Raw genomic sequence first — 102,761 nt, forward strand, 5'->3', positions numbered from 1 at the left:
GAGGAGGGTAAAAGAAAACAAACAAAAACACATAAGATCAGGGGTGGAGTATTATACACCTTTTCTCTGAATTGAAATACTTTTTTCCTGGAAACAGGAGGGAGGCCCATAAGACACAGGAAGCTGATGAGAGGATAGTTTATGAGGCCTACAAGGCACAAGAAGCCCACAGAGTCGTAGGACTCATGAGGTCCTTTCCAAGTATATATAAGCAGTCACCAGTTACCGGGGGAGGGGTGATATCTGGGATAGAGCTTCTCAGTGGAACTATCTGTGCACTGTGCTGAGAATGTCAGAGATGTCTCTTCCATGTGTTATCATCTATGGTAGGGGAGGATGATGCAGCCCCCTTCAAGTTAAACCCATTGGTTTACAACAATCTAGACTCAGGCGGAATAATTTCTTTGGTTTGTCATTGGTGCTCTATCTGTGTTGGATGGGCATTTGTTCACATTTTCCAGGGAACCGTCCTGTAACACCAGGCCGGAGACCAAAGGTGTGACAGTCTTAGATGGATTCTTATCAAGCAGTCCAGGAAGCCTATGCCAACAATTTCTCGTACCTGTTTAATGATAGCACAGTGATAACAATAATAAAAACACCTAGACACTAGACTATACATCTTACATTAGAACTGACTGATTTCTTACCCCAGTGGTTTTAGGACCGGGCAAAGAAGACAAAGGCTTTCCAGACCCTTCTCTCATCCACTCATCCCTTAGTGATCTCCCAGGAGAGAGCCAGATGACTTCCATTCCTTCTGTGGAAGGGAGAGCCTCCTTGGCTGAGTAACACTTCTGAGAATTGAGTCACTGGCCTGCCTTCACTTAGTGGACTTCCTGTCTTCCCAGAGCTCGGGAGAAGCAGGGGTGGCTGATCTAAGTCATCTGACTTCCTTCTGGGCACCGCTGCAATGCGTATGTCTGCGTCCTTGGCTGCTTCAGGAAATACCAGGGTTGTGTTCAAGGAGGCTCTTTCCCTGTGTCTGACTTTGAGGGAATCACAGTGTGTAGGTCTGAGGGGGAAGCAGCTTTTGGATGGGTCGGACAGCAGCGTTACATCTCAGACTAGAATGTTAGAAAAAAAAAGAAAGAAAGACAACAGCAAAGAGAAAGTTAGATGACTGGAAGTTGACATTATCTTCCTTAAGATCTTTTTTTCTTTCTTTTCTTTTTTCCCCTCCTGCACTCCCTTCCAGGGGCCAGGAAACTTCACAACCCTTTCTGCACTTTTAGTATCTTCTCCCCCAAAGGGCCCGGCAGGCTCATTCTGGTCACGGAGAATGATAAAGCTTGGAATCTCGGCCTTAATAGAGAGATCTCAGGCTGTCAGCTTGCTGGGAGGGAAATATATTTGGGATGTAAAAGGTCATCAGAGCTATTTAAGTCAAATCTAAGGATGGTGCGTGCCCTCAGGATAGACGTATTGAGGGAGCTCCTCCCACCACCACTGTCGTGGGACTGAAACACTCACCTTGCGCACATTGTAGATCCAGTCAAGATAGGCAGTGACCTTGGTGTACACTCCAGGAGTACTGGGGCTCCCACAGCCATGGCCCCAGCTCACGATGCCTACTACCTGCCACTGGTCAGAGTGGTACATCAGAGGCCCACCACTGTCACCCTGTGAAGAGCCAGGACAGGAGCCGCTGGGGAGGCAGGCTGGAATGAGGGTGGCCTTCTCCCTCCTGTTGGCCCATCTGTTCCCTGCCCTCTCCATGGCTCTGTGTGTGCTGGCTTCTCCACCTCCTTCTTGCTCATATTGGTCAGTGTTCTCTACTCTTGGAGGAGAAAATGGCCCATCTGTGGGCAAATAAATTGAGGGCAAACTGCCAGCCTAGCAAATTATACTAGCAAACTGTACTTAGTTTAGTCCAGTAGTTCCCACCTCTACTGACTCATCAACAGAATGCCTGCTTCTGTTAGGTCCTGTTCTGGATAATGGGGATTCAATCAACTGGGGAAAACATCTCTGCCCTCTGGAAGTTTACAATCAAGTAGGTTGACAGAGCCAATAAATGAGCTGATGACAAACATAAAGTAGTAAAAAAAAAACGCTCTTACTGCCTCTCTCTGAGACCGCTAACACTGTGGTCTGGTTGCCTGCTTGTATATCCTCTCTAAACTATGGCCACCATGAGTTTCTGGAGGGCAGATACTGTATCCAAATCTGTTATGTTTGTGGCCCAGAAGAGATGATTTAGAGATAGCTCTTAAATGAGGATCTTTAATGTCTGGAGATGGGAGTAGGCTGAAAAATTTGAATGAAAATGGTTCCAAAGATTCTCTGGAGGTTTGGGATGGTAAGAAGGAACATAGGAGTTACTCAAAAGTCCTGTTGGCCATGGAGATGGGAAAAGGGACTCGTACCAAAGCTCACCTAACATGAGATGATCTTTTTAGTTAAGTATAGCAGTATAGGGACCATGACAGAGAACATAGACCTGGGGTCACTGTCGTCAAAGAGATCATAGATGATGGGAAGTGAGGATGGGCGGAGAAGGTGGCAACGCCATCTCTAAATGTGAAATATGTTTTTAAATTCTTTCCGCTCATCTGTAGCCACTACCCACCCACCCCTCCTTTTTTTTCAGGCCCTGTCTCTGCCTTCCTTCATCACAAACAAATCGAGCGTGACAGGCTTCACGTGGGCATCCAGTGTGTAGGTTTTCACACCTCTCCAGGACCTACACCCCTACTGATGAACTCCCCACAGTCATTGGAGGACCCACCTGGCAGGTGTCCACACCACCAAGTGGGGTACCTGCGCACAGCATCTCAGCGGTCACTTCTCCCTGGTAGGCATCCTCTGCATTGCACCGCAAGCTGTCGATGACCTGGACTGACGCTTGCAGCAGCGTGTCAGACATCTTTCCTGGGAGGTTGAAAACGTATTTCCTCATTCTCACCTTTCCCCTCAGCCTGGATTACTTTTCTGGGCCATCAATAGTTTCTGATGCCTGAAATTTTGGTGCCTGGTCAGGAAGGGTGGGCTTTTCTGAATCATGTTCCTCTTTCTTATTACGGCTGGGGAGAGTAATAAGACTGTCACACAAGGTGTCCAAGGTTCTGAGCCCAAGACTCACCTCCATCTTGCTCTGTAAAGCCCCATCCGATGACCCAGAGTGGTGTGTCTGGGACGAGCACTTCATCAGAGAAGGGTAGGCAGATGGGCTTGACTGTGTCTACCGGGAACAGAGAGGAAGAAGGAGATCCTATATTTTGTGCTTTTACATGTTGGGGTTCTCAGTGGTCTAAGTGAGAGTAGGTTAGTTAATCCCTAGAGAGAACCAACCGCTTGTCAGTGAGGCCCTCGGTATCTAAACAAATAAATCTAGAGCCCACACCCTTGGCCTTTCCTTTACCTCACTCACGTGCCATCAACATTTTTTCTGCCTAAATCACCCAGGTCTAGGTGCTGAACAGCTAGGGATCAGTCCCTGCAGGGTAGACAATTATTCTAATTTTCCAGTTCAACCTCCCCACTGCTGTCTCTTGGAACCATACCACTTGGGCTGTCTTCCTCTCCCCCTTTCTGTCTTCTAACATATAATACATCTCTCTCTCTCTTTCTCTCTCTCTCTCTCTCTCTCTCTCTCTCTCTCACACACACACACACACACACACACACAGAGAGAGAGAGAGAGAAGAGAGAGAAGAGAGAGAATACCAGTACATGCTAGGTTTTCGGGCACTGGTCAGGGATGAGAAATTTAAAAAAAATTTAAAAGTTCCCTGACAATTCCAAGATCGGATGACTTGGACTTTCCAAATGGAGTAAACAACAGATTTGGAAGAGTCTCTGCCGGGGAAGGTATGAATGTAAGCTGACAGCTAGAGCAGGTCTTGGGGCACTAGCAATATTGAGATGACATATTAGTTGGATACCCATAGGCAAACTGAGGTCTTGAGTGGGAACATGATGTGTCCAAAGTTGCTTAGTAGAGCCAGAGTGAGGTTAACCTGGAGGCTCTGTTCCCAGGGTCCATTTCTTACCTGTGAATGTGAGTGGCGCCTGCAGCTTAACGAGGGCAATGTCTTTCTTTTTAGGGTCCAGGGCATTGTGCTCAGTGACGAAGATCTTGGCCACAGGCAAGGATGGAAAGTTGCTCAGTTTGTCTGAGCCGGCCCTCACCTTCCAGTTGGACACATCAAGATACTTCCTAAGGATAGAAATGGCTAGATGAGGTGGGAGCCAGGCACACAGAGGCTTTGCCTAAGGCTAGGTCTCCAGGTCTGCTGATGCCTTAGGAGGTCATGGGATGTGGTGACAGGAGGGGTAGAAAAGGCAGTCTGAAAGCCATCTTCCTGAAGCCAGGTTTTAAAAGGAGGTCTGATTCTTTTTCTTCATGAAAAGTGCCCAGGAAACTTCTTCCCAGAGGGCTTGGGAAGGGGGTGCCCCATTCCTGGACCTTCAAATCCTGGCAGTCTCTCCTACATCTTGGTTTTTTTCTTTGCATTGTGATCCATTGAGTCATGAGCTTGTGTTCATGTCTCCACACCATGGGCCTTTCCCTGGGAGGGGCTTTCGCACTCTAGTCAGCCTCAAAATGATGGAAAACTCTTGGTCTGGACTGGGGAACCTTGAGGACAACGATGGAGTCCATGTGATGCACACTATCTGAAGAGGGTTGGTTCTTGGTTCTCACTAGATGCTGAATGGAATTGATGGAGAGTGAAGAAGCCTTGGGTGGATCCCTTTCCCAAGGCCTGGACAGCTCCCTCTCTGCTGGACTGAACCGTACTCTATTCATAGGCAGTGATGTAGGCAGTGACTGTAGACCCTGAGACCATCTGCCGAAGGACTTGCAAGGAGGAGACAAGTTTTCGGGAGACCATATGTGTGGGGAGAGCTTTTGTAGCATGAGTGGAATGGGAACACTGTGGGGTGATGACCCTGGGTATCTGAAGTTTTTCACCCAACAGAGTTCAACCTTGGAGACCGGCAGAGAGCCCCAAGATTTAACAAGAACATTGTGGTCAGTGTCTCATTGTGGAGGCTGTACCCCAGTGATGGTTTCTGGGAGAGACAGGGATGACAGGGATGGGAGGGAGCACAATCAGGAAACAAGTCAGGGGGCTGGCTCCCTCCACGGCCTCTCTCCCCACCCCTGGCTTCCTTGTAGCGCTTACCTGAAGCAGTGGGCTGCCGTGAGGATCCAGTGGGCGTCCAGGATGCTCCCACCACAGACATGTTGCTTGTCGTACTGGATGCTGACCTGCCATGGCCACGAGTCCACGGAGGCTTCCACCCCTCCCACCACACGAGGAGACTTCAGGCTCTTTCCACAGCCTGGACTCAGGGGGAAGAGGAAGGAGGGGGAAGTCAGGTTTGGGGGGGGTTTCCATCCCAGAAAGCCCGGGAGCGGGGTCCTCAGTAGTGGTTCTGGAAGGAGAGGGAGAGGCCACCCACATCAGATCAGAATCATTCCTGGGTAGACAGCAGGTGTCCACTCCCTGTACTTTGTGTGTGTTTGGGAACTTAGATTTTTGAATACCAATGTGTCTATTGTGCTGGGAATTTATCATCTTCAAACCAAAACAAGTGTGCAGAGTCGTTAGTTCTGAAAGCACCGCCCAAAATGAACAGCTCCACTGTTACTCCCCGCTGAGTAAACAGTCAGTCACAAGCTACTTTGGTATCAGGAAATAGGAAGAAAATTCCAGGAACTGAGTTTCCTCCTGTTAAGAGAGGTTGCCCATTGGCCCACCCTGTCTTCTGATCTGTGTTCACATCTGACCTTTGAATTTGAGTTAAAATCTTCAATGTCAGGGCTGGAGAGATGGCTCAGTGGATAAGGGACCTGAGTTTGGCTCCCAGCACCCACAACAGGCAGCTCACAACTGCTTGTAAGTCCAGCTCCAGGGGATCTGACACCCTCTACTGGTCTCTACAAGTGCTGTATGCACACACACACACCCATAAAAATAATACGTCTAAAAACCCAACCAGCCAACCCAAACCCCAAACCTCCAGTGCAATGTCTCTGCCCTGTTCTGTGCCTCTCTAGTCTTGTGGAGAGTCCCTGCCATGATGATCTTTACAACGGGGACACCTTCCCACCATCTCTCTCTCCCACCTGCCAAACACTATCTGATCTGACCCTGCTCTTCACTTGCACCTTTGCTCACACACTCAAAACCTCTTGGTTGGCAAGATGGGGGGGGGGTTGGTTTGCTGTCTAGACTCTTCTGGACTGCTTCACACAGCCTTTACATAAAACATCTGTCTAGCCAGTGACCTGCTTAGAAGTCCCTGGAACAGTTAGGCTATGGTTTGAGTGTGCCTCCATGATTGTGGAAGCTTAGTCTTGGGTGTGGTGGTGACGAGGTGGTGGATCCTTTAAGAGGCAGGGTCTAGAGGTCATCAGAGTAGCTTTCCTTTGAGGGGGAAAAGGTAGTTTTCTATGATCCCCGAGTGCCTTCAAGAACTTAGGACAAAGAGCCCATTCTGGATTGCTGTCTGGTTTCTTCTTCTACATCTCATCATGTGATCCACCACCCAGTGTTGAACCAGCACTTAAGGCCAGACCAAGGTGGCTTTCTGGTCTTAGACATCCAGGTTCTAAAACTGTAAGCTGAGCAAAACTCTTCTATATGACTTCATCCTGCCCCAGGAATTTCATTACAGTAATAAAAACCCAATACACTCAGGTCATGGGCTGCAGGCAGATGGCGAAAGGGAGTTCTTAGCATTAACCCCTGGAAGGAACACTGATCTGTGAGCCCAAGGTTAGCCCCAGACACTGGGAGTTAGAGACTAGGAGATAGAGCAAAGTGAATTTTTTCCTGTTCCTTGCTGGTGTAGGTCCCAAGCCCTCAGAGATGGGGTGCACTCACCGAGACAGCACAGGGACACTAGGGAACTTGAGGGGCAGGATCTGAAAGAGAGACACGGGGTCCTGTGGCTTCTGTGCCCCCCTTGACCGGAAGGCTGGAACTCAGCCTTTGTGAACTGCCGATTGAACCCTGTCCCCCCATACTGGGGAAGCCCAGAATCTTCCTCATGGGCCTTAGAACTACATTAATACTTAGTGTGAATCAATCTGATTCAACACCCTCATCGCTGTGCATGTACCTACCACGGATGGTGACCTACCCAGTGCAAAGCCAGTCTGGGTTCCTGGCAGCCCGGGGGTGGGGGGAGGGGAGCAGAACCTGCCATGCAGAGGCCCTTCCAAACCCAAGATCAGGATTTTGATGGAATCATGCAGATAGTCATTCTACTACCAACCCTGTCCCTTATGAGCTTTACTGTGATAAGCATCTGTCCAGCGTCCTGAATGCTAAGAAGCCAGCCTGCCCCTGGAGCCTCGGCTGCCTTGTGGCAGATTTTGCTTGGAATCAGTTGTGCTCAACGTGAAGTGGTGAGGCCAGGGCTGGGGAGCCTTCTTTGGAGTATTAGAAGGTCCTGCTTTGGCCTGGGGAAGTGATGGAAAAGAACAAAGCTCCGTTTGGGCGCTTGCCTAGCCGGCTCGTTAGAGAACACGAAGCAGCTATGGAAGGTGAAGGCTTGACTATTCAGGGAGATGGGTCATTGTTCATTCCTCTGCCTTTGAGAAAGGACAGTGCATGTTGTACTTTTTAAAGTCATCAGGGAATACCCTCTGAGCCTAAAAATGGGATTCCATAACCCTGGGCATTTAGTGAGCTGCTTGGTTATTTCTTCCTGTTGTCTGGCTCATGTTCCCCTGGCTGCAACCTGGAGCCACTTCCCAGTGTTGGTTAGCTTCTGTGGATCAGAATGTGTCCCTCACTTACCCACTTGAATTCTGCACCTGAAGTTCCTGGCCATTTCCTGTGACTTGAGCGACAGCAAGTTCCTGGGCTGAGCCAATCTCCACTGCTCTGTACATGGGTTGGCTGCGGTAGGGAGAGTGAGCCATGAGCTGGGGTAGAGGCTGAACTGGGCGGCAGGAAGAGCCCCTGTTCCCGGGGGACAGGGAGCATGGGTGTGCTAGGTTAGCGGGGCGGGGCTGGCTTTGCTGGCTCTCAGGAACAGTGCCACATTAAGACAGAACTCAGCCTAAGACAGCCGCTGCGGCCTTGCTTTCTTCGACAGGGACCTCTGGTCCAGAAGCCAGAGCTCTGCAGAGGGTTAGGGGTTCACTTTCCTGTCACTCAGCTCTGTCCCTCTCTCAGGCACCCCAGCAGCTCCTCAGGTTCACATCAGTGGGAGCAAAGAAGCAAACTCTTTGAACTCTTGTCTCAACACAGAGGAACTGGGATATGGATGTGTATCTGGTTTTCCAAATGAGGGACCCGGAGACAAAAGAAGCCTGGATCCATTCTCATAGGGGTCCAGATGGAACTTTCTGAAATTTGGACGCCCCCCCTTCCCTTCTGCTGATCCATGTTTGCCTTCCTTCAAAACCCTGGATTTAAATCTTCCTCCTCTAGGAAGCCTTCCCTAGCTACTCTGTTCTCTGGCTTTTTCTTCACCAAATTGGCATCTTCTAAATCTCTCCCTTCCTCTCCAATCTGTTCTCTCAGGTCAAGTTTTGCACTCATATGCTGGCTCTGACACCAGTTTGGTGTGTGACCATGGGCAAGTCATATTTGTCCCGTGGGTCTCTTTGAGTCCCGATTTCCTCCCTGCTGTTCTTCCTACACTGGACCACCCAAGGCTTTGTGTTCCGGGATAAGAAAGGCTTCCTTCTGATCCAGGCAGGAAACAAAGCAGAGAGATTTGAGCAGAGAGCTCCGACCCAGAGGAGAGAGGACGCTGGCAGTAAATATCCCCAGGAAAGCTAACCTCTGCTCATCAAATGCAGCCTGATTAATGAACTTTGATACCATAAAGCCCAAGAGGCCAGTGCCTCAGTGCTTTCTGGAAGGGCAGAAATTCTGGGAGGCTACCACTTTAAGAACCTCAGGAAACCCCCAAGTTTCATAACTGAGACAGCCTGCTGTATCTGGTCCAGCTGACTCTGCAGTTGTCTGGACTGAAGTGGAGGAGGGGATGCCTGCAGGGAAGTGGGGCCAGCAGTACTGGGCATGCCTCCTGCTCTCCTTGGAAATGAGGGTGACGGGGTGTCTGTTTCTAGCGGGTGGGAGTTGGGAAGAGAGCAGACCTTTATAACCAGAGGGCAGAGGGCACAGGGGCTGTATGGATTCATTCTGGCTGCCCAGAATATCTACAGGGCAAAACCTTGAGACTGCCCTAGAGATCTATGGAAAGAACTCTGGGATGGATAGGCAATGTCTGTATAGTAGTCATCATTTCTGTCTTGTCTCTGGACTCAGTTTCTTAGAATCCTGAGGAAGTTCAGCCTCCCAGGGAGAGGTTGGTCCCTCTCTGCAGCAAAGCACTGGGTTCCTTTCAAGCCTCAGTAGGTAGGCTCCTGGAAGGATCAGTTCTCACTTTTCCCTACCATCATTGCTGAAGCCTCGTGAGTAGAGAGAATTCCCAATGAACAAACAGATGCCAGGAGAACTCGCGGTGCCCAGGGATCGGGTCATGGAGGTACAGATTCCAGCCCTCTGCCTCCCAGCTTCTGCCTAGGCAAGCTGCTTGCTCTCTCAGAGCCTACTTGTAACATGGATTTAATAATAACCATGCTTTGAGCTTTCTGCCAAGATCAAATGAATATAAATCTATGTAATGCTAATCACCCTCCATGTACCTTCCGTCCACTCCAAATTTGGACCTGCATCTGCAATTCACTGAGAGAGCTGGGACTCTGGTGACGGGCCCCAGTGGAATCAGGCTAGTCCTTGCTATTTTTGTTTTCAAGTGCTGCGAATGGAACCCAGGTCTTTGCATGTGCCAGGCAAGCGCTCTACCACTGAGCTACACCCCCAGTCTCCCCTTCTGCTAAATTTTAACCAAGATGAGTTTGCATATGTAAATTAAGCTTCGTGTTATGGCTAGAGAAGACTTCTTACAAAAGGAAAAAGAGAGATAGTTGGGGAGAAAAGGCTCCATCCTCCTCTTATGAGATTGGCATTGGTAACTCTGGGGGAAACTGAAGCTGGGGGATTAACCTTCATGCAACTTGTAAACGAAAGTGCTGGGATTCAAACACAGCTCAGTATGAATCCCATGCCTGTATTTTTGGGGAAAAGGGAGGAAGGGAGGTAAAGGAGAAAAGACAAAGAAAGGAAGGGATGGAGTGGTTGAGGGAGGGAGGGAAGGAAGCAGGACAGAAGGAAGGAAGGAAGGAAGGAAGGAAGGCAGGCAAACAGACAGGAATTAAAGAAGGAAGGAAGTCAGGTAGACAAGGAAGGAAGGAAAGAAGGAAGGACAGAAGGCGGATGGGTTGAGAGGTTGCTGGTTTGAGATAACAGCCTCCTATGGCCTTGGCTGAGTACCTGTCATAGCCCATCTGTCTGCAGGCTGTCTTGGCCAGTGCTTCTGTGAAATTGTCAAAACAGGCAGAGGACCAGGTCCCTGTGGCTGCATCCAGCACCTGCAGGGTGGATCGGTCCTTGGAGAGGCGGACTGGGAGGGAAGGAGCCTGGGTCAGCTGGAGGGTGGCTTTCTCTAGCCCCCACCTTCCATGCTGCCTCACCCAGAGCTGAGGACGTGTTCAACATCAAGGGACATCCTTCCAGTGGACTAGAGCCTAATATGGATGGCAGCTAGGGGGGAGCCCAACCAGCTGGTTAAAGACAACGATTCCTTTTGCTCATCTGGGCATCAGTTGTGATGATCAGTGACGTAATTGCTCTACCATGGCCTGCTCAGCTTGCACAGTTTGGGGAGATGTTCCAGCCAGGGACCTGGCAGCTTCTCCATGGAAGGTCAGAGAGGGAGTTGGAGTGAAAACTTCTATTGGCATCAGGATGTCAAGTGCCCATAGGCACTGGACTCTACTAATTAAGAGCCAAAATACAGGAAATCACTCAGCCTTACCCCTCAAAGGGTCTTATTACCCATCTTCTGGGATAAGTGTTGTGGGTCAATTCAAGCTGGAAGATCCCTGTTTTTGTGCTTGAAACATTTATTCCTTCAGTGACCTCCCTGTGTCCTGTTCCCTAGTATGTTACAGGAAACACTGTGAATAGAAGGGTGGCCAGCTGGTTAAGTGACACGATAATCACATTTCTAGTCTTCTTGAGATATCAAAGAGGAACCCTCCAAGGTCATGTACTCTATTCCTTTTTGTTAAAAAAAAAAAAAAATTAGGCACAACCAGTATAGCATTGGCAAGACTCTCCTGCCGCTTCAGGGCCATTAAAATGCTTTCTGAGTGTGTGGCCTGTCCAGTGCTGGGTTCTAAGGGTAGATGAGCCACGGCCCTGCTCTTGGGGACCTTTCCCAGCAGGGCTAGAAACTGACAAAGAACTGGGGTGGAGAGCCCACCTGAGCAGACTCCTCCCACCGCTCCTGCCCTTCAGTCTCTGGACTCACCTGCCACTCCCGGCTTCTCTGGGAAGCTCTTGACACACTGTTCCTCGTCCTCCCCCGAGGCACAGTCAAGGTGGCCATCACACACCTGTCCCTTGGAGATGAAGGTCAGAGGACTTCCGCAGATGAAGTAGTATTTATCCAGAATCACCTTGACTGGAAGGCACATTAGGGAGGGACCGAGAGGGCTGGGGTCAAACCAGAAGCTGGGGGGCAGAGAGAGGGTGCTGCTTCTGAAAGTCAGGATGGCTGGGGGCTGGCAGCCAGTTTTAAAAAGAAATAATTGTGTGTGTGTGTGTGTGTGTGTGTGTGTGTTCCCAGCTGGAGGTCGGGGGACAACTTTTGGGAGTTGGTTCCAGGGGTTTTGTTACAGTAGTGAAAAGCCTACTAACACAGACATATCAGGCTGGGCCAGCCATGATCGAGAAGTGGTTTGGGTTTTTTTTTTTTTTTTTTTATACCTCACAACCACCCTCGGCTGTCAAGGATCGAGGTGGTGTCTGAAAGGATTGAGGTGGTGTCTGAATGGTGCGTATCTACCGTTACCAAGGTGAGAACCTGCTCAGCCAGAGAACTGGGGTCCTGTCCTACCCTCTGTATCTGTTTGCCTCTCCTGGGCTCCCAGCCTCAGTGTCCGAGTGTGGAATGAAGTGCTTAAGCATAGGATCTCTGTGTGTCAGCCAACGGGGGGCGTCTGCTACTGGTGCAAATGTCATCACAGCTCTAAATACAGGCTCCCCAAAGGTGAGCCAGGCCCAGGTTGTACAGGCACTAGATGCCCTGGGTCCCAGCTCTGGCTGCTACATACTCTTGGTTTTCAATCCAGGTTCTTCAACACAAGGCATCTTACAACTGCTCATGATGCTTAAAAGGCATTTCATACTTGAGGGGCTCAGCAGGCTCCTTCAGGGACACACAGGTTCCATGGGCATCCAAGAGCCTCATCCCTGACTCCTAAGCTTGTCTCCGGTGCTCAGTTCCCTGCCGGGTCAATCCCTGCTGTAACTGTAGGAATCATTGTCACAGAGTGGGCTGCACATTAGGGCTAATGAAGACTGAGCTGGGGTGGGCAGAGGGTGCCACCTGCCCGGCCACCTTCCCTGGTCCCTCCTCTCCCTTCGATGTCTACAGTCGGAACTGCTCTCGAGCCTGCCAGACAGTAGGCCTGCACCCATCACCCCATGCAGCCTGCTCACCCTGCCCCTCCACCAGCTGTCAGTTTGCAGAAGATAGGAAGGAGGCGGCTGGGGGCGGGCACCTCTGCCACTGCCTGTGTGGGTTTGGAATGGGTGCCACGTGTATAGCAACCATCTGGAAGAGAAGCCATCTGGGAGAACGGGGAGGGGGTAGGGTGGGGGTGATGCGCTCACCTTCGCCTTTCACTTAGAAGGAGGCTCCCTCCAAAGCAGGGGTGGATACGTGGGGCATGAAGATTCATTCCCAGCCCCCCACCCCCCGGCTTTGTGCAGATCACCTGCTTATGGCTGTGGGGGCTGGAGGACGGGAAAGGGCTGTGGCTTGCTGAGGGGATGAGGGGTGAGAATGAGGACTTCCGGGGGCGGGCGGGGCAGGTGGGTACTGCCACCTATGGGTGTGGAGCAGGGTGAAAGTTAAGTAGGGACTGTAACTCACTGAGGAAGGCCACAATCACGATGGCTACCAGGCTCAGCAGCACTGTGATGATGGGGATCCCCACCTTTCTGAAGGTCTCCAGGGGCCTGCGGGGCTTGCGGAAGGGAGTGACATCTGCAAGGAGAATGAGACAGAGGGAGGAGTGCGCAGACAGCGCTTGGGACCCGTCCCTGCCAAGGCCACAGTCTTGTGCCCCTGACTTGTGTCAGCATGCCCTGGTGACACTTTTGGTTGATCGATAAAGCTGAGCTTTATGATCACGTGTTCGCCCACCTGCCCTCCCTTGCCCAGATTTACCTCTTCTCAAATGAGCTGCCAGCCGGGGCCACCTCCCCTTGCCTTGCCCTAACCTGTACAAGAGCTGTGCCTCTACCTGTGCCTGAGAGCTTTCCAAACTTGTCAGGCATGTACTTGGGAGCCTACTATAGTACATACGATGTATTACCATCTGTCCTGCCCCATTCTTGAATATATTTTTTATTTTTAATTAACACGTAATTGTATTTATGGGGTATTGTGCAACATTTCAACATATTTATGTATTACATAATGATAAGGTTAGGGTAGTTACTATGTTTATCATGTAAGACATTGGGTTTTGTGCCTGTGTTGGGAACATCCAGAATTCCGTCACTGGTTCTTCCAGAACATCAGATGTCATCAAGCACAGTCACCCTCCAGAGCTATAGAACATTTGGCTTTCCTCCTCTTATCCAGTTGTTTCTCTGATAAAGTCTTTTCAAGGGCAGGAGATCAAGATCGTGTAGGCCAGGCTAGCCTTGTGTTCTATCTGTAGACCAGGATGACCTTGAACTTCTGACTCTCCTGGTTCTGGGATTAGAAGCATGTACCGCCACTGCCGGTTTCTGCAGTGTTGGGGGATGAAGCACAGGACTTTCTGTGTGTTAGGCAAGCACTCTGCTGACTGAGCCACACCCCTAGTCCTCTGCCTTCATTTTTGCCCCCCTTCACAGTGAGGGTGTAGCAGAGGTTTGATAAATACTTGTGAGTAGATGTATCATAATGGCTTTGTCTCCAAGGTGGTCCATCACACATTGAGTGCCCAGCATGGTCCTTGTCTTTAAGAAGAGAGTCTGGGGAAGAGGCAAACAGGCCGAAAACGGCAGTCCACCAGGTGGAAGAAGGTGTACTGGAGTAGAGACAGCCCCCGGGGGGTGATGCTGGGAAGGCTTCCTGATAGGTTGGTATTTTGGGACAGGAAGAAACCTGGAACAGAGGCTCTGGGTCAGTTCAGACCCAGGCATTGAAGGGGTGCTGTGAATGCCTAGTGTCCTGGAGGATGAGGAGGCTTGGAGCCTGTCGGGAGGCAGGGCCACAGAGACCTTTTGTGGAGACTTGAAAACCATACCAGGGTTCAGCATCTGTCCTGACCACACTGGGGAGGCATTGAACGTTTTGAACAAGAGAGAGAGTATGTGAGGGACCAGGGAGTTTATATAGAGGCTATCATTGCCTGAAATTTGTAAAACACACACACACACACACACACACACACACACACACACACATACACACACGTCTGCTTCATACAGTGTCATAGTCTGAATCTGAAAAGACACAACTGGCTCATAGTTTTGAATGTTTTTGTCCCCAAATAGTGGAACTAATTTGGAAACTTCTAGAAACTTGGGAAGTTAAGACTTAGCTGGAGAAAGCAGAGCCCTTAGGGTGTATCTTTGGGTGTCTACTTTCTCTGCCTACTTTTTAATTTCCTTTTCTGTATCCCATTTTCTGCAGCATCACGTGAATTGCTCTGCCACCCTCTTTCCTGCTGTGATGGACTGGAACATTCTGAAACTGTTTCAGAATGGGCCCTGTCTCTATGAAGTTGTTTGTATCAGGTGTATTGGTCACAGTGACACGAAAGGACACATGAGGCGGTAAAGCATGACAAGGTTGGGAAAAGTTCTCAGTGGGCATCAGAGACAGGATCTGGATCTTCTCAGGACCCTTTTCTTTAGGCAATGAACTTAGGAGGTGTTCAGGGGGCCTTTCTCCCAAGGAGAGCTGGGCAAGAAACATGGCAGCTTCAGGAAGCAATAGGGAGGCTTGCTTCCTTTCACCTCCACATGGCTTACAACAGCAACCTCTTTCAGCCTTTCTTTCAGTCTGCTTCGTGGGAGCACATCCTAGATCTTCCTGTTCAAGATGCGACCACCCCACGTTTCCCATCCTCCCTCCCCCCCTTGCGTGCTTTTCCCCCAAAGCACTGATCATTTCTGACCTACTTTCCCGACACTTTTCACGTTTTCTGACACCAGTGGATCCTGTCACATTCACTTCTGGACTTCAGGACTCCAAATCTTCTAAACAGTGTAATTGGCCTTATTTTCTGAGCCAAACGGATTTCACTGCTAGTTCAGCAGTACCACCCTCCCTCCAGTCCTTATGTGCAGGCTGGCTTTCTGATGTTGAATGACCTGAGTGCTTTCCTGACCTCTGAGACTCAGGAGCTCAGATCCCTGTGTCCCTCCCCCCCCCACTCCCCACTTCCCCTCTGCTGTGGCTGGTTGGCTTATCTAGCCAGCCTGGTTTATACAGCCATTCCCCACCCCTTGCAGCACAGTCTTCCTTCCCACCAGGTGTTCTGTTTTGGCAGTTTTTGGGTTTGTTCACTGGGTGAGGCACACAGGAAGAGCCATGGGAAGCTTGGCCCTCTTTGGGGACTCTGTGGTCTACTGTTATTTTTAACTCCAAAGTTACAAAGGAGGTACTGTTTCTACTCACTGAGTTATTGTGTCTTATCGTTATTAACTTGTGATCTTGTGATTCAAATAAATCATTACCGTGAGTGGAATTGGCCATTGTCTTAAGAATTTGTTCCCATTACTTTGTTCCCTGTTTTTTTTTTTTTTTTTTGTCTTGCTGATGTATAGGCTATCAGATATAGGTGTCAAGGATTTAAAAAAAAATATATAATAGGAGGGGGTAAAACCCTTACAATTGGGAATTTTTTTATTTATTCATTTAATTGTCTCCTTTAGTCAGGAATCCACAGCTATTTTCTTTCCTACAAGTAAAACACCAGTGCCCTGAATTCTTGGTGGCATGAACTCCATGTGGCCAGGGCCTAGGCTGTGCCACTGCTGCTACCCAGCTGATATTAAACTAGGGAGTTGCTGACCATTCAGGCCTGCTGGTCGTATTTCCTCAGAGACCAGGCTTTGCCTAGATCAAATCCTGGGACTTATGAACCCTTAGTACTTTCTGTTGAATGATGGATGGATGGATGGATGGATGGATGGATGGATGGATGGATGGTGGGTTGATGTCACACATAGCATTAGCACGAGAGTGGCTTAGTAGCTGAAATTCAAAGGCCCCGGGGACCTGAGCTTACCATGGTTGTTCAAGGGTTGGTCACTCTCTGGCTCCTGCAATTAAAGAACAAAACAGCAAGTTGAGCGAGGGGATTTTTGAGATCTGGACTAGAGATCCTCGCTTCCCAACTATATTCTTCCTGCTACGTCTAAGCTACAGGTTGAAATGAAAAATTCATCCCTACCCCTATTTGACCTGGCTCAACTGGTTTGCTTGGAGGGGTTAGTTAGCAACCTCAGAAACGATTGGTTGCTGACTGTATCAATGACTCCTTTTGTCAATTATTTGCTTATTTTTACATATATTGTATTTATGTGGAAACTTGAATAAAGGGGATACCTAAATGTCCAATAATATCAAAAGTTGCTCACTGTCAGTACTCAATAGATGAATGTAAATTCAAGCTTCGATGAACTCTCTCTCTGTACAGACATCAGAATGGCTAAATTTAAAAACACTGACCATATTAGGTGTTGATGAGGATGCAGGACACAGAGCAACTGGGGTGTCTGTACTTGCTGGTGGGTATAAACTGTAGCAGTGCTTTGGCTAAGCCTGCTGATGCCAAGCTGGGCTTGATGGTAAATGCCTATAATCCCAGCACCCAGGGAGGCAGAGGCAGGCAGATCTCTTGTGAGTTTGAGCCTAGCCTGGCCTACAAATTGAGTCCAGGAGAGCCCAGGCTACGAAGAAAAACCCCATCTCAAAAAACAACAAAACAAACAAAAAATCTACTGATTCTAAACATAGGGCTGATTTATAATATGACCGGCTCAGCATTTCTGCTGTGGGATACAGTCACAAAAAAGAAGTGCTTATACCTCGCAAAAACTTAGAGGTTTCACAGTAACGTTGTTTGTAATAGCTAAACTTGGGAAAACCCCAATGGTGGACTAGCTAAATAGATTGTGGATTATCTACATAGGAGAGTTCCAGCAACAGATAGAAATAAACATCTCATAATCACTTTATCTAAAATATTTTTATTTATCTAAAATATTTTATGGGCGTTTTGCCCACATGTGTGTCTGTGTGCCATCTGTGTACACAGGCCTGGCACCCATGGAGCCAGAAGAGGGCGCCAGATCACCAGTGCCCTTAACCAGGGAGCCACCTTTCCTGCCTCTTGCTGCTCTAGGCTGTCAGCTTGATTGGACTCAGGAATGCCTATGAGGAGCCGGGGAGATGGTTCAGTGCTTAGACTGCTTGAATAGGCACGAAGACCTGAGTTTACCTCCCCAGCACCCACATCTGAGGCTGTGTGTAGCGGTACACACCTCTAACCCCAGCTCTGAGGAGGCGGGGACAGAGGAATCCTCTGAGACTTGCTTCCACCTAGTCTAGGAAATCCGTGAGCTCTAGTTTCAGTGAAAGACTGCTCCTGTCTCAAAAATAAGGTGGAGATTTGTTGTGGATATAAACATGTTTTTGGTTTTAACTCCAGGTGTGGGATGTGGGGCTGATTCAGACGGTCCACAGCAGAAAACTATTTGCCTCACGCGGGCTCTGAGAGGAGCTCTTTGCCAGCTGCAGATAGTTTAAATCTGAGGACTCTGGAGAGAGAATAAATAAATGCCGGAGCCCAGAGAGTGCGGAAGAGCTCCGAGAAAGAACAAGGCTGCTGCTGCTGCTGCTGCTGCTGCTGCTGCTGCTGCTGCTGCTGCTGCTGCTGCTGCTGCTGCTGCTTCCCCCCTTCAGCTCTTGTTGCTGTTGATGCAGTGAGACGAGAAGTTAGAGATCTCCTGAAATGAGGATTGGACTGGCTCCAAGGCACCCGACGACCCTAACCAGCAGGAAGCAGCTAAGAGAACTATGCCTCCTCTCCCACTAATCCTCTCTCTCCTACCTGGTGTTGGTGGATGGAAGAGATTGGGGTGGATTAGAAAGAGATATAAAAAATGTAAATAAAAGTTTTTAAAAAGTATACTAACAGAGAGTAATCAAAGAAGACATCTACCCTCGACCTCTGGCTTCCATGTACACATGATGCACGCATGTACACACATGTGCACATACACAGAAATGCCTAGGATATGCTGAATCACACCTCTGGATATGTCTGTGTTGATATCTCCAGAATTGATTAGATGACTGGTACTTCACATAATGGACTAATCAGTTGATGGGTTCATAGCATAACGACATTATCGGGAAATAGTCGGAAAAAATCGGGAAAAAGTTAGGGAGTTCCGGCCTCATTGAAGGAGTCAGATCATGGAGGCAAGTCCCTGGAAAGGGCATCTTACCCTGAACTTCCCCTGTGTTCTTTTTCCTATTCTAGTATAATAAGTGAGACAGTCTCCGATACCCACCCCCTCTTGCCTAAGCACACATGGCCAAGAAACTACCAGCTAAGCCCTCGGAATCCCTGAGTCAAATCAGTCCCTTAAATTGCTTTGTCAAATACTTCCTCACAAGAACATCATGATAGTAACCAACGCAAAGCTAGCACTCAGTGCAATGACGTGGATGAACTTCATGACGTAATGATGAAAGAACTAAACAAAAAAGCATGTATTGTGCGATGACCTTGACGTGGAATTGGAAGGTAAAGTTGAGGGTGCGAGCGGTCAGAACAGTGTTACTGCTGGGGAAGTGGGGTGGTTACAGGAAGAAGCGCAACGGGTTGTTCTGGAATGCCGGGTATTGTAGATAGAAGCTGTTTGCTGCCCGTGGATTATACCCAGTAAAGCAGGCAAGCGCAAACAGCTTGCCTGAGATCTAGCTTGCCGCAGACCCAGTCTGAGATCCTGGGCATGTCCGAGAGTGTGGTCCTGGTTCTGCGGTGGCACACATGCGCAAACACGTGCACAGGCATTTCCTGCATCTGCTCACCCCCTTCCCACATGCACTCAGTGTGCACACGCCGCAGAGAATCAAACATGGGGGCTGCTTATATAAAAGCTCATGTGCCAAGTATGTTTACTCCTTTTTCTGTAGGCAAGGGGCAAAGGGAGTATGAGGTTCCCATTCTCTGAACTCCCTTTAATCTCTTGAGCAGCTCAGAACCTTCTTGCTCCTCTTTCAGGCCTGGTAGAGGATGGGGAGACCATGAGCTCTGTCTGAGCTTTAAGCCTCTACCCAGGGACTGGCTTGCCAATATTACACTGAGGTCACAGATACCAGTGGCGATGGGAGAGAGCTGCAGAATTCTATGCATTTCCTATTGGGGAATGAAAAGGATTCTTCTAAGTGCGAGGTGTGTGAAAATCCTAAGTTGGTTACAATGACATAGCTGGGCACTGCCTGCTCTCATGGTTAAATGTGGGTGTCCCAGTGATGAGACGGGGAGCTCCTTCCTGCCGTTCCTTTCCTCAGACTGCATTCAAGTCTGCAGTCTGCTGGAGGGGTGCCTGGCTTTGCCCTTGGATGTCGTTAGGTCTTGGCTGGCTGGCGCAATAGTCTACAGGGGCAGTATTGAAGACAGCATCTGCTTCCTACTGATCATGTACCTTTGGGCAAGAAATGAGCCTTCCGGTGGGCAGTGCCAGGCTCATACTTGGCCACCTTTTCCTGCCTGCCCATCCTCTCTGCTTCTCTATTTGGGTAGCCCTTCTCTATTTGGTAGTCTCAATTTCTCTGTCTCTTTCTTTTCATTTAAGATTTAATTTAAAATTAGTAAACAATACTTGTATTGGTCTATTTTCTTGCTTTTGTACCCTTAATGTTAAGCATCTGGCTTGTGCCTACAAAAGACTGAACTGATCTCTGGCCTCTGCTTGCTCCCAGGCTCTTCTTGGTCATCTCCAGGCTGGTTGGAGGGGATAACTTTCATGATGAGGGTGAGAACAGGTCAGGGCACCTGTCCCTGTGCACACCCAGTCGGGAGTTAACAATGCCAGCAGCAATTCACACACAATGGGCAAAGTCCTTCCATGGAACTTAGTCAGGTCCAGATTGAAAAGGACTGAAACCAAGTGTGTGGTCAGCACGGTGGTCAGTGTTAAATAACAGCTAAAGCCAACAGACGCACGAGGAATGTCCATACTGTTCCAAGCCCCGATCCAGTAAGAGAGTGATGTCAGAGACCAATAAGTACGCATCCCGGCAGACTGGGACAAATGCCCAAACCAGACAACTGAGGGCTACATTCATCCACTGGAGGGCCTGGGGAGGATGGGCTTCAAATAGATAATAAACCAGAAGAAAAAAAAAAGCCCACAGCGTTGGGGAAAGTCTGTAGAGGAAAGTGGGTTAAGAAGAGAGGGTGTCTGGATGAAGACAGAGTAAGGGGTCAAGGGAAAGGAGCAGAACAGTTAGGGAGGGCCTCTTTGGGGAGGTCACGTTTGAACTGGGACTTGAGGGACAGAAAGGAGCCAGAAATCAGGAGCAAGGGTTGGGTGATGGAGTTGCTGCATAGGAGGAGGCAAGTTGGGGGGGGGGCAGACATCAGAGGAGACAATTCTGTGTGTGTTTTGAACATTAAGACGGTGGGTTTTGCCAGGGGACTGATGCCCTTGAACTTTGGGTAAGCAGGTTAGGGTGTCGGCTGAGATGTGGGAGGATAGAGGAGGTTGGAGGATATAAGAGCATCCATTCAATGATCTCATCAGATCATTCGATCTTATTGACTCTACCTGTGTGTATATGCCTGCGGCAGTTGAGGCAGGTAGGACAGATTTCTGTTTTTTACTAATTCAACAGGCATTGACTGTACTGATGACAGATGAGGGATTATGCTAGAAACCCGGACACAGAGGGAACAACGAAAACCACAAAATAATAATGTGCAGTCTGCCCCTTTCTGGGCTTTGGCTGCTCATTTTGAACCAAGCTGGCCTGATGGCTCCTGGAGGGCAACGTTTCCAGCTGCTGGCTGCTTTGTCATGGATGTACAAAACATTGCGCTCATGTGCAAACAAAAGGCAGGAAAAGCGAGTCAAGTCAAAGCTGCAAGTTATAATTTCACAGAACTGTGACTGTCCTGTTAATCACCACATCTAAACTCTCTCCTACAATGCATGAGAGAGTATTGAGTAAACAGTGTTGAATGAGTAAATTAATGAGCCCATCTCAGTTTTAAGACTTGGCCTTGGGTCAGCCTTTAAGGATCTGCCTGTAAACCCAGTCACCCAATAGAAAAATTACACTGAAGTAAAAATAAATGAACTACAGGTTCTATCGAATAAAATGGAACATTGGCAATTAAATAACAAGCGTAAAGTCCTAACAGGTTCCATGTAGCTCAGCATCTTTTTCATGAAGAAGCAAAGGAAGGACAGACATGGGACCCAGGGGGGGATGGTGCTTATCTCAGCAGAGCGCGTTTAACATGGTTCCTCAGATATTAAGTAGGTAAAGTCAAGTTTTGTTAAATTAATAAGCAAAAGAGACTTACCCACCTATTTCATCCAGGGCATGGGTGTTCGTGGGAGAGGTGAGGAGGAATCTCATGATTATAGAGGTTACTCTAAGCCCTACTTTCTTATGGATGCTTACTGTGTTCTTTAACCAGCTAATGAGTTTCTAATGACTCCTGTGTGGACCAGTATCGAAATGTTATCATGAATCAAAGGCATGGTCTAGTCAACATTATGCACTCAAAGAGAAACCAACAGGCTGTCACCTGCCTGTGCTGGGGAGTTTGGGGAGTTTGGCTTTTGTCCTCATGGTGCTCTGCTGTGGCCTTGAAATCTCTCATCTAGTGGTTCATTCTCTGCTCTTTCTTGAAGCTTCTGGACAAACATCTGTGACAGAGAGACACTGGAAATGGGAGGCTGTCAAACCTCCAGGAAGTAGAGATGTTGCAGATGATGGGGACCAGGACCAGTGGTCAGTGCTTTAGGGCTGTGAGCAGTCACTGGGGACCATCAGTGTCTGAGAGGTTCTGAGAAGAACAAAAGGAGGACCTGAAGGACAGGGCCACCTCTTCTCAGCCCAGAATAAGTCCTGAATGCGGGAAAGAAAAATATGGGGCTGAGATATGTGGGTACCATGTGGAACTCAGAGATCCCACTATACTCCACCGTTGGCAGGTCTAGTAGTGGTCAAGGATGCAGAGCTGAAAGGTCTCTAGAGACCATTCTGGGCCACTCTCCTTGAAGCCAGACAGAGGAGAGATACCACCCTAGAGTCAGCAGAAGCAGGAACATTGAATAGCAATGAGAGACGGCTGGGGATAGTTTTGATTACCCTCAGCTTGAATTTAACCTCTTGAGCTCATCACAGTTGCCCTGGCCCAGTCCCTGTATAACACGAATGATGGCTCCGGTCTTCCTGCTTCTTTCAGAGCTGCTGGCTGAGCCAGGCCACCTGCTCTGTTGACTCAGACTGTACAGAGCTCTGACTCCTGGGTCTGATTCAGCCAACTTAGGGCTCACTGGGAGCACAGCGTTTGCTGTCTGGAATACAACTGAAGGTTGAGAATCCCCAGACACTTGGTGCCCAGGTGAGACAGGATGGTGGTAGAGTGGGTGGATGATTGAGGGTTGAAAAACACTTGTCATTACTTCGTTAGCTCAGAGCATCTTTCTGCCTTGTTTTCCAGTTGGTCACTAGCAAGAGAAGAGATTAACCCAGAATCCACCTGTGGAGGCTAAATATTGTTTTATCACTTGCAACATCTCCCTTTCAAAGGTGCTATTATATTTAATCTCTGGGAAACCTCCAGGCATTCCACTTTACAGAACTGAAAGCCAAAGTTCACATCCACAAAGTGGCTTCTGTGGTTTCGAAGCATGTCAAGGGCAGACTCAGCTCTCCAGGCTGGGCTTCTGGACTCCCGGGACTGCCATTTTCATTTCCCGGCAGTTTCAAGGACCTGTGTGGTTAAGTGTCCTTATGGGGTAGTGCACTCTTTTGAGTCTCTACCCTTCTGCAATGTGGTTGTCGCTTGCGCTTAGCTTGCAGTCGACATGCAGAGATCACCCTCAAGAGCTCCACAGCCCTTCCTGCCATGGTTGGCAGGTACAGGGACCTGGAACTGCCGAAGCATCCGTGAATGGTAATGGGAGCTGCTACAGGCACCAGGGCCTTGGTGTCCGGGAGCACGTTAATGTTACCATCACTTCTTCCATTTTCTACCACATTTGCCCTTTCTTAGCTGCGGCTCCTCCCTTCCTTCCATGTTTTAAATCCTGGAGCAGTTCCTGGGCTTAGCTGAGTTCCAAAATGTCAAATGGTTTCTTTTTGCTTCTAGTTCAGAGACGATGACCCCAGACTCCAGGCAGCTTTTGTTTTTAAAATTCTACAGAGAAGCCACGAGGAAACAGCTAAGGGGCTGTGGCTTGTGACTTGCTGTACATCTGGGATATTCCTCTCAGGTTCTGTGAATACTGGGTCCCCATCAAGTCCCTGGGGACTGTCTTTCAGAGGTAGTGAGGCACTTGATTATTACACACTGGAAAAACCAGGGGTCCAGTAATGAAGGGACCCAAGGAACAGAGCTGGCCAGCTCCTTTGCCATGTTCCCTCTGCAGCACAGACATTGCCTGGCTCTGGGAAGAGGCTAGTAGGGACAGAGCTGAAAGAGTGGAGTGAGGATGAGAGAGACAAGCCAGAGCACCAAAAGCCTGTTTCTATGGCTTTGTTCTTCTCTGTGGCAGCTTCAGGATCCCATGGGGAGGACTCTGGCTTTCCTTGATCTCAGAGGGAAAACCTTGGAGCTAAAGATGTTGCTGTTGCCAGGTGATAGATAAACAGACCCTCTGAGGCTCTTAGCTTATATAGTTGGGTTGCTGAGACCAGTGACAGGGTGACAGGGGCACCCCAGGGAAGGGTGGGGACTGCTCTCTGATCGAGCCAAGAGATGCAAGGCCACTCGAAGTTAGCAGGAAAAGTGAGGCTTGCCACAGCTATCTTGGAAGGGGGGCTCCGGGGAGCTTGCTAGGTGGCCTTACATCACTCTAATTCCTGACCCAACGCTCAGTCCTACTGCCAGCGGGCACCTACTCCCTCCTACAGCAAGGCACTCAGTTTGATGCCTTTATAGGGCTGGAAACAAGACTCTGTCTCTTGGGGGCCTCCACAATGCCAGGTAAGGTGACAAGAGGGGGTTATTGAAGGATGCTTCATCATCGGGCCAGGGAGGGGCTGCTGGGATACAGCAGTTTAAGGTGCACACAAGGTTTCAGTGGCAACAGCCATATTGGCTTTTGAGTAGGCCCTGCCCGGCGACTCTGTTTTCAGGATGTCTGCCTGGCAAAACAGGCTAGGCACCAGCTTTCACACGTAGAGGCAGTCTCTTTTAAAAGACGCAGGCTTTCTTTTAACCTGACCTCAGCCCAGCTGCTACACGAGAAACCACTGCGCCCTGTAATAAACTGCATAGGTGCTGACCTGTTGGCAATTTGAGTCGAGAACCTTACCCCTTCCATGGTATAACAGCCCCAGAGCAAAGGCCTGGGGCGGGCAGGAGGTGTCAGGTGACCCACCTTTATCATGCAGGCAGCCTGCCTTTCAGTTCTGTCATCTAAGAATCAACCCTCCTGTTTCGGCAGGACAATAAAAAGGCCAAGAGTGAGGCCTTAGAACAGGCCTCTTGAGAGGAGCTGACTGTGGATGCCCTGGCTTCCTTCGGAGGCCTTTTGCTCCAGGTGCCTCTGCTGTGAGCTTACCCTTGCACATTCACCACACCCAGGGAAAGCAGCCCCTTCATTTCTGAATTCTTGGCTGTTCTATTTTGCTCAACTTCTCGTCTGGTCCAGGTCCACCTGTGCCCAGTTTCTCTCCCAGAAGGGTCAGGTGAAGAGAAAGTGGCTCCCTGTAGATACCCCCCCCCCCCGTGTGTGTGTGTCCACATAGGTCCAGACTACCAGCCGGACATGGACTCTTAGCTCTTGGGCATTTGCTGTTGGAAGGGCTGATGGGTAGTAGAGCTTAGACGAGTCTTCTGAACAGTATTTACCTGAGTCAGGTAGCTGCCACCCACAGTCAGATGTTTATAAAAGAATTCCACAGAGTTGATTCTATCTTCAAAACAAAACAAAACAAAACAAAACACTTCCCTTGCTTATCCTGAATTGTCCCTTAAACATTAAGGGGTGGGTGGGAAGTGGTGGGAAGGGAAGAGAGAATTTGGTATATCAGGTTTGGCTCCTCCACCGAGCTGCCAAGCAATCCTGGGCAATTCCTAGTGTCTCCTGGACCCAGCTCCCTCCTTGGCAATGTGAGGACAGATCTGACTTTCTGACATGGTTAAGAAACACTCCATCTGCTGGGTGACGCGCACCTTTCTAAGCCCACCAGGACCTCAGCTGGTCCTCTCACGATCTCACTGTTGCTCATTGTCTCCTTGGTTGATCCTTGAGGTCTGAACAGTCTCAGCTGCTCTGGTAGGGGTGGGCTCTGCTGTGACTGTTCTTCCTGAGAGGATGTGCTGGCCTAACCTCAGTCGTGTCACACGGTGTTCAAGTTCACCACGGGGCCCCTGCAAGGGCAGAGGGGAGCAGCCTGCTTTGTTCTGACTGTCTCAGGGATAACCAGCCTCTGGTGAATTCTTTGGCTACTGCTGCTGATTTGCCTGCAGAAGACTCAGTGACTCCTTGATGGCTTGGGAACTCTGAACTCAAGGGCCTATAAATAGTGTTCTGGTGGCGCTTTCCGGGACTTCACTGCATTATTACTTCGTGGTTGCATAACCTGGCACTCTTCTCTGACTTTCCTGCCCACTCACATAACTCTGAAAGTGCTCTGGAAGTTTCTCCTTGCTGTGAAGTGACTGTTAGAAGAGGCATCTTGACAGCGGATGGGGCACTGGCCCTGGCATCCTGCCACCTGGGTCTGAACCCCACCTGCATTGAGAGATTCAATTTTATGTGTATATGAGAGAGAGAGAGAGAGAGAGAGAGAGAGAGATTGGTTTCTAATAAGTCTTCCTCCTAATGGACCCCAAATATGCATGGCCTATAGCACATGACCTGGAGCAGAGTGCAATAACTCTTAACTGTAATGATATCATTTTATTCAATAAAAGAAAGGCACTGTTCAGGGGCTGGAGGCCCAGCTACACACAAGAGGCAGAGTTCTTGTGCCCGTGAGCAGACAGCCCATTACTGTTCTTAGTAATTACTAACAATATTTAAATAGAACCTGGCAAGTACCTGACGTAGGAGATACTTGGAGACTATTCATTATTAGCTGGTAAGCTTTGTAGAGCATCTGGCATGGATGTGACAGAAACTGGACAGCTATTCTGATGGCTACATAAGCCATAAGCCAAGGAGTCTGACATCAGGAGGGCAGACTGTGGACCAAGAGCATCTGCAGAGAGTAACCAGGGCAGTGAGGGGATCTGCACTGACTGACGTCAGTGCTCGCTGAAGACGAGGTAGCAGATGCAGGTCAGAGAAGCAAAGACAGAAGGACAAGCAAACATGGCCATCCAAATTATCTGAAGGAAGAGGCCAAAGAGGATTCTGAGGAGAATGGGGGTAGCGCAGGAGCTCTAGATTGTTGCAGCTAGAAGCACACTTCCTAGAAGTGTGTGTGTGTGTGTGTGTGTGTATAGGAGCTGGGCCATGCAGGAGTTTCTCAAGAAGACAGAGGCAGGTCACGATGTGGCTTCTAGGACTTCTAGCATCATTGGTTACTAGGCAGAGCCCCAGCAGTGCTGAGGTGGGCAGGTGAGACAGGAGTGGGTGGAGCCACAGTTCTAAATGCTGCTGTTCTAGTTTTTCCATCTTGCTTATCAAATTCTACATTGGGTTTCAGTAGGGGCTCTGAGGCCAGAACATACAGGCCCTCATAGGTCCTTCCCCAGGAGTCTGTGACCCAGAACTGCTGGCTGTTAGTTGCTGGCTTGCAACTTCTATTGTTAGGTAAGACTGGTCTGAGGCCTGAGTCACTCAGTTCTCTCTCTCTCTCGAAATTGCTGGTAGCCGAGGCTTCTCTTAAATTCATGGCAGTCCATTTTCCTCAACTTCCAGGGTGCTCAGATTATAGGTGTGAACCATTATACCTAGCCTGGCTTTACATCAGTTTTCCCTCCTTAATGGTCACATGGCAATGTGGGTAATTATTCTTGAGCAGACTGGGTGTGAAACTTTGTCTCAGCCTTCCTGAAGGTTTTAGTTGATCATGCTAAAGGGCTGGTGCATGTGTGTGTGTGAGTGTGTGTGTGTGTGAGTGTGTGTGTGTGTGTGTGTGTGTGTGTGTGTGTGTGTGTGAGTGTGTGTGTGTGTGTGTGTGTGTGTGTGTGTGTGTGTGTTGCTCTCCCACTATTCACCTCTGTGCTCTTTGGCATCTTGGGAAGGGTTGGAGTCTGCAAAAACCCATGCCCTCTCCCTCATCCTCTTGTGTTGGCGTCTTCATGCACACTTTGCTATAAAGTCCGGCAGCACAGAGGTAGTGAAATGGGGTACCTGAGTCATGCAGTGGCTGGGGAATGCCATGTGCTGGTTCCATGGGTCTGCAACCTCAGGGAGACAAAGTTGCCTCTGGAGTCCCAGCTCTGCCTCATAGAGGCTGAGGGGCCCTTTTCAGGTCATTTGACTTCTCTCTGTCTCTATCTCCTAACTTCCTGGTCTCAGGGAGTTGGTGTCTTACCCAGAGGCAGACACTGCATGCACACCAGGATGACACTTGAGCCACATATTGTCATGTGACCATTAAACTCAAGTGCTGAGCTTCTGACATCAGGCTAGGTATGAGAAGCCTGCTGCTGTGACTCTCTCCTCGGGACAGGTCAGTGGGAATGCCTCTGGTGTCAGGGTGGCAGCGGGATAAAGGTGCCCCGGTCACTCCCTTGATGAAAGTGCTGTGCTTGTCCTCTTCTTGGTGACATCTGTGCATAAAGGAGGGCCTGGGTGAGGGGAGCAGTTCAGCCTGCCCCTGCTCCTCCTGGGCAACCCTGGAAGGGAGGGTCTAGATCTTGAAACCTCTTCCAACCTCCAGGGTGTCTTTTTAGAACCTCATCTATGCTAGATGCTAACCCCTAGGGAGTAGTGGAGAAAATAGTGCAGGCAGACAACAGTGGGAGAGAGTGAGACCCCAGCCAGTGCACCAGGCATGGGTATCTCTGCCCCACCAGAGGGCAAAGCCCAGGCAGATGTGCAGCATACCCCACTACCAAAAAAACCCTCTGCACCCTAAACAGGCCACCTTATGCTTCACCTGCTTCCTCCAGAAAACGTTCGTTCACCTGCCATCTAAGAATTTCCATTTGCACGTGGTGGATTAGCCTAGGAAGTGGAAGGCACTCTGGACGCTGACAGGAGGAGAGGGTGTTGAAGATTTGAGCTCTGTTTCCCTGCTGCAATCGTGGTGTTTCATCAGAGAGGCAGGCTGGGCGGTGCAGTTAAGTACACCACAGGGAGATTGCCATATTGTCTCTGCTCAACTCTCCAGATTCCTGTTGCTGGGGTTTCCTAGCAGGCTCAGCCTGTCCTTCCTTTACCCTCAGCTTCTGTTTTCAGGGTCAATATACTTTTTATTCTGGAAGGATTAGGCACTTTTAAAAGTTGGATTTGGTGAGCTTTGCTTTCTACATCACGTGGCTCATTTATCTGTCATTCATTCACTCCTCATTCACTGTTACACAGACTGACTGACTAACTGACCCGCTCGCTCGCTCACTCACTCACTCACTCACTCACGGACATTTACCTGGGGTCTATTCCATCTTGGGCCTGTGCTGTCTAAAGTTAAGAAGATCGGAGACAGAAAGCACACTGGTGATGGTCAGTTTAAATACTTCTCAGGACTGGGGAATTCACTGTCTTAGGGAGTCACTGAGAAGTTGAAGTGTCTTATTGAGGTTGGTATTTGCAGCTGGGCAAGATGGAAGGCTGAACAGAAGAGGTGCTTGGGAAACACGAGGATGCATGCCTCCAGCTGTCCTCGGGCTTTGGGAAGCTTGTCTGGAGTGCCTGAGACTTTTGTGGGGTCTGTTCTTTATCATCTCTCCTTTTACCAGCTCCCCCCAATCCTAAAGCTCCTGTCCCTATCCAGCCCTCTCTGACCCCTTAAGGCTGAGACCTGCCTGGTATTCTTGGCTCTCTACCCTGCCTCACAACAGGGTCAGAGTGAATTATGCCCCACGTGTGGTTGCCCAGTGTCTCCCTAGAAGTGCTTGTTCCCACATCCTAGAGCATTTCCAGGGATAGTGATGATGAGGCAGGCTGTGATATTGCACAAGGAATGGACAGAGCTGGATACCTGTGGTCTTGCCTGGTGGGAAACATGGTCCTTTGGAAGGGGGCCACTCAGTTGGTGGCCACTGGGGCCCTTCTTTAGCCTTGCTTCTCTGAGCTATGAGCCAGGGGGCCTCCCAGAGGCTGAGTTGCACCCTGAGACCTTTCCGCTCCCCACACATTTTGCTCCAGCCATAGAACGCTGTCCTTTGTCCCTGAACCACCATTCTGTCTTGCTGGTCCCATGCAATTCCCTCAATGTAGATGCCTTTCCTGGCTTCTCTGCCTGAAGAAAGCTGGTTCATCCTTTAACAAGTCTAAAGCAAGCACTTTTTCTTCTGGGATAGCTTCCTTGCCTTGTTGGCTCAGGGGTACCTGGTAATCTCTTTGTGTGTGTGTGTGTGTGTGTGTGTGTGTGTGTGTGTGTGTGTGTTGTGTGTGTGTGTGTGTGAGTGCCTCTGAGGCAGCACCTAGACATTGTCTCAACACCCCACCCCTCGGCAAACAGCTGTTTGTAGGCCAGGGTGGATCATTTCAAAGCAGCTGGCTACCTGGAGCCACAGTGACACCGGGTTCTCTTCCCCTGGTAGAGAGGCAACTAGGGAAGCAGGCATGAAGAAAGAGCTTTCTTGGTTCTCTCACCAGGCTGTCTATTGCCCAACTTCCAGTTTGCCACCCCAAAGCCAAGGATGACATCACCAGAGTGGAGGGCTCCTGGACTCTGTACTTCAGTCTGAGGGGGACCTCCACATGCTACCAGGCCCCTGTTGCCAGCGGGCCGCCACAGTTCTCCAGCCAAGCCCACAAAATACTTTGGGGCTGTATAGGCGAGAAGAGGAGGCAGCAGGGACCATCTCGAAGGGCTGAGACTGACCTCCGGTATTAACGCTCTTGTCATGGTTGGATAGTAATGCCCTCTTCTTTGGATCATGGTATGCTTAGGGATTTCTTGAGTAGCACTGAATCCTGGCCAGGTTGGCTAGTCAAGGGTACCTATGGCACATTCCTATCCAGGCCAAGCACTAGGCTCTGAGTCTGCCCAGGGCTGGTGGCCTGATGTAGCTCTCCCTGGACACAAACCAACAAAATAAATTCAAGGGAAACCATTGTTAAGAGGCAGCCCTATGTGGGACTTTGACAATCTCCGACAGGGAGAGGCTGGAGGATGGAGGGGAGGAGCAGGGAGGACCGAGCCCGGCTTTGGGTTACCCCAGCCTCTCCTGCAGGCTGAGAGCTGGGCTCATCCCGGCCTCATAAGTGGGAAAGAACAGACTGTTACGCACAGGTAGCTTAGTGGTTTGCTCAGGGCAAGAGTCTGGCAATTCTCTTCTACAGTCTAGCCGTCATGTTGCCTGCCTTTGCTTCGTGACCCTGGGCCTGACCTTTCGCTCATGCTGCTCACCTGCCTTGCCCTTCCTCAACAATACCCAACTTTCATTCCTTGGTAGCAATGGGGTAGGGTGAGATGTGGTCCTGGCTATTACTTCCTGGAGTGGGTTCCTTGTTACTCACAGTCTCTCATTCACTCAGGCTTCCTGGTTTGCAGACAGAGTCTATTCTCACACGCTGGTTCGCTCAGCCTCTCCACACACCCTGTGTGCCAGAGGTTTCATGAACCACACTGTTTCCCTTCAACAGGGGGAGGGAATGAGTTGAGACTCAGTGAAATAAAAGTCTCAAGACCTCACTGAGAGCTAGGCCCTTGGTCTTGGGTTGTCCATCAGGCTTTGTTCCTGTTGGCTGCCTTAGAAAGAGCTCCTTTTTCAGCAGCTCTTCCAAGAAGCCACCCAGGGCTTCTCAGTACCACTCAGCAGTTGTTCACAGTCAGAAGGCTGGCACTGCTCCTTGCCTGGCCTCAGTGGCCACCACTGGCCCCAGTTGGGGGGCACCTCTGCACAGGACCTCCTCTGATGGGGTAGCAGGTACTTCATTTCCAGCCCTGGTCAAGTATAGGCAAGGCAGCCCCTGGCACTTAGCATTTTGTCTTAAGCTGGGCCTTAGCATTTTGCCAGTCTTTTTTCTGGAGGGTCATTGGAAGTGTTGGGGGTAGCACATACCCTTTTTGCGGGGGGGGGGGCAGCTCCTTTCTCCAACCTTTTTGTTTTAGTGATTGAGCAATTGCTTAGTATTAGCAAATCAGGACCCACAGTCTCCCACCTTAGGCCTGGTGATTATCTTTTCCCCTTCCTGGTCCTCAGTTATCCCCCTTGAAAGGACAAGACAGCAGCAAAAAATGTTGTAGATACTCATGGAGGAAAGTATTAAAAAGACCAAAAGGAAGAGCCCCACAAACACTCCTGATGGTTTGGGGGCATCTCTTTACTGTTTTCTCTTAAAAGGACAGGAATCATTTCTCTCAGGGACTGTCCAAGGGCCGCTGTGGCACCCAAAGTAGCCCTTGCCTTACCATGACATCCTCCAGCAAACACACCCAAGACAGTATGCAAAGAAATAAACATGATTGAGAAGCAACTGGTGGACAAAGACTGCCCTGACTTCTGTGCCCACCTTCAAAGATGGCTAATGGCGAGCAAGAGGAGAGCTGACAGGAGCAAGAAGCTGGGAGTGGAGGCAATTTGATTGTGACCTCGTTTTTAACCTAGAAGGTGTCATAACATCCTCAGGTAATGGCCCCACAGGTCACTTGACCGGCCCTTCATGGGCAGTTGCCCTCCCCAGCCTGAGGGCCCCTATACTTACTTACCATGCTGCTTCGGTAATCCTCCCAATTTTCTTACAGCCTGGAGCTTGATCTGTGACCCAAGGTGGTAGGAAGGAGTCCTCAAATAAGCCTCATGAGCCAGCAGCTCAGAAGCCCTGGTCATCACTGGCCAGAGGGGGCCCAAGGGCAAGGCTGGCCTCGCTGTTTGACGGCCAGCATTCTTTTCCTCTTTCTTCCCAAGACAGCTCCCTCCTGCCACTGTATCTAGGAGTGACTTGGGGACTGTGGGGCTGTTCAGTTACTACAACCCAACCCGTGAAGTTGCCAAACTGGAATGATTATGAATCTTGTAACCTGACACCCAGTTATAGGGGCTGGGACTACACCTGGAGTCATTCATAGGCCTCAGAACCGGTGACACACCTAAAGTGTTGCAAACGCCTACCTGATTGAAGGCCTTTCATCCAACCAGGAGAACAGGAGGGCTGGAGGGCAGGCATTGGGTTGGGCTAGGTAATGACAGAACACTCTTTCTCTTCCTCTCCCTTCTGGTTGTTTGACTTCTCACCGTTGGGATGCTTTTGATTGGGGTTACAGAGAGTTCTGTGTGGGGCTGAAGAGCGGCCTACCTGAGCTATCCCTTTCAAATAGTTCGCTGTTTGAAATTCACCATGTGCTACAGCTAGGGCCAGGTCCTCTCCTCCAAGGCTCATTTCTGATTCATGCCCTGTCACATAGGATGGCTGGAACCATCCCAGGCCAGGGCTGTATTAACCTTGGGATCAGCCCATACAGCTGAAAGGGACCTGGACACTTATGGAATTCCTGGGGCAAAACCTACCATCACATACAACTTAAAAATGTAGATAGCATTCTGCTTCACATCTGATTCTCCCAGGAGAACAGTAGGATGTACTTCTTGGCTCCCCCATTTAGCAGTGTGTTTCTATGCTCCGTCTCTTTAATTCTCATAGTCCGTTGAGGGTGATTAAAAAGATTCTGATAGAAAAACAGTGATGGTTAGAGCCTGGGTCCTCTGCTACTGCCAGTCAGGCAAATGGGCTTCAATATCATAGAGATACTGGGCCACTTTGCATACATGGTTGGGCTGGATGGCTCTCACTGCTGAGTACCAGTGGTCCCATCTAAGACCAACCCACAGGGTCTTCAGGGCTTCCCGAATCCACAAGGCTCTCACTCTTCCCCAACCCAGAGCAGAGACCTTTAGAGCAGGAAGTTTGAGGTAAGGGGATGACTTGAGTAGACATGCTCCTCCTTTTCAAAGGAGAATTTCGGCAGTGGGGCAATGTGGGGGCAGGGCGGCCACTTGCAAGCGAGGCCTTCCTTGTTTGGTTCCTGCCTGTGCCAGGATAAACATCTGACTTATATGTTTCTGTTTCCTCACCAGCGCTCAGGTAAACCAGGAAGGAGGCAGCTGCCTGGGCAGGACTGCTTTAGGGCAGGGCTGATGCCGGGATGATCGCTCAGCACGCCCTGCTCTGGCCTTGGCCCCAGCTCCCAGATGATTCTGGAAACCCATGCAGAGGCCTGGGAAGGAGACTCTGGGGCAGGGCGGGGCAGGCTGCTGCAGTACGCAAGGGAGGAAAATGCACAGTTTAGAGACGGAGGCACAGCTAATCTACAACTCCATCTTCAGTGGGAGGTCTCAGCCTTTATTGGGAGGTGTAGGAATGAGTATGGGTAGGGTACAGGGTCTCCTGTAGCTCAGGCTGGCCTCTAACTCACTGTTTTAGCCCAGGATATAAGACTTCAGCTCTCTGTGCCTCTACCTCCTGAAAGAAAACAAAATAACAGGAAAAGTAAATTATGTGTGTGTATGTGTGTATGCATGTATGTATATATGTATGCATGCATGTATGCATGCATGACCCATATGCTTCAGGCTTCACATAACCTGCATCATTTTTGGTCAAGAGCATGGCTTTGATAGCCCAGAGTCTGTATACCCCAATCTCAAAAACTATTTGTGACTGTGATAATTGGTTTAATCTCCCCAAGCTCCATCTTCCTCGTCTACACAGGGGTCATGAAGGGCCGCCCCATAAGGTTGTTATGGAAGTTAAGTGAGATGATTCAGGTGACTGCTACCTGAAAGAGACTTGGTGAACGGGGCTGTTTTCGCTGGTCCTGTGGATACAGCCCTTTTGCTAAGTGCAGGGTTAGGGGAGAAAAGTCAGGCACTGAGTGCACCCTCCTTGGTCTATTGGAGGAGACAGACAGACACACTGTGTCCTAAGCTGTTCTGACGGCAAAAAGATTCCAGACACAATAAGAACGCCTTGGGACTTAAGAGGCTCTTTCTCAGCTTCCACTATCGCTCTCTGCACCTCGCTCTATCCTCACCAACAGCTGTCTTTTCCCACACCTTTGTTCTCTCTCTCCCTCCCCCCAATTGATAACACTACATCTCACTGGGTAATTGTTTCTGACTGTGCATTTGATCTTAATATCGGCAATCATCTTGCCATCCATCCATCCTCAACTATCAATCCATTCATACTCATCCGCCCACCTAGCCACCGAAGGGATGGTTTCTATGGCGTTATCAGTGTAGTTAGACACAATGGTTGGAAAAAATAGAAAAGATCTCTCTCAAAGAGCTTAGTCAGCCTGTACCCTGCACTTCTTCCTGTTAAGGCAGGGCCTTCAAACATCCTGTTAAGACAAGCCTGCTAGGCTGTCTGCTCATGGCATGTGCCCCTGAGAGTTTGATAGATATGTAGATGTTCAGCGCCCTCATCCCTCCACCAGCTCAAGCTGAATCCTCCTTTTAAGCTCTCTGGGTGAGGAATTACCTAACTCTGACAGCTCAGTGCTGCTGCTGGACCAGTCTCAGGCACAGGGGCAGAAAGACACTGTTGTCTGTGGAGTAAACTGACTAAGACACTATATAACCCAGGCTAACCCCAAACTTGTAATCCTCCTGCCTCAGCCTTCTGAGTGCTGCAATTACAGGCAATTACACGAGGTAGGGGCTCTCCCTGAACCTAGACTGGCTGGATAGAGAGCCGTAGGGACCTTTCTGTCTCTGCTGCTCTGCTGCTGGGATTACAGGTGAGCTCTGCCATGCTTTGCTTTATGTGGGTGTCGGGGATTGAACTCAGGTCTTCACGCTTGTTCGTGCGCTTTCCTGACTGAGCCATCTTTCCAGCCCCAGAGTCTACTTTTTCTTTTACTGTGTTGTGTATTTTAGACTGCAGACAGGGAGGACTTTGTGATTGGGCTTTTAACAAAAATCTGGTTTGAGAAATAAATGATTTCATCTTATTCGATTCTGCTCGTTTTCTCACGACCCAGGTACGTACAGCATATACATGGAACAATCTTTACGCACAGCTTAAATCTGTGCCATCACAACTTCAGTGCTGGCCACTGCACCTTGGGCAGGCTACTTGATCTCTGTGCGTCTCCTTCCGCTTCTGTAACAGGACAGTAATAGGACCTGCCTTTGGGGACTGTTGTGATAAAATGCTTACAGAGGTACCTAGAACATATTAAATACAGGCAGCGGGATGAAAATGAGCATTGGATGGCTCTTTCCCATCAAAATGGACTTTCTATTATACATATCATTGCCATCTTTTCTTTAGGTATCCTCGATTCCTGTTGCTTCAGGAGTTGTGCATTTTGCCCAAGTTCCCGCTCCTTCTGCTAGTTATGTGGGTAGGGGCAGGGTACGTCTTTTTTTGGCTTCAATTACCTGGGTGGTTCAGCAGCTGCACAGCTCGACCTGCTGTGGGATTACACAATGATGTAACATCCCACAGGAACGAAGAGGGAGGAGAGAGTGCTGTGTGGGGCTCTGCCTTCTGACAGGAAGGAGCTGGCTTCGTTCTCATTTGTGACTAGGAAGAACTGAGAAGACCCTGGTGAGACTCATAGCCTCTGTGGAGTTGCTTCCACCTGCTGCTGTGGCCTCACCACAGAGTCGGCACATCACATGAATTCCCATGAACCATGCCCTTTAACCTCTGAGGTGTGTTTGGCCCAGTCATGTGCTCCTTTCATTCTGCAGAGAGGTTTCACCCTGGCTTTTCTAGGTTCTTCGCTTTTTCCGTGGATGGGGATTGGTTTTCTGTTCCAATTTTGCCTGAGGGAAGCTGGGGTACAAGCAGGGGCCTGAGCTTATAGAGGGTGAGAGGGTGGAGAGGGTGGTCCAGGCATGGAAGGACTAACTGGACAGCACGCCAGCATGTTCTTTCTGGCACAACCCCTTAGTACGTCAGCAAAACCTGATTCATAAGATGGCCATACTCTTGCCTTCTGCAGAGGGACTTTGGAAATGTTTTTTTGAGGATCCAGCTCCCTAAATCATCCAGGAAGCCAACATGCTGCTACGGGGCACGGCCCTGCTGAGGCTGTGGGCTTGGGAAAAGACGGTAAGGGCATTGGTATTTTATCTGACAGCGTGGAGGGGAGACGTGACACGTGGGTGAAGAGACACGTTACTGTTTTACAGCGACAAAACACTTTCTCAACTTTAACTTGCTAAGAAACCCCAGATAGTCTACAAGAAAATGAAGACTCAGAGAAATTCAATCACTAGTCCAGGCCTCCATAGCTGGCACTGGCCCCTTTCCCATGACACTCACTCTGTTTTTTATTGGCAGTTTGGGGCATCCTTCTCTTCCATTGTAGATGCCTGTAGGTTGGCTGAGGAGTGTCTCCTAAAGAGTCACGCCTATTCCAATTCTCAGAATGTGACCTTGTTTTGAAATAGTCAGTGCAGATACTGTGAGTTGAGATAAAGCAGGCTGACGTGGCATGAACCTGGTGACCAGCACGACTGGTTTCCTATCAGAAAAGAAGGGACACAGATGGACATGGGGTTGGGGGAGTATATGAGGACACCCGGGGAAGATGACCATGTGAAGATAGGGGCAGACATAAGAGCGAGACTGCCTCCTGCCTGGGAGCATCTGTGCTACCGGAAGCTAGGAGAGTCAAGGCAAGATCCTCCTCTGCTTGAGGTAGAGTTCACGTGTCAGAACAGTGGTGGAGGCGGGGCTTTTAGGAGATGATCAGCCCGTGAGAGCGTATGAATAAATAATGTGGTAATGTGGGAATGAGTCAATAGTTTGGCTCCACCTCTCTGTCTCTCCTGTATGCTTGCTTGCCCTCCCACTGTATTCTGTAGATCTGGAGGCCCTTCCCCGATACTGTCCAGATATGCTTGAGGACTTCCTGGCACAGACAGCTGTGAAGCAAGAGTCTGCATAAGGACTTCCCAGTGCTATCCCAACCAGCGGTGCTGCCAGGAGGAAGTAGCTCCTGTAAGAGGTGGCACTCAGTTGAAAGTCTTCTTATCTGATAGGGCACACCCTTGAAGGTGGTATTGGACTCCTAGTCCCTTCTCTTTTCTCCTTCATTACCTCCTGGTCACCCTGCAGCCACCATGGCGTGGCACACTCAAACCATCATGCTCGCTTGTCACAGGCCCAGCAAGCACTCACGGAAGCTCCTGAAATCATGAACTGAAACCTTTCTGTTTCGTAGTTTGGGCATGGCGGGTGTTTGGTTACAGTGATGAGAAGTGGGCTGGCTTGTTGGTTTCACAGCACAAAATGGACGAAGATAGATCCTCTCCTAGTCAAGATGTAAAGTGTAGCTCTGGACACGGGGTGCCACACATCTGACCTCCAGGATTGTGAGACAGCACATTCTTGTTGGTTTATGTCATCCAGCTGTGGCACTCTGAGCCTGTAGTTCTAGGAAGTGAAAGCAGAACTAGTTAGTGGGACTTCTTGTCTCCTTTGGGGTTACCATGTCCTTCCGTTTCTGCCATGACTGTATACACAGACCACCCGAATCCTGGACGGCCCATGCTTTGTGCAAACCAGGGTTTTCATCTTTGCTCTAACTGTATTTATCATTTCAAACTTACCTTCTAATCCTGCTAATTCTGGCTTTTGTTCAATGTAGCTTCTCCTACCTCAGATGCTTTAAGAGAGGGCCTTGTTTTGTGTCCATGTGTGTGCAGGACTGAGCCTAGGCACAGGCTTTTGGCTTTCAGGCTCCATGGAGAATCTCCTGAGCCTATCTGCTGGGCGTTGGTGGTCTCAGACTGGGGGTAGCGGGTTGCTCTGGGTCTCGCTCTTGGCCTTCAAAGGCAGATTGGAGTCTTGAAGTCATGGGACAAAGGTGATTTTTCTGCTTTTGTGTGAGGACACCCTCACACCATCTTATCTTATCTTGCTCCACCTGCTATCCATAGGGAAGGAAAGAGGAAATAAGCAACTCACCACTCTCCTAAGTGCAGACTCTATCATTACCGTAGAGCCAACGGTTTCGTATGTCAAGTGTATTATAAAAGGCTGAATCATCCAGCAACAGTTATATGCGTGCTGGAGAGCCTCAGAAGCTGGCAGTTGCTCAGAACTGCTGGTAGTTGCTCTGGAAGCATCAGAACTAGAGGACCCGCGATGAAGGACCCACGATGAGGCACCACTCCCAAGCTCAAGCTCTGAAAGCTCTCCTGAGAGCTTCTCAAGGCAAGTGTGCACTAAAAGGTTGCAGCAGGCTGATGTCCGCAGGCGAGGGCAGTTTCTGCAGACACGTGTGTTGGGGAAGAGTGAGGCTTCCATATGCTGTTCTGGCTCCCCTCTCCTTCCCACACTTTTTATAGCCACGCCCCAACCTATTAAGCAGAGTCCGCCACGTTGAGACGGAGTCTCTTTTCCCTCAGCTGCTGTGCCAGTCTTTGCACAGACCTCACAGGCTCCCTTAAAGCGGGTTTTTAACTAACAATCTAAGCATCTGTCTGTCCAGCCACGTTGTCAGTCAAGACTGACCAGCACACTGTTTACAGTGTATGCCGTTGGTCCTCAGCAGTCTGCATCGGGATTCTTTGTTCCTTGTCTGTGTGCTGAGGGTGGGCGGAGGTGTGCACACGTAGGACAGGTGAAGGGTCGGTGGAGAAGAGACTGTGAGGTGGAAAGGACACATGCTGGGGTGGAGCAGCAGCTTAGTGATCATCTTCGTTCACTGTGTGTGACGGCAACAGAACCCCCCAGACTGGATCATGTTCGGAGGAACATCTGAAGGCTTGGAATGCCAGTCTCCAGCAGGTGGTGTTTGGTGAGAGCCTTTTGCCTCCATTCCACGGTGGAAACGGTGTTTGCATTAGTTACGTATCTCAACGTCAGCACGAAAACCCCTGAGAGAACAATTTGAAGGAAGGAGGCAGGGTTTATTTATTTTTCTCTCAGCGTTCTAGAACAGTGGTTTTCAATCTTATGACCCACACAGGGGTCGCAGATCAAGTATTTACATTACGAGAACCTCTGTTCATGGGAGTCCGGTCCATGGTGGCTTGGCTCTGTGTTTCTGGGATCTAAGGAGGATGAGGCTGTTCATCTCACAGAGACAGGACGGACGAGGGACCAGGCATAACCTTCAGAGGCATGTCCCCAATGATACAACATCCCCAGGTGGGTCACACACCTCCTAAAGGTTCCATCGCCAGCTGGGGGCCAGGCACTCAACCTATGAGCCTCTGGAGGGCACATTTCTTATTCAGACTATAGCAACGTGGAAGAGATGGGAGCGGAGGGAAGAAGAGGGAGAAAAGCTGTTTGTATGGGAAGAGCCTTGTTTAGGGAACCCACTCCCTCCTCGAAAAATCCATTCCATCATCCTGACATTAATCCGTTTTCTCTGCCATCACAGGCTAGTCACTTCTCATTAGACCTAGCCTCTCAATGTTGATTAAGGATTATATTCCTAGCACGTGCTTTTCGGGAGACACCTGAGAACCATAGCAGTATGTGGCTAACCCTGTCAGGTATTTCTGGGACCATCTGTCAGGTATTTCCGGGACCATCTGTCAGGTATTTCCGGGACCATCTGTCAGGTATTTCCGGGACCATCTGCTGGCCTTCTCAAAAGAAACCAGTACCTGGTCCCTAGCTGGTGATTTACTAGTGACTATATAAATTTAACTTCAAGTGCATCTCCTGCCATAGAGAAACACAAGTTAGTTATGTAGGAGAGAGACAATAAGACCAGGTACGAGGCAGTTGCCACTGTCCAGGTGAAAGATGAAGAGATGAAGATGAAGGCAGAACAATGGCACTTGCCTTCACCACGCAGCCTGGTCCCGTTTCAAGTGTTCTGTCTGCCCAATTTTGTCTTAAAGACGAAATGATGTCTATATGTTCCCACTTTATAGATATGAGGACTGAAGGATCTAACCCAATACCACCAGCCAGTGGCAGGATAACCCAAATCTTTGGCTTGCGGCAGTTTGCTGGACTGCTGGCTGTTGAGAGTTTGCTGATGCAAGCTGAGGGGACTTGGCAGCCACAGGGATGACTCAGGCTTCCATCTGGGTGATGGAGTCTGGGGTGGACCATTAACGGATGAGTTCAGTGGTTGACCCCATTGGAGAAGAGAAGCTTTTAGACCGTCTGTGTCCAGGCCTTGGCACGTCCTGCAGATGATCATTTATTGATAATGCTGGTGCCTCTGGCTTGACTGAGTGCTTTTGGCCACATAGTGAGGGTTGGGTTGGGAGGGTGGTGGCTGCTGGCTTCTGGATACCCCTTGGCCTCCACAGGGCTTCCAGAAACACAGACACAGTGGTGCCAGACAAAAGGGGACTCATTTCTCTGCCCTAGGTTCTCTGAGTAGACTCATCTCCAGCCTGAAAGGCCATCGGTGAACACCACTCGGTGAGGGTGATGAGTAGAGCCATCCTGGATATACCTCGCTCACATCACCTCCCCCCTTCCCCTTATCCTTCTGCCCTACCTAGCTGTGTGTAGAAAAATAGGCCTTGGGCCAGGAAGAAAAACCTTGAGCCTGACATGCCAAGGCCCAGATGTCCTTGGCTCTTCTCCCTGGCTCTGGGAGAGACTGTCACTCAGCAAAAAGCGTTCTGGCTGCTCAAGACCCAATGCTGAGGTGAGGAAGGCTCTTTCCTCACCTCTGAAGCTCCTCAGCAGGGAGAAGAGGGACTTAACACAGACATCACAGGCAAACGCTAGGGTGAGAACAGACAGATAGGAGCCCAGGGAGCTGCCCCGAGGAGGTAACATTTGAACAGAGCTTAGTAGGATAAATTGGACTTTGTCGGTGAGGAACTGGACACTGGAGAGCTACACCCTCAGCCCAGACAGGAGGCTGTGTGTGTTTGGAGAATTTTCGATAAATTCCAAAAGTAGCAACTGAGAAACCTCTCTGGGGCAGTCTGTGCTAAGATTAAATAGGCCTGGGAGACAGCTCAGCAGTGAAGAGTATTGGCTGCTCTTTCTGAGGTCCTGGGTTCGAATCCCAGCCCCTGCGAGGTCATTCACAAGCATCTGTAACTTCAGCTCCAGAGGAATCTGATACCCTCTTCTGGCCTCTGAGGGCACCAAGCACACAAGCCAAGCGGTGCACAGACATATACACAGACAACACACACACACACACACGAGCACGCATGCACACATGACTAGATGAATAATGAATGCATGGCCCTGTGATGGGAAACTCACAACAGGCAGATTTGTTTGAAGGCCTTGAGTAGAACTCTAGAGCATGTATGTAAACTTTTTATACATGCTAGGAGCCTCCAAGTTAGGGTTCTTGATCATTGAGATTGTGCATTGGGAGATGTGTTTATGTACATCTCTTCTCTTAAAAAAACAGAATCCCTTATAAAAGATGTATTATTATTATTATTATTATTAGTGTATGTGATGCTTGTATACGGGTACACATGCTACAGAGACAGGTGAAGAACCTTGAGAAGTCAGTTCTTTTCAGTCTCTACCTACTGAGCCATCTTGCCAGTGCCTGTTTGTATACAGTTATTCACTGAAACCAAATAAAGCATTTACGCATTCCTAATGCTTAGCGTAGGATGTGTCTCTGGCGCCTACATCTGCCCTCTGGTCAGGGGCTTATTTCTTTGCCCCCTTGTCTCGAGGAAGCGGAGTGTAGAAGCGGCCTCCACCGGGCGCAGAGAGCTTCTTCCAAGCTTGCTCACCATCAGGTCAGCATGTTTCCCATCTCCCTGGGCTCAGCCAAGTTGACTTTCTGTCATCGCATCTGGTTTTAGTTTGTTTAATCCTCCCGGAGTGGACAAAAACACTTGGAGAAATTTCTGGAACGTTCCCAGGGTTACAAGCAGAGCAGCGGCGTGGGTGTGAGCAGACAGCGTGCCGGGGTAAGGTTGCTGCCACCCCTCCCGACCTGCTCTTCGTCGACTTCTCTCTGGAGTCCAGACTTGTAACAGTCTAACCACAACCGACAGAAGCTATCCCAAAATGCTCCACGTTATCAAGCTAGTTGGAAATAGAGTCAAAGATCCTGATATTGGGAACACTCGCATAGAGATTTGCCATTCGGGGAAGTTGGCTAACGATGACGGTAGGTATGCACAAAACTTAGACATAAATAAACACACATGTACTGGTGACGTAGGCGCCACCGTGTGGGTGTATGCGTGTGTGGTTGTGCGTGCGTGCATGTGCGTCTCTGTGTGTGTGTGATTGCAGAGATCAAAGAAGTCTGGAGACCACAACTGTAGGCGATGAGCAGCTGGCAGGCACTGTGTAAGCACAAGGGTGACTTGGTTGTTTTTGTTTCCTTTGGAAAGAGCACCTGACTCTGTGTGGAGTGTTTGAGGAGGAGGGTGGCGGCATCCAGGGCAGAATCCCAGAGAGGTTCCCCAAACCCACTGGCAGCTGCCCAGCTCAGGTTAGGAGAACCAGGGTAGCAGAGAGAAAGATGGCTCAGTTGCTGAAGGTACATGCCTTCAAGCCTGATGAGCTGAGTTTAATCCCTGGAACCCACAAGTGGCAAGGAGAAAACAGACTTGCCTTGGTGACTAACTTGATTTGGAAAACAAGTGGGGTGTCAGGGGCTCCAGGCTGCCAGGGGAGAGTTTCTGTTCTTTATGCCACTTCGAAACTTGGGGCACCGTTTTGTTTCCTAAGGCGGCGAACAGAGGAGAAGGATGGGTTTGGGAGGAAGGTAAACAGGTTGAGTCAGGCTTGGAGTACCTTGGGTGGAGTCGTTCACTCCACCAGGCTTCTGGGGATCTTGTAGCTGGCTTGGGGTAGGGGCCTGGTGACAGAAGCTCTTGAAGAAATGACAGGAACTAGGGGACAGTGGTGCTGTCTGTCTAGACCTCCAGACCCCAACCAGACCACCGGGACTGGTCCCTGGCCACTCCCCCTATCTCACCAAGTGTAGGTACCTCAAGCTGTTCTCTTCCGAGTCAGCAAGCCAAGCTACTTATCTTTGGGGCTCCAAGCCAGTGCCATTGGGAAACACTAATTGGTCTGGGAGTGTCCTTGGCTGTCATTGTCACAACTCAGATATGCAAAGTGAAAGACAGAGGAGGAGATGGGTGGGAAGGCTGTGGTCTGCCCATTGCCAAAGGGGCAGGGGAAGGCAGCTGACCAGGGAGAAGCACTCCACTTGGGTCCTGTTTTGGAGCAAAAAATATGGGTCTGGCAATTTTGTTTTGGTTTTCTGAGTGGAGCCCTGGGTTCAGAGTTTACTTGGAGCTTGGCTTGGAGAAGATCAACAGTTAGAATCAGTGCTGAAGGACCAGTGGGATGGCTCAGTGGCAAAAGGCACGTGCCTTCAAGCCCGATGACCTGAGGTCAGTCTCTGGTACTCAGTTCCATGGTGCAAGGAAACAAACCAGCTGTGCTGGAAAGTTCTCCTCTGACCCACACACCACGGCACACACTCACCACACAAATGCGAAATAAACAAATACAATAATAATAACTAAAAAATATGTTAGTCATGGTTCCAAGGACACCTATTGAACTTGTGGCCAGACGTGTGTCGGGTGGAAGGTCTGTGAATTCAGTGAAGGCTGGTGGTTTATCTTATTCCTCCTTGAAAAATTCTTATTTGGGAAGGAAATGAAGAGCAATATAGGTACACAAAAAGGTTAAGTGAAGAGGGTAAAAAATTTAGAAATAAAGACAGGTAGTAGGAGGCCAAGCATGAAGGCTCACACCTTTAAGCCCAGCACTAACTCTCTGGTGTCTGAGGCCGGTCTTGTCTACACGGCAGATTCTAGGCAAGCCAGGGCTAGATAGTGAGACTGAGGAGCAGGAGCCTACTGAAATCAACAAAAAGAAGAGTGGAATGAAGGTGTACAGAAGACAGAATGTGGAAAGACAAAACAAACAAACAAACAAACTAGGTGTTATCAATTTGGAAATAAAACTCAGCCATTCAGAGAAAAGCTGAGGGATAGGGATGATGTGGAGGCTCGGGGTGGGGTGGGAGGGTAGGGGGTGTAGCTTGGATAGACGAAGACCCTGTCCTTCCTTTGTCCATCACACTGTTTCCCACACGCTACACAGCTCCAGTGAATCACCCACTGTCATGGCTGAGACTCTGGGAGGTGTGAGTAGCAGCTGTGAGATCTGGCAGCTTGGGGTGACTAGTTCTTCAAGGGGCAAGCCTATGACCTAATAATTGCAACATGGGCTGAAGCAAAAGAGGATGAAACAAAACCCCTATAGCTATTTGACATTTTCTTCTTCTTCTTCTTCTTTTTTTTTTTTTTAGTTTCTGATGAGCACTTTTTTTTATTATTTTTTCTCTTTTTTTATTATTTTTATATTAGTTACAGTTTGTTAACTTTGTATCCCAGCTGTAGCCCCTCCCTCTTTTCCTCCCAACCCTACCCTCCCTCCCTCATCTCCTTCCTCCCCTCTCTAAGTCCACTGATAGGGGAGGGCCTCCTCCCCTTCCATCTGACCCTAGCTTATCAGGTCTCTCCTATTTGGCATTTTTACTAGAACGTGGTTTTAATTAGCACCAGGAGTAGATGGGGAGATAGGGAGGTGAGAGAGGATATCACACAAGACACAAGACCGGGAATCTCACTGTGGAGAAAGGTCTCAGCTTTCTTCACAGCTCCTGCTCATCATGGAAGTTGGTACCTGGGAGTTGTCTGGGTTCCTACCAGCACCCCAGCATTGCATCTGCACCCGAAGTGAGGCAGGACTCCGGGAATCCAGTCTGCTTTTCTAGGTGAGGTAGCAAAGGAGTCGAGAGCAGTCACACTGCAGGTCTTACTAAGACAGAAGGGCCCCAGAGGCCCGCTGCGCCCGGTGCCCGTAATCTGTATGTTTTTAGCAGAAGATGGTGGCCCGTTAGCTGTGTAGTGTGTTACTATGGAGACATCCTTTCATGTAATTTCTAACTGAACGCTTTAGGCACTCCGAAGTGGGTTTGAAAGAGTGCCATAGTCCCAGAGGAGAGAAATCATCCTTCAGGAAGCATCAGGGCTAGCCCTGGAAGCCTGGAGCCACCCACTGTGTGCTGTTCCTTTTCTGTCAGCACAGTCAGACATCATTTTACCCTTCCTAGGTGATACCTACTTCAGAAGCATCTACAGTCACAGGGAATAGTGCTCTTTGCTTATGTGACCTTCACTTCACAACAGCCTGGTGCAGAATTCTATCTATTGGACATAAGGAGTCCCACACCTGTCTTGGGCTAGATGGTCTTGGTAGGGTGGTGGGATTTGAAGGTCTTTTCAGTTACCTGCCCTGGCTCCTCACCCTGGACCAAGCAGGTGTCTACCAGTGCCAATGGACTCTGTGAGACTGTGTGAGACACACATCAGCTTAGGCCAAGCCCAGACAAGACTCAGCCTGGGGAGGGTCTCATTCTGCTCTGCCCTGGTCCTGCCCTCTTTCCCATCTTGTTTGTAACTCTCCTTCCTTGCCCCTTTGTGGCCCTCACTTCTGTTTCCCTCTTAAGCTCTGTGCTCCGGTTGAGAGTCAGAAAGGGGGAGGGGCTCTGAGAGTGCCGGCCTCTGCAAGTGGATGCACACAGGCACACATGCACTTACGCACAATATATTATATGTGTGTGGGTTCAGGTGCCATAGTGTGTGTGGAGGTCAACTGGTAGCGGTTGGTCCTCTCCTTCTGCCGTGTTGGTTCTGGGGACTACACTCAGGTTCTCAGGCTTGGTGCCAGGCATATATACCCTCTGAACTCTCGCCCAGTTCCTTCCTGGTCCCTACAGGCTACCCTGACAGGAGGACGTATTTAGCGCTCCTCCCCAGAGCTACAGGTGGACACAGGTACCCTGCCAAGCACGCAGGCTCTTGGATCTTGATCCACTTGCCCTTACTCCAGGAGAGAGGCACCCACCCTGTGTTTTCTCATGCTCTTGCCTTCTCAAATGTTCATAAAGTGTGCTTCTGACTAGGTAGCTAGTCTGAGTCCCGCCCCTGGCACAGCGTCTTCCCTAGCTGGGCCCCTCCTATCTGGAACTGGCTGCCTGACTATCCAGATCTATGCACCCTCCCTCCACCCAGCGCCCATCCCAATACAGGACTCTCCCTACACCTGGCCCCGGGGTGACTACCAAACCCAATATTGCCATTGAGGAGAAACCTCAATGGAAGGTGGGGCAGACCCAGCCCAAGAAGGCACAGGACAGCGGATCACCGAGGGGCTGCAAGAAGTCCGCAGAGCTCAGCAGCAGCCAAAAATGTGCCAAGAAGGCTAACTTCCCTGCTTCAACCAAAAGCCCCATAACAGAGTAACTGCCGCCATGTGCTTGAGCCTGTTTATGTACCACTTGGATAGTGAACTCAGGGCCCCTCAGATAATCTCCCGGCCACTGAGCTACAGCCTCAGCCTTTTATTTATCGTTTATTATTTTATTTCTAGACAGGGCCTTATTAAGACACCCAAGGCAGACTTTGCACTTATAATTCTCCTGTCTCAGCTTCCTAAGTAGCTTCGTTTACAGGCCTGGAAATTCCGTTAAACAGTTGTAAAAGCTGTTCTCCTCAGGTGGAGTAGCTGCCTGAGTAGTGGCCGTCTAGCACGATGTCCTGATTAGTTGGCCTTTTGTCAGCCAGTCACAGTGTGGACAGAGTTTTCTGTGGTGCCTGTGCTTGGCCTGATCCTGGAGTCAGCTATCAAATTATGAATGTAGGTGAGCTGAAGGTGGGCGTAATTATTGATTTTTAAGATGTTTTGCATTTAATCTCACAAAATAGCCTTATGGTATCACAAAACTCAGCACCCAGTGGTCCGCTATCCAGTTCTTCCGCTTTTCTGCTCACTCCCTCCTTAGAACCACTTTTCCTCCTCGGAAGGAACTGAGTCTCCTAACTTCTCTGGTCTCTTAGCTTCAGTCTCATCCTGGTTTTGCTTACAAGCCCCTGGAGAAACCCCATCATTTCCTTGCAAAGTGTCTGTCGCAGCTGAGCTACAGAGCTCTGACCCCGGAGCAATTACCTCCCACCACAGCAACCCTGCATCTGGATGCCGAACTGTCACCACATGTAGATGTGAGCAATAGCATTATCTATGCCTCCAGGGAGCCCTCTCCATGGTACCCCAAAGTCTGGGTTCCCTGTAGCATTCTCTCCTCAACTTATGCCTTAGAGTGGTGTGTCAGCTTCTCTGGAAAAGACCTTCCCTTTGTTGGTTTCCTCCACTGGAGAGACTTTGGTCCTCCTTTCGCGGTCGATTTGGAAAAACAACAGTGTATAACAACTGAATAAACGCAACCGAGGAGGACTCACCCGAAGAGCAATCACAGGAGCTGTACCACCTTAGGCTTCTGAGAACGCTTCTCCTTGGGAAAAGAACCAGATCTGCCACTAGAGGGCGCACAGATCACAGAAATCTTTTCTCTTGTGACATGGTGGGAAAGGATGTAGACGGCGGTTTTTACAGGGATGGTCCGACTCAGGTTCCTTCAAAAGCCAGGGGGAACAGAGGAAAATGACTACGTGTGTGTTATGGGAGTCAGGAAGCACCCATAGGAGGTCAGCTCTGCGGGGGGATGGGAAACATCGACTTCAAGTAGGCATGTGAGCCGTCCGGATCAAATCTAGCCCAATGTCTTGTTCTGACCAGAGACAGCATGGCTGGAGCGATGGTTGAAGTGTATGGCACAGAGTGAGGCTGCTGGTAGAGTCTCTGGTGGCTTTTTGGTAACACGGGAGCAGGGAGCAAGCACCGAGCCCCCAGGGAAACAGCTGTGGTGGCCCCCTGCAGGACTAGATCCCTAAGCTCAGCCTAGCCCTAGAACATGCTCAGGGCGTTGGAGGCGCTGAGGCTGGAGGCTGCCTCGCTGACCTTAGAAGCCACAGGCAGGAATGTCAAACTTAGGAATCATGGAAGGCTTTCCCCTTTCTTCTCCAAGAGTCAATGGGGAGGTATGGAAACCACTCTCTCTGCCTGGGGAACAAAACCCAGAAAAGGGGGTCATCAGGGACCCCAGGTAAGATGGATATGTTTTCATTGCTGCATCCAGACCATGGGATTTTAGAATCTATGCAATTCAGGCTTCTGAGTGTGTCAGACTCTGTTCTAGTTTCCCAGTTTCTGTTGCTGTGATTAAACAAAGAAAGCGTCTTAGGAGAAGGAATGGTTTACTCCATCTTAAAGGTTACAGTCTGTCACAGAGGGAAGTCAGGGCAGGAGCTCAAGTATCAGGAATTTGGAGCAGAAACCACAGGAGATTGCTGCTTGCTGGTTCACCCTCTGGCTAATGCTTAGTTAGATAGCCTAGGACCACTGGCTCAGGGAATGATGCTGCCCACAGTAGCCTGGACCTTACAACTATCAACCATCAAGACAGTGCCCTACAGATGTGCTCCAAAGCCAGTCTGATCTGGGCAGTCTTTCAATTGAGTCTCTCACTCTCTCTCTCTCTCATTCTCTCTCTCTCTCTCTCTCTCTCTCTCTCTCTCTCTCTCTCTCTCTCTCGGTTTTATGAGACAGGGTTTCTCTGTGTAGCCTTGGCTGTCCTGGAACTCATTCTGCAGACCCTCTCCTCAGCCTGACTCCAGATGGTGTCAGGCTGACAGTTAAAGCTAACTAGGAGGAACCCCAGAGAAGGGGCTTTGTCGGTTCGTTGCCTTTAATTTCTTGGTGGAAGAAATGATTCAAGCCCCTAGGAGGCGCACAGAGCACAGGAATGGTTTCTTAGGGTCCTGCTAGACATTGCAGATCTTATAGGGAGCCTAGCCACAGTGTGGCAGCCACTCTGGTGTGATCCCAGGACTGTACTCTCTCCCTTTCAGTGATTGTCTCTAGAATTAGTCCTGCTCATGAATTTATGCCTTCAAGAAACGTTTGCCTGCACCTGGGAGGGCTCTGTCCTGAGCTGCAGAGACAGGCTCTGGGCACACAGACATGGGTAAATCCATCTCCAGAAAAGGCAAGATGGCTCTCACACCTGCCCTTCCAGATACAGCATCTTTGCAATGACCGGGGCCTGCTGAAGGTGGCACTGTTGACCCTTTCTGGAGCCTGAGTGATGGCTTTCTGATGAATGCAGGATGTGCTGTGGCTTTGAAAGGCGAGTGGGAAGCTAGATGAAAGGTTAAGAGACGAACAGACACCCTAAGCCAAGGTCTTGAAGCAGGATCATATTTGGCCCATCCACTTTGGGTATGACAGGAAAATGCCAGGCAGGATTCCTGGGATGAGACTGCAAGGCGGAGGAGGGTGCTGGTTATGGCTGATGTGAGTGGCTGGGTGCCAGTGCAGGGCGGAAATGCAGGAAGCAGGTGGAATGAGGCTCATCATTGTCTACGGCCAGAGCCAAGATGAGATTTTCGGAGGTCAAAGGTATCTGCCTACTCCAGCTGCAGGCACAGGGAATAGAGAAAGGACCTTGGTCACTTTCACGTGCGCAACCTTTGGTCCAGCTAAGTGGAAGCCTGGCTCAGCCTCTCAGCCTGGGCTTCCCAGACTGTCACACCTCCTTGAGGCTTAGATGCTGATGATGTTTACGGGGTTTCCCTTACCTCCTTGCCTGCCCGTGAAGGAAGAGGTTTCACGATCCCTCAGAACCCCGGCTTCCTTCATCTCACGTGATCTTTGCCGCAGTGCTGTGAGGTGCATCTCACTCACTCGGGGAAGAGAAACGTGAAGTTCGGAGGGGCTCACTCAGACTTGTGTGGCTGGTGTGAGATGCAGCTGGGGCACTAGAGAAAGGTCCTCTCAAGGCTCCTTCCTTACAGAGCGTCTCTCTATCTGCTCCCAAGAAGCCAGGGACTCCCAAACCCCCCTTCCCCCCCACATGGGGTGGATTGAATTTAGTGTCACCGGATCTCTAATAGCTCCCAACATCCTCTCTCAGCATTCTCTCTGGGAGGGTTGGTGGACACAGGGAAGGGCTGACGGCCACGCAAGCAGGTACAAGTAACAAGGATTGTAGTCTTACTGTCACTAAGCCTTTTAGGTCATGTCTCTCATCAGCAAGTAACGTTGAGTGTATATTGTAATATTTGTGCATGTAGAAGTTACTTTTGCCCTTACACACTGATATAGGAAACCATTATAAAGCACACAAGCAAGATGTAAACCAAGATGGCGACGATCAGAGCTTCCATTTATGCTAGTTCCAGGCAGCGTTATCAGGCTCACTCTTAAGACCACCTTTGGGCCACCTTTGGCTAGGGGGCTCTGTGACATTGCCTCAAGGTGTTGAGGCCAAGGCTTGAGCACTCTGCGAAGCCTTGCCCACTGGGCGGCTGGTATCAGGGGCTGCGGTTGGCAACTCCAGTTGTCACCAGATCTCATGCTTTAGCTGCCTGGGGCGTTTACCGGGGCAGCATGCTCAGCTTGGGGACATGTGTAGTTGCCAAAGCACTTGTGGCCACTGACGGTTGTGGCACAGGTGCCGTCAAGGTGGCTTGTCCTGAGGGCAGGGTGGTGTGAAGCAGCCTGGAGCTCACATGGGTCCTACCCCTAGACACGCCACCTTCGATCACCCATCACCAGCTCTGAGCGGGAGCAGCTGCCACCTCAGGATGTTCGAGATGAAGAGTGGTTCATTTTCTGGATGAAAACTCTTTCCATGGTCTGTGCTACCTTGTTGGTGTCCATGAAGTAGAAACAAAATAACTCTGTGCCTGGGGGTCATCACAGCGTGAGGAACTGTATTAAAGGGTTGAAGCATGAGGAAGGTTGAGAACCGCTCTTCTAGATTTTGTTCTTGTTCTATGTGTGACTGTCTAGAAATGGTAATTTAAGACCTTTCTTCCTCTCTTTCTTTCTTTTTGAGATGGTCTCTCACTGAACCTGGAGGTCACTGATTGGACAGCCTAGCTGCCTAGCAAGCCCACGGTCCTCATGTATTTTACCCACTGAGCCATCTCGCCAGATCTTTTCCAGAAAATGTTTCCCCCTCACCCAGGGCTCACACTAGAAATGCATACACACACACACACACACACACACACACACACACACACCTTGTCATCAGAATTAGTTTCAGATTTTAATTGTCTTGATTATAGTGATGCTGCTCCTCTCTCTTTATTTTACCCCCAAGTTTGTGTGTTGGTAAAGTCACAAGTCTAGCAAGACATTGCTGTGATTACTTATCAGGTGTGATCATGGTTGACACCACACCGCTTTGCAACCATCCAATTCCTTTGTGCTATTTATTGACAAATGTATTTCCATCTGTTATGGCCCCACCATTGTATTATATATAATTTATCATATGCAACTGCTCTCTATACCTGTGAAGGTTAGAAAAATGTACATCCACACAAAAGTTATAAAATTATCTTTACTGGTGTTATAGGGCGTATGCGTGTGTGTGCATGGTTATTACACAAGTGCTCAGCCACTGAGCTATCCAAGACTAGTATTCCAGCACCTTGTTCTACTGAGGCTTGAACCCAGGGCCTTCTGCACATAAAACAGAGGAAATCATTACTGCACTGTGGAGCTGCTTTGTGCGTTCTAATGCTCATGCAGGATCGTTTGCTCTCAGCCTGAGGAAAGCTCTTTCACTATTTTGTATAGGTAGGCCAGCTGGCAACAAATTCAGTACTTTTTTTTTTTTTTAACCTTGGAAAGTTTTGTCTTTATTTTGTCTTCATTATTGAAAGACAGCTTTCGGCAAATGCAGGGTTCTTGTCTGATCAGTTTCCCTCTGAGCACTGTATCTCTGATCTCAGCTGTTTCCACTCGGAAGCAGCTGCTAGTCACATGATCCCCACTCGGCTGTGAGTCCCCAGTTGTCTGCTGTTACTGTCTGCGTTTGTTCCTCAGGGTTGATTTTTAGCATTGTTTTGCAATTATTTGTCTATTTGTAAATCTTTTCCTTGGAGTTTCTGGGTATGTAAGTGTTTTGTTTTTTTTTTTTTTAAAGGAGCTCCAGAAAGTTTACACATTTTTGAATATACCCATTGGTCCTTCCTCCCATCCTGACATCACTGTTACACTTGATAGCAGTGCCTCAGTTTCTCCTCATGTGTTCCATCCTGCCCTTCAGCTTGCTTCAAGCTTCCTTATTCTTTATTCTACTCACTCGGATCTACTGTTGAGTCCTTCCACCGAATGATTTCCTTTTGCTTACTTTTCAAGGCAGAATATTATTCCTTTAGACAGGGTCTGCATTGCTGAGGTTAACCTCAAACTCCCAAGCACAAAGGATCCTCCTGCCTCTGCCTCCACAGTTCTCCTGTAGTGCCAAGGTGTCCACCAACCCAGCTTCCTTTACTTCTTTAATCACGTTTCACTTTTAGTTCTGGAAACAATTATGGTGAACTATTTTTAAAATCTTTCTTCTGCGAAATCCAACATTAGAGAATTCTTTCAGTCTGATTGCCCATCTTGTGAGTGCACTGGCTGGGCCCCAGACAGAACATTGTCAGCGCTGTGTTGCAGAGGATCTGGGTCCCGGCTTCTTCCCTTCCATGGCTTTCATCGTATGAAGTGAGTTTCTGTGTTTTTGGCTGAGCAGTCTGGGTGAAGTCTCCACTTTGCTGAGCTGAGACGAGGGCGGGAGATCTGTGCCTATCTTACCAGATTCTCACAAATCCAGGCAGTGCTCCCGATGACTGTAAAAGGCAAGGGAGCTACTTTTGCCATGATATTGATGACCGCAGAGTCCCAGCTGAGAAGAGGGAATGGACGGAAAGCTTCCGTGACAACCCCTGCATTCACCCCACCCCCCAAAGGTAACAACCTAGACGGAAAGCCTCGGAAGAGAAGTCTTAAAAAGTGTGATAAGAAGTCTAAAGTGTAGCTTTCCACTAGTGATGGCTTCTGGCAGGGTGCGGGTGGGAAAGGACTCAGTTTTCTTTAAGGAACTGGCTACCAGGAGTTTGACTATGCTCCAGGGAGGATACAGGCATCACAAACTGGACTTGGTTTTTATTGCTGCTCCTCCTCCTCCTCCTCCTCCTCCTCCTCCTCCTCCTCCTCCTCCTCCTCTTCCTCCTCCTCCTCCTCCTCTTCCTCCTCCTCCTCCTCCTCTTCTTCTTTTTGGAAAGAGGCCCCAAGGGTGAGGGAATGTTGGGAAGTGAGTGTGCTCAGGGTTCCTGATGTGATTTTTTTTTTCCAAATAATCAATACAAATATCATAAAAAAAAAAATTCTCACAAATCATCTAGAATAGATGTTTTTTTGGTCTGCTGCTTGCCTGTAGGTTTTAAATGGTTGTTATAAATTTAAGTCTTATCTGTTTTACTTTGAGCAAACAAACAAACAAAAAAACTTCATGTTTTTGTTCCAGAATCTTATCTCTCCTCCCTCCCTTCCTCCTTTCCCCGTCTTTCTTCTCCTCCTTCTCCTCCTACTCTTCTTCCTTCTCATTCTCTTCCTCCTCTTCGCCCTCTTCTCTTCCTCCTCCTCCTCTTTCTCTTCTCCTTCTTCTATTTCTTAAATTTTGAATTGTTTTAGTTTAGTTTAGTTTAGTTTTTTTTAAACTTTCTCCTTTTCTTCCTCCTTTCTCTTCTCCCCTCTTTTTCTCCCTCCTTCTTTTTAAAAAAATTTTTTTATTTATTTTTAATTTTTATTAATTACACTTTATTCACTTTGTATTCCCCCTGTGGTTCCCTTTATCCTCCCCTCCTAATCTCTCCCTTTCTTTCCCTTCTCCACGCATGCCCCTCCCCAAGTCCACTGGTAGGGGAGGGCTTCTTTTCCTTTCTTCTGATCCTAGTCTGTCAGGTCTCATCAGGAGTGGCTGCATTGTCTTCCTCTGTGCTCTGGTAAGGCTGCTGCCCCCTCAGGGGGAGGTGATCAAAGAGTAGGCCAATTAGTTCATATCAGAGATAGTCCCTGTTCCCATTACTAGTGAACCCACTTGGATACTGAACTGTCATGGGCTACATCTGTGCAGGGGTTCTAGGTTATCTCTATGCATACTACTTGGTTGGAGAATCAGTCTCAGGGAAGACCCTTGTGCTCAGATTTTTTGGTTCTGTTGCTCTCCTTGTGGAGCTCCTCTCTCCTTCTTAAGCTGCAAGGTTCTTTGGGATGACCCTGCTTCCTAGCTACCCTACCCGGTTACAAGGCTAAGTCATACCTTCCTACTAAAGCCACTTGCCAGATGTCTGGCCATTTGACATTTGATCCAGGTATCCTGTGGCAAAGGTGACCACCCAAAGCCAATCTACCGTTTCCTCTTTCCTTCTAATTGGACCCCTCACTCTGTTCTGCTAGAATTTATTCTACACACAGCGGCTAGAGTAGGTTTAGGAAGGGTCACAATTGGTCATGACTGCACCACTACCTGTTTGAGTGGCCTGCCACAAAGTAAAACTCCTTCATGCAGACTGTAGGGGTGGATGAAATGATCCTTTCAGTTTGTTCTCATTCCTTTCTTTCTGTGCCCCATTCCACACCCCGCCCCACTCCACACCCAGCCCAACTCCATGCCCAAGGCCATATTGGTGTATGCTCTAGCCTCATACACCAGCCTGTCAATGTTTTTTAATAGCCCCTGGTTTCTATTCTCTATTGCAAGCAATTTGTCCATGCTGTTTTCTGGATCTGAAGTGCTACTCTACACTTTTCTTTTTTAAATCCACGTTATCCTCTCGGCCTTGCCTATGTATCACACTCAAGGTGGCCTTTTCTAGCATCCTAGACTCCTTCAGTTCTCCTGTTCTGACTCTGATCCCCGGTGCTTCTTCAGTGAGCAAATATGATTCCTGGAGTGATTAGCTGACTGGCTTCCCAGGGACCATGCTTCAGAGGTCAGGATTCCTCTGCCCTGACCAGTGTAGACTGGGCAGAGGGCTTGGCACATAAGAACTCCATACAGACCTTTTGAGCATGTGGACAATGCCCCGTGGGTGCAGAATGTCAGGCTTGGTGTGAAGTTATCCACGGGCTTTGCTGAGAGCTCAGACGGATCCAGAGCAATGTTAACTGAATTTCAGAGGAAAACACCTCATTTCTACTCATAGTCACAACCTGGCTTAATTAGCTGACAGCCCAATGGACACATATTACAAGGAACATTGTTCCTTGGGGCTATGCTGTCAGAAAGTGGCTGACTCCCTCCCACTTGTCACACTTGCGGTAAGTAACCTGGTAATTATAGAAAGTCTCCATTTCCCACTTACAGTTCCTTGACATTGTTACCCTTGACCTGGTTTTAACCTACATGGAAATTGTAAGACAGGAAATAAAGATTGAGATGGTGACAATTAAAATTAATCACTGCAGGGGCTGGGGAAATGGCTCATTTTGCAAAACGTTTGTCCTACAAGCATGAGGACCTGAGCTGCACCTCTAAGACCTATGTCAAAAGAGCTGGGCACGGTGGCCATTGTAATCCCGATGCTGGGGAGGGAGATGAAGATAGATGGACAGCCAGGCTGAATTTCTTAGTGTGCTTCAGGCCAGTGAGGGCACCTGTTGTCAAATAGTAATAAACAAGAGTGTGTGTGGGGGGGATAGTGTCTCAGTTTCTGGTCTCCATGATTAGACTTTTACACACACACACACACACACACACACACACACACACAGAGACAGAGACTGAGAGAGACTGAGAGACTGAGACACAGAGAGATAGACAGATCTCCCACAGGCCACAAGCCACAGGCTGAGCTTTGGATGAAAACAAAGAAGCACACATCTGAGTTAATAAACAAAGGACTTTCTCAGGTCCATGCTCCTGACACAGCTGCCTCAAAGACTATAAATTTGTAAACGTAAAACCCTAAATTAGGGTGCTGTATTGGCTTGGCAGGTAAAGGCACCTACATGCTGTCAAGCCTGATGACCCAGACCCACACTGTGGAAGGAAGAGAACCAGCTCCTGAAAGTTGTCTTCTGATCTCTATACGTATGCTGTGGCCCACGTGGGCACACACACTGAGGTGTAATAGAATGTTAAAGAAAGCCCAAAGGAAATGAAACACTAGGCAAGGGCCTCCTGCCTTTAAATTTGTTCAAAATCTGAGTTGATGAGAGCTGCTGATCCTTGTTAAGTTCTTTTTTTTTGAATGCAGAAAAATTAAAATAGTGTTTAATTCTACTTTCTGGAAAACACTTCATTTTTCTGTCGTTAAAGCAATATGTGTGCATCTGCTAATGAAGTGTAGAGCTTGTGGGAAGATAAAGAGGTATCTGGGTCCTCCCCCGCCTCCCTACCATCAGCCCTTTCTATGGCCACTGCATTGCTTTCCTTCTGCATCTGCACAGAAAACAGAGTCTTAGGTTGGCCAATATCTCATGGCTGTGTCAAAATACCCAGCAAGAGCAGACGAGGGGAGGCAGGGTTTCTTTGGGCTCACAGTTTGAGTCTCTTGTGTCTGTGGAGACATGGTGCCAGCAGGGTGGGGCTGGTTATGTTTTGTCCGAAGCTAGACGTGGAATGGTTCTCCTCACTTCCCAGGAAGTACACAGACCATCTCTCCCATTACATATTTTGTTTGGGGTTCTAGTCATTTTAGATGGAAAGGAAATCTGGTCCTCATAATTCCATAATGGCTAGAGTGGAAATGGCCTTAATATTGTTTTTATATAATTTATGTAAAAGCTACAATGGGATGGCTTTAAAAAATATGCATAGAAAAAATAAGAAAAGATAAATATGGAATTTGGGAGAAGGATTACTTAGAGGGAAAAAGAAGGAATGACTATTCTAAATGTGAGATCTAAAAATAAATCCCTGAGAATGTCAGGCATGTATAAGATGAAAATGATGTATTGATCCTTTGTTTCTCTCTCCAGCTCTCCCTGGTACTACCTCACCACACCTGCCTCTCGACCTCATGCTCCCCCTTTCCTTTTAAAAAGCCACTAAGTCCATTTAGTGCCGCCCATATGTGTGGACCATGGCCTGGAGCATGGGCCGCCTCCCAGTGTCCACACCCCCAAAGAAGAACAAGATTTCCTTCTCCAGACACTGCCGATAGCTCTGCAGTTAGGGGTGGGACCTGACGAGTGAGCTCCCCCACTCCCCGCTGTCTTGACCTTGTGCAGCTGCTGGGACTTTATGAGATCAACACCACATCCAGGAGACAGCACCTCACAGCTCCTGTCCCCGTTCTTGCGCTCTTACATGCCTCCAACTTCATCCTCAGCCAATGTTCCCTGACTGAGGGCCTTGATAAAGATGTCCCATGGGGGCCGGGGAAGAGGGGGGAGCGCTCCCAGTCGCTTGTTCTTGGCACACTGCCTAGTTATGGTCTCTGCTTGAGATCTTTTGTAAGCGAGAGTGGCACCATTTTAGAATCTTCGGGGGTTAGAAGCAAGCACATTGCTGCTTACCGGGCTCTTCTGCATGGCTTTGGAGTGAATATTTTATGGTAAGAACTTAAGAGTATAAAAGGGGACCAAGCAGGGAATACCTAGCAAAGGGACATTCTGGAAAAGCTGGGGGGGGGGGGGGTAAATTAGAGTAACTACTGTTTCTGCAAGCAAACTCAGCTGGCACCAGTGGGAACGGGACAAAGATTGAATAAACAGAGATGGAGCCTCCTTTCCTCTCCTTGGGGTCTTAGGCCAGTGACTTCTCCATTAGTGCATTCCTTCTGTTGTTTTCTATTTTCTGGCCACTTTTCTTTGATAAATCCCCTCAAATTCCCAGTTTCCACAGTTCCTACTAGTGCTCCAAACCTGTGAAAGCAAGCCCTGTCCCTTCACGCGTGGTCACCACCCCTCAGTTACTGAAGAGCTTCTGGAATCTCTATCCTCTCTCTCATGGATGACTCTGCTAGACAACGTCAGCTGTGAACCAGATACAGCCCAGAGTCATTGGTGGGAGACTCACCTGGGGATTCCCCAGATCAGATTGGCTTGTGGGCCCTCTCAATGAGAGATTGTCTTGACTGGTGATTGATGTGGGTGGGCCAAGCCCACTGTGGGCAGAAACATTCCTAGGCCTCAGATGTATAAAAAAACTAAGAAGAATCTGATGAGCAAATCAACAAACAGCGTTCCTCCACTGATTCTGCTTGAGTTCCTGCCCTTGCTTCCCTCAGTGTTGAACTGTGACCTGGAAGTATAAGTCAAACAACTTTTGTTCACCTAAGTTGCTTTTGGTCAGAATATTTTATGACAGCAACAGAAAGGAAACTGGGATAATGACCTTGCTTTTCTGTTTGTGTTTCCTCTGAAGTTCATTTCTTGCCCGAGCATTTGCAGAAGCTTCCAAACTGTTAGTCCATCCCCAGCATCACCCCTTCCTAGCTTTCTTAACAGTTGGGGTTAGCCTTCCTTCAATCATGTCCTTCTATCAGACGACGCAGTGTCTAGAAAGGCCAGTGATGTGAGTGGTACATGAAGTCAGTGAGAATGTACTGGAGTATACTGGTAGAAGGCACTGTGTGAGTCCCCAGGGAAGGGGCCATACTGTGGACAGGAAGAAGGATTTCCTGTATAGCAGCTAGGGTGTGGTGAGGGGTTATCTGGCCTTATCTCATAGGCCATTTGGGAATCATCAATATTGGCTTAGCTAGCATCTCACTAGCTTGTTAAGCAGCACAGCTTAGAGTGAAAGCTCTTTCCTAAGACTGGTGTTTTCTGTAGGGCGCTGTGGCTCCCTAGGATCAGGCTCCGAATATTTGTTTACGACACCACATGTCACAGGTTCCAAGTAGTCCTGTCCTGGTTGCTAAAATGTAATAATTTTGCTTTCATTTTTGGTCTTTCTGTCTTCATATGTTCTCTCCCAGAGTCCCGTGCTGACTATACATCTAGCTCAGAGAAAAGGCCAGGTTCACTTTGACTTTGAAGCACTATGGCTCCTGCCACCTAATCCATTCCTGCACTCTTTACTGCATAGGGTACCGAAGTCCTCTTGGAACTCATTGCCTCTTCTGTTGAGGACATTTTTACTCTTGCTGTCTACCTGGCATTTTTTTTCTTACCTCCTCTGGGTGTCTCTTCATCAACTCCTTCATGCGGCTCCCTGAGCACTCTACGTAAACTCTCTTCTCTATCCCAACAAGACTTTTTCAAAGCTCTTCTTCTGCTCTGTGTACCTTCCCTGGCGTACACCAATGTCCATAAATATCATTCACATTTATTTCTTCTTTAGCTCCTTGGCCATCTCCTTCCACCGGAATGTATGCTCTATGAGGGCAAGTATTTCTGTCTCCTCTATTTATTTCTATAACACATATACCTCTGCAGAAAAGATGTCAACAAATACATGTGGAATGGCTGGAAACTTCTTGTGCCGGCACAAAGTTATTCACAGTTCTCCTGACTGGTACTTGTCTCCATGGAGGCAACATCTAGTTTGATGCTTCTTGGTGTTTCTCTGTCTGCTATAATCCTTTGGTATTGGACACTGGCTAACTTTGGAAGGAATGGGAATTTGTTGCTTATGGTTTTGAAGGCTGGGATAGTCAAGATAAGGGGACCAGAAGGTTTCGTGTCTGACAAGGGCTGTTTTCTGCGTCAAGAAGGTAGGCACTGAATGCTAGGCCCTTGCACACTCGCAGAAGATAGCAAATCCATTCCACCAAGCCCTTTTGTAAGGTTGTTAATCCCTTCTGAGACATTTGTAATCTGTACGATCCTGCTGTTAGTAGGAGACATAAATCTCAGCTGAAAACTCATATGTGCAAGAAATTGACTTTTTTGTTCCTAGAATCTAATATCTAGTTTAGTCTTAATTTATCCAGAGGATAGATTTTTCAGTAGTGTTGGAGCTTTCTGTCTTCCCTTGTTTTAGGGGAGTTAGGGAGTCTCTGGTGTCACCAGCTCATCCTAACACCCATGGTGGCTTCCGCAGTGATGGGTTTGAGCATCAGAGAGGCAAGGTGCTGCAGAGCATCCTGGGACCCCTCTGTGTGACTTCTTTAGGTCTGCAGGAGCTCTGTGACTCCTCTGCCTCTCTTGGTGATAATATGCCGTTGGTTGTTCCAGTTGTGGCAGGGTAGCAGTCCCTATGGGGTTTTTTGAGACTCCATTTACACTGGCACTGTTCTTATGTGGCTTCTGACTGTCTTCCTGGGACTCTGCTTAGCTCTGGGTTCCCACAATTCTGTCTGGGAATTCTTCTGTCTCTTTGCGGCTCGATTGTTTTTTGGGGTAAAGGGCATGGATCCCTTCTCTATGACCCACAGATATCACTGTTAATGGCTTCATCTCCTGATTTTTCCATAGGCTGGGGACTCTTTTCTAATACAGGCGGGGGGGGGGGGCAACCTTGTTCTCACTTCCGGTCCATGCCATGAATGGTTTCCTTTTTCCTACGGGCCTGGGTTTTTGAAATTTATCACTATAAAGAAAGACCCCTCCTTACTACATCTGACAGTCACTTTGTCCTTTGGAGTGGAGAATAATAGCTTATCTTTTTCTGGTTTCGACAGGGTCTTACTATGTAGTCCTGGCTGGTCTAGAACTTGCTTTATAGAGACCAATCTTGCATTAAACTCAGAGTCTCTGCTCCCACGTCCCTTCATGGCTGTTTTTAACCTGGTTATTTTACTGGGAAGAAAGATCGGGGAGCTTGGGAGAGTAACTTGGGTGGAACAAACAGTGAACAACAAACATGCTTGCACTGCTTGATGAATTTCATGATGATAATGATGGCAGCAATAATGGTATCATTAACATCTGCTGAGCACTTAGTGTATGCCGCGTCCGATCCAAAGTGCCCTCTTTTCCTGACATCCCATCCATCATCCCAATAACTGTGCATTTTGAATTAGTCTCGATAATCCATCAACGCAGCTGAAAGTTAGAAGGGTAAAGAGACTAACAGCTCCCTCCATAAGCAAAAACAAACGGGGCTGGACTTCATACACTAGCCTGCTCCCAGTGTCTACGCTTAACCAGCACACCCCCCAGCCTGTGGCAGCAGCGCTAGAGCCTCTGCCCCTCAGGCTATGGGCACAGGGATGCGTTCTACTTCTCCACGATACTTTAGCAGCTTCCGCTTTCTTCTCCACCCTGGCACAGGTGAGATGCCCCATGGTGTACCCACCGTGGGCCTCAGAGCCTGGTCACTCTCTCTGCTTCTGTTGTGTCCTCTCATTTCCCTGTGTACTTCCAAACACTCTTTGTCTGCCGCTCTTGGTTTAGCTTTAAAAATAACGTGCACATTTAGCAAAAGGCTCAGACTGCAAAAGTGTAGAAGGAGCAAAAGCAAGCAGCAAACAAAGTGCTGCCCGCTGGGTACATGGGCTTTGCAAAAGGGGAAGAGGCCTTGGATATTTCCTATGGTTTGTGCTCTTAAGGGCCTCCAGGCTGTCCTTCCTGGTCAGTATAATTATGCTGAGGCTAGACCTCCCAGGTTCTTCGCCAAGAAGGCAGAGCATTTTTCTATTAAGTAGAATACCCATGGTTTCATGAAGCTCTCAATTATGAGATGTCCATTGCTAGAGGACTGTTGCTTCTTTGAGTTAACGAGCTGAAGGTACCACATAAATGCAGTTCTAAAATTCAAGACTCAGATATTCCCACCATAGCCTGAGCTAGCCTGAGCTAGCCTGAGCTAGCCTGAGCCAGCCTGAGCTAGCCTGAGCTAGCCTGAGCTAGCCTGAGCTAGCCTGAGCCAGCCTGAGCCAGCCAGCTTAGCCTGGCAGGCTTCTCCAGGATGGCTGCTTTGATGGGCAGTGGGAGGGAGAGGAGGGAAGCTGGAAGGTGGTGCAGGGCTTTGGTGGAGGGGATGTGAGGATGTTTGGCTTCTCTGCAGGTGAAGACTCCGTCAGCACACTGGGCATGATCCTTGGAGTGGGACTCTCACTGCTGCTCGTGTCCATCTTTGGCTACAGCTTGGCCAAGTGGTACCAGCGCGGGTACTGCTGGGACGGTGAGTGAGTCCTATGCCAATCAGCCCCAGCTCTGCCCTGCCCTTCCTGATCTGTAGAGCTGGGAAAGGCTGGGTAGGGAGGCAACACTTTCTCCACAGCAGCATGCAAAACTATTTCCTCTGGCGGTTGCAGTGGTTGAAGATTTGAGTAGGTGGCTGAGCAGCTGAACTGAGGCTTGGATGGAGAGATTAGGGTCTTTATGGAGGGAGCGGAGGCTCCTCCCCTTCTCAGAACTATTTTTTTAAACACTTAGTTCCTTGTGTGTTAGTTAGTCCCTGTCTCCCCTCACCTCCCGCCCTGCCGCTGGACTCCCAAACTTGCAGATGTATCTTCTGGAATTTGATGTGGTCTATTCAAAGGGTGAAGCAAGGACAGCACGCTGGGATGCTGACGGAAAAATCCTCCCAGGCTTACTCTCACAGTTATCTATTCACCTACCATGTACCGATGTACTTTTCATTGGTATGCATTTTTAAAATTCCAGGCAATAAAGAAGTTATTATATTTTTTTCCTGTTTTTAGACATGGTCTTAATATGGAGACCAGGCTACCCCCAAACTCTTCATCTTCCTGCCTCAGCCTAGAGGGTTCTGGGAACATAGCCAAGCACTATTATGTCCAACTACAGCCTCCATTTTTTTTTTTTTTTTTTTTTTTTTTTTGAGATAGTTACTAGCCCAGGCTGGCCTTGAATTTCCTATGCAGCTAAGGATAACTGCTCCAACTGGAAGGACATGGAAGGGCCTCGGGAACCCTGCAGAGCACCCAGAGGCGAGCCTGTTTATACCACGAGCAGGTTGGGGAAGGGCCAGATGTTCCCAGAGACAAGATAGCCACCTCCCCCCGGAGATCCTAACTCTCTTTTTGGGTTGTCTTTCCAGGGCCTAATTTTGTCTTCAACTTATACCAAATTCGGTGAGTAGGGCCAGGGCACACTGGGTGGGCTGGCACTGGGGGCGAAATATAAGAAACAAAGAACTAGAGACAGAAATGGAATTTACTGCCTCCCTTCCCTGGCTCTCTCCAAGCCTCCTAAGCCAACCAGAAATACTCCATGTAGAAAAGTTCTCAGAGTAAAAATGTGCCTATAGAGAGTGCCACGTGAGGCCCTGATGATAGCGATCAGCTCAGCTATCGCTCACACCCAGGAGAGAACACGCCACCCATGCGCTCATCCGTCTACCCACTCACTCACTCCTTTCCAAACTTGCCTGCTCATTCACTCATCCACCCACCCATCCACACACCCATTCATCTGTCCACCCATTAGCCCACCCACCCACCTACTTATTCATTCATCTACACCCCACTACTAACCAATTTGTCCATGAGTCACCAACCTATTCTACTCCTCTACCTCCCCGCATTCATCCAGGAATCCATCCATTCATGGATACACATATGCATCCATGCCTTCATCCGCGCATGCATAGATCCATCCATCTATTCACCCTCACATTTATTCATCTATCCATCCATCCACTCAGTTACTCACCATCCAGCTGTATATCATTTTTTTTTCTGTGAAGTTTTATTATAGTCAGTTTTGTGGTATTTGTTTCCAAGAATATGAAGATGGGTTGGCCTATTCTCTAGTCCTCAGAATCCCACTGTCTCTGCTGGAGACAGGCCTGATGGCAAATAAAGCAATCTCAGGCACAGTATAGGATTCAGAAGAGAAGAAAGATGGATTTGAGAATCAGGACTCAGATCTCTCAGGGTAAGTCATTTCTCTATTCCCTGCCACAGGACAGGTCTGCTTCTCCTGTGGCCCCAGGAAATGCAATGAATTTTATTCTGGAAGATAAGTCAGTGGCCTAGAGATTGCCTCTATTTCTAGGAACCACTTTGTAGGTTCTAGTCTAGGGAGATAGGCTCCAGAAAGAGGCTGGCTTCCCCATTTCAACAGCTCCATTGGAAATCTGTCCCAGGAACCCGAAGGACTTGGAGGTGGGACCACCCTTCACCATTAGTGGCCACATGAGCAGTTCAGATGGCGGCTACATGAAGTTCTCCAATGAAAGAATCTGATGGAGAAGCACCTAGCTTCTGGAGATCAGGACAAGTGAGTAGAAGAGCACGAGGCCTCCTGAGTGGCTCTGATGTCTGAGTAAGGTCCTAAGAGGGTTCAGGCTGTCAAGCCAAGAGCCAACACAAATAAATAACCCAGTCCCTCTACTTTGTCTTGGGAGAGTCAGACCAGCTGGACGTGGCATGGCAAAGCCCTTCCCAAGCCTTCTCTCTTTTCAGTGTCTCTTCTCTTTCCACCAGAAAAGACTCCTGGGTCATCACGAGTTCCTCCAGCTCCCCCCACTCCCTCCCTCCCCCAACATATACCTGGGCCCCGAAAGCCTGGCCTGGCTCTGAATATGGAGGCTGAAGAGCCTTCTCTGGGTCCTCTCCCAGGATCTATGAATAGGTCTGACTAGGCTTAGCAATTTTCTCTTGGGGCACAGAGAAGCAACTGTTCCCCAGGGTTAAAAGCTGGATTCCAGGACTCTTCCAGCCTGTAGGAGTTGAGGAGCTGTGAATGTTCTGCAGACATTATGAAGAATCACAGCCAGGCTGTCCATCCTCCTGTCTAATGTAGCCTAGGGAGGAAAGGGCCCCAGACTCCACAGGGTAGTTTTGTTGTTGTTGTTTGTTTGTTTGTTTTGTTTTTATTTTTTTCATGTAGAATCTCCTATCGTTTCATTTTGTAAAGCTGATACTACAGGCTGGAGAGCCAGTCATTTTCATTTGGGAGTTATGTGGTTAGATGGGGTGACTTCAGACACGGTTTTTAACCTTTCCATCAGTGGCCAACTTCCCTGAAGGCTGAGCTTGGGTCTTACTCTGTCCTTTCCACTTCTGTGTTTCATTTGGGCATTTTCCACCCTTTCTCACTATTGCTGTCTCCCTCTGACTAGCTCTGCCTATAGTGAACCAGCTCATGTGAGCAGGACAATCTAGAAATCACACCCCTGTTGTTTAGGTTCCCGAACTGGGGTGGGCATGGGGCATGGGGTGAGTTCTATGCCCCATCTCTGCTGTTCAAAGCCCGCCCCATGCGGCAGATGACAACTAGAGTTGTAAAGCGGGCAGAAGCACCTGGCTGAGTCTGAGCAGAGCAGCTAAGGACAAGGATTGGGGGGCCCTTTACCTCCCGTGTCTCCCCTTCCTTCTCTGCCTGTGACCTTTGGGACTGGAGGCAGAGCTGGTACTAGGAGATTGAGCTCAGTGGACGTTTGGTATAAAGTGGTTCCATCCATCTGGGGAGGCTGCACCCCTGGACAGCTGTGGATGGAGAACGGCATAAGCGCCCTGTGCTGTTCGAGCCTGCCAGTGGAACTACGAGCCCCAGCCCATGGCTGAAGGATACCGAGGCCAGAACAGAGGTAGAAGAGGGTGGGGAGCTGGCCATGATTTGCTGTCTTATCCTCATTTTTCCCCCCTGAGGCTCCTGTGTTTTTTCTTTTGTTTTGTTTTGTCTTGTTTTCTTCTCTCTCTCTCTCCCTAGTCTATAGCAGACTGTGGAGGAAGGAATGAGCCAGGCCTGGCAATTTCTTCCTCTTTCCTGCCAGGGATGGGGGCCCTTTTATTCCCGGCTCAGCTGGGCTTGGACACAACAAACCAAGCCTCAGGATTTGGAAGCCTTTCACTGGGCTTTCTTTCCTGAGTTGCTGAGTGTGGAGAGAGACTCTTCATGGATCTCTCTCCCTTTCTCAAAGAACTCTTGGGAGAGATGGAGAAGGGAGACTGTTGCCTTTGGCTTCCTTCTTCCTTGGGTGCTAGCTCTGCAGGCTGGTTCCCACTTTGGAACTCACAGGATATGCATCCCCAATAACCCTTTCAACTCTGCCCTGGTTGTCAGGGCCCATTAGGTCCCTTAGAAGTGCTCAAGGCTCAGTAGGCCTTACGGAAACCCAAAAGGAGAATGAGATTTGAGCTTCAGGGTCCTGGGCCCAGGTCAGATGGCTTCAGGTAAGGACAAGGACATCTGCTGAGGACTGGGAGAATGTTGGGTATTTCCCATCCCCAGAAGCAGAAGCGAGATTGCACTGCTTCCTCTTTCTGAGCCCGCTGACGCGCTCTGTGTTCCCTTTGCTTACCCCTTGTTTTCCCTACTTCCGCAGGCCCGTGGTACAGCAGTTTTCTTCACCCTGGGCATTGGCTCCACCCTAAGGCTGTGAAGGGGCAGGTCATAACTTTCTCTGAAAAGACTATAGACCAGGCTGGGCACTGACTGGGCACTCAGATCTTGTCTGTGCCAGGGCCTCCCTAGGGCTCCTCAGCCTGCTGTGTTGAGAGCTGCAAGCTGCAGTTTCCTCTTCAATGTGCTCAGCCTAGCATATTCTCCTCTCCTGCACCCCAACCCTCTGTCCCCACCCAGACTCTGTGAACTTCAACTCTCCTCTTTCTTGAGACTCACCTTGGGACTCAAGATCAGACACCATCCATTTTGATCCCTGTGTAAGTGGCAGGTTTCCTCCACATGTCCTGGTCCACAATCTGGATGAGCCCTTTGTGGCCAGAGATCTCTAGCAACCCTTCAGATGAGGCACAGCAAATAAGCTTACTAAATGGATGTGGGGTAGAGAGGAAACAGAGTGTAGTTTTGGGATGCCCAGCAGTCAGAGGAGGTCCAGATTGCTCACACAGTGTATTTTCATGCATGCTTCTGCATGCTGAGCCTTGCGGCCACCCAATGACACAGAGATTATTATTGGCCCATTGTACACATAGAGAGACTGAGGGAGTCACAGAGCTGACTTGCTTTTCCCAGGACTTCCCGCTGCCCATTGGCTTTATTGGAGCCTGAACAGAATCTGTGGTTTCTGGGACACAGTCTCACCTCAGGGCTTCTCAGGGCAAGGACTGGTCATTGTATAAAATGATCTTGCTCTCATTAGTTGAAGGGTCCTCTTGGCTCTCACTTTTTCTACTGAACTATCAATGGCCCGGGCTCACTGTAGCTGCTCAGTACACAGGGTGCAAACATGATACAAAGCGTCAACTCCGGTTTAGGAGCTGGCTCCTAAAAGGTGGCTGTGGAGGTCTCCCCGATGCCAATAGTCTAGGACTCTAACTACAATTCAGTGTTTCCTGCACCCTGCAGAGATCTGGTGGAGACTGAAGACTGGATCATTCTTAAACTAGTCAGTACCTGAAAGGGCACAGAATGATGACAGCGGGGCCTCCAGGTACCCAGTCTCACTTCAGCCTCACTGGTAGGGAAACAGAATCTGGGGAAATAGACACTACAGAGGCATGAGATGAATTTATTTTCCATAAATCATTGGTGGCTGGCTTGGAGCATCAGGCAAAGGGGCAGCTGCCCTCTGATCCCCAGCTTCCAAGAAACTGGCTCCTCCCTCCAGTGAGATTCTAACCTCCGGACAATGATGGGTGGAGCCTTCAGGGCTCAGGCCTCTCCCCCACCCCACCCCCATCTCAGCCCTGAGCTTTTTACTCATCCACTTCCTGCCTTTCTTTTGCTGTTTATTCTCTCTTTGATTTCCAAGTCACCACATTCTGCCACTCTTCCTCCTCTCTCTATTTTTCACATCTCCAAGGAGCCTTCTTCAAGACTCATGGACCTTCTTCTCTTCTGATTTTACTTAAAAACACTCTCTGGCTCTCACATCAACATTCGTTTATTCATTCAGTCATTTTTTCCCCCTATTCCTCCAGGTACTCCTTTAGGCCCCATGCAGAATCCAGTCTTTCTGGAGAGTAACCTGATCTCTCTTGTTTAACATGCATTTCCTGTAGGTAGGCTTTATGTCTCTTCTAAGTCCCCTTTTGTGCCTTGTGTGTTTCTGGCCAGGAACTTCTCAGGAATCTAAGTGAAAGGAGTCCCCAATCTCTTGAGGGCATCTTGCATATTGCTCCAAGCCTGGGCCATGCATGGTGCTCTTAAAACAAACACTTGCTATCTCTTCTCCTTCCCTATTCTCAGCTACATCTGACCTGTGCTTGTGAAGAGATGCTTTTCTAGAGAAGGGCACACACAGATGAAGAGCTTTTGCTACCAATGGACAGTCTAATGCATTTTCAAAGCCATAGCATCTCCTCTGAGTTTGAATGGCCTTGTCCCAAACCAGTGCTAGTAGAGGGGGCCAGGTGACAGAACCTAGGAGACCATGGTCTATGGTGTCCTTTCCTATGCTCCAGGGGTTTAAGAAGGCCAAAACAGGAGCAGATGGAAGTATCATTATTTAATTTTTAAAAACTGCTTAGTGAGCAAAACTCAGCTAGAAGTGGTGATGTTTGAGCAAAAGCCGATGCAAAACAGGAAGCCAGTGGCCTGGTGAATTCTCACACTTGGGGACCAGAAGTGAAAATATTTGGTCTGCCCAGAGGAGCAGTAAACCAACAAAAATATAAGCAGGGCAGTGCTGGAGGCTAAGGCCACAGTGGACCCTGCCTTTTCCACGCTCACACATCCCTATCCTTCCATCTCCCACAGTGCCATGGGCTTGGCTCCCTTCTCCAATGCCTTCGATATGATTTCTCATTCATAAGCAGAGGGCTGCTCGAAAAAAGGTGTGTGGAAAATGGAGGAAGCCCCTCATTTTCTATTCTAAGCCTGGTCCTTCTTATAGATAGTGGGCTGAGGTGTTCTGGGTCCCAGGGACCTTATTTGTGTAAGGTTGACATTGGCCTTGAGAACTTTGAGGCTTCCAGCTGTGAGGTTATTTCCCCAGTGGCTAACTTCAGCTCCACCATGTTGGGGTGAGGGTGGTGGAGAGCTGAGTGGATGTGTTTGTGTGTGTGTGTGTGTGTGTGTGTGTGTGTGTGTGTGGTGTGCACATGCATGCAGAATTGAGCCAGTTGGGGGGTGGATCATGTCTACTTGCCTGTCATAGTCTCAGGAGGTTTAGAGTGGTGGGTACCCAATGAATGTCTGCCCAAAGAGTGGGCAAATGAATGTTGAGTGTTTTCAGGCTTCTTCCCCTTGTCTCCTGGTTGTATTCTCCTGCCTTATGTCTCCCATTTGGTCTGCAGCCCTAAGTCCTACAACACTTAGGAGCTGTAGGGTAAAGAAAGCAGGGAAGGGGATCATCACTGAACCATGTGACTAAGCAAAGAGGGTGATGAGCCTGACATCAAGCTTCCAATCACAGTTACCTGTGGCTCTCTCTCTCTTCTAGGTTCAGGCTGATGTCTCCGAAGCACCTGCTTTGGCCACTCTTCCAAGACCATTATAATAATCATCTCAATGCTTCCTGAACTGCTTTCACCTGCATTCAAATTCTTCTTTGACATGAATGGAAAAGTTCTACTCATTCGTGCATTCATTCACCAAAAGTTTATCGAGTGCTCATTACGATGTACTGGCATTGGCTGGGTGTTAGGGCACAGAGATAAATCAAGATAAATCAAGAGGAGCTTCTGCTTTCAATGAGCTGCAGTGAATTCTGGATAAAGGACCTTTAATGAAACTTCACAGAGAACGAATGGAAATAGTCAAACTTCAAGACTTTGACAGCGGAGAAAGACCGAGGTACAGATAGACTCATTTGCAAAGAACAAATGATACCTAGAGCCCAGAGAGGCAGTCTCTCCTTTCCCTGGGGATGCCTCGCCAGCCCAATAGCATGGCTGTGGTAGTTGGTTAGCCCGAGTGAACAGATAGCACGTGCTTGCTCTGCCTCCACACCCTCCACGCATACCGGGCTGCACAGTACCGGCTCTATTACCTTCACTGACTCTTTGCTGGCTTGGATACTGGGATCACATCTTCTGTTGCCTGTTATGGACTCCATGTCTGAGCCTTCCCACCTCCTCTTAGCGTAGTCAATATATCATAAACTTCACTTCTTCCAGTGAGTCCAGCAGGTGTGTGCCTAGGACCCGTGAAGTATTTCACACCATTGCAGGTGCGCAGGGCACCGAGAGTGATACTTCACACTAGCCACTCCGTTTTCACTGGATGCCTGCATAGTGACAAGTTTCGTGTTGGAAGCGCACTCAGGTTCTAAGTGGCTCAGAGGGGCTCTGCAGAGGCCACTTGGGTAGCATTGAAACAGCAACATGGAAGAAGAGCATTTGGGGATGAGGAACTGGCATGTTCAAAGGGCGGGACCCTGCACAGCAGAGTTTGTTGGGGAAAGGCAGGTGGATATGAGGGCCAGAGGGGAGGAGCAGTGAGGATGTGAAAGGGAAGAAATGAGAAGGAACAGAAGGCAGGTCTTGAAGAACCTTCTGGTTTAAGTAGAAGCTTTGGGTGTTACCTTACAAGTTGTCCAGTGGAACTCAAAGCTCAAATTTGCATTTTCAACTCCTCATCTTAGTCAATGGTGGGGAAGCTTATTTAGTGATAAGGCATGCTGGAGGGGGAAAAAAAAAAAAAAAAAAAAAAAAAAACACCTGACCAGGGGGCTGTGGCAAGTAGTCCCAGAGAGGCACGGAAGAAGAAGCAGGATGGATAACTACAAGGCCACCGGGCTGAGGGGCCATCGAGTGGTCGCCTTTTTCATTAGGCCAGATCTGCATGATTCCCACGGCTGTGTGAGTGGGGTTGCCATTAACCGTCATGGGAACCTGTAGAGACAATCTAAATTAAGAAGGAAGAAACGAAGCCTCCCGTTTGGCGACACGCAGGGTCTGTAAAGGCACTGGAGGAATAAGTGCGCCTTGGCACTCGTGGAGGCAGGAGCCTCCACAGGGGCATTTTCAGGGCAGTCGGGACAGTGGCTAAGGATGGGAGCTGTTGTGCTGAGGAGTGTTGAGTTGCGGCAGAGAGGCTGCAGGGCTGCAGGGCTGCAGGGCTGCGTGGCCCCGAGACATGCAGATTATGCAGAGAGCAGCTGCAGGCCACAGGTGGGGCTGCTCTTCTGAAGAGCTGATGATGAAGGAGGAAGAGGGCGGCACTACGTTTCCCCCTTCTTTGCTTGTGCTCACTCCAGTCCCAACTCTGCACGTGGGATAATTCACTGCAGGGACCACTTGGCTATTACCTCCCCACCCTGCTTATGGGCTGTGATTGTCTGAAGACCCTGAGGCTCCAGGCTGGGGTCTGAAGAGCTCATGCTGATCTCAGGCATGGTTCTGGACACTGTAGGCCAATATGATGGCTGTCTGCTCTTCTGAGAGCTAGTGAGTCTAGGGTTGGGGGTGATATTCTGAGTTTATGGGCTGTAGATGGCCAGGAATCCTCTTCAGGCCTGTCTTCTCATCCCTACGCCATGATGACAGATCCACCCATGATGCAAGGCTCACAGAGAACACAGAGCACTCACCTCAATTTCCTCAGCCCCGAGCCCTAACTCAGTGCCGGAGCCATCCTGATAGCTACCAAGACTATCTTTCCTCTGTCTGAGGAAGTGCCACCATCAAAACAAAAGTTCAGCAACTCCGGGCTTCACACACCCCAGCCCCTCCACGCCCTGTTCTCTCTTTCATGCCCAAGCCATGCACTGCTCACCATCAATTTCGAGTGGCAGCCTTTCCAGCACGTGGTCCCGCCTTGCTCTGTTTGAAGTGTCCTTTGAGTTTGTTCCCTCTTCTCTATCCCCACTGCCCCCGCCCGATCTGCATGTGTACGCATCTGTATGGACTGCGGGTGTCCCTACCCCTCCGTGGTGAAGCCCTAACCTCCAATGTGACTGCAGGGCCTGTTGGAGGTTATAAGATGAGGTCACGGGGATGGAGCCGCATGTTTGGATTAGTGTCTTCATAGGAGAGAGACCGCAGGTATCTCTTTCTGTCCCCACAGCTCCAAGGTACCTGTAGACTGTGAAGCAGGCACTCAGTGGCAACTGGATGAGCCAGAACCTGGATCCTCCCTTCCCAGCCACCGGAATGCTTCCGGTTAAAGCCCTGACCCCTCCCTGGCTGTGGGCTCTCTTATAACTAGAGTTATGGTAGTTTCCTATTCTGCTTATCTACTTCCTGTCTCATCTTTAGTGTAGGATACTGGGTTCCTTCATGGCACTTAGCACGGATGGCAGCACTTGTTAGTACTCAGTTGCTTGGCATTTATCTTTATAACCAGATGGTCTGCCCCACGAAGCCAAGGCTGAGTATCACATCTGGCATGCAGTAGGTGACTACTGAGGAAATGAAATGCTGTGCTGGTGAGATGGGTCCGTGAGTGGACATGTGTGCGGATACTTGCTGCCAAGCCTGATGACTTGCGTTCTATCCCTGGAATCCAAACAGTGGAAGGAGAGAACCAACTCCATCAGGTTGTCCTCTGACCTTCACATATAAAACATGCACACACATATACATACACACGTGTGCACGCTACACACTGAATCAATAAAACAACAACAAAATGCTGGCTTCAATAAAGCTCTCCTTGTTTCCTGCCTGGTTTCTTTTGTTGAATGACTTAGGCTTTGGCTAGAATCACCTTTTAAAAACATTGATTTCATCCTACCCAGTCCTTCTTCATCAGCGTCTGCAGATCCCCAGAACCCTGTTTGGAGATTTATGGGAAATCCAGTGAAGGTCAGATCGCCGATAGTGAGGAGGTGCCACAGGCCTCCTCATTGATAACAATACACTTAATTTTAAATTGTGGGTTTGTTTCAAAAGAAACCCTCAAACCCATGAGCACTGCAGGAAACACGTGAGTCAGGGTTCTCAGTATCTGGTGTCCTGTCGGTTGGGGTGATAGTATCGGTACCCGGCTGCCTGGGTATGCTGCCCAGGGTTTCTGTTTGTCCTAGGCAGGTAACAGCCCAGGCTCCCCTTTCTCTGCCCTTCACATGAGGGGCTCTGAGAAGTTTCACTCAGAGTGCAGGTGTTGTATGGGCTCTGTGGGTGGTGCCCAGCCTCTGGGGTGCTGAGTGTTCTGTGGGCACAGAGTTGGCTCTGTGTACGTGACCTGATCTTTTAGGGGGTGCATGTTTTGTCATGGTATCTGTGGGGTGGGGATAAAGGTATTGGGGGGAGGACAAGGCAATCTCTATTTACAAATTTGGGAAAACACGTTTGGCAGAATTTCCTCCTCTGTTGGTATGAGCCCATTTCCCCTCTCTCTGTGCTAAGCGGAAGTTCCGTTAGCTCACAGAAACCCTGAACCACACATTCCTCAGTCTGGAAAAGCCCTCAAAGAAGGTGGTTCAGCTGAAGACCAACTGGGGCCTTCTGCTGGGGACTTTAATCTGAATTCCAGAGAAGCCTGCATGAAGCATTCTATCAGCTGCTGCCTGGAAGAGTCCCCTAGGCTTCCCCAAAGCCCTGCTGCTCTGAAGAATGAACTGGCTTTCACTTCTACTGACAGTTCTAGGCCGGCGGGCACCCACGGCCCATCTCCGCCTCCATTCTGTCCTGCACATCTGCTCCTCATATTCTCTCTCTTCCAGACAAACTGAGTTCCCTTCTTTCTACAATGATAATCTCTCTTCTCTTTTATCCACCAAGTGCTCAGGCTCCATCCCATCTGCCTCAGCGGCCTTTCCACAGGGAAGAAGCCATCCAGGCTCCACTTCCGGGAAAGAATGGTCACTGCACTTCTTTTCTCTAGTCCAGCCAGGAGGTGCCCAGAGTGGGCATATGCCCATGTTGAATGCACGTGTGTGGTGCTATTCAACTTCCCTGCCGAGGGGAGGACCAGTGCCTTTCCTGAACACCCTTCCTTCTCAGACTGAACAGGAAGGCATGTGGGAGATGGGGCAGATGTGTGTGTGGAAGGACAGGTGTCTCAACCATCTCCTTGGACACGGACACCAGGGACTCAGGCCCAGGCCCTAGGCTTGCTGCACTCATGTGGCTAAGGTCAGGGAGTTGTGCCAACCCACACACTGATTGTTGTGGGAAATGCCTCTAGAACAGAACTCGGGAGGCTTCCGGCCTGTGGGAGGAGCCCAGATATGTCTTCAGAGTGAGGTGAGCAGGCACAGGGTCCACACGTCTGGTTCACTTATTTCCTGGGAGGGCCTTGCTAGTCCCACACTGTCAGAACTCACAGCCCAAACCCTGGGATGCTAGTCTTCTGAGAGAACATCCCAGGAACCTCTCTTTCATTTTTCACCCGTTTCCAAGAAAAACAGCCTATTTCTGTGCCTCGCTCTAACAGCCTTGACAGCTGTTTACACACGGAGTGCCAGATGCAGGGCACCACACTGAACTCTTGTCATCCATGATCTCATTTCAACCTCACGACGTCACCATGACAACTCTCACTCCCAAGTCACCTTTGGGAAATCAGAAACTGTGAGCGAATATGTGCCTTTCCCTAAGTCACAATTCATGTTGAAGCTGAGTTTGTCTGATTGGGGCCCGAGCCCTCCGACCTGTTTCCTTATAACCATCATCAATTACCCACAGTTATCATGAGGATTCTGATTTGCTTTCACAAGACACCCGACTTTTTAATGGGATGAAAACACACACCACTCGTTCATTCTCCGTTTGAGGACCATCCATGTCCATTTTCTTGATGGTACTCAACGCTCCTCGGGATGGGGCAAGTCAGGCCCCATGTTTCAACTTTCAAGTTTTACAGACAGACAGGGAAGCTGAGGCACAAAGAGGAGACATGACTTGCCCAAGGTCACACAGCTAGACACAGTGCAGTCAAAACTAGACCTCCTGAGAGACCCGGAGCTCTGCACCTGTTATACACTGCCTCTTCAATAAATAAGTGAGCAAAATAAATAAATAAAGGGTCCAAGGGGATCCCAAGGAGCACTCCCAACTTCAGAAGGATCTCTCTGGCATCATGGCCTTCTTGGCAGGACAGCAAAGCCCATGGATGGCTTCACCAGGTCACACAGTCTATATTTGGAAAACTTCGGAGAGACTCTAGGCTCAGGGATCATCAGCCCTGTCGTTTCTCCCAGCGTCCTTGCTTGGAGGCTGCAAACCGTCTTTGTGTGAAGACATGTTTCAACTGCAGTACAGGGAGACAGGGACCAGCCCTGGGCCCCAGTGACTAGCAGCTATTTTGGCACAAGGCCCCAGGCTCCCACAAGATCTCTGAGGCAGAAGCTGCCCGTGGGCAGATGGTTTCCGTAATCTACTTCCTTCCAGCCCAGAGGCTGGCAGAACCTAAAATATCACCCCGGGGCCAACTTGGCTAACATTCAGCATGAGGAACTCCTTAACGATCCGGCCGTTATTTTAGTCCCCTGACAAAGCTGTTGGTCTAGGATCACACAGATAAACACAGAGGTGCCATCCTAGAACCCTATTCTCTGGGTCTGTAGTTAGAAATTAGCAGCAAATGCAGACATAAGTTCTAAGCCTGGGCCAAGGCCCTGGCCCAAAGGCCACCTAAAGGGTAGTGTGCTAACACAGACATCCATAGTTTGTCTGGTTTGACAGCACGATAGTGAGCAGCAAGGAGCAATGACTTGGCCACTGAGGTAACCCTGGGTGAACACCGCTGAGTCAAAAAGGGGAAGATGTCTGCAGACAGGTAGCAGAGACACCCCCCAAGAGGTCTCAGTCCCTTTTGCCCCGTGGTTCTGAATTGGCTGGCTTATCATCCAGGGTGGTATGTACCCCAAGATCTCCCAGTGGCAAGTACTCCATCGAGCTGGGGAGCATCTCCACATGCCAAATTAAATCTGGCTCCTGCTACATCCTTTCTCTCTTGAGCCCTCCCTGTAGCCTGAAGCAGGCTAGCCACTCTGATTCCTCTGTAGACATCCAGCCCAGCAGTCTGGAGTTCCGCCCAAACGCAGGCACTTCCCATGCAGGACCCAATCCTGAGGAGCGAGGAGGCCTCTGTCTACCCTGCTCCGCTCTGCTCGTGTCTACACAGCCCCACTCAGCAGAACTGGCTGCAACCTCTCATGTACTGGATACCTGCCCAGCAAGTTGGCCTTTTCCCTGGGGCCTGGCTAGCCAGCCACAGTGGGTCTGCAGAAAAGGACATATGCATTTCTTAGACTCCTGGGCCTTCCAGGTACAGGCAGGGGAGCAGGCATGGCTGGAATACAAAGAACCCTCAGCCCCTGTCATTCTTCTACCTGCAGGCTGGAGATCAATGGCAGTGTGGCCAGGGTAGGGTCAAGGTTACCCAGGAAGCCACCAGTGGCTGCCCCACAGTCCAGAGAGGCAAGTTTATGGGCAAAACTCCAACTCTCTATGCTTAGGTCTTCACAGCTAACAGTATCCAAGAGTGACCACTCTTCAGTTAGCTGGTTCCACTGTCTACTTGTGGTCACTGATGGAGCAGCAGTCTTCCCCTGAGACTCTTGTTTCACATAACCCTTGACCAGAGCTAACTCATCCTGCAGGCACACTGCAAGTTTAGGGTCAAAGGCATCTGTCAAGGGACTCTCTTTGTTCAAGTGTTCTTCTGGGTTGGCTGTCTCTTCCATCCATCTGGTCTGTTTCTGATAGCCCTGGAATGTCACCAAAGCTTGGTCTTTCTCCTCAAGGACTCTAGGCTCTGGGAGACAGACATGGTCCAAGGCAGAGCCATCCTGTGCGTACGTAGGCTGCCCTGGAGAGTTCTGGACTAGGTTAATGTCACTGTCATCCTGGCCCTGATGGGTATATCCAAACTGCTGCTTCCAGGTGGGCCCCATGCTGGAGTGTGAGCTGGGTTCCCGCAAGCAGATCCCACTGTCTGTGTTGTCCCCACAGGTGTCCTGAAGCTCTGGAGGCTCCTCTTTTCCCAGAGTTCCCTGCACCTGGGGGTGGGAGCCAGGGAGGAGGAACTGGGAATCTTCAGTCTGAAGTGATGGCTTGCCACTGCCAAAGCCGCTGTCGGTGCTGCCATGCAGCTCTGAGTCTTTCAGCTCTGGTGACACCTTCGGGAAGGCCTCCAGGTCCAGGATGTGAATGGCATCGAGAGTTTCCGGGAAGAGAGGGTTGGCCAGGAAGAAGTTGTGCGGCTCCTCAAAGACCTGGGAGGAGAGGCAGGGAGAGTGAGGGTCGTCATGGTCAGTTTGACTGTGTTGAGAACCAGCATGTGGTTCCATAAAGTGTGCCCTCTTTTCTGAGGAAGGTTAAACTGAGCTGGCGAGACTTACACCATCCCATGGACTGGAGTCCTGGGATGAATAAAGACGAGAATGTGAGCTGGGCACCAGCATTCACCTCTCTTTGCTTCCTGACTGTGGGTGAAATGCGACCTGCAGCCATGCCTTCCCTTCCCCCTCCCATGGTGGACTGCCCCCCTGAAGCCATGAGCCAAAATAAACTCTTCCACAAGTTGCCTTTGTTGGGAATCTTGTCACAGCAATGAGAAAAACAACTAATCCAGCGAGAGAGGTGTGGCCACCTGCAAGGACCCTCCCCGGTGCCAGGTGAGGAACTGTGGGGGAGGTACAGAGTGGGTGAAGAGCCTGGGCGGCCTGCACTGAGCTCCTCTGATTTGCACTGCCATCAGAATTTTAGAATTTCCTCCCAAGGGCACATCATAGTTTGGCCCAGGCAGATACATAGGAAGATAGTGTCCCCAGGGCCAGGTTTCACAGGGTCTTGCTGAGAGCAGAGAAAGCTCTCACATGTTCCACTTGTGAAGCTCTGCAACCTGGAAGAGACCCTGAAAAGCCAGGCCCACGCAGAAGTGTGTTTGAACTATTTTGACAATGACTTCGAGTAAGAAATAGATACTAAGTGAGCACCTAGGTGTGTAGTTCATGGGAGTCATTGAATAGAGCCACAAAGGAATAAGTGTCTCTGTACCACAGTGCACTCTCATTTTATCCCATCCCATCCCATCCCATCCCAACCCATCTTTCTATCCTGACATCCTTTGCATTTTGTAGCTTGCAGCCAAGGGCTTGCTCTCCTTAGTTGCCAAGGGTCTTGGAGAAGCCACTTAGCCGTTTTCAGTTCATTCCTCTGCTCTAGCCACAGTGGTGTCCTGAACACAGAACAGCATCCCTGTCACAGGACTTTTGCACAAGCTGACCCCTCTCCTTGGATCACTCTTAGTACTCCATATGGCTGTACCCTTCTCCTTGTTCAGTTCAGACACCACCTCCTCAGAGAGACATTGCAAGCAACCAGTGCTGCAGCCATTTTCTCCATGTTTCCTTCCCTTCCCAAATTTAGTTCTTGTATATGCTGGCTGGTCTTACGCCTACTTGACACACAAACTACAGTTATCTGAAAGCAGGGAACCTTAACTGAGAAAATGCCTCCATGAAAGTGGGCTATAGGCAAGCCTGTGTGGCATTTTCTTAGTTAGCGACAGAAGAGGGAGGATCCAGCCCATTGTGGGTGGGGCCATCCCTGGGCTGGTGGTCCTGGGTTCTGCAAGAGAGCAGGCTGAGCAAGCTTTGGAGAGCAAGTCAGTAAGGAGCACCCCTCCATGGCCTCTGCATCTGCTCCTGCCTTCAGGTTCCTGCCCTGCTTGAGTTCCTGTCCTCACTTCCTTTGATGATGAAATAAAGTGTAAGCAAATACACCCTTTCCTTCCCCACTGGCTTTTTGGCCATGGGGTTTCATCACAGCGACATAAACCTAACTAACACACTATAATTTGAGTTCGAAAGGCAGTAATTGTCTGGTCTTATTCATCACTGTAAGATCGTAAGCCGAGCTGGAACTAGTAGGAATTCAGGTTTGTTGACTGGTGGACTAACTGACAGACGGACTGACTCTGGTGCACCCTGCACCCTGCCTTCATTTCCTTGACACTTAATGACTCTGATGCAATTCCTCCTGAGTTGTGACCCTACCACAGTGGTTTTGGAAGAAAGATGTATCATTTAGCAGCTTGTGCCTTCTCATGGTGAGGCATGTACATGCTTGGATCATTCAGGTTACATAGGAGATACTCAATAAATACATGCTGAGTTGAATTGTACTCCTTGACAATTCTACAGGAATATCATCACCCCTATTCCCTAGAGGAGAAACCCAAAGCTCAGAGAGGTTAAAATGGCATGCCTCAAGTCACCAGCAATAAGGGAAAAACCTGAAATTATACACAGCTATCTGGATTTGAGGTCCCAGCTTGCTTAATAAAACTTCAATAATCTGTTGGGTGGTCAGCTCAAATCAGCAGATGGCTGACAGTCTGTTATGGAACGTGCCAGCGTTCTCTCGCACTAGCTACCCCCACAGACAGTAGCAATTGATACATGGCACTGGGTTGTTCAAATCCAAGGAGAAAAGCTCTAAAGGAAGAGCAATGCTGTGACTCATCGGTTCAGAGGAACCAACAAGCTGCTGCCTGTCATTTCTCGGCATTTGGTAATCTCTGATTCCTGCGTGTTTCATGCCTTTCATTAAAGTTAGCCTCTTATGCTTGGCTGGCACTGGCTGGCATCAAGCCCCCACGATCTCTCAAGGCCACATTAGTCAGTTTCCTCCCCGACAGCACTTGCAACCATGGAGAATGTGCTGTAGCTAGCTCAAATATCACTTCACTCATTCGCTCAGAGAGACTCAGGGCTGCCCTCTTTCTCTTCCTGGATCCCAGTCTCCACACGGCCAGGCTCAATAGTGTAGCTCATTCATCCCCAAGCCACCAGCACTTGGGCTCCAGACCCTGCACAGAGCGTGAACTAAAGTGCCCACAAAACAGACCAAGGGGCGTGTGTGTGTGTGGAAGTGAATCTCCCAGTAGCACAAAGAAAGATGAGGACCAACGTCAGCTAGATACAAGGAAGAACTATTAAACTCTTGAGATCCTTAAGGACTGGCTGACCCATGTCTTCTTTATAATTCTTATCAGTTGTGTCACTGACCTGAGAATAGACTTTTATCTAGGCAAAGTCCCCTAAATATATATATATTCTATAGCTACCTATCATACATTAATATTGCATATTACCCAGGGTCTAGGTCTGTGGCTATCTACCTCTAACACAGCCTGAGTCCAGGTCAGGGGCAAGCAGAGGTTCGGGTAATAGTACCTGTGTTCTTGTAGGATAGCTTTTGGAAGCAGGCTTGCCACACATGCCTCCATCTGAGAGGGGACAGAGGTCCTGGCCTCCCTTCAAGCCCTTTCCTCTCCAAGTCAGCTCTCTGCTCCGTTCCCTCCCCTCTGTGACCACTCTAGCCCTCCTTTCTGTCTTTCAGAGACTCATCTCTCAGCACCACCAGGATGGGATGATGCAAAACCTCCCCTACAACCCTTCCATGCAGTGTGAGCCCGTGAATAGAGGTGACCTTTCTGACCTTGCTTGTAAGATGGGGATAATGACCAGGACCAATTCATGATGCCCAGCAGCTGGTCCACAGGCCACTGTGAAGATGACATAGCTGGTGTGTGTGCGCAGTGTGTGCACGCTGTCTCTGGGCTACTCGGAGGCACTGTTCTCCAGACTAGGTTTAGTGTTTGCTTGTGACGCTGCCCCCGATGCTGGATGAGGGGTGCCTCGACCATGCAGAGACCAGGGAAGGACAGAGCACTCACCAGGACTGCAGGCAACTTCCCCGGGCGCCGGATGTAACACAGGAGAGCCAAGAAGACCAGGGCTCCGCACAGTAGCAAGACAAGAGTGAAGAAAATGCTGAGGTTGGTCGCGGTGAAATCTGCAGATCCAGAAAGATGTGTTTGTGGCACAGAAGGTACAGTCCCCAGAGGTCCTTTGATTATGCCCAGGATGGACTCAGTGAATGGCTCCAGATCATTCCCACAGGGAACTGGCAAGTCACAGCCCTAGAGGGATCTAGGTTCCCAGGAACACTGGCCTTCACCGGCTCACTCAGTATCACACTGGCTCAGCCTCTAGCCGACCACACATGATGGCCGATACACACTGAGACAGGAGAACATAGTAGGTAAGAGTGGAGACTGAGGTCCCAGCTTTACCTCTTGCTAACTGTGGGACTATGGACAAAATAATGAATCCCCTTGAGTCCCACTGTCCATGTCTACAACAGTCCCCAGACATCTCGCCTGTATCCTCTGACCCTAGCAACAGTCTTAGGAGGTCAATGCCAGCATCACCTGGCATTGATCCCACATGGAGATCCTGGGGCCCAGAGAGATGAAGTCACTTGCCCAAGGTCACGTGTCTGTAAGCAGTAAAGCTGAGATTCAAGCAAAACTTGTGTGTATAAGGATGATGAAAATGCAAGCAGCACTTAGAGCGACTGACAAACACTTATTCTGTCGTGGGACTTTTATGACAACGAGCTGCACTGAAGTTTATCATAAATCTGGGAAGACCCCCTTTCATGTTTGTTGGACAGGGCACTCCCAGGGCACACACTGGATACAATGTGTGTATTAGCTGCCACGTGTTGCTAGTTATGGCTCCCTCTGGCAGTCAGTAGATTGAAAGTCGCTACACCTGATTCCCCATCCTGGCAAAGGGCTCCTGGGCCCCTGGCTGAGGACCCGGAACAGGGCTTTGCTGACTCCAGCAGCTCTGTCAAAAAACCAGCTCGGCATTGCTTCTTCTGGGATACTCAGGGCAGTGCTGGTGTATGCCTTTAATCCTAGCGCTCAGGGGGCAGAGCAGGTGGTGGATTTCTCTGTGTTCCAGGACAACCTGGTCTACAGAGTGAATTCCCACACTGGCCCTGAGGAGGAACAGCCTGAACAGGACCAAATAGGAGCTAGTGCATCTGCCAGGGGGGATCTGGAGAGGTCCCCCGAGAAGCCCAGCTGTGCTCAGGTGGAAGGTCCCCTGTGTAACCTCCTGGCAGGAATGAAGCCATTCTGAGCAGATGCTTGAACATCCTCCCCGTTGGCTATCTGACTATAGCCTAGGCTGTACCTAGGCTGTGCTCATGCTGGGAGCAGTAGAAAGCTGAAGCCCGGTGCCAGCCAGTGCCAGCCGGGGTGAAACTTGTCTCCTGCAGATTTCACACAGTTCTGACGACAGAGCAACAGGAGAGACCGAGACTGAGATACTGGTGGTGGGTAGGCCAGCACACCCTGACCTGGCCGGCTTAGTTCTGCATGCCTGGAGTACCATTTAAACCAAACATCACGGTAATGTCAAGCCCTTAATACCCTGGAAAATGGGCTTTCAGGTTTCTCTTCCCAATGTGACACTGAACGTATTTTCTATTTCTGTTTTTCCCCCTCTTGCGTCTTTGATTGAGGATGGGTAGCTGATCTTGTTAAGGTACTATCAGGGGCCAGGCTCTGACTAACAGCTCTGAGCAGTTATGGCTGAGAGAGAGGGCATGTTTTGGATGCCTGCCACTCCCAGCAAGTTATCATGGACAGAGAGAAAAGATTGAGTAACCCCTTATAGTTGCTAATTATGCTATTCTGGGGATTTTTTTTTTTAAATTATACCACCCCAGTCATGAGCATCTGCTTTTTACCTCTGTTTGGTGACACAGAGAATGGAAATTTGGACCTTGGTTTGGATTCTTAAGAATTGACCTTTGGTTAATTTCTCCTGTGTTGTTGAACTTTGGGTTTTGATTTCATATTGATTAAAGGGTCCTTTCAGCTGTTTGTGTTATGTTGTGTATAGCATGGTGTGTTGTGGTGTTCCTGTTTGTGAATGTGTGTATGTGTGTGTGTGTATGTATGGATTGCATATGCAGGCCAAAGGAGACAGGCATGTGCTCCATTGTCTTTCTTTTGTAAGTTGTGAGAGGAGGGGCAGGGCCTTGTGTAACACTGGCTGGCCTGGAATTCACTCTGTAGACCAGGTTGTCCTGGAACACAGAGAAATCCACCACCTGCTATGCCCCCTGAGTGCTAGGATTAAAGGCATACACCAGCATGCCTGGTTCTCCACCTTCCTTTTTGAGACAGGGTCTCTCACTGAGCCAGGAGATTACTGATTTGGCTAGGCTGGCCAGTCAGCCCGTTTCTGGCCCCTCGCTGGGGAGGTGGATTGGGGTTACAGAAACACATACCATGCCGGCTTTTGGGGATTGAACTCAGTTCCTCAAGCACTGTATGTACTGAGCCAACTTCCAGCTTCCTTGGAGCCTTTTGGATTTTTGCATCATTGTTGGTGGTCATCGTGCAGTGACTGGCTTTGTGTTTTAGAGTTCTTCTGAATTGTTTCAGCTCTGCTGAACTATTTTGGGGCTTCATGCCATTTGTACGATAAGCCTTAAACTATTTGGGTTTCTATAGTCAGCCAAAGGGAAGGATGTTCAAGTTGTCAGAACTCTGTTGAGCCATTGGAATTCTGTTTTGAATGTGTATGTACACATGAGACAGACAAACAAGCATGCTGGGACATCATTGTGATCGGCATAGCCGTAAAGTATTAAGATTTTACTATCTATTTGGGCAATGGTGGAGCACCTGGGAGGCAGAGGCAGGCAGATCTCAGAGTTCAAGGCCAGCCTAGTCTGGAGAGTGAGTTCAAGGACAGCCAGAGAAACCCTGTCTTGAAAGCAAAACAAAACAAAAAAGAAATAAAGGAAGAAAAAAATATTTTACTTATTGCTTATTACTTATTTTATGTATTGTTTCCTAGGGTAATGACTTTTTTTTTTTTTTTTTTAAACTTAGGATAGTTCTAAGCATGAGGGACAACTTCTCCCATAGTTTGTGTGAAAGTGGATGGCTCTATGCAGAAGCTCTGGGCCCAGTCAAGCACCAGCAACCTTGAGCATAGCTTTCTGGACTTTTCTGGACAGTTCACACACCCTCTGCCTGGACCTCAAGCTTGGGCTACTCACACTGCTCCGTGAGACGTAAACACTGCTCCTCTGACCATTCTGCCTTGTTATCTCGTGATTCCACGTGGGGCTTCACCTTGACACAAAACTCTCTCATCCCTCTGGGGACTTGGAGGGTGAAATTTTCCTGTGTCACTCTCTTAGTTGTATTCTGAAACCGAAACAAGAACAACAGTAAACACGGTAAACAGGGAACGATCATGTCAGCCTTCCATCTTCCACTTTGAGGCAAGATCTCTATGTAGCTTGCCACTGTGTACTCCAGCCTAGCTGGCCCGAAGCTTCCTCTGGCTTTATGTGGGATGTGGGGATTTGAACTTAAATCCTCAGGCTTTGTACACAGCAAGCTTGTTACCTGCTCAGCCATCTCCCCAGCCCAGTACCTTTATTTTAATAGAGCAAAGGGAGGAGTCTGTTTTTATAGAAGTGTAAGCTCTTCACGGAGAGAACTAGAGACAACCAAGGCAATAGCATTTGATGGATTCCAGGTTGCAGGGGTTGGCCTTCAGTACACTTCCTGACCTACGAGCTAGGAGAAAACACTCAAGGGTAGCTGTCCCATGCCTTGTGCCCTATTGATACTTGGTAGGCTTGTTTTTATCACTGTCCTCTGGGAGTACAGTTTGAGAGCTGTAAATATGCCACTTCCCTCCAGGCTCCCCATAACCTCTTTTTCATTTGTATGCTAAGCTCCCCAGAGGGACATGAAAGTGAGTCCAATCTAGGCAGGCCTGGCCCAGTGACCTTGGGGGACGTCGTACCTTTTGTTCTGAGACCTTTCGGATGGAAAGTATATAAACACGGTGATTACTGAAGATCTGTTCATACTCGTCCCCTGCGGGGGTTATTGGGGGCCTGGGGGGATGGATTGTCCCAAAGATGCAGCCGTTGGTGACCTCCAATGTCATGGCATCCACTGTCAGAATCACTAGGTGGGAGAGGGTCAAAGGTGTGAGGCTGGAGATGAAGGATGGCATCTAGAGCCTGACTGTAGGGTCAAACCTTCCCCACTCTAAAACCTAGACCTTGGGTTTACAACTCTACTCCACACGAGAACTTCTTAGAGAATGTGTCTTACTGGGTCTTCTAGCACCAGGGAATCTGAATTTCCCAGCGTGGGTCCTTGCAATACCCATTTTAAAGCTAGCCTCTAATGTACACTTTCTGCAGGCAGCTGAGCCCTAGCTTATGGGCCGATCTTTGGGAACCAGTGGGTCTCCCAGATGTCACCTCTAGCTCTGAATCCTACAGAGCAAAGCCACTTTGTCCCCAGACCCTGTACAAGCCCAGTGTGGACAGAAAGAGGCCACTGTGGCCAGGCTGACCACCCTGAAACTCCCCAGGAACTGTCTTGATTTTTTTTTTCCCCTTCAGTACATCTTCCAGCTTCAAAGTCAAGACCTGAGAGATTCCCCCTACCAGGGGCCAGGCCTCATCTGAATTGTGCCTCTACTTGCTGCCCTGAGTACTTAGGGTTCAGTGCCTCTCCCTAAACTGTACAAGTTCATAGCTATGACTCCTGTGACTCAGACACTCCACCCATCCCAAGACTTCTCTTATGGAGGACAAAAATATCAGTTCCCTTTAAAGCCTCAGATCTGTTGAGGCAACCAGTCCCCTGGCCAGGAAGCCTGGTGACATGAGAAGCCATGAGACCAGACAGAAAAGCCATAGGCTGGAGTCTCTGACTGAAAAGGTCACAGAAGGCCATGTTCTAGGTCTAGGAGAGGCAAAGCACCTTCATCCACTGTGAAGCGGGTCTCAGTGATGGTCCAGTTGGAGTACAGGCTGTTCTCCACTGCCCGGACTCTGGCCCGGTAGCCGTATCTGTCGCGGTATAGATCCAGGGTGAATGCTGTGACATCACAGGACAATCCCCCGGCCTCTCTACAGCTGTGGATGTCTTTCCAGACCGTGGTTCCGTACCTGAGGAGATAGCAGAACAGGCACTGGGGAAGCAGCTTGCACCCAAACCTCTCTCCTTTAAGAAGGAAGGAAAGGGCCAGACAATGGCAGAATAGGAGCAGTCCTCAGGGCCCTAGCTCCTGGCAAGGGTGTGCCTCTTGCTTGGTCCTTGTTGACATCACGGGCAGGGATTTAAGTAGCTCATTCCTCCACAAGAATGTATTAGCCCACTCTGGAGCCTCCTGCTTCCTCTCTAGTAGTGACATTTGTGACTTCTTTTCCAGAGAGTACTAGGAAGTCCTCAGGACCACTGGCAGCTCACCTTAGGAATCCCAGCACAGTGCTCAGCTCACAATACTCAAGCAGGTATGTGTCAAAGATATGTACCAGGGTCCCTTCTGGTCTCACTTCACAGTAAAGTAGCCACCTGGTCCCTCCCCTACCTCCTTCAGGCTCCCACCCTTGCTTTGCTTACTTCTTGAGCGCCACTTCGTAGTAAGTGTCCTCAGACTGATTTGGGATAGCTGTCCAGCGGAGGATGTGCTGGAAAAATCTGGCTTCAAACCACACAGAAGAAGGGCTGGGCAGTTCTGTCCCTAGGGGAAAAGAACGCCAACACTGGAGAAAGCATAGTCATCCCCAGGACTAGGAAGAGGGTGGTGACAGCAGCCAGGGTACTTTGTGAGGGAGGGGCTGGGCGCTTTGCATATGTTCCATTTAGTGGCCACAGCAGCTCCGGGCTGTAGACACATGCCAAACTTACTAAAGAAGAAATAAAAGCCCAGAGAGTCAGTTGACTTGCCCAAGGCCAGTGGGGTCAGTGCGGGACGCAGTGGGAATCTATATGCAGAAAGTGCCTGATCCCAAAGCTAGTGTCCTGTCCTTCTGTGTCTGTGTTGTGTGGATGAGCCAGTCCCTGGCTCTGCCCCAGCACCATCCCCAAGACTTACTTCTCATCTCAGCCCTTCCCCAAAGCCATGGCCCCTGGCCTTTCCGGATACACAGACACCCTGCTTACAGACATTATAGTCTAGTGTAGTCAGTTCCCTCTAAAAATCTCAAACAGCCCTGGTGAGGTAACCAGTTCCCTGGCCAGGAAGCCTGACACAAGAAGCCCCGAGGACAGACAGAAACACTGGTCCCAGTTATTAACATCACTCTGCTTTTCCACACAGACATCTTGGGGTCCGGGGCTTAGGGCTTTCTCTGTTCGGTAGTTTCTAGAAGAGCTCAGACGTGGGCATCTGTATAATCAGATACCTAGGTGAGCTTGACGTGGAGACAGACTGCATGTCACCTGTCCAGGCTCCTGCCTTCCTCTTCTTTAAGGTAGAAAACTCAGTAGCGAACCATTTGCACCCCAGCATTGTCTCAGCCCCAACACAAAATTATCTAAAGAACAGAACGAAAGAGCACGGAACTAGTAGCTTGCTGGTGTGACCCTGGACAGACTAGTGACCCCCTGAGGCCCTCGGACCTCTCTGTAACAATTCAATAAACATTCCTATTTGACTTCCACTGATGGAGCCCTTGCTCCTCTCCAGCCTTCCTGACCCTTTAAGATGTCTCCTCTGGAAGGCAGCTCTGCATTCACTTCCCTTCTTCTCAAAACTGTCAGCTCACACACAATCATGTTTCTTTTTGAGTGACTTTGTAGTTCTCAGAAAATACTCTTGTCTCAGCCTCCCCCCCCCCCCCCGTGCTTTCTTTCATGTACTGTCTTTTCATCTCAAGGTTGTGTTTCATTTGCAAAACTGAGTGTGTGAGCGAAAAACTCAGCCCCTGTTTGAGGTGTTTGGCCACAATGTTGCTGTATATCACATGACTGACTGTGGGTTTTACCTCGAATTTTGGAGTCCTGTAAAAGTGTTTTTGGGTTTCTGGTCTTCGTGCCTCTGTGGCACTTAGTCCCTCCAACTCCCTATCTTTTCATTCTCTTCTGGAGTACTGGAACCTGGCCTGAGCTGAGGGGTGGGCAGAATAGGGGAGGGGCAGCTGGCATGGGAATGAATTGAGGGCTAAAGACTGACAGGGTGGTCAGGAAGGGTGGAGAGAAGGGAGGGATGGGTGTGAGACGGTAGCATACGGGGAAAGGAGCCTAAGAAGGGCACAACCAGACCCATGGAAGAACCAGAGCAGCAGAAAAAGTTACGGTTTGTTGGGAGATGGATGGGTGAATACTTCTGTGAATTCTTTTCCCGAGAGTACTAGGAAGTCCTCAGGGCCGCCAGCAGCTCACCTAAGAGATCCCAGCACACTGCTCAACTCAAGCAAGTATGCACCAAAGCTATGTGTCAAGAGTACCTTCTGGTCTCATTTCAGTAGTAAACACCTGGTCCCTCGCCTACCTCGCTGGCCACTCCCGAACAGCCGCTGGTAATCTTAGCCTCAACCTTATACAACCGGCGAGCCCAGACCCATCCAGCACGAAGGAGCCGGGGCGGAGATCTCCGACCATCCAAGCCGATTCTCCGGAAAATGTGAACTTTAAAAGCAACAGAGCGAGCTCTGCGGGAGCTTACCGTGTGCGCGGAAGCTCAGGCTCGGGACAGCGAACGTGACGAGGAGGAGGGGGAGCAAACGGGAAAGCATCCTGGGCGCACCGCGGCATCGTCCGCTGGAGCCGGCCTCTACGCCGCGCGGCGGGGAGAGGTGAAGACTGGCAAGGAGTTCCCGGGGCTGCCGGGGCGCCGCCTGGGGCGGGGCCTCGACACGCCCCGCCCTCGGCCCGCCGAGTCTGGGAACCCCAGCTGGCTAGGTCTAGTCCAGGGCGTCTGGCTCAGGGTAAAAGTGCGACTGAGGTCTTCTGCTCCACGGGTCGGCTCTCAGCACCATCTGGGCAGCCTGGTTTTGCGTGTGTGTGTACATGCGTATGTTTACGGTGCGGGCGACAGCGTACATGCTATCCTGGAAGCCCTGTTTTGTTGACGGGACACAGAAGGAAGAGCTGGAATCACTAGGATGGTCTTGCTCTTAAGACGTCATTTTCCGCTCCGCTCAGTGCCTGCTGATCACACTGAAGACATCGCAGCCTGGAGCGGACGCGGGCAGCCTTCAGCCTGCAGGATGCTCAGCCTAACTCTCAATCCTGCCCCACACAAAATTAGAAACTTACTTAAAGTTTCCTCCTCCTCCTCCTCCTCCTCCTCCTCCTCCTCCTCCTCCTCCTCCTCCTCCTCCTCCTCCTCCTCTTCCTCCCCCCGCCCCCCCCCCGCTCTTCCTCCTTCTCTTCCTCATCCCCCTTCTTCTCCCTGGCAATTGGATTGGATGCTTCCCCAGTGTAAAGTTTGTAGATGACAAGGCCCTGTCACAGTGTTAAAAATTTGGACACCCCTGTACCTGGAGAAGGAGGATCCAAGCTGGGGTTATGGGACATGAGCACTGGGCACACAATCTGGGAGCTAGTGGTGCACCCCACCCCGGGGCTTGTGGAGATACCAGCTTTGTCTAAACAAGTTGGGGGTGGAGAGTGCGACAGTGGCCTGGACGGAGGGTGTGCCAAGTGGACTGGGATGCTGTTCTGTGCTGAGGGTGCTCACTGGGAAAAGTGCTTGTTAGTGAGGGCCAGGCCGCCCTAGCTTCATGGCTAGTTGGGAATAATACCTGTGAACGACAGCATCCATCACACATACACACACACCATCAGTGAGGACCACTCAGGGGATGGCCCTGTTACCGCATCCTCATGTCAGCTAATTTGAAAAGCCTCTGGCTTTTTAATGTGTGAAGATTTTTTTTTTTAATTACTGTTTTTGCACTATCTGTCCCTCCCCTGGTAAAGAATAGACACTGCTTGGGAGAATCTGGGCATGACTCCAGCACCCAGGCGTGACTTCTTAGCCCCCGGCCACCCTTTTTAAAAAGGGGAGCGACTGTGATGTTTCTTCCTCAGTTGCCTTTCTTTTGGTTTCCGGTTGAGTTAGAAGAGTCTTAAGGCCCTGCTCCATGACTGTTTCTAAGGGTGGCTGAGGTTGCTCATTCATATACCAACATTCACGGTCACAAGCCGATGCTGGGAAAAAAAGTGCTGGCCAAATCCAGGTCCCTTCCTCTAGAAACCACCTTTCTAGAGACAGAAAGTGAGAAGAGATTTTAAGTTTCTGGTAAGGAAAGTACAGACTAGCAAGAGGACACAGGGTGGAGAGCACGGAAGGCTTCCTGGAGAGGGTGGCCTGTTAGCGGAGAGACGTGAGTGCCGAGTTGGCAGTAGGGGAGTGACGAATGGATAGGGAGGGATTTGTTTATTCAAGATGAGAACTCTGTCAAGTAGGTGAGCACTTCTGCTTGAAGAAAACACACCTGTGGCTGACATAGTTTGACTCCTTGCTCAGGGCAGAGAGCCAGCTTTGAGTGCAGTCAAGCCCCGTGTCCCTGCTTCCTCCATAGCACCCTGGGGAGAAGCTGGACCAGGCGTATAATTATCATACCTTAGAAAAGCAAAAACCAGAAGAACCCGCATGCATGCTGTTCTGGGTTGAGTCGCTTGTTCTTCGGGTCTGACAGATCCACTCTGAGGTTCTGCAGTGAACACCTGCCTTGACAGACAGTAAATGGCGGGATTTTCACAGGCTTGAACTTGTAGAGTGTGCCAAGGGCTCCGCAAAACACTTTACACGGCATAGCAGACATAGCAGTCACCGGCCTGGTGCTGAACAGACAAGTCCCTGACCTTTTTCTGGAGCCACGGGGCAACTGTTTCCCAGTGTATGGCTGGAAAATACGACCAGGTTTTAACCCTTGGACAGTAGAGAGTGGCTCACCCAGGCCTTACCCCTGCCTCACCCCTGCCTCTGCTGTCCTGTCAGCCCCGGCTGAGGACTTTGGGCAACAGCACCTTGGAATCTTGGAAGAATCCTTGCAAAGCACGGGATCAAGTAGGTTGAGAGAGAATGAGAGTATGGGGTAGGAGCAGGGGAGGGGCAGCCCTGGGCGGGGAGGGTGGCGCTGTGGTGAGCCCAGGAAACAGATGGGCATAGTTGAGTAGACACCTTCCTCTCAAGGCAGTTCTTTCTTAGGGCATAACTGGAGTCTGACGGAACCACTGTCTCACTTTCACTGTGCTCCAGCTGGGCCCCTGTGACGCTTCCACACAAACTTCACAGGGGCGGGGTCAGGTAGCCCCGCAGGAACCTGTGCTCTGCAAGCGCACGGCTTGTCTCCAGATTAGTGCTTGGGAAGTTCCAAGCCTTGTGGTCACTCTGTCAGAGAGCCCATAACAGAGAAACCCAGGAGCATGGACCTCGAGATGGAGACAGAAAGGAGGAAGCTGCCTGGGGAAACTTGGCAGTTCTTGGGGTGAGAAGGATTTCAATGGCAAGGTACTGGGCCTACCAAGGCTTAGTCAGTGCTCTGGGCGTGCTCAGTCCAGTCCCAGTCCCAGGAGGAACCCTTTAAATGGAGCTGCAGAACCTAAGTCATGTCCACTACCTTTCAGTCTCTGCCCAGCACCGTCCTGGCTAAGTGTGACAAGGCTCAGAAGAGATGTCCTCTGAGGATTGGCTCAGGCTTGAGTACAGTGCCCTGTGCACCCCCGCTGAGTTGCTAACAGACAGGAGATAGGCAGAAGCAGATTTGCATTTTACATAGAATCGGAACCCAGAGCCTGGAGGGGAGTGGGTGGTTGATTCACTCACTGGGCAGATGTCAAACCATGCTTTCCAGACTCAAGGTCTTCCCTGCCTGTCACGTCCCAGAAGCTCAGCCCCTGAATTCCAGTGGCTTGTCCTGACTGCCTGCTTGGAGAGAAGGGGAGAAATGCTGGTCTTCAGTTGGAAGTAAAACATTGCCCTTGAAGCGAAGACTCAGGCTAAGAACCTCTTCACTCCTGCAGAATCATGTAACACCTGCCGCAATCGTGCTCTTGACAGATAATCAAAGTGGAGCCCGAGGGCCTTGGAAAAGGGAAGCCTCGTTCTAGCTTGTCCACTGCCAGCTCTGTGCCCTCAGCCCAGGCCCTCGGCCTCTGTCAGCCATTGCGTGATTGAAACTGTGGTAACTCAGTTGTGCTATTGGAAGGCTGGATACAACAACATGGAGACTGCAGAGGCAGCCTTCCCCAGTGTGGCAGAGGTGGTTAGTAGAAATATCCAGAATGTGCCACCTGCTGGACAGATCGGGCCAGCTCCTTGTCCCTCAGCCTGGATTTGTTTGGCTTCTCTCTGGCTGTAGCATGTGCTGTGGATGACAGGCCACCTCTCTTCTGTCTCACTTCATCTGAGTGGTTTTTAGAGACATTCCCTTAGTGGGAGGGGGTGTGGGCTTAGCCGCTGTCCTTGCCTTACCAACTCAAATGTAAGAGATGGAGCACAGACCACACACAAAAATAGCTCCAGTCATTTCGACGAAGAGTCGTGTCTTCCTGCTACAGCCCAGATGGCCTTGACTTCTCCTGTTTTTGAGGGTGCCATTTCCTCTTTCTTCTAAAATAACAGTGTCCCCAACCCCTGTCTTCCAAATGCAGGAAGTTTTATCTGTTGCTGGGTCTCCAGACCAGAGCCTCCCTAGCGGGCTCACTGCACACGTCTCTGTCACATGAGAATGACCTCCGAGCTGCAGCAGCCTGCTTCAGGCATGTACAAAGGCAACGTGCATTTTAAAATGCTGTGAGCAAATATTTTGCAGGTATCAAAAGTATTCAGGATATTGTCAGTTATAATTGCTTCAGGGCCATGGCCATTGGGAGAATCACCAATTTAGCCCCACGCTGTCCTAGGCTGCCTGGGCAGTGGGACAGGCCGGCACTCCCTACCTTTGACTTTTCCAGGCCTCTCCACAAAAGAGGAGACCTTTTCTCTGTGCCTTGAGCCCACTCATTTTTATTTCTCCCTTTCACAGGCTGACCACCTCCTTCAAGAGGAATTCCCAGCTGTGGTGCAATGGTGCGATCTCACTCCAGCCGACCTCACACAACACACACCAACCTCACTCAAAATGTCACTGAGTGGGACTGAAGTTGCATGCCAAGATGGTGCCACTGAGCCTTTTCCTCAGTGCTTCCTCTGTGGAGAGGCAGAGACTAGGCTAGGCTGCATGGCCGGTATCTCTATGCTGCTTTGAACAGTACTCATGGTTCCAATCACCTGGCTGGAGTAGGCAAGGAATATATTATTATAGACAGACCTGGGTTGGTAAGTGCCAGAACCATGTGAACTAAGCTTAGACATGCAGAGGCTTATAGCTCCAAGCCTTCAGAGCTAGAAGTCTACGGTTCTAGGATCTGGTGACTGGGGGCTCATGGCTCTAAGTGTTCAGGTGGGCCTATTGCTCTGGGAGTCGATTGCCTGGTGCCTGGCAGCTAGTGCGGGCCTTGGCTCTCAGCAGCCTTCTGCAGCAGTAGTTAGCACCAACTTGTGTTAGAACTCTGAAGCTTTGAGTTTGCGGGACCTGTGACTCCTAGCAATGGCTAATGTCACAGCCTTGTGTATTAACACCCTTGGCCCTATATTTCCATATCAGGTGTTAAGACCTCTGGCCCTTAGGGCTTGGCAGCGCCGTGGAACTCATTCAATGACCGATGATCCCTTGACTTCAGGGAGCTTTCTCTATCTTCCGCTGTATTTTGTTGCTTATACTGCTTCTGCCCCAATCTCCCCCGTCCCCCCTACTCTCTCTGCTTCTGGCTATTCTTTGAAGCCCTTCAGTAACTCTTCAGATACCCAGTTTCTATTACTGCCGTCGCTGGCACCACTGGCACCACTGGCACCTCTGCCATTGCTGCTGCGCCACCCCCACCAAGGCACTGGTTGCTTCCACTGACCCTCTGATGTCTCTTCTTCATGTCACCAGCTCAGCCTGCTTTATGACAAGAGTCAAAAGTTGGCAGAGGTCATTCCAGAAACGTCTTTTTTGGACATAGTGTTGTAGCATCAGGAGGTAGCCGAGAGAGTTATTTCCCAGTCCACTCAAAAAGTTAGAGCTAGAAGTGGGGACTGAAGGAGTAGCAGAGCCGTTCGTATAAATAAAAAGTTTTGGGCCACAGGGGAAAATAGTCCTCCTCTGACTTGGATGAAACTTGCCTTTAGAGTTTATGAACACCGGTGAGAGCATAAAAGATGGATTCAATTTGTCTGAAACAATCATGGCTGGAAAAGCACTTTCTGAAGTCTCTACTTTGGTAGAGAGAGAGGGAGTGCTTTGGTTGTCATGTTGCTTTCTCAAGGCATCTGGAAAGTGTTCAAAGGAGCCAGGCTTCCATGGGACCAGCCAGTCAGCTTTCCGAAGAGGGATGCTTGGATGATAGGGAGTCAGGTATAGGAAAGGGCTTGCCAAACAGCAATACTTTGGGTGATCTTAATAATTCACATAAAGCATTAAAAGAAGAGTTTTAATTAAAGACTTAACAAAAGCTCAACACAGAATTTGTAGTACTAACAGAATTTAACAATGCTTAATACTGTCTAGCAATGCTTATGCTCCGGTGTCCCAGACAGTGGTGAATCCCATTCATTTGTTTCATACATAACATAAGCATAGTGATCCCAAGACATAGGAAAGACTAAACTCAGCCTTAGGATACCATTTCTAATCTTCTTTAGGCAAAGGTGTTTCCCCAGTCACAGCACAAACATTCATATTTGTACCAATCACAGGTCAAGGAGACACTGCATAGTCATTGCTGAAGCAAACACACAGCACTTCAATGTGGGTACACTGGGATGCCCAAGGCTTCTTTCAAACAACAGTCTTCTTCTTCTTCTTTTTAATTTGGATATGACCAAGAAGGCTCACCCAGAAAAGAGACTCCCACACAGAAACAAGGATACCAGTACATAATGCAGAGAGTACACATAATCCCTTGAATTACAGCTTCTTGGTCTGAAGAACTCAAAGGCCTGTGCTCTGGTTTGCTGGATGGGAAGACCCAAGACCAGGGTTCAACTCCAGGCCTGTCAGTTGTCATCTGTGACTTTGGTCACAGGATTTCTTAGATCTCAGAATTCTTAGCTGTAAAATATATATGATAACATTTCTTCCAAACTATCAGGGTTCAAGTGAGTGAAATATTTGTCAGATACCCTTGCCTAGGCACAGTGGGATTCAAAAATGGGTCAGACACTGGTACTTCTGGGGGCTTAATACCTCCAGAAAATAATGTTAATACAATTCATGATGGAGAAGCTTAGACGAAGGGGCTATGCTGGGGTGTGGATGCTCCTGGGACTGTTTTCCAGACATAGTGGGTCTTCTTCCAGTCCAGTGCTGGACTAAGCATAGACTCTCACATTTGGACATGTCTTTTCCAGAGCCTCGATCCTCAGGGTCCCTGGTAGTACGCCACGTCATCTATCCTGGTTCATCGCTCTTCCTAGTACATTTTGAAAGTACCATTTTAACGTTTTCACAGAATCAATGACAAATACAAGAAATGGTAACTGGAGGCTGGCCAGGGAGGGCGGGTGAGAAGCATGCACATAGCTGGCAGTTGAGTGCGTGGGAGAAGGCTATGGAAGAGGGAAGCTAAGGCCTCAGGGTGGACTTGAAGCACTTATCATTTGTCAGAAAACGAAACTCAGAGAGGAAGAGCTGTCTTAAGACAATGGCTGGTTCACACCTCACCCCCAGGTTCACTCTGTGGCATCCTGACCTTTGGAGACAGAAGAACAGTCAGCCATAATCTTCTCACCTTCTTTCCCCAACTGTTTAAAACAGGGAGACATCTTCATTACTTTGAAAGAGTGGGTGTGTCCCACTGGCATGCTGGTAACCAGTAGCCAATGGCCTTTTTGTATGCACTGTCCTGCCCCAGACCTTCTCAGGATGCCAAAGAAACACAAGTGAAAAAAAAAAATTACACAAGTGGAAAATTACTAGGTCCCATGAGAAAAAAAAAAATGGACTTTTTTTTTGCAGGTCTTTAGAGTTCTTGTATGTGGTGAGACCACTTTTGCACTTCTTAAAATTTTTAAATTTTGATGAATGCTCAAAACCCATAGAAATCCTTAGAACCAATAAGTCATAAGCACACACACACACACACACACACTCCAAGTGTTCAGAAATATGTAGACATTTACTAATACTTTGATGCAAGGTATGACATTTCAGAGAGATGACTCCTGCCTAATGTTATAACCTGTGGGAAGTCTAAGGTGCACTTTGGAAAGCTGGAAGTCAGCTGCTGCTCTGAAGTACATTAAATTCTCACAGGCAGTTACCACTTTATAAATGACCCATGTCATTACTGGGTGCTTGCCCACTGGCTATCCTAGGACATGCTTTCTGTCCCCCCCCCCCCACACACACATAACAAGATCCTCCTGGTTGCTTGATTTCTATCACAGTGTGGTCCTAGCTCATGAGTCTATTCCTCTGCCCTCTTCACTTAGTTTTCCTCCACAGGCCAACTCTGGTCACTGCATATTAAAGCCGACACCCAGCAACACAATCCTTCTGGGGTCCTGGCTTGATGGCAGGGCCTATGCTTTCCTCATGGCATTTCTCCCTATAGGTGAACAGCTTAACTATGCAAACTCTGAGTACTGGCTATGTGTCAGGCACTGTGCAAAACAGCTGGGTATAAAAATAGGACAGGGTCAATGCTTGCTTAGCTGAAAGTGATGAGAAAAAAGCCTAACATTACTGCACTGGATAACTTGCTACAACGACATCATCTGCCCATTTAACAGCAGAGAAAACTGAGTCTTTCTCTGCTTTCTAAGCCTAGATCCACATGGCTCTATCCCTTTCAGCCTCTGTCACACTAGCCACAGACAAAAAGTCACCAATGGGACAGTTCCAGTCATAGGTTACTTGCAGCAGCTTCTGCCTGTTTTTGTACCCATGGCGTCTCCCAGCTATGAGGCCTGAGTGCAAGTATTTAGTATCTTCTCTAGCCCTGAGAGAGGCCACGGGTACAAATGCAGCCAGAAGCTCCTGCAGAAATGCCCTGGCAAAGTTTTTGCTGGACTCTGAGTTGCCATGGAAGATGAGCAGGCAGCTTCTGAAGCAAACACTTTATCTTTCATCCTGATCCAGGCCATACCCATGTCAGACTCTGCCCAGCAACCCTTATCCCACCAAAAGAGGCCTCTGAGAGTGTTGACTCTTCCTCAGCTTTGGAGTGTCCATCATGCTCTGCCATTCATTGAGGCTGCCAAACAGCTGCACCATGGAGTGTTGACTTGAGAAGGAGTAAATGAGTCGTGTGCCAGACAGTGGCATGTGCTGCTGAGAACAATAAAGTGAGGGAGGGGTGGGTGGGGAAAACCTCCCTAGTGTGTGACTTTTGAACAAGGACCCGAAAGAGGTGAAGAAGGAGTCATGCGTGTTGTGGATGTCTTGGTTTATGATATGTAAACATGTTTTTGTTATAATCCCAAATTCGAGATTTTTGTTTGTTCACAGCTGATAATTGCTTTAGTGCAGGGGTGGGGTCTTTGCCAGCTGGAATTAGTTGAATTCTGAGGACTTTGAGGAGTATAAGTATAATAGCCCAGAGGAAGAAAGGATGGCAGCTTGAAAGAGGTGGAGAAGGACTGCTTGCTGGTTTGCTGGTTACCTGGACTTCTGGATTTTTTGACAATGAACATTGGTATCACCCCCAAAAGACTCCTAGGACTCTACCCAGCAGGAAGAAGTAAAGCGGGCTATGTGGCCTTTCCCTTCCAACCTTCTTTTCCCACTACCTGGGGCTGGGGACTTGGAAGGGAGGTATAAGCCTTAAGGAACCCCCAAATAAAGCAGAGTTTGAAAAACTAGTGCCTACATATGTGGATATCTGGATGGAGACTGCTGCAGGCAGAGGGGAGAGACAGCGCAAAGGTCATGGGGTGGGAGCAAAGCTAGCATCTTTGGGACCTGTAAAGCCAGTGCGTAGCTGAAGCTCAGTGAGAGAGGCTCAGCTGGCTAAAGACTGGATTCTCCACCTAGATAATGGTTAGTGGCTGGCAAATCAGACAAGGGATTTGGGAAGCTCAATCTCTCTCACTTCCATTCAGGAGTGTGGAACTTCCATTTGTGGAGGAGGGACAGGGCAAGTGTATGGCCATTGGGTTTTCCTTCCCAAAGTGCAGGCCATTCTCCCATATCAGATTAACCCTATCCCCATGTCCTGATGTCTAGACTTTTTTAACCTCACCCTCTCCTCTCTTCCTCTTTCATTTCTTCCCCATTTCATGTTTCTATTTTGGATTCTTCCCTCTTCTCTCAATCTGAAGTGTCCACAGAGAAGAGTGCTGGCAAGAGGGTCAATCAGGGTGAAGAGGAAGGTCTGTGTGTTTCAGTTTTCTGTGCCTGCTGTGACAGACAAGCTCTAACAGGGCTGTCTTAACACAATGGAGGCTTATTCTCTCCCATTCTGGAGGCTGAAAATCTGAGAGCAGGTTCATTTGTAAAGGTAAAGGCAGGCACACTCCTTATGGCGCTCTGTGGGAGAATGAATCCATTTCTTGTCCCCACCTCTTTTTCTGTAGGTATCTTCAATCTGCTGGTTGCCAGATTGCTTGACTTACCATACATCTCTGTGTGTGTGCATGTGCACATGTGTGCATTCGTGTGCAAGTGTGTATGCGTGTGCGTGTGTGCAAGTACGCACATGTGCAAGTGTGTGCATGTGTGTGCAAGGGCATGTGTGTGTATATGAAAAAAATCTCCCTCTGATTCCTTTTATAACAAAAATGTAAGACTTTAAATGTGATTGAATGTAGAGCTAATCTTTCCTTTTCATGACTTTCAATTTAATCACACCTGTAAAGACCCTGTTTGTGTAGGAGGTAAATGTCACAGTTCCAAGGATTCATGTGGCTATCACAGGGCTTAGGGGGTACAGGGTCAGCCTATCACTAAGGCCAGTCTAGTTCCAGCCATCATCTCGCATTTATTTAATTTGCAACACACTTAGAGAACATTTGCTCCATACCAGCCATTTCAGGCTGCGGGACAACTGCTGTGAGTAAGGCATGGTTCTCCCGGGGCTTTTGACATTACGATGTTGACATCTACAAAATTCAAGCTCAAAAGCCATGCGTGTGGCCTGCTGGCCACGGGTTGGACATGGACAGCAGGCTATGGATGTTACTCAAGTGATCGCCCAACTGGAGTGCCAAGTTGTCTGAATCTGTGGCGGCCTGTGACGGGTGAAAGGTGCTGTGCATTTAAGAACTGAGGACAGACTGAGCTGGTGCTACTCCATAAAGAAGGACGGAACAGCATTGTCAACAGAAGGAACAGGACCGGCCCGGACAGGTCCTGGCCATGGGGACCAGTGAAAAGTGCCTGCTCCCAACCTTTACCTCAATCTTTGCCCTTGACTACTGCTCTGCGTCCAGGGCCTCTCCCTTCCTACACCTGACCGTGGGCTGTATCTTTATTTCCTGCCCAATGTGGCTCAGGTGGTTCAACAAGGAAACCCCCTAAATTCAGTGTTGAGGCCAGACCACTAAAGTTCAGTCAACTTTATCTTCTTTAGATCTTAGGATGTAGCAGACATGGTTTTGGGAGTTACAGGGAAGAAGATGAGATAAAGGTAACATTTTAGTTCTTGAGTCCAGGGATTGTGTGCCTGGGGTGAGGGTGAGGTGGGGATGGGGAAAAGAGTGGGGGTAGGAGTCAAGGTTTCTAGACCGTACAATCTGCTGACTCACTGTCTATGTGACCACAAGAGAATGACTTCGTCTCTCTAACCCTTAATACCTTTCTAGGCTCTCCTAGCTCCAGCCATACAGACTTAACACAGCCCCTCTGTGTCTAGACTGTAGGCCATATGGCAGCATCCCTCAGACACATGCGAGTGGGGATGATGAGGCGGACTCCCCTAGACTGTAGCTCTGCAGCTTGCAAGGCTTGACCTAGACAGGTTCCTTGGGCACGTGCCACCAGGTGGCTACCCAGTGAGGACCTCACGTCAGGCATGGCTCTCCAGAACACGTGTGCCCTCACAGTATTTGGGGTTATCTCTGGGGCCCTCCTTGGTTAACACTAGGCATTCTAATCTTGCAGTTGCTCCCAATCTGGGGAGTGGAATTCACATTGGATGCCTCGACTTTTATTTCTTGTGTGTGTGCGTGCGTGCGTGTGTGTGTGTGTGTGTGTGTGTGTGTGTGAGGTGTGAGGTGTGCACATGCATGATTGTGAGTGCACTCACCTGTGGGAATGTGGAGACTGTTGTGTGTCCTGCTAGGCCACTCTCTGCCTTCCTGTTTTAAGGCAGGATTTCTCATTAAAGCTGAAGCTAGATTATCTGCCTGCAAGCCCCAGGGATCCTCCTGTCTCTGCCCCCCCCCCCCCACACTAGTGCTGGGATTGCAGCCATACCTGATTTTTTATGAATGGAGATCAGACTCAGCCCTCCCATGTTCACACAGTAGGCATTCTTTACCTACTGTGCCATCTCCCAGTCCCTGGATTTTATTTTCACCACAGTGACTCTGTTGCCCCCCACTACAGCCTCCTCCTCCTTCTTTTCCTCCTCCTCCTCTTCCTCCTCCTCTTTCTTTAAATCAATCTATCCACACGAAAACCCCAAGGTGGAATCAACCAGTACAACCATTGACCAGATGTGTCTGGAGAATGCCTGCTTCTGGGGGTTTCAATGGGAAGTGAGCATGTAAATCCCTCCCCACAACCTTGTAGGATTTTGCGGGGGCGGGGATCCAGTGAAATTCTGTATCCAAGAGCTCCTTTCTCTTCACCATGGCATGCAGCACAAAGCCTAGGGATAGTCCCCAAGGAGGGCCAAACCTTGAGCATCTAGTCCTAACATTGGCTGAGCCCTACCAAACTTTATTCTCCCTGCAGCTGTTGAAGGGGCAGGTGGGCTAACCGTCCACAGGTGGTCAGACTGGGTTTTCTTTTCCAACCGTAGCGGCTTTTAAATCTTCCACTGGTCCCTTGCCCTCTCACCTTTTAACATCTGGGTGGGGGATTTTACTCAGAGTGTGAATCAGGCTCCTAGATCTCTCAGGTCCTCATAGGTGTGAATTTTGTTTGTGTTCTTGGGTGGTAAGGGCACTTTATTTGACAGTGGAGGTGTGGGGATGCTATGGTTGCCAGGGTCTTGCTGTCTGGGGTTACAAGGGAGTGCACAGCCACACCTGGCTTTTTATGTAGGTGATGGGGATTCAGACTCAGGCCTTCAAGCCCCCAGGTCCTCATGCGTGAACTCTTAGGTGGCCATGGGAAACCCCATGGATTCTGCAGCAGCTGAACATGTATTTCCTGTATAACCAGGCCTAGAGGGAAGAGGGGATGGATAACTACAGGGATGAAGGGAGCAATGTGTGAAGAAGGGAAGTCATGAAGGGCTTACCCTTCTGGGTATTTAAAGGGTCAGGAAATTCGCTCCCACTTTTAAGGTATATTTGCAGAGCATGTTTGGTAGTACCCAGGGCTTACAAGTAAAGGGCTTCTCCGAGGCTGTTTCTTTATGCAGAATACTGATTGCTGCAAGATTAAGAGGAAAACATATACAGGAAAGATGTTCAGGAGGGCACATGGTACCACGTGCCCAACAAACATTCAGAATCTGGAGATATTCTGTGATTCCAGTACAGACGATAAGTACAGAGTACAGTACAGAGATAAGCTGTGATTCTAGTACAGACGATTCCCGCACAAGCTTCTCGTCTGCTGACACTACCAAGTTCAGAATAAAACATCCCTAGAGCCTGGAGAGATGGCTTGACTATTAAAAGTGCTTGCTGTTCTTCCAGAGGACCTAAGTCTGGTTTCTAGCACCCAGGTCAGGTACTGGAACTCCAGCCCCAGGAGTTTTCCTGGACTCCATGGGCCAAAAGAACACATATGGCATACACACACACACACACACACACACACACACACACTTACACATAAATAAAAAAAAAAACTAAATCCTTAAAAAGCATTGATCATTGCAACTAGAAGATAAGATAATTCCCTCATGTCTGAAAGTCTTTATAATTTATGGAGACAATCTGAAATCAATGATTGTGTAGGGGAAGGGGTAGAACATCCCTCCTTAACTCTAGGTTGTACATAGTGATGTCCTTCCAAAAACAACACATGCGGGTGGGGATAAACTTATAATGGAGAAGGCCGGATGTCAGCAGTCAAACCCTATGGTGGTTTGAATATAATCACCTCCATAGGCTCAGATATTTGAATGCTTCGGCATCAGGGAGGGGTACTAGTTGAGAAGGATTAGAAGAATAAGGAGATGTGACCTTGTTGGAGTGGTGTGACCTTGTTGGAAGAAGTGTGTCCCTAGGGGTAGGCTTTGAGGTTTCAAAAGCATGTGCTAGGCCAAGTATGTCTTGCTCTCTTTTTCTCTCCTTATGGATCAGGATCTGAGTCACTGCTCCAGGGACTGCTGGCTTGGCTCTCTGCCATGATGATAACGAACCAAACTTCCGAAACTGTAGCCCCCAATGAAAATTTTCCTTTTATAAGAGTTGCTTTGGTTATTGTGTGTCTTCACAGCACTAGAACACTGACCAAGACACACCCCTAAGACAATGTGATGAAGTGACCCTTGACCTTGTGAACTGCCTTCTTGGCACACAACCCCCAGGGAACCATAAAGAAGACATAAACCTAATTTCAATAAAAGGGCATCTTACAGCTGACCAGTAAACCTCAAAACTACCAAGGCTGTCAGAAGCAAGGAAAGGTGGAGAAATGCCAGCGGCAAGGAGACTAAGGACATGCGCCAACTTACACAATATTCTATCTAGGAGCATAAAAGAGCATCACACAGTAAATGAAAAAAAGATAAATCATACATAGACTTTAGTTAATTGAAATCTAGCAATACGGGTCTATCCATTTAGCAAATATATCACAGTGAGGTAAGATGTTTGCAACAGGACAATTGAGTGCAGAGAACAGGATTACTCTCTGTGTTGCTCTCTCTTTCTCTCTCTCTATATATATCATGTATACACATGCAGGCATATGCATATAGGCAAGAGAAGGAAATGTCCTTTTTTTCCCCTCTATTTTATCCCTTTGAGACAGGGTCCTTCTCTGGACTTGAGTTCACCAGTTGTCTCTGTCTCTCACCCCTTGGGCTCATGGCCACCAAGTTTCTGAGATGCTGCCAAGTCAGCCTCTCAGCTCTGGAGGTACAGGCCTACAGGTGACTTTCCATGCGCTGGAGATCCCACGTCTGGTGCTTAGGATTAAATAGTAAGTACTCCTTACTCACAGGGCCATCTCCCAGGTCCCAGTTTTGAATTCTTAGTACTGTTTTCTATTCATAAATTTCTGTTCTTGCCCTTATCACAGCTTTCCCTCTTTCTTAGGTTTGACTTCATTCATATGTCGTCTTGAGATGACCACTTACATCACTGATACTCATCTTTTCCTCAATTCTAATTTGTATATATAAGGTTACAAAGTCCCCTTT

General features: G+C 49.2%; 3 protein-coding genes across 9 annotated transcripts; 1 reads left to right on the forward strand and 2 right to left on the reverse strand.

Moving 5' to 3' along the window:
• Window positions 1-283: 283 nt before the first annotated feature.
• On the reverse strand, window positions 284-32,386 carry Tmprss4 (transmembrane serine protease 4). Of its 3 annotated transcripts, none has more exons than XM_021637913.2 (13): window positions 32,101-32,386; window positions 16,346-16,379; window positions 12,985-13,098; window positions 11,356-11,508; window positions 10,314-10,443; window positions 7,761-7,862; window positions 6,840-6,880; window positions 5,133-5,292; window positions 3,996-4,162; window positions 3,086-3,184; window positions 2,732-2,874; window positions 1,474-1,623; window positions 284-1,067 (listed from the first exon to the last, which is right to left on the reverse strand). In XM_021637913.2, the coding sequence occupies exons 1-13, from the start codon at window positions 32,101-32,103 to the stop codon at window positions 1,056-1,058; spliced, it is 1,308 nt and encodes a 435-aa protein (XP_021493588.1). In that variant the 5' UTR covers window positions 32,104-32,386; the 3' UTR covers window positions 284-1,055. The 3 variants fall into 3 exon arrangements, with proteins under 3 accessions (XP_021493588.1, XP_060228961.1, XP_060228964.1); XM_060372978.1 differs by having other exon boundaries at window positions 5,133-5,385; XM_060372981.1 differs by having other exon boundaries at window positions 5,133-5,385; window positions 10,314-10,411; window positions 32,097-32,386.
• On the forward strand, window positions 27,890-72,362 carry Smim35 (small integral membrane protein 35). 3 transcript variants are annotated; one of them, XM_060372989.1, is made up of 5 exons: window positions 27,890-27,948; window positions 61,948-62,064; window positions 62,947-62,980; window positions 63,997-64,130; window positions 69,202-72,362. In XM_060372989.1, the coding sequence occupies exons 2-4, from the start codon at window positions 61,974-61,976 to the stop codon at window positions 64,094-64,096; spliced, it is 225 nt and encodes a 74-aa protein (XP_060228972.1). In that variant the 5' UTR covers window positions 27,890-27,948; window positions 61,948-61,973; the 3' UTR covers window positions 64,097-64,130; window positions 69,202-72,362. The 3 variants fall into 3 exon arrangements, with proteins under 3 accessions (XP_060228972.1, XP_060228968.1, XP_060228967.1); XM_060372985.1 differs by lacking the exon at window positions 27,890-27,948 and adding an exon at window positions 42,295-42,435; XM_060372984.1 differs by lacking the exon at window positions 27,890-27,948 and adding an exon at window positions 52,791-53,011.
• Window positions 72,363-74,350: 1,988 nt separating this feature from the next.
• On the reverse strand, window positions 74,351-88,146 carry Il10ra (interleukin 10 receptor subunit alpha). 3 transcript variants are annotated; one of them, XM_021637952.2, is made up of 7 exons: window positions 87,961-88,116; window positions 85,914-86,034; window positions 85,272-85,459; window positions 84,295-84,461; window positions 83,534-83,684; window positions 80,337-80,455; window positions 74,351-76,866 (listed from the first exon to the last, which is right to left on the reverse strand). In XM_021637952.2, the coding sequence occupies exons 1-7, from the start codon at window positions 88,028-88,030 to the stop codon at window positions 75,970-75,972; spliced, it is 1,713 nt and encodes a 570-aa protein (XP_021493627.1). In that variant the 5' UTR covers window positions 88,031-88,116; the 3' UTR covers window positions 74,351-75,969. The 3 variants fall into 3 exon arrangements, with proteins under 3 accessions (XP_021493627.1, XP_021493628.1, XP_021493629.1); XM_021637953.2 differs by lacking the exon at window positions 85,914-86,034 and having other exon boundaries at window positions 87,961-88,146; XM_021637954.2 differs by lacking the exons at window positions 84,295-84,461; window positions 85,914-86,034 and having other exon boundaries at window positions 87,961-88,140.
• Between the last annotated feature and the right edge of the window lie 14,615 nt (window positions 88,147-102,761).

Source organism: Meriones unguiculatus, chromosome 1 (assembly GCF_030254825.1).
Source record: "Meriones unguiculatus strain TT.TT164.6M chromosome 1, Bangor_MerUng_6.1, whole genome shotgun sequence".
Taxonomy (NCBI): domain Eukaryota; kingdom Metazoa; phylum Chordata; class Mammalia; order Rodentia; family Muridae; genus Meriones; species Meriones unguiculatus.

What these genes read in the sequence shown, in the direction of transcription:
- Smim35 (XM_060372984.1), top strand. Translation starts at nt 52,888, where the DNA reads ATGACTGTAAAAGGCAAGGGAGCTACTTTTGCCATGATATTGATGACC. An exon ending in ATTCACCCCACCCCCCAAAG is followed by an intron (nt 53,012 to 61,947) that starts GTAACAACCTAG and finishes GCTTCTCTGCAG; the next exon opens with GTGAAGACTCCGTCAGCACA. An exon ending in TTCAACTTATACCAAATTCG is followed by an intron (nt 62,981 to 63,996) that starts GTGAGTAGGGCC and finishes AATCTGTCCCAG; the next exon opens with GAACCCGAAGGACTTGGAGG.
- Il10ra (XM_021637952.2), bottom strand. Translation starts at nt 88,030, where the DNA reads ATGCTTTCCCGTTTGCTCCCCCTCCTCCTCGTCACGTTCGCTGTCCCG. An exon ending in TACGAAGTGGCGCTCAAGAA is followed by an intron (nt 85,460 to 85,913) that starts GTAAGCAAAGCA and finishes CTATCTCCTCAG; the next exon opens with GTACGGAACCACGGTCTGGA. An exon ending in GAAAGGTCTCAGAACAAAAG is followed by an intron (nt 83,685 to 84,294) that starts GTACGACGTCCC and finishes TTTCGGTTTCAG; the next exon opens with AATACAACTAAGAGAGTGAC.
- Tmprss4 (XM_060372978.1), bottom strand. An exon ending in CAGGTGCAGAATTCAAGTGG is followed by an intron (nt 6,881 to 7,760) that starts GTAAGTGAGGGA and finishes TCTCTCTTTCAG; the next exon opens with ATCCTGCCCCTCAAGTTCCC. An exon ending in GGCGCCACTCACATTCACAG is followed by an intron (nt 3,185 to 3,995) that starts GTAAGAAATGGA and finishes TGTTCCCGGTAG; the next exon opens with ACACAGTCAAGCCCATCTGC.